Source organism: Pleurodeles waltl, chromosome 3_1 (genome assembly GCF_031143425.1).
Source record: "Pleurodeles waltl isolate 20211129_DDA chromosome 3_1, aPleWal1.hap1.20221129, whole genome shotgun sequence".
In the NCBI taxonomy this organism is placed as follows: Eukaryota; Metazoa; Chordata; class Amphibia; order Caudata; family Salamandridae; genus Pleurodeles; species Pleurodeles waltl.
Window position 1 is genome coordinate 987,149,035 of NC_090440.1, and position 144,179 is coordinate 987,293,213.

Consider the following 144,179-nt stretch of genomic DNA (forward strand, 5'->3'; position numbering starts at 1 on the left):
TCAGAGCATGACACTTCAGATCCTGAGTCTTATTATTTTAAATTAACACCTTAGAAAGCAATTAAAAATATACTGACCCACACAAAATGAACTTATTCATATTCACTCATTTCCCAGTTAGCAATTAAAGAGTATGAACATTTGAAAGAAAGAACTGATTTTAAATCAGTTCTGCAAATAAAAAGCTGGCGAGTGCAGTTATAGATGCCTTGTTTCAATTCCATTACAAATGATTTTTACGAATGAGTGCAGCAGATTACTTGCTGTGGTCTAGCAAAAAGTAAAGAAATCAGTGTGTCCAGTATTACCACAATTGCTTGTTTTGAAAATTGCCAATATTTAATTAATTACACGGAAGAACAGCTCAATGGTATGGTCCAGAGTTGTATATTCAACTGTACACTTTCAGGTCCCAGTGGGCAGTTATTGTGGTCACTGGACATAAATGGTTGTCATTCATGGTTTTTAAACTCCGTTGCAGGGTCTTAAAGCAAGCAGACATGACCATCATTATACTCAGTTACAGCACTCAGGGGTGGTCACTACATGCAGCATGAGAAAGCTTTTTTAGCAATGGTTGCAGCATTCCATTTTATCAGCTGTAAAAGAGCACTTCTCTCTCCTTTCTGATGCATGGATTTGCAGGACTTCTTGTTAGGTCCTAGGTCACCATGCTCCAAAAGATTCCTGTATGCCATTTACAATGAAATGTGGAAGCTTTCTCAAATGGAAGCTGCTGCACATTTAAGGCAATTTTGAAAAACATTAAAAACATTGGCTGTTGTTGATAACAGACTATATACAATGTCCACTCACATTTACACATTAGATAATGTATCTTTGCAATAGATATTATACAAAATGAAATGTCTTTCTTACAGCTGGGGCAGAGGCAACAGAGATCTATTATGCAGCTTTATGGACATTACAGGTTCTTAAAGTGAACCATGTCCCCTAGAAGCACATGAACGCAACAGAATTGTTCATGCCTTTTAATTTATCACAATAACAATTAATAATGGCAAAGAAAGATGCTACATACACAATGCTTAATATAAAGAGATTAGAAAAGCTACCTTTCACTGTAGCAGAAACACCATCAGCAATATAGCTAATAAATGGATTTATCTCACTACCAACCTCAATACATGAGGTGTGTGAATTTCCCTTCGTTTACAAATGTGTAAGTGGGAAAAAGGGGTTTTTCTTAGAGGAAACGAATGTGAACCTTCTCTAAGCTGCTCAGTGATCTGGAAACAAATTACTTTACATGGCATCTGTAATGTGTCCGCTGCCGATTTAGCATATTTGTAGAAGGGAGTACCAGTTTCCTTGATACACCTAGTGTTTCACTTACTTTCAAATGGAAGTTACTTGATGCTGAATGATCAAGGCTGTTGGGATGAAAGCAGGTGCTCCCTGCGTGATTTCTGTTTCTCAAATAGTAACCTGCTGTAAAAACATACTTTTTCCTCCAGCATATGAGATTAGGGTAGCTAGCTTGTGGCTTTCCATTTCTATCTTTAATGTTAATTAAATTATAATTGCTGTTAAATACCAACTTTCCTCAACTCCTAAACTTATGAGTCGCATCTTCAATGCGTCCAACACTGCAGGTGTTATACATTGTCTTAAAGCAGTTGGGTCTGGGTTTGTCAGTACTTTCCTGTTTTCAGAGTGATTCAATCTTTCATACACTCTGTTTTCGAGTGTACATGAAGGCATACCACTTGTGTCATTTCTGACATTTTCTTTTTAAGTCTAATTTTGCTGCTCCGCAATGGATGTCTTATCTTGAAGCCAAATGGTGATGGAACTATCACGCATCCAACTGTGTTGTAAATGCATGGAATAGCAAGCACTTTGGCATACCTTTATTGGAGGAACTAAATAGCGAATGGGCTTCGTCCTTTCGGCCAGTAGTGTTCTACTATGTGCAGCCTGCGTTCCGCTGTCTTTGGTACCCTTTTGAGTGTGCACTCAACATCTCTCTTGCAACACAAATGGTACAATCTATGGACATGGATCTGCTACTGTTCCCGTTAAGGGGTTATTTTCGGTGGGGTCCCATCAGAATGCTATTGCTTCAGGATGCCTTCTATGAGCCATTCTCTGTGGATTTGGATGCCATGGCTCCAGGATTCCTCACTTCTGACTCACCCACTGTGGACACCGCACACGAAGCTACTACCTCAGTGGTGACTGAGGATTTTGACCATGTTTGCTCCTTCAACTTGCTCACCAAAGTTCCTATGGTTCTGGCATCTGCAGAAGCCGTATCCATTCTGAATTCTATTGACACTGGCAATATAGACAACATATTGGAAGATTTAACTAATTTTTGAATTTGCCCTTTGTTTTTAAGAAAATTGATTTTATACTTTTAATAGATTTTTTTATTCAGCTTGTTCCTTTGCTTAGTGGAGTGAATATGTTATTCCTTTTATGGCATGGGTCCTTTAGAATCCGTCTTTTCTCAGCCAAGGGGAGGGTGTAATGATGCCCTCTTAGAGCCATTTTGGTCCCCTATTTTAGCTTATTTTATATTTTACAAGTTTTAGCTGCATTGTTTTTAGCATGGCTTTTTAGCAGTGACATTTTACATACTCTGCTTGTATGATATTATTCAAGGAATATTAATCAGTCAATTCTGTTCAAGGCTAGGAACACAGTACACAATATCCTCATGCTTGTGTTGCCCATTTAGGAGACTTCTTCTTACATCTAGACATAGCATAGCATTACATTAGAGCTGTGCTTCTAACACAGCACAGCTTTTATTACATAATCGGTGCACTGACGCGGAAAGGACAGATGGGCACTCAAGCCGTGACTGTCTTGGGTTGAATGCTGTATGCGACATGCAGCTCTGCTTTTGCTAATCTACCAGCTTCCTGAGAGGATTGCCATCCACACTAAAGGCTGATTCCTGGCAAAGTTTCCAGGTATGGGGCTACGGTTAACCTCTTAGAACAGGCAAATGCAAAGGGTGCACCTACTATGCTCTCAGTATAGTCTTAAGGTTCTGTAGGAATATAAAGAAATCATTTATCACGTTTGGTTTATTTATCCTCTTTAACATGTTTGTAATGCTAGTTACCTTGCTTTGTGGGAATCACCATTTCTTTCATGTTTTTCCTATTAGTTCATTGGCCTACCTTTGATCAATGTGTGTGTATCACTGTACCTTTATATGCCATCAACATAAGTGATGTGCACATCACTGATATATATATAATCCTTATTTATCATGCACAAATCATTAATATTATATGTATTGTACGTGCCACAACAATTTTGTTGGCAATATACTTTCTTGTATGGTCAAGGTGTGCACAGCACCACTTACTGACATAGTAGAAAAGGAGTGCAAGTTATATCAGCAATAAGACCCGCTAGAATGGGGATCAAATGCAAATAGCCTTCCCAAACATGGCTGCCACAAATGTGACCTGCATCAATGTTTTGATGTCACTTTGTTCCTGCAAGTGACTGTGAGGTCTGGAAACAGAGGTGTGTGTATGTCAGCATGCAGATACCTCAAAAAATTCAGAAGCACAAGCTCTGCAGTATGCACAGTACTAACTAACAGTACTCTGACTACCAATCATTAGCCAAATAACATGGATACAGAAGGGCACCATGAGCTCTGCTTGTGACCAAAAAGTCTTGTAGGCAAGGTCTATTAAAAGGGTTCTGTTTTGCAGCCCAGAGATCAAGTTCAAAACTTAAGAGCCAACATTCCATTTAGGAAGAGTGGTGGGCAGAACTTGCCGACGTTCACTCTGTGGAATTCCACGGAGTAACATGAAAACTCTGCGAGATTCTGCAGAGTTCAGCGAACATGCGGAAATCGACACATAGCACTGCCTGCACTGATTTTTTGCACCAGTGAGCTCATTCTGCACTGAAAATAGTGCGAGCAGCACCACGCAGTGTGCCAGAGGCACTGCTACTCGAGTTGATATTGCTGCCTCTCGAGTAGAGTTTCTGCTCGAGCTACAGCTTTTTCACTGTGAATGGACGTGACCGCCAGTGACCGTTCATGGTTGGAAAATCTTACCACGTGCCCTATTTGCACCTGAAAATCACACTAGGGGATGTCACTTCTTGCTGGTGGTTGCCAATTTACAGTTTACGAGCCACACATGAGAAAACACTCCCCCATGAGACAGTTGCTGAAATTTGGCTGGAACTTTGCGCTACAAGCATGAACAGAGAGGCCAAAATTCCTTCAACTCCGCCAGAACAGCAGAATTTATAACCCACTCCTACTCAGGTTGCCACAGAAAAATGTTTTTGAAACAGTGCTGGTTCATATTTGATTCTTTTTTTTTTTGTGAGGCACCAATGTTTTGTTGCAAAGTGTGCAAAAGTATTGAATGGGCATTTCTGCCAGGCGCAGCCCATCCTTTAAGGCAGTGGGGCCAAGCCCCCCCACCTTTTGCCCCTCATGAAGAGTGTCTGTCAGGTTGAACAAAAGTGTCTGTCAGGCTGAACAAAGGTCAGCCGGACAGACACTCTTCATGTTCAGGTCAGGCACCCAGGAGCAGACATGCGCGATTTGCTTAGACTCCTGGCTGCCTGAGCCGAACTTTGCTGGGCTGAGGAGGTCACAGCTCCTATGGGTGTGAACTCCTCGGCTCAGCAAAGGTGCCTTGAGGCCTTCCCCTGGGTGACGAGGAAAGTGTCACCCATTGACTTCGACCTGGGCGTTTCAGGATCTGGAAGCGCTCAGGGCGAGTGTCAATCAGAGACACTTCATCAAAGAGTGGGGTGGGGTCAGCAGTTTCACTGACCCCATCCCACTCTGTGACGAGGCTGGGACTGCTGCCTTCCCTCATTGGCTGACATGGGAAGGCAGCAGTCCCAACTCTCCTGGGACCTCCGAGGCTGAAGGTAAGTGTGTGTGTGATCTTTTAAAATGAATGTTTGGTGCGTGCGTGCATGTTTGAATGTTATGAGTGTTGTTAATGGATGTGCGTGCGTGCGTGTGGGAATGAGTGTGTGTGTGTTTCCCACCCGCCCCTCTCTCTCCTAAAGCTGCCAGCCGCCACTGATTTCTGCTGTCCCCAAATGACAGCTAGAAAGCATTGCCACCAATGAATCAAAAAACATCAAGCCCCTGCAATAGTAAACGGAAACGATTGCAACATAAGATAAACTCTTAATGATGGTACACTGTTAACCATTATGGTCTATGCCTTTGCCTTAAACTGCTCTCACACGCAAAGGAGAAAAACATGCACACAACACATATACCAACACTGTATCCCAAATAATGAGGATGCAGCATCGTAAGGTGGATTAAATAAAACATAACCAGACATTTTTACTCTTATCATGACATCAGTCTAACAGGATATGATTAGGTGATAATTACCTAAATTAATCTGCATTTGATTAGCTGCTTTTAATTTAATCACACTTAATGGGAAACACGAACCAGATCGATATCGCTAGGCCCATCAGGACAGTGCTTTGGTGTTATGAACGTAACCATGACGGCGTAATTAATAATCCTACTGTAGAAGATTACTTCTGTGTCCCCTGATCTAGCTCCCGCAGCAGCAAGGACAAAGCTGAAAAGTGGCACCTCCAGCTAGTAATCTGGATTTTTTTTAACCCAGCACCACTCTGTCTGCTGAAAGTGTTTAGCTCATTTCATATTAACCACTAAAATCTCACACGCACGTGGGATCTCTAATTCGATGCGCTATCCGGTGCAAAAGTATGAACTCGTACTGCTGGTGGATAGCGCACAGATTAAGAATAAATCAGGAGAAAATAAGGAAGGGCGGGGTTGTGTGTCAATGGAAGGCGGGGTAGAAAGGGGTTGGCAAAACAGCTTCCAGTAGTTGGTCACCAGACACTATGGGGCAGATTTATTGAAAAGTGGCGCAACGCGGTGCTGCGCCAAAATTGACAGCGCCGCACTGCATCTCTTTAGAAATGCAGGGATGCACTGTATTTAACTGAGTACGGTGCACCCCTGCATTTCCCCCGGTGCTGGCGCTAAATTTAGCTGCCAGTGCCAACTCAGGCATCCTTGCACCACTGTGCAAGGATGTCTGTGTTGAGGGGTGTGATTGTTTATGTGCGGGAAGGTGTCCTGTTGTGTAGTCATTTTAAGTATAGCTCCATGCACGTTAGTTTAATATACTAGGCCTCTGTGCACCTTGACCTAGATGTATTTTATTCCGCTTCGCACTGTTATTTTACAATAACCAGTTTTACGATCTTGTTTTAATTTCTTCTATCAAACTGTTTAGCTTAGTTCAGCACTGTGTTCTCAAACAATGCATTCTTGAGCGCCCTGTGCTTCAGTCAAGGCTACAGTCTGGTACATTGTCAGTAAACGTGGTAGAAGTTTAGTCTCCAACATACGTAGAAAATACACAGCCCTCCGTAGGGACATTTTCTTAGAACATCTGCTGTGTTAGTTATAAAAACACTTTCTAGTCCTACTACACAGCAAGAGGGAGATTCCAGCCAGGGAACCACAACTGTATGCTGAATGCCCCTTTGCAGATGCTGACGCAGATTACAGGCCTTTACTCAGGTCTGAGGGTTGATGTCCTCCCGGGGGAACCTAAAAGGCAGGCTTAGAGCTTAACATGCTGTGCTCGAAATATAATTTAGAGAGGGAATAATCTATCGATTCTAGCAGCACTATGATAGCCTTATTCTTGTGTTTCACTCTCATCGTCACTATTTTAATATTACTGTGTTGTGTAGTTCTGGTTATTGCAGCTCACACTTTGCTATCCAAAATGCAGTCGTTTTATTAAACCAATCTTTAAAACTTATACTGCCTTTATTGTCATTTATATATGAGACCGCACTGTGTATGAGAGAACCGGTTGTGACCTTAGTGACCACGACTTCCCTGAGAAGTACTGATATGTCATGCGATCGGCTGCCCAATTGTCTCTACCCTTCGGGAGAGATGAGGCACTGCTAGTTAGCCGGAGAAAAACCCGGATTTGGAGCGACAAGCGTCATCCACTGTGGGTCAGACTCAGTCCCCCACACTGTGGACGATCTTTCTGCTCAAAATCCAGTAGTCTCATTAGGATAATGAGAGCCTATGCGACAGTCCCTTCCTGCACATAAACAATCACTAATGGCGCTTTGGCACTTCTGTGTGTGCTGCACAATGCAGCACACACAGAAGTGCCAAAGCGTCATTTTCAAATGATTGTTTATGTGCAGGAAGGGACACCATCCCACACATAAACAATAATTTCTGGCATTATGCTTTTTCTATGCATGCATCAGAGTGCAGCATGCATGGAAAAAGCAAAAAACAAGGAGGAATAAAAGTATTCCTCCTCGTTGCACCCTGCTAACGCTACCCCGGGGGATGGCGTTAGATTTTGGCGCTGCCTTAGGTTTAGGTGATTTCATAAATCTGAGGCAGCGTCAAAATTCAATAGGTGTTGCTTTGGCACTCCCACTGCAACACCCATTGCACGCCCCTTCCACGCACAGTGCTGCATGGAAAGGGGTCATATTTACAAGGTGGCGTTAAGCCACAAAAAGTGGCTTAAAGTCACCTTGTAAATACGGCGCTGTGCTTAGCACAACAGGAGCGTCATAAAAAGTGACGCTCCTGTGGCGCTAGTGCCGTATAAATACGGCCCTATACATTCAAGTCAAATGACTGGTCCATTCAAATCCTCAGAGAAGAGTTTTAATGATCTTGTGATGACATATGGAAATTCTCATTGCAGTCGAATACCCCTTAACACAAAGGCTAGAAGTCAAATAAATATATATTTATCCACATATCTTCTGCAAAGGTCTGTAGGTACACACTCATTTAACCACACAGACACACTGTTTGAACACAGCCACTTACAGCTTAGGAGGATCTCTAGCCATGACTGATCAAGTGCCATCGTGTTAGTGGAGAACCCTTTCAGATTTTCACCTAAGCCTCCAGGCACTCATGGCTCTGCCTCTGTGATCATACTTAATGAACATCTTGACACGGTACAAACCGGCCATTGAAGTATCAACGACCGTTCGATAAACTACACCATGAGTATCAATGAGAATGGTCATGACAGTCCACACCAATAATCTGGAAGTGGAGAAGTGGAGATTCAAGCTGGTACAGTGCGACAAAACAAGTTTCATGGCTCAGAGAAGTCCAATAGCATGTCCTTTTGAGCATACATTAGCATAAGAGCAAGCTAGAGACCCACAGAGAGCAACTTGCCATAATTTGAATGTGTAATCCAGACATTAAGGTTAAACACTGATTTTCCATCCCCCATAACCTTGCCTATGCTGTGCAATGCTACCTGCATGCAGGAAATGGGGTGGGGTTCTGTACACAATGATGGACTTCTCCCCCAAATACTTTGAGGTTCTTTTAGTAGGGTCTGGACTGTTATCCAACAGTAAGGCTGCACTCTGAGAAAAATGTATCAAGTGTAAAGATGAAGTTGAGTCAGCTATTACAATGAAAGTTAAATCACAGCATCTAGGAAACGGGTTACCACATCACAAACTTTCAGAGGTGCAGATCCCATTCTAGGCGCAATAGCAAATGAAAATTAAACCCACTACCAAAAGATAAAAGGAATATTAAAGTGTGACAAACAGGTAAGGATTTTAAACACGGGTGGACTTCCTAAAACGGGTAATAGGGCCTTGGGCGACATTTGCTAAGTTTGAACTGAGGTCTCGGTGCTTTAGAATCCTGTCATTGGTGAGAGAATGGGAGCTGTACCTTAACCATGTCCAGCTCCTGGTGAAGGGAACCGTTAGAATGGGGCAATGTGATTTTGACAATTTGTACAAACTGCTTTTCACAGAAAAAAATGCTAACACATCGATTGCATACAATTTCCACGCCCCAAGAGGCAAAAGGTGCTCTTCTTGAAATTCACTCTTTCTACTTAGAAGGAAGCACGATGGATCAACAAAGCAGGCTGCCTACAAAGGCCTCCATGGATAAATCGGAAGCATATGAGCTTCAACCAAAGCACCCATTGCCATAGTATACAGAGGGAAGTCAGACACACAACGCTTTGATGCACCCTAGGCTTATGCCATCGGCATAGTAAATTACAAGATCCCACTCAGCAAACTCCCAGTGAAATCTGAACGTGCAGTGTCCGTGCCCTTGGTAGATACAGAGAGTGGAAACCAACACCACAAGTTCATCTATCTTAATTAACCTGCACGCCCAAACTCACTGTATGGTAGTCACAGCAGGTGAGGTGAAAGTACTCTTCTGTACGTTGTGAGTAACCAACCATAAAGTACAGCTGTCACTTTAAAAACGATGCAAGATTGAGCTGTGCTCTTTGATATGAATTACAAGCTTATGTCACCAACATCACTTTAGAAGTGGCACCAGAAGAGCAATGATCAGAATTCGACTGGATTCATCTGCACACTATCAGCCACCAAATGCGCCCTGACAGTGTAACTAATAATTTATTGTACAGATAATAAAATCCAATACAAATAATCAAGAAAAAAAGGAAAAAGGAAAAAGGAAAAAAGGAGAAAAAAAAGAAAAGAAACAAACAATCAAAAACAATGCCCTCAAGAACTGAGTTCAAACTAAAAGCAAACCATAAATTGTGCATGCAACATATTAAAAACATTATGAAACAATACAGTACAATATCAGCCACCTGACCCAAAGCCCCAATAAACACAGGCTAATACACATGGGCACAGCCCTAAAGTGCATGGTGCATAAAATTATAATTTCACTGAACATCATCAAATACCGATAAGATTCCTCGTCCTAACCAATAACTGGCAAAATGACAAGAGCATGGAAAAATATCCAACTAAGCGTGTTCATTGCTCGCAGTGCCATTAAATTTACATCATGCAAATTTTATGAATTTGGTCAGTAACACATTTAACAATGGATTGCCTGGGTCCAGAGACTGAATAATTGCTTGTCTGCAAGAGCGGATTCCCAATTCATTCCATTTGCTCCGGAGCAAAAGTCTACGCTCCTTTGATAAAGCTGGACATAGGCAGACCACATGATCAATGGTTTCCTCCGCATCGCTACAGCCTCTGCATATCACACTGTCCCCAGGGGATAGCTGCCATTGAGGCAAATGTTTTTAAAAATCCCAATCGCCCAACCTTAGGGCCAAAAAGGCCTTTTTCAACCAAAACCCCTATAAGCAGGAGAAGAAACTGGAGGACATACCTGGTTTAAAAGAGCCAATTACTGCCCAGGCATGCTTCCAATGGGCAAGAAGAGAACAGTCTGAGTGATAAGAGTACAATTGAATAAGCCTTTTAATCCCTGATTTAAACAAGGAATATGGGGGATTGCTTTCCCAGAGATCGCCGGCATCCAATCGCTGTTTACAGTCAACCAAAAAGTGGGAGTAAGTGCACTTCGATTTCAGCTCACTAATTTCTTGCCACAGGACTGCCTCCAGATGGCCAAATGAGGCCTGACGCAGTTTATGACACAACTTCAGGAAAGCACCAGCATCAACTGCCACCAGATCCGGAAGACCAAACTCCAACTGTACCTGCGCCAGTGAAGTCAGGTGCGGAACATGGAAAACTATTTTATAGATTTTATTAACCAACCTATTTAATAAGCAGGAGCCTTTGCCCAACAGAATTTCATGACCATAAACCAGCGTGGGGGCGATCTTTGCTTTCATGACTTTCATTAAGGGAATGAGGGTCGGCCCCTTTAACAATTTTTTTTCTAGTTTGGAAAAGGCCACCTGCAAAGCCACAGCTTTAAGTTCAATTGCCTTCTTGTGATTAACAAAGCTGCCCCTTGAATCAAAATGTACCCCTAAATATTTATAAGACTGGTCGGAAACAAGTTTGCTGTTCTTATAGTACCAGCTAAAGCCCAAATGTTTTTTTCTCCCAAAGGGAACCACTTTTGTTTTACACAAGTTAACTTCTAATTGGTTAGCGGAAGTATACGTTGCAAGTTGAGTAAGCAACCGTTGAAGGCCGATCTTAATACAACTGAACAAAGCAAGATCGTCGGCATAAAGCAAGTGACTAAGCCTAAGGCCACCGATCTTAGGGGGATGAGAATTGACGGCGTCAAGAGATGTGGACATATCAGCAATAAACAAATTGAAAAGAAGAGGAGCAAGTACACAGCCCTGTTTTACACCACAAGTGGTCGAAATTTTCCTAGAAAAGGAGCACCCATCACCAAGCTTAATGCGGACGTGGGTGTTAGTGTGGAGTTCTATAATGGCACCCAATAGTGCTGGAGGGATGCCCCAGCTTTGTAATTTGACGCATAGAGCACTCTGGGGGATCCGATCTAATGCTGCCTTGAAATCCACAAAACAGCAATTCCGCGTTAAGCCTGATGAAACCGCCCTATCAATCAAAATAGAAAGGGCTAATAAATTGGTTGAGGTACCTGAGCCAGCTGAAAACCCCATTTGAACTATGGGGATTAAGGCCTTTGATTCAGCCCAAGCTCGAAGATCCTGGAACAAAAGGCTGGAATAAAACTTAGCCTCATTGTCCAGCAGGGCTATCATCCTAAAATTAGCAGGATCAGACCTTGAATCGTTTTTATATAAAGGGTGGAGGATGGCACCACGCCAGGACTCAGGTATTGTTGAGGTTAGGAAACAGTGTTTGAACAAATGTGCGAAATGATTAGCCCAAAAGAGAGGATCCTGTTTATATAATGCCTGTGGAAGACCACTGTGTCCGGGGGCTCCAAATTGCTTAGCCCTCGAGATGATATGGGGAAAGCGTGATTGGACTTCCTTATTCCCTGCATAGGAATTAGAGACCCTATAGATGAAGAACATGTTTTAAACAAAGCAGGAGTAGATCTATGGGCCCCCTCATCCAATGGTTCCCCATCCTGCTCACTATCAGAAAAATGGTTGGTCAAATAAGTTGGAACAAAACCGCCCACCTGTAGGGGTCAATGGGGGTGACCATGCAAAAGAGTGGAAGGCAGCCACTCCCAGTTAGAAGACCCCTTAAAACCAGAGTAAGTAGGGAGAATGCCATTAAAAGTAGAGGAGCCACCTAGGGCACTTTTCAAGATTCAAAATGGTTTCAAAACTGTAGGAGCCGTCAAACATTGAGATTCTGATAATAATGCCGGGTACCCAGACTCCTTAAAGGGAGTTATTATAATACCCCATGAGCAAAATAAATCTCTCCTATGGAGAATAGACTGGGCTATTGTAGCAGAAATTAGTGAAACCTGAGTAGAGTCACTTGAGTAAGGCCCCCTGGAGTCTAAAAATTCAATGGACACAATGTCCTTAGAACCAATATGGTTAAGATCCAAAATGGCATTAAGAAGTCTTAAAATATTCCCCCTATTCAATATATCATGGGGACCCCTGGAGCGATATTCTGGAGTAAATACAAGTTTTGGAGTTAAACGATCCACTGGGGTCATGGAGGGGTGCATGGAAACTGGAGGCTGTAACTGTTCATCTGCATTCAATAAACCTGTAAGAACCCCCGGGACCTGATTTTCAGCAGAAGCGGTCCGAGGGCTTGATGGCAGGATTGCAGAAGAACTGCTTCTATTAACAGGCGGCAAAAAAGAGTTAGAAGAACCAAGGTCCAGAGCATCACCGTTCATATTCCCATGGGTGATTTTGGATACAAACAGTGTGGTAGCAGGGCAAGCAGAACCTCCGCTACCCCAATGTGGGGCTACCGAAACCAACACACTGCCAGGATTGCCTTTCTTGCACAAAATCAAGTAATCCTTAAGGGGAGAGTCGGTCTACTGTACATTTGTTCCCACCAAGGGGGTGTTAATAGGCACAGGCTGGAGGAAATTAGGGGGTAAAGCTTCCCTAGGTGCACCTTGAAAGTGCAAAGGCAGCTGCACCTCAGGATGCGCCGACAGTCGGACGTCAATCGAGGGTCTTTGAGATAGTTGACTCTGCTTGCTGTTCCACATGATTAGATTCCTTAACAACACCGCTCAAGGAATCAGATAAAAGGCACAAGAGATCAAGGAAAGATTGATCGCTAAGTTCGCCTTTGATGAACTCGGTTTGTGAACTGTGAGCGGCCCCACTTGAGGACTTTAATGGTAATATTGGATTCGATCAACTCTCCCCGGTCAGCTATCACCGGAGCTCTGGAGCTGGTCATCGAGGCTAAGGGCGCCTCTATGTCTCTTCCATCCTCCGCACCTGAGCTTGTGGTGCCTGCTTCTTCTCATCCATCTTGCACCAATGTACAACCTGTTCTAGTTCAACCATTGTCCTCAGGAGTCGACCCTGTGGCTCAACCTCCGTTGAGCAAGAGGGAAAAAAAAAAGACTCTGCAAACAACGGATGAATACTGCCTGTTGAATTCTGGATCCATTGGGCTGCCGGGGGGCTGGATTGCAAGAAGATGTCCTGATCCTGCAGGGAATCATGGCAATCTGCAGTCTGCCCATCCGGCCCAGCCAGCTGGTGAAAAGTTGCTGGAGATGCCACTAAGAAGGATGCCCTCTCCCCTGGATTTAAGGAATGATCCCTGGAGATAATAGTTGGAAGGGGTTCGTGTTTTAATGAAGGTGCAGCCCGCTGGTCCACAAGGAGTCGTGGATGACACACTTCACTCTGAGGTGCTAACCGAGTGAAGACAGGTGAAGTGGGCGAAGCAAAACAGTAAACTTGAGCCACAGTTGTAGAATATCCGTGAGCAGTAGGTAAAAGATCGATAACTGAAAGCTCAGTGAAAGTGCTCTGGCCTAACTCCGACTTGACCTCCCCTCCATTGACCAAGACTTCCAATTTAGTTTTTTTCTTAAAATACGACAGTAGAGAGAATTTGCGAAGATCCAGGGGGCGTGGATGAGGCGTAGGAGCAACGGAAGGATAAATCTTGGGAATCTCAGAGTTGGATAAATCAGCAGCCGATGAAAGAGGTGCTGCAGAAGTTGCAGAGGCTGATGCTAACGGTGAGGGCGGAGTGACGTTGCCTGCATTGACTGCACGACGGCATTTCCTGCGCTTTTGAGGGGGCTTTTGAGGGGTTAAGTACTCCTTCCTTATTTTGCCAGACCTCATTGTACAATAAGATCCTACCCCTACCTTGAAGCAAGGTAGCCTTGGCAGCAGCAGCGTCCGGCGTCTCCAATAACCGCACGGTAACCCAGATACCGCCTCCTGAGTGACAGTTTCCACTCTCTGCAGGCAGACTTCAGCAGAATCAATGTCAATTTTCACCAAAAAAAACAAAAAAAACAACAACAAAATGGCGTCCTCCGGGCTGTGGGCATCTGGTGGATCAGGCTCCACAAGTGCCAACAGTGCCAAGCCAAGAAATCACTCCGGCCCTCGAGATCCCAATGGCAGCGAGCGAAGGAGTCTGAAGCGGGGGAGGCAGCAGGTCTGAAGCAGCGGCGCACTGGAGGGCTAGCAGATTCCTTTTTCTATCCCGTGAGTTCAGCTGCTTTCTGAACTCTCTCGCGCCCGGCTCTAGTGCTTCGAGTCCCAGACACAGTGAAAATATTGAAGCAAATGAATCCTTCAAAGAGCCCTGACAGTGGATAAGTGGGCCACATAGATTCCAGAGGGATTTGTGGAGGACATGCTGTAGAGAAAGGTGAATGTCTGGTTCTAAGATGGGTAGTGGAAAAATGCACCACAAACGTCTCAGCCATCTTAAGACAGAATCCCCTGCCATCACTATTGGATCCCGGACTAAACTGAAGTTAGGAGACTGGACTGATACATATGCAGCTTTCTCCCTTTTGTATCACTCTGTGCACAGATGCAGCGCACATTCATACGATATGAACATTCTTTGCTATAAAAGGCTTTCACACAATCTCCATTCAGGTATAGCAACTCAGGTCATCACACATGATATCAAACCACTTCCCACATAGACCACACCACACCAGAAGCCCATACTCTTCTATCCAAGCACATTCTTAGGCAAGTTTGTACTCATCTGCTGATTAACTTTATCAGGAGTATGAAGAACTTTATAAAGGCAACTACAATTCAGTGCAATACAATTGATTAATGTCATACCATAACCCCTCTTCCATCGACTGCTCGGTTGGCTGCCTAGTTGCATTTAGCGGCCTATATTCCCACAATAGCCCTTGATGATCCAGTCCCATACTTGTACATGAGCAAACCTCACAGCTTCTGCTGTCCAAGTAGCATTTTGTGCTACCAGGTGACCAGCTGCTGAGCCTTCTACTCATCTAAGAGATGAGGTAGGTGAGTTATCAGCATGTATCACTGACCACAAGGTATGTGCTTGGACTCTGGCAAATTATGGTGTCTCCCTTGGTCAGCTTGCCATCACATAATAGCTTGGAGACCTTTCGGTGAGGCATACATGGCAACAGATCCAACAAGCAATGGAAAATCCCATAGGTTATGACTGTTGGGCCTATTGACTTTGCCAGTTGTATATGCTGATGTAGTACAGTAGTAGTAAACAGCAAAACGCTTCACGAAAGGGTGTGATGCTGCAGCCACTGTTGCCGGTCATGTCTTTCTACAGAGGAGTTCATGCGGAACGACGCAGGTGCCATTTTGATTTATTTTAATTGACTGATCTAACATGGTACACTAAAAATACTCAGTGTGTGATAGCTCTTTTGATTTAGCAGAGCACCCAGCAGTGGTGCAGCACAATTTTCTATACCCTCTGGCTGTAGGGTAGTCATCAAATTGATTGCATCATTAGTCGTAGGACCAGCGGAAGGTGCATTCTAACAGCTAACATCAGTTTCAAATTACAGTAAAATTAAGTTGGCCTCTAAAAATTGATAGGATTTTTTTAAACCATAAAGTTTAATAGCAAATTAGTCAAAGTTATGGATTGTATTCATTTAGTAAATCAGTCAATCAAATAAGAATATACTTCTGCTTTGTGAATCAGATCTAAATATGAGAGGTAAAGGACAATGCAAATCATAATACCATATATAATACAAAATACAGCATATGGTGGTTGGGTAAAGGAACTTTCCTAGTCTAAATAAAACATCTGAAAGTGGCAAAGCAGTGGGAGTCGGCATGAAATGAACAAAGTTAAGGTTGAGAGTAAAAGGCAGAAATGTTCAAGATTCTAAATTCAGAAAGATGGGATCTCCAGTAGCAAAGAAAGGGAAGTCTTCCCTAAGCAAAGCCACAATAGAATCTGCGCTAGCCAAACTAAGACACACATATTAAAAATGTTCAGAGCCCCTTTCCCCGTACTCCCAAAAGGTGGATTCGATCAGTTTTTGTTGTCTTCTTGGAGCAGGTTCTACCTTCGGACTGGTCTGGTACAAAAGGCTCTTCTCATTCCCTACACATGATGTAAATCACAGCAGACTATCAATTTAAAATAACTTTTCTTCATGCAAAACAATTAGCTACTCTTCTCAACTATTCAAGGTTATGATGTTTCTGCAAGGGAAAGAAAAACATGAAAGTACAAATTCAAAAACAACTTTAAATCAGCAGTTAAATGTTCAGGTCTCAGAGACCTGGTTGCAGGGATAAGTGTGGCACAGTGGTTAGAGCGGCAGACCCTGATGCAGAGATCTGGCCCAGGACCAGCGTTCAATTCCCACTGTGGCGGGTCTTGGGCTCAATTCCCTTGAACCAGATCATTCTCGCCTTGGTACCTTATCTAATTAATGGGTCCTATGCTGGGCAATAACTTGCTTAATCTCCACAACAACCCTCCCAGTGCTTTGATGCCTGGCTTCACCCTGGGCCTCCCACAGGAGTGGGCACCTCACAGGGAAAAGCCAGGAGGGGTTCCACAGTGGTATGTGTACACCACCTTGAGACCCTAATGGGTGAGTAGTGTGCTATACAAGTGCAAAGTTTACAGTTAGAACAACTTTAAATGATCTTTTGGTTAACATGAATGTACATCACACAAATGGTTTATTCTTCCGTTATTTAAATTGTGGGCTCTTTATATGGCTATAGCCACACATTTGCAAGCAGATTAGTATATGATTAATAAAGATTATGCAGCATAACATATGTGCTGCTCCAGCAGCAACTGATAGCTGCTGGGTCCTCCAAATAGAGTGCACCAAAATAAATCGAAAGGCCTTTGCAGAGTAGGGAAGCAAGGGTGGAGAGGGTGGGGAAAGCAATGAGTAGGTATAAAATGAATATGAAGTGCTGGGTGGAGGGAGGAGTGGCAAAGCAGCACATGAAGGTGAGAGCAACGAAGAGCATGGGTGGGGTGGGGAAGAAGCACAATAGAGAGAGAAAGAAAGGGAGAGAACAGCATAAAAAGGAAAGAGAAGCTTTGAGTACGCTTGGGGATGGTAGCAACACATGAGGGAGAGAACTAGAAAGCACATGCACTTTCATTGAGCACTTAAAGTAAACAAAAAAATGCAAATCAATATAGAAAACACCACCCCCACTCAATTATTTTTTTCAAAATCTCTTTTTCCTGTTTCCAAATGGTGGCATGCATGGTGAGACAATGTTGTGAGGTAGGACAAAGGGCGCCCACACAATGGCCTACGGGGCTAAAGCTCATGCTCTGGCTTTTGAATGTAATGACATGAGCTGGTGCACTTTAGCCCTCCTCCTCATGTTACTGTTCGGTCTGAAGAACAACTTCACTTCCACTGAGCATTTGAAAACATTCATGGTAGCTCCAAGGAACAAGTACACTACATCACAGCTTGTGTTTAAAAGACCGCAAATGATTGCTTTTATCCCTTATCATGGCTTGAGATAGTCTAAGGGTGTATGGTTAGAGAATTATTAAGTATATTAATTTGCATTTGTTTACATTTTTTCTTAATCAAATCTAATGGAAAGGTCCTCCCAAATCAATGTAGCTGAGCATCAGTAAGCCTCTTTAGGGCAGACATGCACAAGAACAAAAAAAACAACAACACTTGCTTCAGTTGAGTAGAACAATGAAGAATGAAGTTGAAAAGGTCTAACAGGTGAATTATGAAACAATTGGTGTCAAAGTCCAAGCAGATATAATGATACAAAGGAACATTCTGGAACGCCTATTATTGATATTTATTAGCAATGAAGACTGGAGTAAAGTGAGCTGTTTCTTTTTCTCTTCACTAGATTGACCCTTTAAGGTCAGATTTAGATGAATGCTGTTAGTAAAAGAAAAACTACTCTATCTTTAGTGCTCAAGGTCCCAGCACATCCTTATGTTTCAGCTAAACTGGAAAAAATGGCTGCTATTACCCTGGGAGACGTACGCCAGCATCTCTTTTTGAATGGAAGACAAAGAGTGCCCCACATCACAATACATAGTTATTTTCAATGTGATCCAACAACAAATCCCTGTGAGCTCAATTCTGGGAACCCTTCCGGACCCTCTGAGATCAAGGAAAAGCTAAATTAGCAGCCTCCCCCTTTACAAACAAAGGCTACTAATATCAGAGAGAACCGCATCACTTTAAAAATATGCCAGCTATTCATCTGCATTAAACAAATACATAACCACGTGATCAATGCAAATCCAAGAGATTGTCCATTCCTCAAAGTCTTACCATACAAACCTAACAGACCACATGAATCAGTACCTCATATTTTAAAAAAATACAAATTCAAGCAAACTCAATAATGTTCAATATCTACGTAAAAGCAAATAGACTATCATCACCATCAAAAACCAAATGGAACAACCAAAGATGCAACAATATATGTCACCTGTCCACAGGTAATCAACTTTAAGTCAACCTTTCTACTCTTTCAACTTTCTCTGGTTACATCCTATCTCAATATCCTACCTCCACCACATACCTAAAACCCTGCATAAGTATTGATGCTTGTCATTATTCTCTCTCCTTCCTTTCTATTTAAATGATATTCTCCTGGTGATCCATCCTCTGCCTGCCTTAGTGCCTCTGAATGTGCTATTCTTGATAACGTCTGCCTTAGTTCCTACTTTACTTCAGTAAACTTACCATACCACTCCTTACAAACCATAAACTCTCCATCTTAGTAGCCTTTCCTGCAATATGTAACCTTTTCCATTCTATCTACTCATCCAACGCTCATAAGTCACACATTCTCCTCTGTGTAACCTGTCTTTGCAGTCTCACAATATACAGCCTCCTCTACCAAATTAACATATCCCATTTTGCACTTAAATGAACTCACCCTGGTAAACACATCTAACTACTATTAACCTAACCCACCATAACGTACTTCAACACCTCATCAGGGTTAGTGAGGGCAATTTAAATGCAATCACAATGCAATACTTGTTCCAATGAAATACAAGTAATTAAGAGGGAAGTGATGTAGTAGAAAATGTAGCTATGCCCTTCACGTCACAGTGATCATCTATATGTGACACTTTATGCATCATGTTCATCAAAGTACTAATAGTTTGATCTTAAAGTGATGCACTGAGAAACCATATTAGTGTGCATTCACTCTCGACTAGATGTTAAACCTCCTATGGTATCGGGATTAACTTTCGTGTTTGAAAAGTTAATCTGTGATTATGTTAAATTTTAGAATGTAAATTAACATTCTATATTGAAACCATACTAGATTTTTGATAAAATGAGCTTTAAATTCACATGCAAAAATGGAGACATAGTTCTGCATTGTATTCATAGAAATGTATTAGCAGAGTTATTTTTCATTTAAAGGTACCGTAACATGAATGCTAATAGAGGTTTATTAAAGCTGAAATTATAATTCAAGTGTAAATGTTTTATTTGCATGATTAAGTGTGCTGTTTAATTCATCTGCATTAGTCTAAGTGAGGCCTTATAGGCCCCGTATTCGTGACTGTGAAGAAAATGTTAAGTCATCTTGCTAATGTGAACTTTTCTTTCAGACTTCGTTCTCATGAGAATGCTAGCTTGGTAATAGATATCCATAGTTCTACACATGGAGAGTTTGTGAATTCGTCCCTGAGTACGGAACGTTTAGGACTGTGGACTGTCAAATTATACAAATGTTTCAATCTTGCATGAAAGAGTACAGATGGATTCAGTTCTCATGGAAAACCTGAGAACTATTGCACGTTTCAGGTTGAAGTCGCATGATCAATTTCTGTTCTGTCCCTACAACATTAGGTGGTCTGATGAATTGACAAATCATCTTGCTCTATGAACTTTAATACATTATTACCTAGATGGATTAACAGCAGATTATTTTTGCATACCTTCAGATGCTGAGCCCCTTGGACTCTTAAAGGTATAATCCTCTTTGCCCAAGACCCTTTTAGGTGTTTTGCTGAGACTTAGAGATTTTCTCCTGTCCGCAAGAAGAAGACTCCTGACCGAGCTTCAGAAATGCTGATGCCTCCTCTTCATACTTATTTTTGTCCATTTTAATTAGTGACCTGTTGCCCAAGGTTTCCTTTTTTCAAATTCGTTTTGTTCTTTTTGTGCTTTTGCCTTTAGCCTGCATTTCTTTCACCAAGCACATGTTAATTCCTGATTGGCTAAACAGTAGTGTTTTCCCTTACCTAAAGATCTGTATTTGGATAATTTAAATTGCCTTATTGCTTATTAGAACTGAGTAGCACTTGTTTTCTGTACACCATGTACATGTACACCACGTACACCACATACCACACTTTTGTTGATGTTTTGTATGGTATTTGTAGAGTGCCTGGTTCTCCTAATGTTTGGTTGCCTAAATCTGTTTTGTCATGTTTGTCAACCATTGATGACTCTGCATCTTTATAGCTTTGTCTTGAGAATTGTCTACATGACTTTGAGCTTAAGTTTGTAATAAAAAGGATGTATGATGGAACAATGCATGCACTTAAAAACGCATGCCTTTACAACGCAGTAAGTACAGTGCATGGTCATCACCAGGCATGGACTCACTATGAAATGTTTTTACAATGCATATGCTTTTACCACGCATGTCTTTACCATGAAAATTTCGTAGTGAAGGCATAGTTGGTAAAGGCATATGCATGGTAAAAAGTAGAGGTAAGTATATAACATACATTTTTATATATATATATATATATATATATATATGTGTGTGTGTATATATATCGATTTATAAATATATAAACATAGATATGTGTGTGTGTGTGTGTGTATATATATTTCCACCCAAAAACCCTACCTACCCTAAACACTAAAAATTACCTTACAACCCCAAAAGCCTTGCCCACCCTAAAACCTAAACACCCCCTACTACCTCAATATCCCATACCCACCCTAAAATGTAAACACCCCTTACCACCCCAAATCCCTTACCCACCCTAAAATACAAATAATTCCCTTGCCACCTAAAAAGCTATACCCACCCTAAAATCTAAAAATTCCCTCACCACCCCAAATCTCAAACCCACCCTAAAACCTAAAAAGGCATTTACTACTAATAACTGTTACCCACCCTAAACACTATATATATATAATATATATATATATTTAGATCACTCAACCAACTTCACTTAAAACTTACCTGTACTTACCTTTAAAACCTTATTTTCAAACCCACAGCATTTTACTTAGCTGAATGCAGGTGTCCCGCTGGGAGGTTGCCAAAATATATCATAAGTGCATAAAGGAACATCTGGTCGTTCCCGGAGTAGGCTCTAATACTATCCAACTGTTAATAAGGCCACATGTCAAATTCTGGAGCTATGTTTCAAAATAACATCGAATCCTTTACGCGTATTTGGCTACTAGTCATCAGATATTGGGCAAATTTGGCCCATATTTATATTTTTTTCATGTCGCATTTGCATCATTTTTTGACGCTAAAGTGGCGCAAACTTACAAAATACAATTAGATTTCGTAAGTTTGCGCCACTTTTGCGTCAAAAAATTACGCAAATACAGCACAAAAAAGGGTTAATATGGGCCTTAGTGGCATACTAGCACAACAGATGAAGTTAGCTCATCAAGTGAAGTGTCCATCTCTTTCCCAGACTAGTAACGTCATTGCTGCTCCTAGAATGTTAATGTCCACTCTGTCCCGTGGTGAATACCCCAATCAATTCCTGCCCTTAAGGGCGTCTATATTCCATCACCATCCCTTCCTCATTTGGTTTATTTGCCTCCTGTATCTTAAATTCCAATCACGACGTGAATTTTGCATCCTATTGAAAATCCTGCATTATACCTATTGGCTGTCTGACCGGTAAGAGAAGTGACAGAATAACTAATACTTGAATTTTGGCATCCACCCACTCGGTTTTAGGACTGGGAGTGCCAACGGGAAGTAAACCAGTTCTCGGCCTACATAAAGCATCTCCAGCCACTCCATATAGGGTGCTGGGGCCCCGTTATGCAATTACAGCCCCCTTGCATAGCTGTCCAATGGATGGCATCTGGAGGCCTGCCACTGAGGACATTTTGTGAGATGAGCGTCCCTCGCTTTGATCCCTCTGGCTATAGCCTGCGCCTTGAGGTGACACTGATTAGATAGCCAGGTGTTTTGGAAGCCTAATGTCCATATTAATAGTCTAGTAATAGTAATTAATGACAGTCATCTATTATTTATACACCATTGATCTGCCGTCTCCAATACAACATGCCACCAATAACGTTTTCTACAAGGGTATCTGTTGTTGCTCCATTCTTTTCAGAAAAGCACCCTTATCTCCCTGAATTACCTTGAATTAGTGCAACAGCTTGTACTCTGCTCTTCCCAGCATGTCTTTCTGAAATCTCTAAAGTTCAAAATAACAGCAGTTCACCTGTTATTTTGTTTGAAATACTGTAATCGCATTAAATGATCCTGAAATTTGTATACTGGCTTCCGGGAAAGCGTGGAGCAACCTTTAAAATACAGGGCCCAGATTTAGAAAACCCTCATGCAACGCAGCACAGCACCCAAAGTTGCTTCACTGTGTTGTGTGAGAGGGAGAGAAAAGAGCAAAGCCATATCTACAAAGATATGGCGCTGTCCTCTTCTCTCCCTAGAGCTGGTGCAGAATCATGCTGTTGAGCGCCACACAAACGCCTTTTGCTTTGCAACATAGAGCAAAGGCGTCCGTTTGAGTCTATCATAGATTTTGTACTGGAAGGGTACTCTATCAGTATTAAATGCAATGCTGAGACTGACTTTACAACTTTGCATAGTTTGCACGTGTGCTGTACAGTGTAGCACACATGCAAAGACGGAAAAGAAAGGAGAAATTAAAGCATTTTTACTTTCAACATCTCTTGTCAACTATTATTAGTAGATAGGATGTTTTATCAAAGGCCAGGGGTGGTAGCACAGGAGCACCCCTGTACCGCACATAGAACACCCCCTTGAAGCAGAGTAACACAAAGCAGTGTTTTTCTCTTGTTTATGTTACTTTTTCTTACAAACCAAAATACCAATTTGCATTGGATTGTAAATCCCCAAAAAGTTTTTGAGGGATCTGTGTTAAAAAAAGAAACACTAATCAGACGCACAACCTTTGTAAATCTGGGCCTTAATTTCTCATTGAAAGTTGCTCATTGTGACAGCAGAAACTCCGCACCCAGCACTACTTGCATAAGAAATGCTTGTAATTAGAAGAGGTCGAATTACCAGGGATTACTAAAAATGAGAATCTGAGGATTTCCCTAAAAATAAGGAATTACCTGGATAATTGGTAATTCTGGGTCCAATAGCACTAGTAAATCCTGCTTTCTCTCCGGAGTTTCACCAGAAGACTGTGGTAGATTTAAACAGTGTAAATTCCCAGGTGACAACAATGGGCTCATGGAGTTACTTCTGGCCTTGAAATTCTGATTGGGTCAGTACGTCTTGTTGCCAGCCCCTTTGAAAATCCTGGGATCTTGTACTGAGGTCCTTGCACATGTACACATGATGCTTGTAGGAGGCTGGCCTAGTTTGTAGTGGGTACCTAAGGTACTTACACCTTATACCAGGTCCAGTTATCCCTTATTAGTGAAATGTAGGCAGTGTTCTAGCAGCTTAGGCTGTCTAGAGGTAGCTGGAGCAGAGCAGCTTAGGCTGAACTAGGAGACATGCAAAGCTCCTGCAATACCACTACAGTTACACAGTACTTCTACACAATAAAAGACAATGCTCGGTGTTACCACAAATAAAAGTACTTTATTTTAGTAACACAAGGCCAAAAATATCATAGAGGCAATACTCCTTCTGGAGGTATGTATTATACACAATATATACACTAGTATCCAAAATCAGGTAAGTAAACAGTCATAGAATAGTGCAAATAGTAGAAAATACAATAGATTGCAATGGGCCTAGGGGCAACACAAACCATATACTAAAATAGTGGAATGTGAATGTCAAATTCCCCCCTTGGCAAGTGTAGTGTGTAGAGGGGCACTGGGAGTGAGGGGAAACACCAAAGGTAAGTAAAGTACCCCACCCCAGAGCCCAGGAAAGCAGGAGTAAAGTACAGCAAGTTTTCTCAGGACAAACTACAACTCATGATAAAGGATTTTGCAAAAAACAAGCAAGACTGCAAGCAACAAACAATGGATTCCTGGACCTGAAGACCTGTGGAGAGAGGAGTCCAAGTCCAGACATCGAGGAAGGATCCCGGAAGGACAGAAGCCCCTGCCAACATAGAAGAAGGTGCAAAAGTGGATTCTCCGGTCAGAAGAAAAGTACAGAAGAGCACCAAAGAAGATAGCTATGGGTTCCTGCATGGTGCAGGAGATGTCCCACATTGAGTGGTTGGATGCAGGCTGATTGCGGTGCTGGATTCCGCCAACAAGCCTTGGTTCAAGCAAGTTACGTGGTCTGCATCAAAAAGGAGCTGCCTGGACCAAAGAGGGACCTGGGAGTCTCAACTCAGACTGAGGAGATAGAGGGGGCTCTCAGCACTTCAGAGAGCCCTCAGAAGACCAGGCAGCACCCACGGGAGTCCCAGAACACGGGGACAAAGAAGATGCAATGTGCGGTCATCGCAACACTACACTGGAAGGTCCCACGCCACCAGAGAACAACTCAGGGAGCTGTGCATCGCAGGATGGAGTGCTGAGGACCTGGGCTATGCTGTGGATGAAGAACCTTTGGAAGAAGTGAACAGAAGCCCCAAGAGCTGCAGAAGACGAGGGGTACTGTCCCAGCACAGGGAGGCAAGCTCTTACCTCCACCAGGTGTGGACACTGGACCTTTGGACAGTCTGGGTCACTTCGGTCTACCACCGGTGTTCCAGGGGGGAAACATCCTTTTTTACGACTTTTTTAGTACGAAAGTCGTGGTTAACGAAAGCGTAACAACGCTTTTTTTAACCACGACTTTGTATTTTTGTGCCTTAACTACGTATGTTCTGAACAACGAACATGCGTGGTTAAGGTACAAAGAAGGGAGTTGGCGAAGGTAAGTGGTGGGTTTAGGTTTTGGGGTGGGGTTGGGGGTGGGGCGTTTTTGGTTTTGGGGAGGTGGTGGGGGGTCAGGGGGTTTTAGGTTTTGGGGTGGGGTTGGGGGGGTGGGGCGTTTTTGGTTTTGGGGAGGGGGTGGGGGTTAGGGGGTTTTAGGTTTTGGGGTGGGGTTGGGGGGGTGGGGCATTTTTGGTTTTGGGGAGGGGGTGGAGGGTTAGGGGGTTTTAGGTTTTGGGGTGGGGCGTTTTTGGTTTTGGGGAGGAGGTGGGGGGTCAGGGGTTTTTAGGTTTTGGGGTGGGGTTGGGGGGGTGGGGCGTTTTTGGTTTTGGGGAGTGGGTGGGGGGTCAGGGGGTTTTAGGTTTTGGGGTGGGGTTGGGGGGGTGGGGTGAGGAATGTAGGGTGAATGGTGCCTATTGCTAATGATTTTATCAGGAATGCCTTTACAACGAAATATCGTTGTTAAGGCATTCGTGGTAAAATCATTAGTAGTAAGGACGAGGTTGGTGTTCCGACCTCATTGTTAAGGTTAGTTTTTAATTCGGTGTTCAGTCATATAATCGTTCCAGGGAGCACACTCGTTGTCAGGAGAGGAATCCCAGAGTACCGGTTGTCATCAGAAGCAGAAGCAGGGAAGTAACTCCTTCACTCCACAGGAGTTTTCTTTGGTTCTTCTAGGTGTAGGGTGAAGACAGGCAGTCCCCACAGCGTGCACACCTTGGAAATTGTTGCAAATGCTGGCTGGAGCTGAGGTTCCAGATCACTGGAGTCGTCTGGATACTTTGTTGCAGTTACAGACATTTCTGCAGCAGTCCGCGGTTGATACGATGGTCAGAAGCTGAAGCAGAGGATGCAGAGGAGTCCTGGAGGAATCTTGCAAACGGAATCTGAGGAAACACCCAGAGGAGGGATGCTAAATAGCCCTTAGAGGGGGATTGGCTACCTACCCAGGTAAGCACCTATCAGGAGGGGTCCCTGACGTCACCTGCTGGCACTGGCCGCTCAGAGGTCTCCAGAGGGTCTCCACACCTTGGAATCCAAGATGGCTAATGCCAGGGACACTCTTGAGGAGCTCTGGGCACCACCCCTGGGGTGGGAATGGAGAGGGGATTGGTAACTCCCATTTCCTTTGTCCAGTTTCACACCAAAGCAGGGACTGGGTGTCCCTGAACCGGTGTAGACTGGATTATGCAAGCAGAACACCATTTGTGCCCTTCAAAGAATTTCCAGAGGCTCTGGGAGGTTACCACTCCATGCCTGTAACACCTAGTTCCAATGGAGAGGGTGTAACACCCTTCTTCTAAAGGAAATGCGTTGTTCTGCCTTCTTAGGATTGAGCTGCTCATTCTCCAGGAGGGAAGAAACCTGTCTGTGAGGTGACAGCAGCTGGGACTGCAGTGGAAACCTCAGAGAGCTAGTTTGGCAATACTGGGGGTTCATGGTGGCGCCCCCAGGGTGCATGGTATTTGGCCCTCTAATACCAGATTTGGAATGGGGGGACAATTCCGTGATCTTAGACACCTCACATGGCCTTATTCTGAGTTATCATTGTGAAGCTACATATATGTATTGACGTATGTAGTGTACGCTTATAATGGTGTCCCCCCACTCACGAAGTCCGGGGAATTGGCCCTGGACTACGTGGGGGCACCTTTGCTAGTGCAAGGGTGCCCTCACACATAGTAACTTTTCCCCTAGCCTTCAGTAAATGAAGGTTAGACATATAGGTGACTTATAAGTTACTTAGTGCAGTGTAAAATGGCTGTGAAATAGTGTGTGCACTATTTCACTCAGGCTGTAGTGGCAGTCCTGAAGAAAGGTTTGTCTGAGCTCCTTATGGGTGGCAAAAGAAAGGCTGTGGTCCATAAGGACCTCCTGGAACCCCAATGTCCTCTGTACCTAGGTACCATATACTAGGTACTTATAAGGGGAGGCCCAGAGTGCCAATCCGAATTGGAATATGGAGCCACTAAAGTGTAGTGACAAATTTGATAAGTAGAGAGAGCATAAGGACTGGAGTTCTGGTTAGCAGAACTTCAGTGACACAGTCAAGTATACTGAAAACACACATAGGCCACAAACTATGAGCACTGGGGTCCTGGCTAGCAGGATCCCAGTGAGACAGGCAAAACACACTGACAAATAGGTTTTAAACTATGAGCACTGGGGTCCTGGCTAGCAGGATCCCAGTGAGACAGTAAAAACACACTGACAATCACAAACAGGCCAAAATGGACATAACCATACTAGAACGAGGCTACCTTCTCACATAACTCCCCACCCCCAAAGAAAGGGCAATAAGGCTAACCTTGTCCAGTTGAGACTTTATTGTCTAAGTGGTGATAAGTGGACAGTAGATCTGCAATAGAGTGGTTATTCCCTTTATCATCCACTTTATGGTTGCTTCCCTGTGGGGATGTAAACCACCCTGCTTGGAAATTTTTACCTTGAACACAGTGCAAGTGTATGTCCTCAGAGTCTCTATTTGTAAGCTTTAAAGTTGGGCAGTGGGATTGTTGCACTGAGCCTATGTCAAGACAGGGTTGTTGTCTAAGGAAGAACATGCCAGGCAGGGATGCTGGCACAGTAAAGCCATAGCTGGGCAAAATGTTTGTCCATATGGCTGAAAGAGAGAACAGGGTTGCTGTTTCTCTTGGGTTGGAGCAAGGCTGCCGTCCTATAAGCTCCACATTAGGTCAGGGCTGCTGTCCTAAGTGTTCAGACGTAGTGCAGGGCTGCTGCACTAATGTTTGTCTGGAGGGTTGCTCCAAATTTACTAAAACAGTGCAATTTTGCACATCTGGTTTAGTGGTTCCACAGAGAGGTACTCTTACCTATGGGCGTCCAGCTGTGGTAGCTGAGGGCTCCCTTCGTACAGGCTCCACCCCAGGAGAAGTTTCTCCCACCACAGGAATGGTATCTTTAGTGGTAGGGTGGGGAAGGGATCTTTTGATACCCTTTTTACCTGTTGGTGGAGAGGGATCCTGAGATTTCAGGCCTTTTTCTCTCCTTTGCTTTTTCATTTCACCTGAAATGAGAGGAAGCAATTCCTCAGGGATAGCTAGCATGGATGCATGGGTCCCAAACTCTACCTCAGCCCAACCTGAGTCCTCTAGGTCATTACCTAAGAGACAGTCTACAGGTAAGCTAGGTGATACCACCACCTGCTTTGGGCCAGTAACTCCACCCGAACTAAGTTGCACTACAACTAAGGGGAGAAACTGAGTGGAGTTATTGACATCAGTAACCTGGTACTTCTGTACAAAGAGGTGTTGTGCAGGTGACACCAAGTTTTCAGTCACCAAAGTGATACTGGCACCTGTGTCCCTGTAGGCCTGGGTCTCAACACCATTTATTTAAATTGACTGCTTGTACTTGTCCATGTTGAGGGGGCAAGCAGTCAAGGTGGCAAGGCCAATGCCACCAGGTGTGGCAGAAACTGTCTTGGGAGTTTCTACCCCAGTTTCTATGATGGACCAAAAAGTGAACCCAACTACACCCTTTGTTTGACTATTGCCAGTAGTCCCACCACTATTACCATTACTGATAGGGGCACTAGAGCTTGATGTATTAGTGGTGTTAGGCTCAGGGGCTTTACGTGGGCAGGACTTATCCCCCGGCCTATGGCCTTTACCTCTGCACACATAGCACCAGGGCTTTTTATTGTGTATAGAGTGAGAAGAAGAAGAAGATGATATATCCCCACCCCCAGAGGAGTGTTAGGGACATGAAGAAGGACCTTAGTGCTTACTTTTATCCCCATGCTTATCCCAAGATGTTTCATCTTCTTTTCTTTGTCACCCCCTGTATGAGCTTTTCTGCTCACCCTTGTTCTGACCCATTTGTCTGCCTTCTTTCCGAATTCTTGAGCAGAGGTCAGATCTGAGTCCACAAGATGATGGTGTACTAAGTCAGACAGACAACTATTTAATATATGCTCTCTGTTAGAAATGGGGTTTCTGGTTGGCTAGGTTATGCACCTCAGCCAGGCAGAACTTACCCACTCTAGTCAGGGCAAGGGAGTTACACGTCCAAGATAACCCCTGCTCACCCCCTTGGTAGCTTGGCACGAGCAGTCAGGCTTAACCCGGAGGCAATGTGCAAAGCGTTTGCACAACACACACACACATGTGACGCAATACCCCCACCACAAAGGAAACACAACACCAGATTATATGAAAATATACTGTATTGCACACAATGTAATTATTAGACCAAACATCACATAACAGTACTATCCTGCTACCTTAGCAGTTGTCAGAACGTTACACATTAGTTACTCTGCAAACTAGCAGTAGTCACACATAACACACAGGTTACTCAGTATTCTGCAACATAAGCAGTAGTCAGGAAACACGTTATCACATTAGAACACTTGTCATAAGGATATCATAAAACGCCCATAGTAGGAACATTAGAAAACCCATGGCAAGTTAGGAAAACATATTAGCAAGTCATGCCCATAAAAGGAACATGTGCGCCTATATGAAAAAGCATAATAGAACAGGTAGGCAATATATCACAATTAGCAAAGTCTGTAGCAAGAACTTCAATTATGGTTATATTGGTCCTTTTTACAAGTACCTGTCTTGATGAAGAGGCACTTCCAGTGCCTAAAATGAACAATAGGGCCCCCGGCGCTCCTCTGCGCAAAACGTGTGCCTCCCTGATCTCCTGGGGTCAGAGGAGGGCGGCACGCACCTCGTCGATGCCAAGAACGGGCCCCTCTGGGGACCGTAAACACTGGGGGCCCCCCTAGGCCTCCACCGGCCCTCTCGAGGGGGGGGCCCAGGTCAGGGAAATCTTTGAAGGGGGAGGGGGGCACCATGCACCCCCTCCTGCTTGAAAAACGGGCCCCTCCGGGGACCCGCAAACTCCTGGGGTCTCCCCGGGTCTCTACTGGCCCTTACACGGGAGACTCCCAAATAAAAGGCCACTGGCCAACGAGGGGGCCAACAAGGGAGCCGGCGGCCAGGGCGAGCCTCCGGTGAGGCTGCCACCAGGTCCGTAGTGGCAGGAGAGTCCTCCGGGACTCCCGCAAGAGAGGGAGAGGCGTCTTCCTCTCCCTCGGAGTCCCGATGACATCGTGGCCCAAAGTGGGGCCTGCCGGTGCCCCGGGGGTGCTCCTCAGAGCGATCCCTACCCGGGGGCACCGCTAGGAGCGCGCTGGCTCCTGATGAAAGAAAGAAGGTTGTCTTCGTGCCCTGGGGGCACCAGTAAGCGCGTAATACTCGCGCTCTAACCCACAGCTTTCCCGGTGTTGCGGCGGTGATCTTTGGGGCACCTTTAAAGGCAGCGCGCTTAGGAAAGCGCGAGGGCTCGTTTACAAGCCCGGGCTGCGGCGGTGATTTCAGGGCTCCAAATAAAGCGCTCTTCACAGCGCTAAGGCCAAATCTGAGGCCCGGGCTGCGGCGGTGATCCTCTGCAGCAGCTATAAGAAAGAGCGCTTTTACTAAGCGCTAAGGCAATGCTGTAGAAGATCGGTGCAGGGGTCAGGGGCCACAGCACCCTGACCCTGGGAACAATAAGCAAGGAAAAGGTACAGGGCTGGTGGGCCCAGCTACAGGCTACGCCCCTGCACCGCCCTCGCATAGAGTAACTCATGTCAGTGACTTGTGCTGTGCTGCGTCCGTCTAGATTTACAATGCGCTGCAGGGCCTCACACGGTGGCCTTGCTTTGCTTGTTAAATCTAACGTTTTGCGTTGCCCTTGTTGTATCTTGCGTGAGGCAAGGGAAACTCAACTCTGATAAATCCGCCCCTAGGTATTTACTAGTTTAATATATCAGTGGCGTATCAATATTCACTGTGTGTCATATTCGGGATCAGAGTTTTAGTATGAACACTACTGCTAGATAGTATTTTTTTCTAAACAATATTTGATCCAGGGCCATTGAGGGCCTGCTCAGATGGCCGCATTCACTCTCTTGAGGTCAGTCAGATTTTCATTCGTTGTTTAATATTAACGGCGAAGCAACTGCTGTTTCTTGTTGTGCTTTATTTTTCTTTCCCCCTAGATCACATTAAGAAATTGCACATACTCTGTCAATTATAGCAAAATTGAGCTCTACGGGCCCTGTAATTTCTTTTAACTATATCAACTATGAAACTACAGAGTTTGCTCTTTCAAAAGACTTTATCCGTAGGGACGTCAGACTAGAAACTCTTGGGTAAAAAACTTTAATATTCATGCAAGGAATTTGCATTTAAAATTATAATCATCTTTAAATAGTCTTTAACATTCACCCACGCCTTGGATCTGGGGGATTTTGAGCTCCACGGAGAGCAATCACTGCCTTTGCTTTGTAGCGCAGCCTGATACAGATGAATAAAAAACCTGCTGAAGGTAGGGGGAGTGTAAGAGAATCTTTACGCAGTGCACAGTACAGAGTGACCCACCGGTGTTCTGCAAGGGGGCCAGCATTTTAAGTACCCTACGCAAGAAATATCGCTGCTCCTGACCCACTCACTTTAGTCTTTACTACTGTACCATAGACATACAAGTTCAAAGGTTTCGCAGAGCAGAGTTCACGTCCGTCCATTTTATTAAACTCTTTCGGATTAGGAAAGAAATGTTGGCACAAAGCTTCTCAACAGTGCACTCGTTTTGCCTTTTAATGTTACCAATGCACTGGGCCTGTGGATGGCCACTGATCCCTTAACAAACATTAAATATAAGAAGCACTTTGTGGTAATAACACTGATTCGAAAACCATTAAATCCATATTCAGCAGAATAAAAACGATCAACTGTATGAAATCGGTAAAATGCCAGATTCACAAACATATGAGTAATCATGCATGCAAAGATTTTCGTTACCACATCGGTGTAATTTTATTCTTCTTCAGAATTCCCAAAAGTCTCCAAGCTACGCCCAGAGAAAAACTGCACCTGATGCACTTTTCATTGTGTCATCCTGGAAAAGTCAGGTGAATTGCTTGTCTCATGTAGGTGGCCACATATCAGAAATGAGTAATTGGACACAAGGTACAATTATGCCTTATGTAATACCAGCACATATGTGCAGTGTCATATTTTTTCGAATTTTCTCGCTGAGGAAAAGAGTTTCCCATCCCTCATGACGTTTTGTGGTGCTACGCTCTCCTCTCTACACTGGAAAGTGATTTACTCCCTCCCTTCAATGGATTAAGTCTACTGTCATTTGCAGAGAGGGAATGTATCAGCAAGGTCGTTTATCTGTATATACACACACACTCTTACTTGTGGATATTCTACAATTTGAAGGAAAATAGTGCATTGGAACACCACTAAGCACCCTTGCATGGGATTTACTTCCTTATAATATTGTATTGCATTGTATTACAACATTTATATAGCCCTTACTTCCGCAGTGTGGGATGCTGAAGCACTTGCCTACATAGGCAGCAAGCTATACTGTGTGGAGTGTGTATTTCGAAGGGGGCTGTCTTTCTTCTGCTCCTACATGGAAAGTGTTTCCATGTCATGAGTGATAACCACCAAGTGCTACTATCATGTTATGGGATGAGGTGCTTAGTAATGTGATGGATGAGGACGTGTGAGAAAGAGGCACCCAATTATAGTTTTCAGAAAGCATAAGACACATAACAGTGCTTTGTTTTAAGCAGAAAAAAACGTTCATTACATTTTTAAAAAGGTAACAGAACTTAACTGCAGTGTTTAAACAGGTTTAGACATATTTGAACATTGACAATTTAGCAGAATAATTGTGAAACATTCTGAAGGGGGAGGGGCGATTATTCTTTTTCCCACTGAGAGGGCTCGGCATTAAAAAGTTTGAAAAACATTGCTTTATGGTAATATTTTGTGATCATAGTCCACTTGGTTACCACACTAGCATGTCCATTGTGAGATAATGTGTTTAAAATGTATGGTTCTGAGAAGGCATAGTTTGAAGGAAGTATCGTTGAGAGATCTGCTGGGATGGTAATATCATCCCATAGCTGGTTGCCAAATGTGAGATATCAAGTAGTGGTCAATGTTTGTAGACCTGAAGTGGTGGACTAAATAAAAGCCCTCCAGTAGCAGGTGGCGGATCTCTTCAGTTAATTCAAGCCTTTTCAGATGGGGATGTTTTATTGCTATGTACTGGTACAGTTCTGGGTAATGCACATGACTTGTAGCATTTTTTTTTGTCTTATGTGAGAGTGTCAAGCAGTGTAAGAAAAATATTATTCAGGCCCTCATTAGGAGTTTGGTGGGCCCCCACCAAACTCCTGCAGGTCTCCTTCCCACTGGCGCTATTATGAGTTTCCGCTGGCCCAGCGGGAAACACACAACAACATTGACACAGGCTCGTAAATGGCCAGCGGCAATGCTGTTGTGCATCGGGTGCACTAGCACCCGTCATGCAAATCACTGTCTACAAAGTAGGGCTGGCCAGGGGCCCCTGCACTGCCCATGCCAGGTGCCTGGGTAGTGCAGGGCCCCACTGGGGCCCCCAGCACCCTGCCTCCACCAGCATCGGCTGAGAGAGGGGTCGTAATCCCCAGGGCAGGATTGGGACCACTGACAACGCCAGGCCTTCTGTCTGCCAAAAAGTGGCTGTGCCAGCGGTCCAAACATGGTGTTTGTACCACGGTCATAATGAGGTCCTCAGTCCCTATGAAATACAATCCACTGCCCAACCCCAGAGGGTAATTGTATTAGAATTAGTGTAGGCCAGGAGGATTTTACATGTTAATGTATTGTAAATGCCATTATATAGTGATTACTACCCCTGAAGAGGTGTTGAAGTGCTTTATGCCAGAGAGCAAAGAGAGGCAACAATCTAAAATTTTAAGTTGAAGTCGATTTTAATGAGAATACACAGGAGGCTTTTCTTGGGATTTGATGCAAACTTAGGATGCAAAACTGTAGAAGAAACACTACTATTTGCATGTGAGATAGTGCTATATTATGCTATATTAGGTACTTTGATAAGCACTAGAATGAGGAAAACATTCTATCCCGTGAAAGGCTGCTAGCAGACCACCGTTTTAGCAAGAACAGCTGATCAGCTCAATAGCTGAAACAGTAAACTAATGACTGGATGTGTGTATAGTACAGCATCAAGCAGTTTAGGCTATGCTCAAAGTCAGCTGTAACTTCATCATTATAGCACCATAATATTATACACCTTAACGTGAAAGAGTATATAGATACATAATGCAAACCTTGAAAAGGAGTGGCTGCAAAACGCTATGGCTGATGTCTTCTGGTGACCACCCTAAAAGTCTGGCTGACTTTATTAGTTATTGAAGTGACGTGGAATCCATTTTGAATTCCCATCGGTGTGGCATGGCACAAGTTGGGGTTGAACATAGCTTGCCAGGCAATGGAATGTATAGTCTGCATTCCTGTGGCTGGAGGGATGACCCTTAAAATGAAAAGAACAAGCTGTAGGCAGGGCTACATTTAGCAAGGGCGTACTTATTCATTTTTTCTTTGATCTGCTGTTTATTAGAAGGCTTGGGTGAAGGGTGGGATAGTACTTTCTGTTATTCAAAGTGATGATGTTACTATGACATCCTTACCCCGTGTCTGCACTCTAATTTCTACCTTAGAAAGGGTAATGACAGTAGGGAGAAATCATCTAACACTACATTGCGCTCATGTTCTGGGTAATCCGGCCTAGAGGCAGCCCAAGAGAAGCATTACTCTGCACAAATGCTGGGAGCCTGAGAAGGATACTTGAAAAGAACCGAACCAAACCGGGTTTCCACCACAAGAAGGTCTCAAGTGTAGGAAATTAGGTATGACACTGCAACCCACCTTTCCTCCAGTTTAATAAATGAAAACCGCTGTGCATTGATGTAAACGTTTACTAACAGAACGTTCACTATGCCAATGTGCCCCTGTTTTACAACTTTCACCAGAGATTTTCAGAGGAGGATTGCAGTCAGACCTCTGGATGCTTAAATAACTGCACCTGATAATTTTATTTGAGCCTTTTATGCAAAGGACAGACCCGCAGTTTTAACGTTTCAGTTTATAAATAAACAGAGACACAACTGAGGCAGTGTGCTAAGGTCTAAGGGAGTGTCAAGATCAGATACCAGCAGAGTAGCCAACTACTCAATTGTGGTTGCATCACAGCTCTACAGCTAAGCTAACAATCACCGCTGGTATTCACCCAAAGACTTGCAATAAAGCAGAAAATATCACTTTGAACAAACACTACATGCACCCGGGACAAGACCAACACAAAAACAGTCTAATTCATTACACCAAAAACTCCAAGCCTCCCATCCCATTTCTCCTGTATTACTTGAAGTACAGAAGCACAATTACAGGCAGACAAAAATAGGATAGCATATACCGATTGCTACGGTGCCATACAGTGCCAGGCAGTGCTTTAAGAATGGAGATAACACTACATACATGAATGAACAAACATTCATAATTCCCAACTCCCTCATAATTTCTGTAACTTCACCATTTCATGTGTCGATAAAAATAGCAACTCTCTCCCAAGCATATCTAAAAATGAGGCCTAAATTCTGACCAACCGCATCAACATAAGCCACTTAATAACAGTGTCTGCTTTAGAGCAGTGCAACTGGTGGTCGAAAGAGCACCCTCTGCATGAAAGGCTGAGACGATTAAAAGAAGCCTGAAGAGATCTTAACACGTGTTGCATTTTACAGGGATAATTACAAGGGCAAGATAATTCTGGTGGTTACTTCACTTGATGGAGGGATTTGTAATTTGTCTAGTCACAGTTTTGGCTCACGATAAAGTAGTATAGAGGGTTAATTGTTCCACTGCAAAGCACACCATGTGACATGCAGATCACAATTTAGCATTTTATGTTGATAGCTCAGTGGGTTGCTGCTTCTACGCCAGAGATCCTTTTATGACTTGGAGTTCATAAATTCCCATCCTTTTATTATACAACATTGAGCTGTTAACTGGCATCAAAACGCTGCATAAAAAGTGAAAGATATACATTTAGAATCTTATTGTTTTTCCCTAAATTTCTCATTATTCTAATGGTGCTAAAAGGGGTTCATTTGGGTAATAGTCCAATTATATTAATATGACACCCCCAATCACTGTGTTACATTTCAAATCCTGAGGCTATGAGGTGGATTTACAAACACTTTATGCCTGGTCTGCATCACCTGGTGCAAAGTGTTGTTTTGGGACGTACTTCCCGACACATCCTAAATTGTACAGGACAGTATCACTACTTTACATCAAGGAGGCATTCCCCTTCACCTGTTCTTGGATTTTGATGTTAATCCCTATCTAATAACTTTGGTAGGAAGGGATTAGCATCACAATTTATGCCTCATCGAGGCAGATGTTAAGGTGAAGAAAGTATTTTCTCCAAACCTTTCTAACGTTGCAAGTGTACTGCACTGCACAGCACACATACAAAGCAGCAGTGTTAAATTTTGACAAAGCATAGAATTTTGTACTGGAAAAGTACCCATCCAGTATAAAACCTATGCTTGACATCACACACACTCTTGCACTATGGTGCAAGCATTTGTGCATTGGTGCAAGAAAACTAAAGTACACCATCGCTAGAGGACAGCCACAGCATCATATCTTAGCAGATATTGTTCTGTTGTGCTCTCTCCTTTTCACTCAAGGCAGCACATCAGCTCTGATTACTGTGCAGAGTAAAAACTTTGCTAATCTGCCTCCTTCTTTCTGTTGACCAAGCACTCTCAACATATAATTACTACCAGTATGTGTATCATTTCTTTCAAACCACGTAGTCCTCATTGTCTAAAGTAACATTTCTAACACTTTGATTTACACACTCGTATGACTCATTGGCCCTCATTATGAACTTGATGGCAATCACTGCTGACCGCCGTGCTGACCGTGAACAAAAGACCGCCAGTGGCGGTAGACTGCACACAGCCAAATAATGATGCCAAAAACACAACCCACCCAAAAAAATGACAACCTCCACTCACCACCTGGGGTAACGATGGCAGAAAGTCAGGACACAGTACCCTGCCACCACCATCCCTACACACTGACGCCCACCAAACAATGATGCACAAATCAGCATGGATGTCGAACAACCATTGGTGGTAATGACGGAAAGGGAGCTGAGGACCATGGTGGACAAAATACTGAAGGTCGAGCCACAGCTATTTGGGGCACAGGTGCAGCAGACGCCCTTGGCCAAGAAGATGGAGCTATGGCAGAGGATTGTCAACAAGGTCAACACTGTGGGAATCCATCCATGCACAAGGGAGAGATGGAACGACCTGAGGGGGAAGGTGCTGTCCATGTCATCATGACACAACATCACCGTACAGAATACTGGCAGTGGTCCCCCACCTCCTCCCTCCGAATACACTGACTGGGAGGAGAGGGTCTTGGCAATCCTGGACGACTGGACTTGGGTAAGTCAACTACACCTGGAATGCATGTATCATCCCATCCCTCTCACTACCACAATGCCACCATCCCCTACCCAGACCACAACACCCAAACACTCATACCCATGTTCCTTGCATACCCCCATCCCTCCCCCCACAGATCACTATCCATCCCCCTGTGCACTGTCACCAACTGAGGCATGAAATGGTAGGAGCACTACAAGACCCAGAATGCAACTCCTCCTTCACAAAATGCATCCAAAAGAGCACAAAGTGACCCAGGATGCTACCACATGGGAATGGGGCCACCAATAACTCCTAAGCAGTGCTGCAAGGGACAAGTAAGTGCAGGACACCCACACCTTTATTCTCTTACACACAGGCACCACCACCCATGCAACCGAGGCGGAGACGTCAAGGAGTGCCAGTCCTCCACCTGAAGACGAAGGCCCCACTCAGGAGATTGCAGCGGGATGCCTTGATACAGAGGAAATCCCTGGGCCATCCCACAGCCCTGGACAGTCCCCCTCCTGAAGCCCCACCTAGGATAACACTGACACCCCCACCGCTCAGCCACCACCATCAGCTCTGGCACAACACTCCCACACCAGTGTCTCCAGGCTACGGACTGGTTACCCACAAGTACAAAGGCCCGAGTCTCCACCCACCACCAGGCAGGATGATGAGGGGCCCAGCGCAACTGGGACTGCCAGTCCAGTGCAGGGGATCAAGGTACAGGGAGCTAGAGCCAGTGGAAGGGGAGCAGTAGGTCAGTGGGGTGGCCCAAGGAGGGATGCTGCTGCCCAGGAGGCCATTGCTGAGGTCCTGGGAGCATACCACCATTCTCAGGACAGGATGGCCCAGATCCTGGTCACGCTGGAGGAGAATCAGAGGCTGCATGTATCACACCATCAGGAGGCCATGGAGCAATGGAAACAGCTCAGTGCTACCATAGCCTCCATTGCAGGGGTGCTGTAGCGCCAGTACCACAGCCAGCCTGAGTCCACCATTCGCCTGCAGGCCCTTTCCACTAGCCAGAACAATGCCCTGCCGTCTACATCTGCAGCTGCTAGTGGACTGGTGGCACTGCCAGTAGACTCACAGGACACCAGCACCCCTTTCCCTGCAGCCCAGTTTCCCCCTTGCAAACGCGGCCTCAGACCCAGACATCCCTGTGAAACACCAGCCAAGACCAAGGCCACCGCCAAGAAGTGACTTTGCCTTGAACTGTCTCCCTTGTGTGCCACTGAGCTACCTTGTCCACATGCCACTGCCATATCACTATCTTCCAGTGGCCCCATGGACTGGGTCCCTGTGCTACAGCTGTGGAAATGTACCTGGGATAATGTTGACCATGTGCTCATTCCCTTCCACTGTCCCATCCCTCATGGATGTCTTATCTGAGAATAAATACACTTGTGCACTCAAAATATCTCTCCTTCGTTAATAAGACCACTCAAATGGAAATGTGAATATATTAGCCAGTTACCATCATAATGCCATTTTCATTGCATGAGGGTGTCCAACAGACTGCAGAGTTTGAAGTATGTCATACTGTACATTCCATTGCTGTAACACACATTTCCCCCTTCATACACAAAGTTTGCACATCACTGGTAAGGGACACCACAGCACTTTGCACATGAGGCACCCTGAAACAATGCAGTAGACCCATTGGCATCATGGAACAGTACCTGAGAGTCACTGGAAGTATAGCCGGATTAGCTGGGTCCAGGAGTTGATGTCTTGGCCCTCATCTGCCCCATCACTCTCCCCCATTCTCTGAGGTGGCGGGTGGTTGGACAGCATCCTCCTCATCCAGTAGTGGGATAGCTTTCCTCAAAGCCAAGTTGTGCATTATGCAGCAGGCCACCACTATCTGACACACCTTGTCAGGGACATAGCACAGGTATCCTCGAGAGAGATGGAGGCTTCTAAATCTTGCCTTCAGGAGTCCTATGGTCCGCTCAATGACCCATCTAGTGCAACCATGTGTCTCATTATAATGAATTTCTTCATCTGTTCTAGGAGTCCTCACAGGTGTCAGGAGCCATTGCATGTTTGGGTAGCCAGAATCCCTTGGAAAAGTGGGTGAAAGAGGGTTGAAACACACACAATCTACTTGCATACAGTCTGCCTGTCAGCTACCTCACTGATCCAGTGTCATACACACTCACCTTTGAGCCATGCTCTGTCCCCCTGAAGCAGTCCCATCATGTGTGGCACACTGCTGTTTCCCAGGACCAAGGAGTCATGGACTGATCCTTGGAACCTTGCATTGACATGAGTAATTGACTGATCAGCAGTACACACCAATTGGACATTCATGGAGTGAAAGCTTTTACGATTTCTGAACACCTGTTCATTTACTCTTGGTGATATGAGGGCTATGTGGGTACCATCAATGGCACCTATAACATGGAGGATATTTGCAAAAGCATAGAATCCAGACGATGGAGGTGAGATCAGCCCTTTGGGGAAACTGGACATAACTTTGCAGGCGTTGCACAAAGGAATCAAGAAACTTAGACAGGATGTTGCTGAACATTGGCTGAGATACCCCTGCTGCCATGCCCACTGTAACTTGGAATGAGCCTGTGGCCAGAAAATGTAGCACAGATAGTACCTGCACGGTTGTAGGTATGGGGATTCCTATTAGCTGGCATCAGAACAGGCTCCATTTGTGCACAGAGTTCCAGGATTGTGGCGCGATTACGGCAGTAAGTGATGATGATGTGATGTTCCTCCAAGGTGGCCAGATCAACCAGGGGTCTGTAAACAGATGGGGCCCTCCCTCGCCACATGGGTCTGTACCTATGGGGGTGGAAGAGAGACACATTGAGTTGCGACAAACACTTCAATGACATTGTTTCACCATTCATCTTGTACATGCAACACTATTGTCCCTCACACAGACGTAGAGAACATGGTAATACTGTCAGGGTAACGTCTGGTGAGGCGTGTATGTGTCATTGCATCACAGTGTCGGCACACTTCCCACTATGATTCTATGAGGAGGAGCACTGATCATACCAGTAGTCGATGAACTGGAGAGGGAATGGAGCCATGGATTAGGACCCCGGACAGACTATGAAGGCGTGGTGGGTGCACAATGGCAGCCCCCTGCCCTACAGGTAGTGTAGTGCAGGAAGTGACTTCATTCCGCTGGTGTTAGTCGTCATGGCGGTAGGCGGTGATCACCGCCGTGCAAATGTTCATTGGATATCATTGGCGTCTATGGGGAAGCATGGCCAATCACGATCACCACTGGCAGTGATGGTGCACACCGCCATGGTAAATACCGCCATTTTGATTTGCCCTTGCCACTTGACTCCTGCACCTCGAGAGGGACTGAACTCTACTGTGTGAGCAGCTGTGTCCTGACTCTGGTTCTCAAGATGGCACGTGCTACAGGGGACCGAGCCCGCCCCGGCCTTCACCGCAAAGGAGCTGGAGAAGCTGGTGGACGGGGTCCTACCCCTGTATGAAAAGTTGTGTAGGCTATCAGAGGCTCAGGTAAGTTGCCATTTGACATCCATGAATTTGAGTGAATGTGGCAGATGCACGTATGCGTTTTTGTTGGCTGCTTGGATGCTTACCCGTAATGTGTTTGGCAGTTGTTTGCTTGGCTATTATCAATATGTGTGTCTACATGGGCCATGTCAGGTCAAACTGGCATGGCATTTGTGTATGAGGCACCCACACTCATGTCTGTTTCTTTACTCTGTGGCCCATGCAGGTCAGCGCCCATTAGAAGAAAGGATTGTGGCAAGCCATTACCAAGGAAGTGTGGACCCTGGGGGTCTGCAACGGGCGGAGCACCCACTGCAGGAAGCGGTGGAAGGACCTGCAGCACTGGACCAGGAAGACCAGAGTGGCCCAGCTGGGGACGGCCTCCCAATGTGGGAGAGGTGCCCGTCGGACCCTGACCCCCCTTATGGCCCGCATACTGGATGTGGCCTATCCCAATTTGGATGAGCGCTTGAAGGCAGCACAGTAACCACAAGGGGGTGAGTTCTAACACTATTTTGATGCTACTGTGCTGAGTGTAGTTAGGTGCCATGGGGTGCATGCAGTGTACTGCCAGGAACATAAATAGGTGTGTCCCTGCAGTCCTGCCCCCCTCTACGTACGTGGGATTGTTTCTTTAGGTAGATGCGGGTGGGAATGAAGGCCTGTGAGGAGTTTAGATGTAGTCTCATGGATTTGCAGAGTTGTGGTCTTCCCATCGTCTCTCATTGCATCCTATTGCAAAGTATATCAGAGTAGAGGGCCAAGATGGTCATGTAGTGTACTGTGGGATCAGTCCTACCAGTCAGGGGCACATTCATGTCAAATATTGTGTCTGCTGGGGGTTAGTGCCTGAGATGGGTGGGGATGTATGTGTGCAAACAGGTATGTTTGACCTTCAATTGACATACTTCTTTCTTGTTTTGTACCCCCCACCCCTCTGTGCTCTTGTGTCCTTGTGTGCTTTAGCATCATCTGGTGAGGGAGCTGAGGCACCAGCGAGTGGGGATGCTGCAGCCCACGGTTCCCAGGAGGCAAAGTCCACTGACGCCAAGGGGACCAATGGGTTGGAGGGGAGTACCATGGGGGAGGCAACTACCACTGGAGGTAGTGACTCCGAAACCTCCTCTGAAGGTAGCTCCCTGGTGGTGGTAGACCCTACTGGGCCCACCCATTTTTTATCATCCCCACCACCCCCATACCATCACCGCCCTCCCAGTAGCTCCCCAGCGAGTAGCCAATACTCGCTACCCAGGAGGGCAGGCGTCTCCTTCGCCCCAGGCACCTCTTCTCCTGCCCCAGTTAGCCCTGCTGCCCTCACTGAGGAGGCTATTGGCCTCCTAAGGAGCATCTCTGTAGGCCAGACAACAACTGTGAATGCCACTCAGGGGCTGGCATCAGAGATGCAGCAATGCAATGCGTTCCTGGAAGGCATTCACAGTGCCATGTCTCGCCTACAGAGATCCTTTCAGGCTCTGGCCTCCTCTTTGATGGCAGCAAGTGTCCCTGGTCTTTTCATCCCCCCTCCCACCACCTCTACCCCTTCCAGCACCCCACTCCCTTCTACCATCCCAAGCACACATGCAGACAGCCAAGCACTCAAATCAACACCCAGAATCAGGCAAACAAACACAAGCACCACACGTCCCACCACATGCAGCCACATACCCAACATACCAAGGAAGGCACAGCAACATCAACATCCCCCACTGTGTCCACCCCCCCCCCAGGACACAGAAATGCTCCCAGACATCAACTCCACACACATCCACCAAACATGGGCATACTGTACAGGCACATGCATCCAAGCACTGCAAACCTACACCTCATAACACCACTCCCTCAACCTCCACTCCCAAACCTGTCTCCAAGACTCCTCCAGCTTCTCCTCAAAAGCTTTTCCTCCCCCATGTTGACCTGTTCAAACCTACTGCCCCACCCCGTCTTGTTCCCAAATATTCCCTTGGCCTCCAGAAACCCACTCCTTCCTCATCCAAGTCCTCCCCAGTCTGCCCTACCCATTCCCGTGCCCTTTTCCCATTGAGGAAGAAGGCCTGTGTTGCCCCTGGTCCCTCTGGCACCCCCGGTCCAGGCCCACTCCTCCTCCTCCCAAGGGGAAGCCCAAACCCTCTCCGCCTCCAGAGCCTTTGCCCAAGACCCCCCCTTCCAAACCGGAGTCCCCACCCCCAGCACCCGCTGCCCCTGAACCCTGAGGTGCATGGCTGGCCCATAGATGTCCCTTCTCAGTGGAGTTTTCTTTTCCATTGGAGGAGTCAAGTGTGAGCTATATATCTGCCCTTCTGGGTCTTTGCAATGGACTGGCCAATGGCCTTATTTGAACAAACTGGAGTTTGTTGAAAATAAACTCTGTTGCCAGCAGACGTGTTGGTGCTCTGTTGAACCGTTGTGCAGCACTTGACTGTGGGGGTGTGGCATGCACAGGGGTGTGCATTGGTGCAGGTATTTGTTGGCTTGTGTCTGAAAAGTACATTTTGTTAGGGTATGTATGGCTTGGGGTGGTGGGAGGGTTTGGGTGTGCATTGCGGTGTGGGTAGGGTGGGTGGTTATGTAATTGTGCCCTTTCCTCCCATGTGTGCTAGGCTTTGGTACTTACTGTCGCCGTCTTCGTAGGCGGTCTTGGTCCTGGAGAAATATGGCAAGGAGGAGCACTGGGATTATTCCAACTCTCGCTCCATGTCGGCATCTGCATGTTCTGTGTGCCTCCGGTGAGTGTATCCCTTTACATGGGTTGTTACCGCCAGGCTTTGCGAGGTGGTGGTTCCCGCCCCGTAACTGACGGCGGTGTGGTGTTTCATTAAATGGTGGTCGGATTAGGCCTTTTCACCGGGTTTAAGATGGCCTCTGCCGTCGTTGGTGGTGCAACCAAAATGGCGTTGAGTGGATGGGCTGCTGGCTGTTTCTCCTATGCTTCTTGCCACCGCCGGCAGTGCGGTTTCTCCTGTCTGGTTCATAATGTCCGCCATTGTCTCTGCATAATATGTTTGTGAAGTAAATTTTTCTGATTAGTGCTATAAAATAAATACATATGAGAGAAAGGCTAAAGAGAGATTAGTGGCACCACTGGAGTGTGGTAGTAGGGGAATCTGTGAAGGAGAAGGTAATTGGGTAGAGGTGCCAACAAACATTGTTGCACCGGGTGCCACCAATCTTAGAGCATGCCCTGCATAATATGTTCGAAAGGGGCACAGTGTATCCAAAAAGCACAACTATGCCCACCCACTCACCCAGTGTGTAAGTTGGGAATTATAAAAATAAAGATGGCGTGCATTTTATAATTTTGTTCTGGCACCCAAATTCAAGTGTGCAGGGAAGTTCTCTGATTTGAAATTTTCTGTGCTGTCACTTTGATGGGGGAGAGGTTGCCACAGCTGTGCCTACTAAGATTGTTGTGAAGAAAGGCAGCTTACCTGTGTAGTCAGTGTGGTTCAAAGAGGAAAGGCCAACAATGATGTAGCACGCAAAAACATTACAGACTCCCCTAGGCAAAGAACCCGTTAAATCTTGCAGAAATGAACATCTGGAAAGGATACATATCTGCAAAAATAGGCAGCTAGAAAATCAACACACAGACATATAGAAATATATGAAAATGTATTATTTATCATCATTCTGAAAATTCATAACACATAAAAGACAAGACTAAATATAGCGTACATGTCCAAACAAAAGGACATTAAAATGTATAATTGCACTTTTTATAAGACATCATAAGATCATGAATTCACATTATTTTAAAATTTCAACAATCAGATATGATTGAAAATGTGCAAAGTATACTCGTCAATGCATTTCAGTGGGTATATCACATAACAACCATCTTCTTCAACAAAAAGCACCTTTTCTTATGATAACACATATACTGCTTCTACACAAAGTAGTTTACATAAGTAACCAAAAATGACAATAAGTGAAAAATCAATACCCTAAAAACAATATTTTGACAATATTATATGTTCATTTCAGAGATATGTAACAGATAATGGCCCTCATTATGACATTGGTGGTAATACCGCCAACAGGCTAGCGGTAATTACTGCCAAAATATGACCATGGCAGTGATCCCTTCCATAGACAGCCAATGTACCACCCCAACCACTAGGGCCTTAATACCACTGACCAAGGTGGTAGTCACCTAGAGCCAGGTGGAAGACAAGGTACTGGCAACCATATTATGACATTGCAAACCACCACGATTTCCGGAGCGGTACCAATGCCATCAGAAGCCTGGTGGAAACACTGCAGAGAAAACGGAAGACTCACCAACAGGTACACAGAGGACTCCGCCACCGCCATGGAACCGGAACTTCAAGTCTTCACCAATGCTCTTCTAAGCCATGGTCCTTCTGGAACACCAATGCTGATGAACACAACGCCGGTGAGTACAGCCACCTAGCACACAAGGAAGGGAGGGAAGAAAAGGAGAGTGATTCACATGCACAACACACACCATTCACACACACACCATACACACAACCAGCTGCAGAGTAAAACCAATGTCACAGGGCCCATGTCTAATTAAAACAAGGACCACATTGAGGTTTAAGGGACACTGCTATTTGATGCCAACAGCCAACATATTGTCCATGTGAAAACAAAAGCCATCAATCTTCAGAAATGGCAAATGGCCAGTCCAAAGTCCGAAATGCCCACATGGCCACAGGGCACAGTCCAAGGCCCAACTTGACTCCTGACCATCCGGACTCGACTGTGCAGGAGGCATCATGTTGTAAATGGGCAGGCAACTCAGGGGGAAGTGGGGAGGGGGCACCTCAGCTGAAGTGGGGAATATGCCCACTGGTTCTGGAGGAGGCTCCATGCCCAATTGTCCCTGGTGGGAGTGCTAGGCCACAGTTTCTGAAGTGGGGAACATGCCCACTGGTTCTGGAGGTGGCTCCATGCCTAATTGTCCCTGGTGGAGAGTGCAAGGCCACAGTCTCCGAAGTTGGAAACATTCCCACTGGTTCTGGAGGGGGCTCCATGCCCATTTGCCTCTGGCGGGTGGCCTACATGCCCTCTGCTGGAGGTGAGGGCTCCTTGCCCACTGCTGGTGGAAGGGCCTCTTGCCTCTCTTTGCTGGTGGAGTGGGAACCGTCCTTTTCTTGGGTGGTGGAGTGGGTACCTTTCCTTTCTTAGGTGGTGGAGTGAGAACTTTCCCTTTCTTGTCTCCAGGTCTAGGAGGTGCCTCCACTGTCCCTGTCTCCTGTAGCTTGGTTTTCACCACACTAGTCCTCCCTTTTTTAGGCAGAGGTGTGCTCACAGTAAGAGTGGCAGCCATCACACTCTGGGGTCCCTCTGTGCCAGCAGCTGAGGATTTGATGGGATACTGTCAGACTGTTTGGGCTGAGGTGCTGTGCTGGGTCGTTGGACTCTTACGGACAGGACGAGGCATGGAGGTGAGGGAAGAGGTCAAGATGGGCAAGGAAAAGCTCCTTAGGTACGTTGGGGCGGGATGTGCGAGGGGGGATGGCAGTGGAGGTTGAGGGATTCGTTGTCGGAGGTGTACATCTGTTGGACTTGGGTGCAAGTGCATGGACAGTGTGCATGTATGAGGTGGATGGCTGTTGGGAGTCTGAGTGCTTGCATTTGTGTCTCTTGGGAGGGAGGCAGACAGGGTGGGAGAGGAAAAGGGGACATGTGGATGGATGTTGTAGAGGTGTCTGCAAGTGAGGTGTGTGTGCTGCATGATGTGGTGATGGTCGTGGTGGCTGTTGATGCAGTGCATGCAGGTATGAGTGCAAATGTGACTGTGAGGGAGGAGGAGGAAGGGGAGACAGTGGAGGCAGTGGATGTGGTTGTGTGTGCAACTGTCTGTTGTTTGTGAGTGCTTGTGACCTGAAGTGTTATGCCTGTGTTTGACTGTGCTACTCTTGTCTGATGTTTTGTGTGCATGCATGTCTGTATGTCTGCATGGGATGGGTTGTGGTTGAGGCGACTGGGACTGGGAAGTGGTAGTTGGAGGGGGGAAAGGTTTGAACAGGGACACTGGCTTCCGTCAGAGAGGGGGCCAGAGCCTGAAATGATCTCTGTAGGGCCGCCAATTCACCGAGGATGCCCTCCAAAAACGCATTGCAATGCAGCACCTGTGATGCCAGCCAGTGGATGACATTCACTACGGTTGACTGCCCTACAGAGATGGATCTCAGGAGGTCAATAGCCTCCTCACTGAGGGCAGCAGGGCTCACTGGGGAGGGCCTGTGGTGCCTGGGACGAAGGAGATGCCCACCCTCCTGAGTAAGCGGGCAAGGGCAACTTGGTGGGGGGCTACTAGGAGGGCGGTGCTGGTAGGGGGGGTGGTGGCTGTAGCTGTAGCTGGGGTGGTTCCAAGGTGTCTGCCACCACCAGGGAGCTCCCACCAGAGGAGGTATCAGGGTCAGTGTTGTCTCCTCCTGTCTCCGCCGTGGTGCTCCCCTCGCCTTCCGTCCCACTGGTCCCCTTGGCATCGATGGACTCTGCCTCCTGGGTCCTGTGGGAAGCAGCTCCCTCAGTTGCCGGTGCCTCTGCTCCTACGCCAGATGATGCTAATACACACATGGACAGGATGACAGAAGAAAATGGGGAGGGGAGAGAGAAAGGGAGCACTGGGTCAATTACAGCACCAACACCACAGAAGGCATACACATTACCATAACACACAGGGATCAGGATTTGGCACTATGCATCGCACTGGCATTCCATTGGCTAGGTGCCACAGCAAGATGAGAGCCAACCACTGCCAAATGCACCCCTCCTTGGACCCACTAAGCCCTGTCTGACCTGGAATGCCACCTAGCTGGAATACAAGATTTTGCTATACACCCATTTACCTTATGCTGGACCATGCAGCAGTGTCTGAGCTGGCATTAAGGGGCACCCACTTACTGAAACCCACCACCAGGATCCCATGCCAGCCAACAAAAATGGTTGTCATGCTCACTGTACTCACCCCCTTGTGGCTGCTTTGCTGCCCTCAAGTGCCCATCCAGCTCTGGGTAGGCCACCGCCAGTATGAGTGCCATCACAGGGGTCAGGTTCTGACTGGTACCCCGCCCTCGTTGGGAGCCATCCCCAGCTGGGTCTCCACAGTCTTCCGTGCCCAGTGTCTTAGGTCCTCCCACCTTTTCCTGCAGTGGGTGCTCCGCCTGCTATTGACCACTAGGGTCCGCACATCCTTGGCGATGGCACGCCACAATCCCATCATCTGATGGGCGCTGACCTGCAGAGGTAATACAGACAAGAGGACACCATTAACCATACAATCCGGCCTGTCACACATATGGCTCACAAATTACATTTCCATCTCCATTGGCACACCCATCACCCGGAGTCTTGCATGTACAGTACCATCAGACATACTCCACACCTTGTCGCATGCTTCATCCCCATGGTGTACTCACTTGTTGGTCTGAAGGCCCATACAGCTATCCATACAGGGGTAGGACCCCATCCACCAGGTGCTCTAACTCTTCCAAAGTGAAGGCAGGGGCCCTTTCCCCGGTCACACGGGCTATGGCAGGATCCAGACATAGGTCACAGCAGCACATGCAGTCTAGGTGTTGTCCTGTGGAAAGCCAGGAATCAAGTGAGGTTATATATAGAAAATGGCAGTCACGTCCACGGCGGTGTACACCATCACCGCCGCCAGTGATCCTCATTGGATGCTGTACTCCATAGAGCCCCATGTTAGCCAATGAGGAATAGCACAGTGGTGCAAGACCGCCTTCCGCCATGACGCCCAACACCGGCAGAGTTACATCACTTCCACCCGTCCATATTTACAGGACAAGCGTTCTCCATTTCATGGTGGTGGACAATAATCAAAAATTTGAAACTGCGCCATTGCCGTGAATTGTACATACATTGCCATTCACATCCTCCGATTACATACATGCCCAGATGCCCTGGGGTGGTGGTTCCATTGTTCAGTTTGTGACACCCTTCTCACTCTTGTGTACCTTAGATATATACCACTGAAGAGGAATAGGAGGAGGAGGCAAGCCCCCTTGAAAGACACCTTGTGGACTTGGCTACACTGGCGGAGAGGCATATAATACTGACCTATAGACTAGACAGTGCCACAATCAAAGAGCTGTGTACTTGTTTGGAGCCTGATCTGCAATCAGCTAAGCGTCATCCCACTGGGATCTCCCCTCTTGTGCAAGTTCTATCAGTGCTCCATTTCCTGGCAACTCGCTCTTTCCAAGTGACAGTGGGCTTGGCAGAAGAAATGTCACAGCCAATGTTCTCAATAGTGCTGGCAAGGGTTTTGTCTGCCTTGGTCAAACACATGTGCAGCTACATCGCTTTCCCCAAGTGGAAGATTTGGCCACTGTGAGAGCTGAATTCTATGCAATGGGACATATTACTAATATTATTGGGGCGACTGACGGTACACATATTACATTTGTCCCCCCCCACCACAATAAACAGGTGTTCAGGAATCTGAAGAGTTTCCACTCACTCAATGTGCAAATGGTGTTCCTGGCGGACCAGTACATCTCCCATGTCACTGCCAAGTATCCTGGGTCAGTGCATGATGCCTTCGTCCAGAGGAATAGCAGCATACCAAATGTGATGGCACAATTACAGAGGCACAGGGTGTGGCTGATAGGTGAGCCTGAGTCCCTAACCAAGATATGTCAGTGTATGCCTTCTGGAGTCACCCGCCATACCATTGTGTAAGGCTAATGTTTGTCCTTCAATTCTTGCAGGGGACTCTGGCTACCCAAACCTGTCTTTGCTCCTGACCCCTGTGAGGAATGCCAGGACAGGGGCTGACAATTGATATAATGTTGCACATGGGCGAACCAGGTGAATCATAGAACGTAACTTTGGCTTCCTGAAGGCCAGGTTCAGATGCCTCCATCTGACAGGTGGATCCCTGTGCTACTCGCCTGAGAAGGTCTGCCAGATAGTTGTAGTATGCTGCATCTTGCACAACCTGGTCCTCAGACGACATGTGCCTTATCTGCAGGAGGAGGAGATTTGAAATGCCCCTGTGCCAGCAGTGGACCCTAAGGACAGTGAGGATGAGGAGGCAGAGGATGAGGATGTGGACAACAGAACATCAGGAATAGGGCAGTACTTCCAATGACACACAGGTGAGACAGTGGAACTGGCCATTCCTCTAATTATGTATGTTTTCAGTATGGCTATAGCAGGATGGCAGTCACTTCCTTTGCATCTCAACTGATTGTCACCTATGCCTTCTCTATTTGCAGATATTGGTGTTATTACTATTGTGGACTGATGTAATAACTACAGACAGCTACAGCTCATCATTTGTATACTATACGAAAGTTCATGCCAGTTGCACAAGATGTAACTGTTAACATAAGTGCACAATTTCATCACATAAAGCATTCAAGATGTGTCCAAAGGCGTTTATTGTATTGCAATTAATAGAAGGAATAGTGCAATGGAATGGGATAATGGTAGAGGTAAGTCCAGGGTATTGGTCCATTCTGCTTGTAGCACAGGTCCAATGTCCAAGGGAGCAATGGCAGGTCAAAGTGGACAAGGAAACAGAGTGGAGCACAAGGGGGACATTCAGGGTCTCATTTCCTGGTGGTGATCTTGGTCTTGGCAAGTGTCTCTGGCATCTGTCTGGGTCACAGGGAACATTTGCAGGGTGGTTCACTTCCTGCGTGGAGAGGGGTGCTGGTGGCCTGTGGGTCCTGTGGCAGGGCCTCCTGTCCACTAGCTGCAGCAAATGGGGTGGGCTGTTCAGTTGACTGGCTAGTGGAAGGGGCCCGCTGGTGTGCTGTACATTCCCTCATATCAGCAAGCACTCCTGCTATGGAGACCATAGTGGTTTTGAGGGCCTACAAATGTTCCCTGATCCCCAGATGGTGTATCTCCTGAAGCCGCTAGTTCTCCTCCATGTTGTTAAGCATCTGGCCCATCTTTTCTTGGGATTGTTGGTAAGCCCCAGGATATTAGTGAGTGCCTCTTGGAGAGTCAGTCCCCTGGGCCTATCTTCCCCCTGGAGCACAGCTATCCTCCGAGTGTCCATGTCCCCCCTGTGCCTGTGTCCCCTGAACGGTGTGCCCACTGCCACTGACCCCAGGACCCTGATTGTCCTGGCTGTGAGGTGTGGACTCGGGTCCCTGTACAGGTAGGCACACTGCTGATTGATGTGTCCTGGGGACAGAGGTGTGGGGACATAGGTTGGGTGCTGTGGTGTTGGATACTGAGGGGGAAGGCTCTGTGGTGGACTGAGAGTGGGCTGGGGTGGCCGACTGATCAGTGATCCCTGATAGGTCAGGTAGTTCATTCAGATCTGGAAGTCCAAAGTTGGTGTCATCACTCGGGACATCTTCTGTTGGGGGACTGGATAGTCATAACGCCTCCTCCTCACTGGGATTGGCTGAGACACCTGTGGGGATGTAAGTGATGTATTATGCTTCATGTCTTTGACAGATTTTACGTTCCTAGCTTCCTCTATATCGTTTCTGTTGCCCTGCCACCTTTGTTTGTGTATGGTGATGTATTGTCGGATTGTTAGTTCTCCATGCTGTGCATGGTTTGGTGATGAGTGTGCATGCAGGGCTGGGAGGGCTGTACATGCATTGGTATGCCATCCAGGGCTTGGAATTGGGGTTAGTCACATATGTAGGTGCATTGTGTGGGATGGAGTGGATTGATGGACGTCAGGGTGAGAAGTTGAGATGGCATGCAGGTATGGAGGGTGATAAGTAGTAAATATTGACTCACGAAAATCCAGTCGTCCGGCTACTCCAGTGAGTCCCTCAGGATGCAGGATTGCCATGACTTGCTCCTCTCATGCTGTCAGCTGTGGGGGAGGAGGTGGGGGTCCCCTGCCAGCCCTCTTGATGGCGAGGTGGTGCCTTGTTGCCACAGAACGTACCTTCCCCCGTAGGTCATTCCACCTCTTCCTGATGTTGTCCCTTGTTCTTGGATGCTGTCCCACAGCGTTCACCCTGTCCACGATTCTGCGCCATTGCTCCATCTTCCTGGCAATGGATATTTGGTGTACCTGTACTCCGAAGAGTTGTGGCTCTTCCCTCACTATTTCCTCCACCATGACCTGCAACTCCTCATCTGTGAAACGGGGGTGCCTTAGTGGGGACATGGTTGTTGTGTGGTGTGTGTTGTGCAGAGGGTGTTGAGTAATGTGTTGTGTTATGGGATGTGGAGTGCGTGACGGATGTATGGGTGGTTGTGGTGTGTGAAAGTAGATGTCTCTGTGATTTGCGTGGCTATCTATTGCAGGGTTTTCGTGTGGCAAAGGGTTATGTGTAATCTGGGTGTGTGTTTTATAGTGCTGTGGGTGGGTAGGCGTGGTGTGTGTATGAGTGTAAGGTGTGTGATCTTAGTTTTGGACAATGTTATGTTTTTTTGTATTTGGGTGGCGATTCTGACCGCGCCGGTGTGTACCGCCAATGGGTTACCGCCGTTGAATGTCTGCCGTGGTGATCTGTGGTTCATAATGTGGTGGGTGTTGTTTTGTTAGCGTAACGATATGAGTGTTCGTACCGACACTTTAATACTGACCTTTGGTCTGGCGGATTTGTGGCAGTATTCTATCGGTTTAGTGTGTGTGTCATAATATGGCGAACGGATGCTCACCTCCGCGATGGTATGTTGGCAACCGTCACTGGGACGGTAAGCAGCATTTACCGTCAATGTCATAATGACCACCAATATTTTTAAACAATATTTTCAGCCATATTTTTGCATTTTATACACCCATAAAGCAGATCAACCCCATCATAAGAAAAGAACCAGACATCGAAAAGAAAAAAAAGGGAAAATATAAGAGAAGGAAATAAAATAAATAAAAGGTATGTTTTGCATTAATCAGCATTCAGAGGAATTGTGGATATGTTTTATAATCCACTTTAATCATCCACCACTACATCAAATACTAATCCACATTTCTAAACCCGATCCAGGTATGTACATTAAAACAAGTGGAATATTCTGAAAAACTATACTAAATAAAAGCACTAATCATCTAAATAAATAGTTTTGTCACAGTACTGGCCATTATGTAATAGGTTGCAATTACCTGATAGACTTGGAAAATCACCATAAATGGACAATGTGTGCAAGTAATCCATCAAACAAATTGAATTGGAGAAGCCTTTGTTTCACAGGAGTGGTGTCTGAAAAAACACTGCAAATGTATAAATATGGCTTTAGAACTTAACCCACATCCATTAATAATCTAAGTACTACTATCTATCATGAGTAGTACCCCAATAGAGTAAACCACATATGGTGGTAATCCACCACTTAATTAATTCATATTCGAGGATAGAAACTCATAATCCTGGAGTGAAGAATGTGAGATAAATAGTAATATAAAGTTGGCCTCAAAAGATGAATTAATTATCAAACAGGACAACATCAAACCATCACCTAAGTAACACCATATAACTCACGGCCACATACCCTCAAAGATCTTTAATAGACTCAATTATCAAGTGTCACATACCGTCATATATCTGACAATTTTGGGGGAGTTTTTTATTTCCTGCTTGAATGCTGTGGTGTTCAGGAGAAAGCGTGTTCCACAGACCCTTTTATCTACTGTCAAGTTATAGTCCAAACACGTAATTTCAAGGTACTGGAAGGAGATATTTAATTCAAACTGCCACAAATGTAGCCTATTTAAAAAAAATTATACCCTATGTATACCTAGTATGCTTTTAATATGTGTTTCTCATCTCTTAACAGAAACACTGTCGGTCAAGAAGCAAGCAGAGAAAGTAACAAACGCTACCAATAAAAGGCGTGTTTTTTAAAATGCTGCAGCGATATGGTCACATCAATCAAATTCACTTTAGCTAGTTGAACTAGATAGGCGGTGCAGGCAAACTCCACCCTTGCTCTCATTAAACGCAATTATTTCGGATGAACCGGAAGCTCTAAGGGAATATAAAATTAGCACTAAAAGAGCCACCATCTTAGAAAGGGCACAAGTAATACTCGTACATCTACCATTTCTAAGACAAGGAAAAATAGCATACCATTACTGTGACTGTCTCCATATTCCTATGAGACATTTTTAGTCTTATGCCTACGTTTTAAAAATAATAAACACCCATAAATATCATTTGAGAAAAGGGTAAAATAACCTTTATAAATTATTGACCTCTAAGCCTTTGCCCAATAATGCATATCTAATAACATGCAATTTACTCCTGAAGGGCAGAAATTCACGTATACTAATTCTAAATTACAGAATGATTAGTACAGAATTAACAGAGATCATTATGAATTTAAAACTCATATATGAAAATATATAAAATCTGTTTTAATAGATCTATGATGCCTATATGTCCTCTATCACTGTAGTCTTCATTTAACTTTCTGGACATTGAATCAGGGCCTACTATCTGAGTAAACTTGTCCATTCTTCTCTACCGTTCAAGCCCATATTGAATGTCATAAAAAAAGATTTAAAATACTTTTCTCACAATTTCCTCTTTATCACAAGATCCCCTCCCCAAAGGGGGAGCGACACCTTCTCTAAGATGTACCACCTTATATCATCCTCACTATGTTTCATAGCTAAATAGTGGTCTACTAAAGGGGCAACGTTCTTTTTAGTGCGAATAGCTGATCTCTGGCCACTTAACTAATTTCAAAGTTCATGGCCAGCTTCACCTATCTAGCCTCTACCACATGGGCACATCAGTGTGCATTTTTACTTCTGCGATCTGCTAAGCATTTGGTCCAATACTTTCTGCAATGTCATTTGACTACATTCCCCCAAATGGCCAACTCAAAACTACTACATGAACCACATTTACAATTACCCTCTAATTACATTATATCTGGGATACTTGCGTGTACCTTATAAGCATTATTTTCTCTATATGTATGTACTAAAATATTCTTTAGGTTTCTATTCTTCTTATATGTTGCAAGTAGTTTCTGTAACACAGTGTTTCCTTGCTTCTTCAACAAGTACCAATTTCTAATAATAATATTTTTAATTGGTTACTCACCTTCGACAAACGAGTCGCATACACCATTCTTTCATGGGTACGTCACTGTACTTCTCTTCAAAAAGCATACCTCTTTTATACTATTTAGCCCTTTTGTAAGTTGCATAATTAATCTCCGGGGATAACCCCTATCCATCAATTTCTGTTTGAAGATATCTGAATGTTTTCCAAAGTCTAATCTTTTACTACATATCCTGCGAAGCCACAAAAACTGGTCTATAGGAATGTTATCCCTCTAGCACTTGATATAGCTACATTGTATGCAAAGGGGACACAGTGTTCTGTGCTGTTCAGTCAGGGGAACAGAAGCTCGAAATCTGCACCCCCATCGCTACTGGCAGCCATTTTGGGTGAAAGGCAATAACAACATAGTGGACATTGTCAGGAAACCTATGCTGGTCCTCTCTTTTTGCCTGGTTCTGCACAATTCATATAAGGGACGGAGAACCCAAGATTATCCTTCCACACAGCAATAGCTTGTGTGCTTTATAGATCAGTATGGCAATTATTGCTATCCAAGGCTCAATTGGACGCTGTCAAGTATCAACCTCAGTGTTAGAGACATTTCTCTTACTAGGAGCACATCCAGTCCACAGAGCCTGGTCCACATATAGGGCCTGTAGAGAGAGCATGAACTTTTAAGGAGAGCATGCTCCTTCAGCAATAACATGACCACTGAAAGAGAGCATGATTCCACAGAGATAATTTGACAGTAGAAAGACAGCATGACCCTGCAGAATTAGGGCCAGATTTACAAGGCCCTAGCTCCTTCTTGCGCCACATTAGAGTAATTTCTTTTATGCTAATGTGGCTCAATGAGGCAAAAATTGCTGGGTGATATTTACAAACTGGTGCAATGCATGCATTGCGCCACTTTGCAACCCCTTGTGCCACATTATGCCTGTGCCCGGCATAATGCACGCAAGGGGTGCATTCTGGCATGAAGAGGCCCACAAAAATGGCCAATGATATCTACAAGATTTAATTGCATCATCTTTGGCGTCATTTTTAAAGCCTGCTCAAAGCAGGCATTGAAAGGACGCACCCATTGAAATCAATGAGCTTCCTTGCACTTTGCTGCACTAGCATCCACGTTTTTGATGCTAGTGCAGAAAAGAGCCATAATAGCGTAAAAAATGTTGGCGCTATTGGCCTAACGTGCTCCATGGTGTACCGCATTGTAAATATGATGTACCCATGGTGTCATTAGGTGGCGGGGGCACAAGCAATCTGGCACATCAGTATTGATGCACCAGATTCTTGTAAATCTGGGCCGTAGTGTGTCAAAATAGCACACTTAAAAAAAGTTGCAGGGTCACAATACAGTGCAAATTTAAAACAATGGAACTTATAATTACAAGCATCGATCAAGTTGGTGCTTGGCCACCTAGCAGGTCAAATCTGATGGTCCAATGATACTCTGAGGATGTTCCCCAAAGTAATTTAAACATAAGAGCAAAGGAATGCACTTTGAAGAAGGTTGAGCTTGGTTATGTCTTATTACATCCTAATAGTCTGACTGTGTTTATTTAGGCTTACTTTGCCATGTGTGGTGGTACCTGGAATTCATGGAGAGGATAGATAAGTCTATCACAGAGTCTGAGTAGTTTGTAATAGGCATCTGATCTCCTCTATGTTGAGTTACTGCTATGAGAAGCAGAGGATCCCATTGGGATGGGTGAATGATATTAACGTAGAATCACCCATTGCAAAGAGCTGGGTACTATAGATGTATGGAGAAGGCCAGTTCTGATGAAGAAGTGCACCAACATTGTGTTCTACCACTCTGGACTGTGGTCTACATGTTTGGAGTTTCTGCAATAAACCTGATATTAGTGGTGCTGGGTCTAAAGACTGGCATTCCTCCGACAGATTGTATCTTCAGAGAAGAGGTGCCATTGCACAGAAGAGCAACGCTGTAGTAAAAAGAAACAGAGCTGTGGCATCTAGAACATAGTGGTTAAATTTGATTTCACTCTTCCTGCTGGGGAACAAACTTAAATCATGCACATCACAGTCCTGCAAACATCCACTAACCAGTGCTAAACAAATTCTACCATTCCTCCGTTCATAGTCAATATGTACATTGCAAAGTATGTCACATGAAGCCCCCACCCACCTAGTGATTTTTCTAACAGCTCAGACAGCTGAAATCATGGTACAGTGCTATGACACTTGGGCCCATATTTATACTTTTTTAGTGCCGCATTTGCACCACTTTTTGACGCAAAAACGGCACAAACGTACAAAATACGATTGCATTTTGTAAGTTTGCGCCATTTTTGTGTCAAAATGCAGTGCAAATGCGGCGCTAAAAAAGTATAAATATGGGCCTTGATGCCAAATAGGCATTTGACTGAGTTAATTGGGATTTCATGACGAGAGCTCTTAAACCGGATGGCCGTGGACCACATTTCTTCAAATATATATCCCTTCTACATTCCTCTCCTACAACTTCACTTAACGCAAAAGGAATTTCATCTTCATTTTTTTTTATTTATCATGGGGAACACTACAGAGATTCCCACTTTCTACATTGTGTATACTTTCTTTGGAACCACATTAGGCATAACGCCTCTATTTCTGGGTATTCATATAGATCCAGTCAGAATAAATTTACAGCATAGGAGGACAACATATTATTATATATCTCTAACCGTGAATTGTCTTTATCAGCTTTTGCCAAGAAATTATCCAGTTTTTCTGAGGTCTGGGGTTACAAACTTAATATAGAAAAGTCGGAGGTAATGCTCCTCAACAAATATTGTTTTAAACAACCTTTTCAACAGGGTCTAACCTGAAATAGGACCAAATTTAAATGTCTGGGTATTTATTATACTAATTCCATGCACAATGTTATATAATTACATAATTACATAGATCAAACACGAACTAGAGTAACAAATTTGATAAATACTCTTGTGGTGGGGCTGTTCAGACACCATCAAAATGATGTTACTTCCAATCATTAACTTTTTTTTTCAATGCTAGTGGTTGAAATTAGTAGGTTCTTTTAGTTTTAAAAAAATATGTTTTTTTACAGAGAAATCCAACTTTGTCTGTAATAAGAGCTACTTATGTTCAATGAAAACTATCCCGAGCTACTAATATTATTAGTGTTGTAACAGTGACCACATCAGTCAAGATTACATTAGCCACCACCACATGCAAGATTACCAACATTGATCCCTTCCGTTCATTAGGCAGGGTTGCTAGCAGTAACATTAAAAGGCTTTGCAATGTGCATTGCCTCTAGGTGTATAATCCATAACAGCTGTAGATGTGATGGCCCTGGCAATATAGGTAACATTATTAGTAATATGTCTCCCCAATGCTACATGATTTGCCTCTCATATATCAGATTTAACTATATTTTAGAGATCCATCCATTTTTCTCCAAAGATCAGTTATGCAATTTTTCTTTCCAATACGTAATGCCATGTTTGGTACAAATGTATTATTTCTGTTAGGCAAAAGCTCGTCTGCACATAGAAAAGCTACTTATAGGTAGCTAGAGAGCTACCAAAATATCATGAGCTACTTCTTTGAGAAGTTTGGTTTATTTCCTACATTTATATGGCATAATAAAAAAGCAAGTTTGTCTCTTAAAAATCGTAAAAAGCCTAAAGATACTTGAGGTATTAATTTTACAGATTCAGTTAGCCATCATCATGCTTTTTACTTGAAACATGTTTGGAGTAGGCAATTAGGCTCATGAAGCAAAATATGGTACCTTCTAGAGTGTGATCATATGGATCACTTTACAAGTTCAGAGGTGGATTGGATTTTAGGGCCTGCCATTAAGAAAGTTCACCTTTGCTTTTCTTTATCAATTCAATACAAGTGAATGAAAAATGTCTTTATGATTTCTTGTGGTATAATAAACATATTAAAGTAAAAAGAAGGATTATTTTCATGGAAACCATGGTATTCACGTGGAATAGATATGTCTCTCAATTATTTGAGGCCTCAACCTTATTCCCTTTTTTAAATTACAAGATAGTCATAAACTACATTCTTCATGTCATAAACAATATGCCATTTTAAGCAACACAGTCTTTATTAATATACACAACACTCATCTGCTCCCTCAAAGTGCATGAATGTAGACAATTTCCTGTTGATAAATTAGAGGGTCAAAAAAGCTTCAAACATATATAAACACTTTTTCTCCATTTTTACACATTATGGTAAGACTGTTCTAGAAATGTAGGTGGAAAATGATTTGGAGTGTGATAAGTCTATAAACTTATGGAATAAACACTGCACTTAAATTCATTTTACATTGTGTTTAGCAAGTGCAGTCCAAACACTGTGTTTCTTTTATACTAGATTATTTCAAGTACCCATGCAATTATATCAATGGACAATTTTACAACAGGGTACATGTTGGTCTTTTAATTCCTCTCCCGGGCCGTTTTTATACAGGTCTTTTGATAGCTCCAAAAATCATCAATTCTGGAAACTGATTTGGCAAGTAGTTAAGGATATCAGTGGCCATTCAGTTACATTCTCTCATAGCAACATAGTTTTGGGTGGTTGTCATTCATATTTCTTGTACAAATATTTTATTTTTAAATTAATTGATATTGAGGTGAAATTTAGATTGCCATACCCAAAGACTGGATAAATACAATATTAATGGCTCGATTTAGACCCTGGCGGCGGGGTTACTCCATCACAATCGTGAAGGACATCGTGTCTGCCGTATTGTGATCCCCATAGGCTATAATGGGATCGTAATGCAGCAGAAAGGATCCATCATGTCAGAGAATCTAAATCAGGCCCTAAGGCCCATATTTATACTTTTTGACGCAAAACTGCGCCAACGCAGTTTTGCGTCAAAAAAATTAGCGCCGGCTAACGCCATTCTGAAGTGCCATGCGGGCGCCGTATTTATTGAATGACGTTAGCCGGCGTTAGCCGCCGGCGCTGTCTGGTGTGCGTTAAAAAAATCGACGTACACCAGGCAGCGCCGGCGTAGGGGGAAAATGGCGTATGGGCGTCCAGAAATGGTGCAAGTCAGGCTGAGGCAAAAAATTTGCCACAACCCGATTTTCGCCATTTTTTTACGACGACCATCCCCCATTGAAATGACTCCTGTCTTAGCATTGACAGGAGTCATGCCCCCTTGCCCAATGGCCATGCCCAGGGGACTTCTGTCCCCTGGGCATGGTCATTGGGCATAGTGGCATGTAGGGGGGCACAAATCAGGCCCCCCTATGCCACAAAAAAAAAATAATAATAATACTTACCTGGACTTACCTTAATGTCCCTGGGGTGGGTCCCTCCATCCTTGGGTGTCCTCCTGGGGTGGGCAAGGGTGGCAGGGGGTGTCCCTGGGGGCTTGGGAGGGCACCTCTGGGCTCATTCTGAGCCCACAGGTCCCTTAACGCCTGCCCTGACCCAGGCGCTAAAATCCGGCGCAAATGCAGGTTTTTTAGTCCCGCCCACTCCCGGGCGTCATTTTTGCCCGGGAGTATAAATACGACGCATATGCATCGCAGTCATTTTTTAAGACGGGAACGCCTACCTTGCATATCATTAAAAACGCAAGGAAGGTGTTCACGCAAAAATATGACGCTAACTCCATGAACTTTGGCGCTAGACACGTCTAACGCCAAAGTATAAATATGGAGTTAGTTTTGCGTCGAATTTGCGTCGAAAAAAACGACGCACATTCGGCGCAAACGGAGTATAAATATGCCCCTAAGTCTTTGCAATTGGCTTTTAAGAGGGAGAACATTTGGCAGCCATTGACTGCCTAGTTTACTAATGCTGCTCAATTTTCATGTCTCACGAAAGAAAGAGGGCTTATTTATGAAAAGTTAGTGCCGCCTTTGCATCATTTTTTACTACCTTACAAAATATAATTATATTTTGTAAGTTTGAGCTTTTTTTGCATCAAAAAATGGCGCAGAGGCCGTGTTAACTTTTCATAAATCAGGACCAAAGACTGTTAAAGAATGCCTTTCTCAACTTTTTATGTACTCATTAGCATTATTGGACTTATTGGTTATCAAAACTGTTTATTACTCCCTCTGACGGGAAGTGTTACTAGATTTGTATTTTCCCGTTTTTTTTATTCGCATTTTATTTGTATTATATTTCAATGGCAATATGTCCTGCTTATTCATATATTTTGTACTAAATACTCTAGTCTTAGTTATTTCTTTCTGCATTCTACTATGTAAAAATTGTTAAAACTAACAAAAAAGAACCTAAGAAAATGTCATGCATGAAGGCGCAGCCAAGTCTATGCTGCTGCACATTTATCCCCCCTTGTAATTTACGTTCACAAGGCACGCATCAGTATGCTGCATTCCATTTACACTAAAACTAGTATTTGGACATTAGGGTGCCAATAAAGATTGAGCCCACAATTTAAATACAGACTTTAAAAAAATCTCTTGTATTCATTATTTATCATCAGCCTCTGTAAATGGAAGCAGCACGACTGGCCTGTCAAGGCCTGGCCAATATTTTGCATTCTGGCTGTATTAAGAAAACATGCTCCGATAGAATAAGAGCTGGACAGGAGGGGTTGATTATTTTTTATGCTTTTCGGTACTACATTGCATCACCCAAATGTACATTTTCCTCATTTTCGTGGTTTTGCAAAACGTCAAGTTTGAGAGTTGCAGTATATGGGTGGTTTGGATACAGAGGCTCATTGGGCAATGGTGTACTTGGAAGACATCTTTCCTACCATCGGCCCAAACCTGATGTCGGTTGATTTAATATGCGCATTGATACAACCAAAAGGCTATCCTTACGTGTGCCCTCACAGGCTCGGTATTACAATGCTGCACAAACCAAATCAGAATACACATTAATTGAATGAAAAAAGTAGAAGCGAATGCAAAAGCTACCGTGTATGAGCGAGTTATCAGGACTAAAGAAAGTAAAGTTATCTTAGTGCATACGGTGTCTCTCCCAGGATATCTTTCTGCATATTTGCAAGTTAATGCGAAGTTCTTCAATCTGTTTCTTTTGTTATGCACTACTTGCATGGATAGGCGATGAGAACTCTGGAAGAGACGGCTTTCTATGTGACAGATCCACACAATACAATGTAATAATTAGATGGCTAGAATAACAATCACTAGCACAGACAGTAGGTCTCGCATGTGGGACCTATTGGCTTTAACACTACCCTTAACCGTGCTGTGCATGGTTAAATATGAAAAACAGTCTATTGAGTCACTCTGTGGGCATGCGCACCACAGATGCGTGCACTTACAAAGCGATGTGACTGTTTTTTCCATTTACGTTGCTAATCCAACGAGTATCAGCAAATTAAAAAAAGAAAGAACAAACGTGCAAAAGTGTTTTTGTTGTTGAAAGCAGATGTGGCACGGCAACCTGCAAGAGAGTGTGGGGTAGCAACTTTGGGGGAGAGCGTGAAGCAAGATGGGGCAAAAGGGTGGGGGAAGAAACACAAGCAGGGGAGGCGACGAAGCAAGATGAGGACAAGTGAGGGTTTTAGCAACATGGAGAGCCAGAAGGAACGCAGAGGGTATGAGTGGGAGGAAGCAACATGAAGGGTGCAGGGGAGAAACAACATGCAAGGCACGGGGGTAACAGGTGAGGGAGAGCAACGTGGAGCACAGGGAGTGGAGGAGAAAAGTAAAAAAGGGGTGAGAGAGACAGTGCAATGTGGAGCTGGGAGGGGGCATAGGCATATAGGGCTGAGAAAGCAACATGTGCGGGGAGCACACAAAGGGGGTGCATTACTGAAAGGGGTGGGAAGAAACCACATAGGCAAGAGAGTTCAGCCTGTCGAGGGAAAGAAAAGCACACTAGGGAGGCAGCTGGGAAATGCATGGACTCTTATGGAATACTTAAATTAGAAGAAAAAAGCAGTGGCTGAAAAAGTGAGCAATGCAAGGACACAATATTGTGTCCATGCTCCAGGGGAGGGACAAACACAAGAAAATCCCCCACACTAATGAATAAGAAGTGAAAAAATAAGAGTGCCATAGAAGCCAACTGATGTTAATCACTGGTCAGGCTCTAAGCCCACTGTAAGATAACAATATGTCCTGCAACAGACAGCGTGGGAGCTGTCTAGTAGGCAAGACCTAAAATGAAGAACTACAAGTACCAGAAAGAAAAGCACAGCACGGATCTGACAGAGTCCTCAGAGAATTAGGTGGCATGACTGTGGTATAAAAGTACCATACGCATTTCTGAACAGTCCAGGGTCTCTAAGGGAAGAGGGAGTGGAAGAGGGAGAGGCGTTGTTGGTGAAGATAAAGATATGTAAGTCATACTTCTGGGCCTTCTTTGTTTTCGGAATGAACTGCAGCCAATGAGACCTCACTGAAGTGAACAAGCACTATGAGTCTCATGATGCACTTGGAAGTTAAATGAAAGCTCAGGAAGCAGTGTGTTAGCTGTGACATGAGACCATCTTATATTCTTCTCTTTCTTTCCTTGGAGTGGGTCCAGTTTTATTCCCTGATGAACTAGACCATTAGAAATCTCACAGAGCAATGATCACATGTTGAAACGAGTTGATTTGAGCAAAGTTAGTGAAGTGAAAGTTGAAAGATAAACTTGGTATACTCAGTGTGTATAGTACCTTGAATACCGAGGTTTTCAGCTGCCCATCTTGGCCTTGAATATTTCAGCCTGCCCTCGGGGGTTATTTTGAATTGGGATACGTTGTATTCTTATCTATAAAATCTTGAATTAAAAGCCTTAGAACACAAAGTAGTAGCCAGGAATAGATTAGCAGCTAACACTGACAGTGACACCTTGAGAATCTTTGAGACAAATTCAAATATCATTGAAAACTAGTAAAAATGCACTTGAAATGGGTACAGTTAGACCTGGCATCGTTGGTGTGGTTATCCATCTTTTTTGCCTCTGGCTCCTGTGTTTTTGACTGTGTGCTGGATTTAATTTTGCTGGTTTTGGTACCCAGGGCACTTTATCACCACTGATCAGTGCTAAAGTGCAAGTACTCCCTGTGTAAATTGTGATTACGATGGCTTATCAATGATTGTCATATTTGATTCACTAGTAATTCCCTAGTATACTGCACTTTGTGTGTTCAGGGTCTTTAAATCAAATACTGCTAGTGGGCCTGTAGCACTGATTGTGCCACCCACATGAGTAGCCCTGTAAACATGTCTCAGGCCTGCCATTGCAGTGTATGTGTATGCAGTTTTAAACTGCCATGTCGACCTGGCAAGTGCACCCACTTGCCAGACCCAAACCGTCACTTTTAGTACATGTAATGCACCCCGATGTAGGCCCAAGTGAGCCCCATGGGCAGGGTGCAGTGTATTTAAAAGGTAGGACATGTGCTTGTGTGGTTACATGTCCTGATAGTTAAATACTGCCAAACCTATTTTCACTATGGAAAGGCCTATCCTTCCCATGGGTTAACATGGGGATTGCTTGAAATATAATTTACATGTAATTTCACATTGAGCACAGATAGCTATGTGGAGTTTGGGGTCTCTGAACTCACAGCTTTTAGTGAATGTGGTTTTTAAATTGCGTGTTTGAAAATACCACTTTTAGAAAGTGGACATTTTCTTCCTTAACCATTCTGTGCCTCTGCCTGGCTTTGAAATACATGTCTGGGTCAGGATGTCAGTTGGGGTGGTTGTGAATTTGCTCTAGACCATCACACAAAGCGACCTGAGGTGTGCCCTACATGTCCTGATGGGTCTTTCTGGGCTAGAGTGGTGGGAGGAGCTGACACTTGCACCTGAATAGGGCTGTGCCTGTACTTACGCAATGCAGTCAACTACCCCTAGAGTGTGTCTGGGACCAAGTCAGGAAAGGCAGGGTCTTCTGCACTACAAAGACTTTCCTTTGAAGTTTGCCTACTTGAAGGGCAGGAATGAGTATAAGTATTGGACCCAAAACCCAAACTTTTAGAACACTTCAGGATCAAGAAGTAACTCTGCCAAGGAGAAGAGCTGAAGAGCTTTAAGGAGAAGTTCTGCCCCTTTGCTGTGTGTGCTTTTCTGGGTTGGCCTGCAGTTGATGCTTCTGCTTTGGAGAGAACAAATACTGGACTTTGGTGTGTATCCTGCTTGTGAATTTTCTCCAAAGGCTTGGACAGAGCTTGCCTCCTGTTAAGTCTCAGGGACATCAAAGACTTCACCTACCAGCCCCTGAGTTCTCTTGCTGAGAACCCTGACTTGCCAAGAGATATCTACTCTAGTTCCTGGGCCCTTGAGAGTGAAATCTGGCATAAGAAGAAACAGGTACATCCAGTCCAGACGACTCCAGAACCGCCGGCGCTGCTCGAGTCCATGCCAGTGCCTGCACCCGAAGTTGTGGTCCCTGCTGGAGTGTGACAAAAATGACTGACACCCCAGGCCCGATGTCATCGCAGCACCTCTGAAAGTCCTGCAACATGGTGATTGCCATGTCACCGGTGTGACATGTCACTGACGTCCTTGACCCCCCCTGACTCTGCCACAGCGCCTGTGTCCCTGTGCTGTGACACAACACTGTGAAGTTGCCTCATCGCATCTTGACCCACTGGGCTCATTGACCCTGTCAAATAGTAAGGAACCGACACCTCACTGCTGCCTCACCTCCGCTGCCTCCATAAGGAACTGACGCCTCACCTTCCCTGTGTAGCAGTGAGGAACCAATGCCTCATCTCCTGCGTAGCAGTACGGAACCGACATCGCACCATCTTCAAGCTCGCCTCACCTCCCTGACTCTGTGCCACATCTTTGACTCTGCCTCGTTTCTAAGGTACTTTACCTGGTGTCAATGTGACTCCATGACCGATGCCACTCTCCCTTACAAGTGGCATCGGACTGTATGGAATGACTCTGTCATGATGCAGTGATAGCAGCAGTTGGAGCTATTGTGTTTCTAAGCACCTTACTGGGATTTAATGCATATCTTTGTTTGTGTATGTTGGATTTTTGTCATTTTGGTCTTGTTTTACTTAGATACATATTGGCTATTTTTCTAAACTGGTGTGGTGTGACTCCATGACCGATCCCACTCTCCCTTACAAGTGGCATCGGACTGTATGGAATGACTCTGTCATGACGCAGTGATAGCACCAGTTGGAGCTATTGTGTTTCTAAGCACCTTACTGGGATTTAATGCATATCTTTGTTTGTGTATGTTGGAGTTTTGTCATTTTGGTCTTGTTTTACTTAGAAAAAATATTGGCTATTTTTCTAAACTGGTGTGGTGTGTTTTTATAGTGTTTTCACTTTGTTACTATGTGTGGGTAAAAATACTTAACACATTGCCTCAGAGATGTGCCTGTCTGCTCGTGCCAAGCTCCCAAGGGGATGAGGAGGGGTTATCTTTGGAGTGTGACTCCCTTACCCTGACTAGAGTGAGGGTACCTACTTAGGCAGGGTGTAAACTGACTGCCAACTAGAGGCCCCATTTCTAACAAGTACAATTGCTCCAAATGACATATGTATCAAATGGAGATCTCCTCTCACCCAAACTATCAGCCAAAAGTAAAGACTGCAGCACCCACCTGTTACCAGAATACCCACAACTTACCAACCTGCAGGAAACACTGTAAGGCTCATTAGTTACCCCAAGACCTCAACCTACTGGCCTGAAGAAAAGACCACAGCACCTGTTACCCTAACACCCACAACCTACCAGCATGAAGAAGAAATTACAGCACGCACCTGTTACCATCTCACCCCCAACATACTGCCCTGAAAGAAACACAGTAGCACCTACGACCCCAATTCCAATGCACCAGTCTGAAGAAACCACCACAGCACCTACCTGTTAACCCACACTGTCAACCTTCCAATCTGAAGAACACCACTACACCCACTACCCCAAAACTCCCAGCCTGCAGCACCTGTTACCCCAACACCTCCTGCCCATCAATGGGGTCCCCAGGTGCCATATCTCAGCCTTGATTATTTCAGCCTTTCCTTTAGGAGGCGAAGGTTTACTTTTAACTGGGATACTTTCAGTTTTGTTTTTAGATCAGGCATTAGCCATGAACGTTTGATGTTAGTAAAATTGCATATGTAATATACTCACAGGGGCTTTTAGCAGTCCCTGTTCATCAACCAGGCTTTTGTATCATTCACATTTTCAGTGTGAGTGAAGTAATTCTTCCCATTCATGTAGAGCACATTGTGGTATCCTAGTAATGCGCAAGTACGTGTCTTCGGTGCGCGAGAGATGAGAGAATGTTGAAGTCATGATGGAATGCGGTGAGGCTGATGGAATGGGGAGAGTGATAGCGACGGTTGACGGGAAGCGGAGAGGACGGTGGCTGGTGTAGGGATTTATACGAGACTTCTATCCTAATAAACCATCTTATCAGCACTTTGGTTATTGGTGTTCTTCCGGCGCCTGTAAATACCCTGCCGACAATCCTACATTGGCGACGAGCGAGAAAAAAAAAACAGATGGTAAAAAGGATCTCTGAGGCGGAACGTGAGGAGAGTGTGCGAAACGGTACGCTGGACTGTACACTACAGAGGGAAAAAAAAAACGCTGGTGAGAAGAAAACAGATGGTGACTGATCCCTAACAACACAACTAGGAGGCTTCTCCGTCACGGCCGAAGCATTTTATTAAGGTACAGAAGTGTTTATTTTGGCGCGTCCCCAACTGCGTGTGTCCTTCGTGAAAAGCTCGTGTTCTATTGACACGTCAAGAAACGCGCCTCCTACTGCGTGCCTGCTTCGCGAACAGCTCGTGTACACTCGTGTAACTAACGCATCTCCTACTGAAGTTCAAATTTATGGTGAAATGTTACCTACGGAGATCCTTGCATTGTGAAAATTGTGCCTGGTGTCATACTAAGAATTTAACCGAATTTGTTTGACAGAGAGGGAATCAATCTACATCAACAATCACAGTATTCTCTTTTGTTGCTTATAATGCAGAACGTACCAGCTGCACCTTTTTTCTTAACTGTTCCCGGTGACCCACCTATTCAATGGAAAAAGTGGAAGAAAGTTTTTAACAATTATGCTAGGGTGTGTGGTACTTCATTGAGCACAGAAAGGAAAACATCACTTTTAATGCATTGTTTAGGCACAGAGGGCCAAGAAGTTTTTGAAAATCTACCTGATCTATCAGACTCTAATGGCCTCAATGAATTTGAAATTTGTATAAAAAAATTGGATCTGCATTACCGAAAGTAAGTACAGTTCTTGAAAGGTACCAGTTTGGAAAGAGACTACAACGCCAAGGAGAGACAACAGAACAATATATAACGGAGCTTAGAAGACTTGCTTCCACATGTGCATTTGGGAATTCTTATGAGGAACGTTTAAGGGATCAATTCATGCTCGGCTGCTCCTTGGACAAGGCAAAGGAAAGCATGTGGCAAAAAGATAACCCATCTCTAGATGAGGTACTAGTTTTAGCCAGAACCTGTGAACATTCCAGGAAATGCGTTGAAGTACTTAGAAAAGACTCCGTCGTTCCTGACATAAAAACGGAAGAAGGAACCTCCGTGAAAGCTATACGGTGCAACAATATTGACAATAGAGGTGTTGGGGAGTCTGTAAAAACAAAGAAAACTTTTGCTGGGAAGTGTTTTAGGTGTGGGGGCATCGGTCACATGGCCAATAACAAAGATTGTCCTGCCTGGAAAATATTTTGTAGAAACTGTGGTAGAGTTGGACATCTTGCAAAATGCTGCAGGGTGAAGAATAGCACTAAAAAAATAAGAGAAGTGTGGTGTGATGGTAATGCTAATGATACTGATGTTAATGATGCTGAAGCTGTGAATGTTGTTCAGATCTTACAAACAAGTGTTGGGTCTTTTGATGGCCCTGTGGAGTCAATCTTAGTTAATGGTAAGCCTCTCAGAATTCTATTTGATTCTGGGGCAAAGATCACATTAATACCAAAAACGTTCTATGATCAGTGTCTGAAGGGGATTGTTGACTTATTGAAACCGGATGTGTTACCCAAGGGATATGGGGGTGAACCAATCAAGTTGCTGGGTTACTTCTGGGGAAGTATAGAATTTAGAGGTCGACTCATTCCAGCAAAAGTGTATGTTTCTGTAAAAGGGGACTCTTTGATTAGTTGGTTTCATCAACGTGATCTTCGTATTCTGCTTGATCCTAACGAAGATCCTCCTGTCAGACTTAAGGATAACCACACGGTTCAATCCGTCTCAGAAGAGGTGTGTGCATGGGTGAAAGAGTTTCCAGATGTGTTCAGCAAGAGATTAGGATGTCTTAAGAACTACGTACATCTGATTAGGCTTAAGCCAGGAGCACTGCCGAAGGCAGCAAAAGTGAGGAATGTTCCCTTGTTGGTAAAGGATAAAATGAAGGCCGAGATTGAAAAACTCATCACGAATGGTATCATTCAAGAGGTTGAGGCTTCAGAATGGGTGGCACCAGTAGTTATGGCTAGGAAGGCCAACGGCGAGGCCAGACTCTGTGTTGATCTCAGAGATTTGAACAAGTCAGTCATCATAGACCACTATCCACTCCCGAATATTACGGAGTTATTGTGTTCACTGAGTGGGGCAAAGCACTTCTCAACTCTAGATTTGACTTCCTCTTACCATCAAATCAATTTACATGCGTCTTCTCAGGAACTCACCACTTTTATAACACCTTTTGGAACATTCAAGTTCCTTAGAATGCCGTTTGGGTTAATTTCTGCGGCGTCGGTGTTTCAGAGGGCCATGGAAAGAATTCTGAAGGGCATGGAAGGGGTGAAAGTGTATCAGGACGATCTTTTAATCACAGGTACCAATCTGGTTGAGCACGATGAGAGGCTGAGGTTGGTCTTAGAGAGGTTACGACACAATGGTCTTACGCTCAAAGCTGAGAAATGTAAGATAAATATTTCCACGATAGAGTACTTAGGTCATGAGATTTCGGCAAAAGGGATTCGTCCCAAGGCGAGTCTAGTGGATACTATCATAAATTTACCCAGTCCACAAAATAAAGAGGAGCTTGTAAAATTTCTAGGAATGGCGGAGTTTTACAATAAGTTTGTCCCACGTTTTGCGGAAAGATCTTATAGTATGAGACTATTGTTAAAAAAAGGGCAGAGTTTAACTGGAACCATGCTTGTGAAAAAGAGTACCAAGATATCAAAATCGGGCTTGATAAGGCAGCAGATTTAGGGAGTTTTGACGCACATGATGAAATTATTTTGATGACTGATGCTAGCTCAAAAGGTCTTGGGGCGGTCTTAATGCAGAAGAAAGACGGTCAAACAAGGACAATTCTTTTTGCATCTAGATGTTTGAAGGGAGCAGAACTCAATTATTCAGTTGTTGAAAAAGAGGCGCTCAGTGTCTTTTGGGCGGTGAGAAAGCTGAGGAAGTTTTTGTGGGGACATAAATTTCAGATAGTCACCGACCACAAGCCTCTCATAGAGATATTTACTAAGAAAGGAATAGAGATGATCTCACATAGAATCAGGAAGTGGGTTGTAGCATTGCAAGAATTTGTATTTGTGATTTCTTACATGCCTGGGGCATTAAATGTTCAGGCTGATTGCCTTTCGAGACTTTGTCAAGATACAGGAAAAGATGAAGAGATTATTGAAGGAGGGTGTTTTGCTGACATCGCAGCTGATGAGGAGATGAAGGTCTGTTTTGTTACTGAGGGAGCGATTTCAGAACCAGTGTGGGTGGATGAATTGTTAAAAGATGCTACTTTGCAGAAAGTACTAAATAATATAGTAAATGGTTGGGGTGTTGGAAAGAATCAATCTGAAGAGATGTCAGGGTACTGGCAAGTTAGAAATGAATTGTCTGCGGTGGATGGGCTGTTGATGAGAGGCAGCAAATTGGTTCCCCCAGCTAGTGTGAGAAAAGATCTCATAAGTCGTGCCCACTCAAGGCACATGGGTATCTCCAAAACAAAGGAGAGATTAAGGAACGCCTACTGGTGGCCCGCCATAGACATGATGGTAGAAAGAGAAGTGAGAAATTGCCATGAGTGCGCACGTTCGGATAAGGTATTGAAATGTAGAACTCAGCCCATGGTCACGCGTGAAGAGTCCTCCGGACCCTGGGTTGACATAGCTTTAGATATTTTAGGTCCAATCAGACTGAAATCTGTTGACCAATATGTTTTAGTATGCATTGATATGTACTCACGTTGGCCAGAAATCAAATTTGTGAGCTCAGTTGAGTCAAGAGATATAATCAATTTTCTTGATGAGTTGTTTGAGAGAGAGGGGTTTCCCTCTTCTTTGCTGACTGACAATGGGGTGCAGTTTGTCTCGGAAGCAACAAACTCCTTCTTAAGAGAAAGGGATGTGGTACATAAAAGAATAGCTCTTTATCACCCAGAATCTAATGGTGTCGTGGAACGCTTTATAAAGGTGCTGAAAGAATGCATGCAATTAGCGTTTGTTAATGGCATTGAGTGGGAGAGTGAAGTGAGAAGAAAAGTACGAGAATATCGATTGACACCACATTCAACCACAGGGGTGACTCCTTTCCAGTTGTTCAAAGGTAGGGCACCATACAGTGAAATCGAGCCTAGGTGGGTAATAAAAATAAGGAAAGAGGTTAATGATCAGGTGGATAACATTGAGGGTTGGAGAGAGAGAGAAAGGGAAGTGAAAGGAAAAAGGAAGCTGAGATATGATGAGCGTAAAGCTGTAAAAAGAACGGTATTGTGTGAAGGTGATTATGTGAAAATAAGGTCTCCAAGGAAAGAGGGAAAGCCATCTAAATTCAAAGGTCCATTTAAGGTCATAAAACTGTTTAGGAATGCTGTGAAAACAGAAGACCACAAGATATGGAATTTGAATAGAGTGTCTAAGTGTTTAGGACACAATGGAGGTGCTCATGTCTCTCTAGACACTTCACCGGAAGTTACTGCTCAAGATGCTCAAATAAATCCAGGCGTCACTGTGATGCGAAACCCATCTAAGACTCGGCCAAAAAGAAAAGTATCAAAGCCGTCATGGTTCAAGGACTATGTTAAGTGAACTTTGTGTTTTGTTCTCTCTTCATGGGCTTTGTGTTGATATGTTCAATTTATTTTGTCTCAGCTTGTAGACAACACAATCTGTTCAGGGCCTAAGTGTTTGATATTTAATGGTGTTATAATAGCTTGTTTGTAATCTGATATGGGGAAGGTGGTGTGGTATCCTAGTAATGCGCAAGTACGTGTCTTCGGTGCGTGAGAGATGAGAGAATGTTGAAGTCATGATGGAATGCGGTGAGGCTGATGGAATGGGGAGAGTGAGAGCGACGGTTGACGGGAAGCGGAGAGGACGGTGGCTGGTGTAGGGATTTATACGAGACTTCTATCCTAATAAACCATCTTATCAGCACTTTGGTTATTGGTGTTCTTCCGGCGCCTGTAAATACCCTGCCGACAATCCTACACACATCCACACACAAAGTAGTACTCTTCAGTGACAAGGGCTACTATAACAATGTGTGCTATGTGAGATCTAAAAAAATATATTTTCTTTTTTTCCCAATTTGTTTTTTTATTTTGATGAGGACCAGCTCCTCCAACAAAATTTTCCAAACCGAATGGCAAACCAGGCACAGGGAAATCGAAATGGCTGGAAACCTATGCCAGACCTATTGGCTTTACCAGTGATTGTTGTCTTCAGAATTTTGAACTACAAGTCTCAGAATGCAAAGCAGTAGTCAGGACTGGGTCATTGGCTCATACATGAGAGGAGCTGCTTGGGTCTTTGAGATAAATGGAGATTTTCTTAGCTTCAGTGAAAGAAAGTCTTGATTTTATTAAAGACATGGAGGCGAGTATTCTGCTATCTTCTCTTGCTTTAATTCTAATAGCAGCCAAGAAAAAACTACAACTCCCAGCAAACCTAGCTGGGAAAACTACCAAATACATGTAATAAAGAAGTAACCAATCAGGATAACAGGTGGGTATAAACGTCTTGACTGAGAGCAACAAGTCCTCTTTTCTTGCAGAGCAGTTAATCAAATCTGAATAAAGGAAAAATCAAAAGTATAATAATGCATGCCAATAGAAGAGAAAACAAGGCCTCCAAACGATATATGACATTGAAAGTCTTTTCATCAAAGTCCGGATGAAGCATAGAATGCTGGAAATCTTGGAATAAAGACCTCTTCTGCACAGTTGTAGGTAGAGCAGTCGGAGCATCACAGCTTAGTCAAGGAAAACTTCTAAGACGCCTGGTTGGTAGAGGTAGATGAACCTGATCAAAATAAAGACATGGTTAAAAAAGGAGAAAAGTGGTGGGATAATACTCGCCTCCGTGTCTTTAATAAAATCAAGTCTTTCTTTCACTGAAGCTAAGAAAATCTCCATTTTATTACAAAACACGGAGGCTCCTATTATGCTAGTTCAAAGCACAGAAATCACCGAACTGGCAACATGAGACAGGTTTACAATAGATTGTTCTAAAGGTTGAGACATTTGACCAATCTGCCGATTTGAGAATGTCAACTAAACTCAATCTTGCCCAAAAGGCCTTGAAAGCCATAGCTCCTCTAGTGGAATGAGCCCCAAGGACGGAAATGTCAATACCTGCAAGGTTCATAATCCATTTACCCAACGGGCTAAAGTAGTGGACGAGACAGGATTGTGAGGGGACCTAAAGGAGACGAGGAGTTGAGTTTCAGAAGGCTTTCTCAATCTTTTGTTCTTGATATATATTCTCTCAAACAACTACCCACACATAATTCAGCATGATCAGGAAAAGACGGATAAAAAACTGACATTAGGTTAGTCTTCGTTCTTCTTCGAACCTGAAAGAAAACACCTGCAGCAGTATACTGTACAGAAGTCACATCTAAAGCTCTAACATCGGAAATACGTTTGAGGGAAACTAGACAGAGGAGAATGGTAAGTTTAGCAGAAAGGAATTTCAGAGATAGGAGAGAATTGGGTTGCTGAGATAAAAGGAATTGCCAAATCATGTTGACATCCCACATAGCATTATACTTAGGTAAAGGAGGTTTAGCAAAACGTAGTCCCTTTAACAGCCGGCAAATTAGAGGATGTTCACCGATTGGCTTATTATTGATTTGAACATGTTCTGCAGAAATCGCGGACCTGTACATTTTCACTGTTCTATATGCTCTATCCTGGGCTGCCAGGGAGTCAAAAAAATTAACGATGAGAACTATATCCGCTGAAAAGGGATCGGCACCTGTAGGAAGTTGGCTCTGTATGTAATATTTCAAAGTAAGAAATAGCATGCACAGAGTCCAAGGATTCCCCTTAGAGGTAAGATAGTGGCAAAAAGAGATAATTCTAATGCTCTATTTTTTGGTAGTGTGGTCGAGCAGTAGGCTTATCAGAGGGTAGTGTTAAGCATTTGTTGTACACACACAAGCAATAAATGAGGAACACACACTCAAAGACAATTCCAGGCCCATAGGTTTTTTTATATAGAAAAATATATTTTCTTAGTTTATTTTAAGAACTACAGGTTCAAGATTTACAAACAATGCTTTAAATGAAAGGTATTTCACTCAGGTATCTTAGGAACTTTGAATCATCACAATAGCATGTACAGTTTAGGCAAAAATGGCAATAAGCTATTTTAAAATTGGACACAGTGCAAAATTCAACAGTTCCTGGGGGAGGTAAGTGTTTGTTAGTTTATCAGGTAAGTAAAGCACTTACAGGGTTCAAAGTTGGGTCCAAGGTAGCCCACTGTTGGGGGTTCAGGGCAACCCCAAAGTTACCACACCAGCAGCTCAGGGCCGGTCAGGTGCAGAGGTCAAATTGGTGCCCAAAACCCATAGCCTACAATGGAGAAGGGGGTGCCCCGGTTCCAGTCTGCCAGCAGGTAAGTACCCGTGACTTCGGAGGGCAGACTAGGGGGGTTTTGTAGGGCACGGGGGGGACACAAGTCAGCACAAAAAGTACACCCTCAGCGGCACAGGGGCGGCCGAGTGCAGAGTGCAAACAGGCGTCTGGTTTGCAATGGGTTTCAATGGGAGAACCAGAGGTCTTCTCAGCGATGCAGGCAGGCAAGGGGGGGGGCTCCTCGGGGTAGCCACCACCTGGGCAAGGGAGAGGGCCACCTGGGGGACGCTCCTGCACTGGAGGTTGGATCCTTCAGGTTCTGGGGGCTGCGGGTGCAGTGTGTTTCCCAGGCGTCGGGTTCTTTGAAGCAGGCAGTCGCGGTCAGGGGGAGTCTCTGGATTCCCTCTGCAGGCGTCGCTGGTGGGGTTCAGGGGGGTCAACTCTGGCTACTCACGGGCTCGCAGTCACCAGGGAGTCCTCTCTGTAGTGTTGGTTTTCCGCAGGTCGAGCCGGGGGCGTCGGGTGCAGAGTGGAAAGTCTCACGCTTCTTTAAAAGTTGCTTCTTTGTTGCAAAGTTGCAGTCTTTGTGGAGCAGGGCCGCTGTCCTCGGGAGTACTTGATCCTTTTAGATGCAGGGTAGTCCTCTGAGGCTTCAGAGGTCGCTGGACCCTGGGGGACACGTCGCTGTTGCAGTTTTTCTTGAAGTGGGGAGACAGGCCAGTAGGGCTGGGGCCAAAGCAGTTGGTGTCTCTGTCTTCTCTGCAGGGCTTCAGGTCAGCAGTCCTTCTTCGTCTTCAGGTTGCAGGAATCTATCTTGCTTAGTTCTGGGGGCCCCTAAATACTCAATTTAGGGGTGTGTTTAGATCTGGGGGGGTCAGTAGCCAATGGCTACTAGCCCTGAGGGTGGCTACACCCTCTTTGTGCCTACTCCCTGAGGGGAGGGGGGAACATCCCTAATCCTATTGGGGGAATCCTCCATCTGCAAGATGGAGGATTTCTAAAAGTCAGAGTCACCTCAGCTCAGGACACCTTAGGGGTTGTCCTGACTGGCCAGTGATTCCTCCTTGTTTTTCTCATTAACTCCTCCGGCTTTGCCGCCAAAAGTGTTGCCGTGGCCAGAGGGGGCGGGCATCTCCACTAGCTGGGATGCCCTGTGGAACTGTAACAAAGGGGGTGAGCCTTTGAGGCTCACAGTCAGGTGTTACAGTTCCTGCAGGGGGAGGTGAGAAGCACCTCCACCCAGTACAGGCTTTGTTCCTGGCCACAGAGTGACAAAGGCACTCTCCCCATGTTGCCAGCAACATGTCTGGTGTGTGGCAGGCTGGCAGAAACTAGTCAGCCCACACTGGAAGTCGGGTATGTTTTCAGGGGGCATCTCTAAGATGCCCTCTGGGTGTATTTCACAATAAAATGTACACTGGCATCAGTGTGCATTTATTGTGCTGAGAAGTTTGATACCAAACTTCCCAGTTTTCAGTGTAGCCATTATGGTGCTGTGGAGTTCGTGTATGACAGACTCCCAGACCATATACTCTTATGGCTACCCTGCACTTACAATGTCTAAGGTTTTGCTTAGACACTGTAGGGGCATAGTGCTCATGCACCTATGCCCTCACCTGTGGTATAGTGCACCCTGTCTTAGGGCTGTAAGGCCTGCTAGAGGGGTGACTTATCTATGCCATAGGCAGTGTGAGGTTGGCATGGCACCCTGAGGGGAGTGCCATGTCGACGTAGTCATTTTCTCCCCACCAGCACACAAGCTGGCAAGCAGAGTGTCTGTGCTGAGTGAGGGGTCCCCAGGGTGGCATAAGACATGCTGCAGCCCTTAGAGACCTTCCCTGGCATCAGGGCCCTTGGTACCAGGGGTACCAGTTACAAGGGACTTACCTGGATGCCAGGGTGTACCAATTGTGGAGACAAAGGTACAGTTTTAGGGAAAGAACACTGGTGCTGGGGCCTGGTTAGCAGGCCTCAGCACACTTTCAAATCATAACTTGGCACAGCAAAGGCAAAAAGTCAGGGGGTAAGCATGCCAAGGAGGCATTTCCTTACACAACCCCCCCCCCCAAACGAAAGAGGATGAGACTAACCTTTCCCATGAGAGTCTTCATGTTCTAAGTGGAAGAACCTGGAAAGGCCATCTGCATTGGCATGGGCAGTCCCAGGTCTGTGTTCCACTATAAAGTCCATTCCCTGTAGGGAGATGGACCACCTCAATAGTTTTGGATTTTCACCTTTCATTTGCATTAGCCATCTGAGAAGTCTGTGGTCAGTTTGAACTACAAAGTGAGTACCAAAGAGGTATGGTCTCAGCTTCTTCAGGGACCAAACCACAGCAAAGGCCTCCCTCTCAATGGCACTCCAACGCTGCTCCCTGGGGAGTAATCTCCTGCTAATGAAAGCAACAGGCTGGTAAAGGCCATCATCATTTGTTTGGAACAAAACTGCCCCTATCCCATGTTCAGAGGCATCAGTCTGCACAATGAACTGCTTGGAGTAATCTGGAGCTTTTAGAACTGGTGCTGTGCACATAGCTTGTTTCAGAGTGTCAAAGCCCTGTTGGCATTCTATAGTCCAGTTTACCTTCTTAGGCATTTTCTTGGAGGTAAGGTCTGTGAGGGGTGTCACTATTGATCCATATCCCTTCACAAACCTCCTGTAGTAGCCAGTCAAGCCAAGGAATGCCCTGACTTAAGTCTGGATTTTTGGAGCTACCCAGTCCAGAATAGTCTGGATCTTGGGTTGGAGTGGCTGAACTTGGCCTCCACCTACAAGGTGTCCCAAGTAAACCACAGTTCCCTGCCCTATCTGACATTTGGATGCCTTGATAGAGAGGCCTGCTGCTTGCAGGGCCTTCAAACCCTTCTTCAGGTGGACCAGGTGATCCTGCCAGCTGGAGCTAAAGACAGCAATATCGTCAAGATAAGCTGCACTAAAAGACTCCAAGCCAGCAAGGACTTGATTCACCAACCTTTGGAAGGTGGCAAGGGGATTCTTTAAGCCAAAGGGCATAACAGTAAACTGATAATGCCCATCAGTTGTGGAGAATGCTGTATTTTCTTTTTCTCCTGGTGCCATTTTGATTTGCCAGTACCCTGCTGTCAAGTCAAAGGTAGATACGTATCTGGCAGCACCTAGTTTGTCAATTAATTCATCTGCCCTTCGAATGGGATGGGCATCTGTCTTGGTGACAGAATTAAGTCCTCTGCAGTCCACACAAATCCTCATCTCTCTCTCTTACCATCCTTGGTGTGACGTTTGGGACTAAGACCACTGGGCTAGCCAATGACTCCCAATTCCAGCATCTTGTGGACTTCCACTTTGATGCTTTCCTTAACTTGGTCAGACTGTCTGAATATTTTGTTTTTGACAGGCATGCTGTCTCCTGTGTCCACATCATGGGTACACAGGTGTGTCTGACCAGGGGTTAGGGAAAAGAGCTCAGGAAACTATTGTAAGACTTTCCTACGGTCAGATTGCTGTTGGCCAGAGAGGGTGTCTGAATAGATCACTCCATCTACTGAGCCATCTTTAGGGTCAGTGGAGAGGAGATCAGGGAGAGGTTCACTCTCAGCTTCCTGGTCCTCATCTGTCACCATCAACAGATTCACATCTGCCCTGTCATGAAAGAGTTTGAGGCGGTTCACATGAATCACCCTTTTGGGGGTCCTGCTAGTGCCTAGGTCTACAAGGTAGGTGACCTGACTCTTTCTCTCTAGCACTGGGTAAGGGCCACTCCATCTTTCCTGAAGTGCCCTGGGAGCCACCGGCTCCAGAACCCAGACTTTTTGCCCTGGCTGAAATTCAACCATAGCAGCCTTTTGGTCATACCACATCTTCTGGAGCTGTTGGCTGGCCTCAAGGTTTTTACTTGCCTTTTCCATGTACTCTGCCATCCTGGAATGTAGGCCTAGTACATAGTCCACTACATCTTGTTTAGGCTCATGAAGTGGTCTCTCCCAGCTTTCCTTTACAAGAGCTAGTGGTCCCCTGACAGGATGGCCAAACAGAAGTTCAAAGGGGGAAAACCCTACTCCCTTCTAAGGCACCTCTCTGAAGGTGAAAAGCAGACATGGCAAGAGGGCATCCCATCTCCTTTTGAGCTTTTCAGGGAGCCCCATGATCATGCCTTTCAATGTCTTGTTAAATCTTTGTACAAGACCATTGGTTTGTGGATGGTATGGTGTGGTGAATTTGTAAGTCACCCCACACTAATTCCACATGTGTTTCAGGTATGCTGACATGAAGTTGGTACCCTTGTCAGACACCACCTCCTTAGGAAATCCCACTCTGGTAAAGATACCTATGAGTGCTTTTGCTACTGCAGGGGCAGTAGTGGACCTAAGGGGAATTGCTTCAGGGTACCTCATGGCATGATTCACTACCACTAGGATATACTGGTTCCCTGAGGCTGTGGGAGGTTCAAGTGGACCCACTATGTCCACATCCACTCTTTCAAAGGGGACCCCCACCACTGGAAGTGGAATGAGGGGGGCCTTTGGGTGTCCACCTGTCTTACCACTGGCTTGACAGGTGGCACAGGAGACACAAAACTCCTTTACTTTCTGGGACATGTTGGGCCAATAGAAATGGTTGACTAACCTCTCCCAGGTCTTGATTTGTCCCAAATGCCCAGCAAGTGGAATATCATGAGCTAAGGTCATAATGAACTTCCTAAACTCCTGAGGCACTACCACTCTCCTAGTGGCACCAGGTGTGGGATCTCTTGCCTCAGTGTAGAGGAGTCCATCTTCCCAATAGACTCTATGTGTTCCAGTGATTTTTCCTTTGGTCTCTTCAGCAGCTTGCTGCCTAAGGCCTTCAAGAGAGGGACATGTTTCTGCCCCTTACACAACTGTTCCCTGGTGGGTCCCCCTGGGCCTAAGAGTTCAACATGATAAGGTTCCAACTCCATGGGCTCAGTTCCCACAGAGGGCAGAACTTCTTCCTGGGAAGAGAGGTTCCCTTTCTTTTGTTGTGTTGAAGCTGGTTCCCCAGTCTTCTTTCCTTTCCTCTTGGAGGATTGGGCCATTATTCCAGGCTCCAGCACCACTTTTTCACCCTGAGCCATGCACTGTGCCCTTGTCTTGACACACCAGTTCAGGGATACCCAGCTTGGCTGCATAGGTTTTGAGTTCTACCTCAGCCCATGCTGAGGACTCCAGGTTATTTCCAAGCAAACAGTCTATAGGGATATTTCAGGAGACTACTACCTGTTTCAGGCCATTGACCCCTCCCCATTCTAAAGTTACCATAGCCATGGGATGTACTTTAGTCTGATTGTCAGCGTTGGTGACTGGATAAGTTTGTCCAGTCAGGTATTGTCCTGGGGAAACCAGTTTCTCTGTCACCAATGTGACACTGGCACCTGTATCCCCCAGGCCTTCTACACTAGTCCCAATAATTAAGAGTTGCTGCCTGTATTTTTGCATATTAGGGGGCCAGGCAGCCAGTGTGGCCAAGTACACCCCACCCTCAGAAACTAATGTAGCTTCAGTGTGAACCCTGATTTGCTCTGGGCACACTGTTGATCTCACCTGGAGACTGGCTATTCCAGTGCTAACTGGAGTAGTAGTAGAAGTGGAACCTTTCTTGGGACAGGCCTTGTCTTCAGTTTGGTGTCCCTGCTGCTAACAGCTACGACACCCAGCCTTCTTGGGATCAAAGTTTTCACCCTTGTACCCAAAATTGGATTGTGAAGAGGCTTTGGACCCTCCCTCCTGAGCAGGTTTTTGGGGCCCTGTAGAAGACTCTTTACTTTTACCCTTGGATGTCTCAACACTCTTCCCCTGGGGAGTCTTTGTGACCCCTTTCTTTTGGTCACCCTAGTCTTGACCCAATGTACTGCCTTCTTTCCCAGTTCTTGGGGAGAATTGGTCCTAGGTCTACCAGATGCTGATGCAGTTTATCATTGAAACAATTACTTAACAGGTGTTCTTTCATAAACAGATTGTACAGCCCATCATAATCATTTAAACCACTGCCATTAATCCAACCATCCAGTATTTTGACCGAGAAGTCAACAAAATCAACCCAGGTCTGGCTCGAGGATTTTTGAGCCCCCCTGAACCTAATCCTGTACTCCTCAGTTGAGAATCCAAAGCCCTCAATCGGGGTAGCCTTCATGAGGTCATAGGACTCTGCATCTTTTACAGAGAGATTGAGGAGTCTATCCCTACACTTTCCAGTGAACATTTCCCAAAGGAGAGCACCCCAGTGAGATCTGTTTACTTTTCTGGTTGCACAAGCCCTCTCAAAAGCTGCGAACCATTTGGTGATGTCATCACCATCTCCATATTTAGTTACAATCCCTTTGGGGATTTTTAGCATGTCAGGAGAATCTCTGACCCTATTAAAATTGCTGCCACCATTGATGGGACCTAAGCCCATCTCTTGTCTTTCCCTTTCTATGGCTAGGATCTGTCTTTCCAAAGCCAATCTTTTGGCCATCCTGACTAACAGGAGGTCATCTTCATTGAGGCTGCCCTCAATGCTTCCAGAGTTGCTGGACTCTCCTGTGAGAGAAGCAGCATCTCTGACTATCACTTGTGGAGTCAGGGTTGGAGAAACCCTGGTCTCCCTATCTAGGACTGGAGGTGGGAGTTCCTCCAAATCACTAGTGTCCCCCTCTGTGAGGCCATCATCTGAAGGGTTGTTTTAGCAACCTCTGCCAGGAGCTCCTGGAGCTGTGCTGTGGTAGGGTTTGAACCAGTTTTTATCTTTATGATTCTACAGAGAGACCTTAACTCTGACAACCTAAGATGCAGGTAAGGGGTAAGGTTGAGTTCCATCACTATCTCTTCTGTAGTAGACATTTTGGGGCATATTTATACTCCGTTTGCGCCAAATTAGCGTCGTTTTTTTCGACGCAAATTCGGCGCAAAACTAACGCCATATTTATACTTTGGCGTTAGACGCGTCTAGCGCCAAAGTATGAGTAAAGAGCGTCATTTTTTTGCGTGAACGCCTTCCTTGCGTTAATGAGATGCAAGGAAGGCGTTCCCGTCTAAAAAAATGACGGCGACGCAAATGCGTCGTATTTATACTCCCGGGCAAAAATCACGCCCGGGAGTGGTCGGGTCAAAAAAAACCGCATTTGCGCCACTTTTTAACGCCTGGGTCAGTGTAGGCGTTAAGGGGCCTGTGGGCTCAAAATGAGCCCACAGGTGCCCTCCCATGCCCCCAGTGACCCCCCCTGCCACCCTTGCCCACCCCAGGAGGACACCCAAGGCTGGAGGGACCCACCCCAGGGACATTCAGGTAAGTTCAGGTAAGTATAATATTTTTTTTTTTTATATTTTTTTTTTGGCATAGGGGGGCCTGATTTGTGCCCCCCTACATGCCACAATGCCCAATGACCATGCCCAGGGGACATAAGTCCCCTGGGCATGGCCATTGGGCAAGGGGGCATGACTCCTGTCTTTACTAAGACAGGAGTCATGTAAATGGCGTCTGGGCGTCGTAAAAAATGGCGCAAATCGGGTTAAGACGATTTTTTTGCGTCAACCTGACTTGTGCCATTTTAAGACGCCCTAACGCCATTTTTCCCAACGCCGGCGCTGCCTGGTGTACGTGTTTTTTTTCCACGCACACCAGGCAGCGCCGGTCTGCTTGCGCCGGCTAACGCCTTTCAATAAATACGGCGCCCGCATGGCGCTTCAGAATGGCGTTAGCCGGCGCAACATTTTTTGACGCTAAACTGCGTTAGCGCAGTTTAGCGTCAAAAAGTATAAATACGGGCCTTTGTTTCTAAAACTTGGAACACTTTTTAAGAATCTAAAACTATCTCTAGAACTTAATTCAAACTTACAAAAACTTTTAAACTCTCAAAGAAATGGTAACAGGGACTAACACAAGCCCCTAGCAGGACTTTTAAAAATTTAGAAAAATAGCTCAAATTTCAAAAATCAGTTTCTAATGACAATTTTTGGAATTTAGTCGTAGGATCAGGTATTGGCTGAGTAGTCCAGCAAATGCAAAGTCTTGTACCCTACCGCTGATCCACCAATGTAGGACGTTGGCTCTGTATGTACTATTTCAAAGTAAGAAATATCATGCACAGAGTCCAAGGGTTCCCCTTAGAGGTAAGATAGTGGCGAAAAGAGATAATTCTAATGCTCCTTTTTGTGGTAGTGTGGTCAAGCAGTAGGCTTATCAGAGAGTAGTGTTAAGCATTTGTTGTACACACACAAGCAATAAATGAGGAACACACACTCAAAGACAATTCCAGGCCAATAGGTTTTTTATATAGAAAAATATATTTTCTTAGTTTATTTTAAGGAACCACAGGTTCAAGATTTACAAACAATACTTTAAATGAAAGGTATTTCACTCAGGTATCTTAGGAACTTTGAATCATCACAATAGCATGTAGCATCTACAGTTTTGGCAAAAATGGCACTAAGCTATTTAAAATTGTACACTGCAAAATTCAACAGTTCCGGGGGGAGGTAAGTATTTGTTAGTTTTTCAGGTAAGTAAAGCACTTACAGGGTTCAAAGTTGGGTCCAAGGTAGCCCACCGTTGGGGGTCCAGGGCAACCCCAAAGTTACCACACCAGCAGCTCAGGGCCGGTCAGAGGTCAAAGTGGTGCCCAAAACGCATAGGCTTCAATGGAGAAGGGGGTGCCCCGGATCCAGTCTGCCAGCAGGTAAGTACCCGCGACTTCGGAGGGCAGACCAGGGGGGTTTTGTAGGGCACCGGGGGGGGGGACACAAGTCAGCACAAAAAGTACACCCTCAGCGGCACAGAGGCGGCTGGGTGCAGAGTGCAAACAGGCATCGGGTTTGCAATACGTTTCAATGGGAGACCCAGAGGTCTCTTCAGCGATGCAGGCAGGCAAGGGGGGGGCTCCTCGGGGTAGCCACCACCTGGGGAAGGGAGAGGGCCACCTGGGGGTCGCTCCTGCACTGGAGTTCGGATCCTTCACGTCCTGGGGGCTGCGGGTGCAGTGTGTTTCCCAGGCGTCAGGTTCTTTGAAGCAGGCAGTCGCGGTCAGGGGGAGCCTCTGGATACCCTCTGCAGGCGTCGCTGGGGGGGTTCAGGGGGGTCAACTCTGGCTACTCACGGGCTCGCAGTCACCGGGGAGTCCTCCCTGTAGTGATGGTTTTCCACAGCTCGAGCCGGGGGCGTCGGGTGCAGAGTGGAAAGTCTCACGCTTCCGGCGGGAAACGTGTGGTCTTTAAAAGTTGCTTCTTTGTTGCAAAGTTGCAGTCTTTGTGGAACAGGGCCGCTGTCCTCTGGAGTTCTTGGTCCTTTTAGATGCAGAGTAGTCCTCTGACGCTTCAGAGGTCGCTGGACCCTGGGGGACCCATCGCTGTTGCAGTTTTTCTTGAAGTGGGGAGACAGGCCGGTAGGGCTGGGGCCAAAGCAGTTGGTGTCTCTGTCTTCTCTGCAGGGCTTCAGGTCAGCAGTCCTTCTTCGTCTTCATGTTGCAGGAATCTATCTTGCTTGGTTCTGGAGGCCCCTAAATACTCAAATTAGGGGTGTATTTAGGTCTGGGGGTTAGTAGCCAATGGCTACTAGCCCTGAGGGTGGCTACACCCTCTTTGTGCCTCCTCCCTGAGAGGAGGGCGGCACATCCCTAATCCAATTGGGGGAATCTTCCATCTGCAAGATGGAGGATTTCTAAAAGTCAGAGTCGCCTCAGCTCAGGGCACCTTAGGGGTTGTCCTGACTGGCCAGTGACTCCTCCTTGTTTTTCTCATTATCTCCTCCGGCCTTGCCGCCAAAAGTGGGGCCGTGGCCGGAGGGTGCGGGCATCTCCACTAGCTGGGATGCCTTGTGGTGCTGTAACAAAGGGGGTGAGCCTTTGAGGCTCACCGCCAGGTGTTACAGTTCCTGCAGGGGGAGGTGAGAAGCACCTCCACCCAGTACAGGCTTTGTTACTAGCCACAGAGTGACAAAGACACTCTCCCCATGTGGCCAGCAACATGTCTGGTGTGTGGCAGGCTGGCAAAACTAGTCAGCCCACACTGGAAGTCAGGTATGTTTTCAGAGGGCATCTCTAAGATGCCCTCTGGGTGTATTTCACAATAAAATGTACACTGGCATCAGTGTGCATTTATTGTGCTGAGAAGTTTGAGACCAAACTTCCCAGTTTTCAGTGTAGTCATTATGGTGCTGTGGAGTTCATGTATGACAGACTCCCAGACCATATACTCTTATGGCTACCCTGCACTTACAATGTCTAAGGTTTTGCTTAGACACTGTAGGGGCATAGTGCTCATGCACCTATGCCCTCACCTGTGGTATAGTGCACCCTGCCTTAGGGCTGTAAGGCCTGCTAGTGGGGTGACTTATCTATGCCATAGGCAGTGTGAGGTTGGCATGGCACCCTGAGGGGAGTGCCATGTCGACTTAGTCATTTTCTACCCACCAGCACACACAAGCTGGCAAGCAGTGTGTCTGTGCTGAGTGAGGGGTCCCCAGGGTGGCATAAGACATGCTGCAGCCCTTAGAGACCTTCCCTGGCATCAGGGCCCTTGGTACCAGGGGTACCAGTTACAAGGGATTTACCTGGATGCCAGGGTGTGCCAATTGTGGAGACAAAGGTACAGTTTTAGGGAAAGAACACTGGTGCTGGGGCCTGATTAGCAGGCCTCAGCACACTTTCAAATCATAACTTGGCATCAGCAAAGGCAAAAAGTCAGGGGGTAACCATGCCAAGGAGGCATTTCCTTACAGCACCCCTGACCAGACACCAATTCTGCCAGGCTGACCAGGCTGACTTGTACGCCTTGGTTGTGCTGGGAGCCCAGGCCTGACGGATGAAGCTAGCATCTTCTTGCGAAATTCCTAGGGTTCTCCAGGAAGACCCGAAACCATCCATGCCACTAGTTGAAGGGATTAATTGAGTACCAAAAGAGAGGGAAAGAGAGGAAGGAGAACAGGGAAGTCTATCAGTAATTCGAGAGCTGACGGGAACCAGGGTTGTCCCAGGCAAAAGGGGGTGATTAGTAAGATTCTGGTGCATTGGCGGCGAATCTGCGCCAAAACTCTGGAGAGCATAATGAAAGGAAGGAAAGCGTAATTCGTTTGATTGGACCAGTCCTGTTGAAAAGCGTTGAAAGCCAACGCCTGAGGATCCGGTCGCCAACTGTAGAATTGAGGGAGCTGGGAATTCAAATGAGAGACGAAGAGGTTGATGGAGAACGGACCGAATCTGGAAGAAAGGTGCTTGATAACGGAAGGGTGAAGCTGCCAATTGCTGGAGTCTTGAAGATACCTGGAACACCAATCTGCGATTGTGTTCATGTTTCCCAGGAGATATTCCGCCCGCAGAGAAATTTGATTTTGAAGGCAAAATTCCCACAGACTCTTTGCTAACTCGGCGAGAGGTTTTGAACGCGCACCTCCTAGATGATTTATGTATCGGACCGCCGAGAGGTTGTCCATCCAGAGGAGAATAGAACAGCTTACCTTGTCTTTGGCAAATGTTTGGATTGCAAAGGAACCTGCAAGAATCTCTAAACAATTCATATGCAGTGACAACTCCTCTCTTGACCATAGACCTAAAGTCGAGAACTGAGCGCAGCTTGCACCCCAACCAGTCCGACTTGCATTGGATTCTAAGACAAGATCTGGTGCTTTAGAGAAAATTGCTCGGCCATTCGATGCGTCTAGATGATCGAGCCACCATTGAAGTTCGACCCGAGAATCGCGGTCTAGCGAGACTAAGTCCTCGTATCTGAAACATTTGCGAAGATGTCGAATTTTTTACCTCTGGAGCGCTCGATAATGAAGAGGACCCGGAAATATATCCTGAATAGATGAGGCAAGAAGACCAATTATACGGGCTAATCCCTTGATTGTAAGTTGTGATTTGTTCAAAATCAATACTATTTCTTTCTTTATATGGGAAATCTTTTGAGATGGAAGGTGAAGGGTAGCCTTGACGGAATCTATGAGAAACCCCAGAAACTCCATCTGACGAGATGGAATAAGATTGGATTTTTCTCTGTTGATGAGAAAACCTAGGCCCTGAAGGAGAGAAACAAATTTGTCTAAGTGTTCCATCAGCATGGATGTGTCCTGGTGTAAAATGAGAAAATCGTCTAGATAGACCATGATCCTGACACCTTGAGCTCTCATGTGTGTCACCACTGGTTTTAATACCTTGGTAAAGCACTAGGGGGCTGAAGAAAGACCGAAGGGGAGGCATGTGAAGTGGAAGAATTGGTCCTTCCATTGAAATTGAAGACATTTCCTGAAGGACTGATGAATTGGGATGGAAAGATATGCATTTTGTAGGTCTAAACAAACCATCCAATCGTTTTCTAATAGCGAGTCCCGAAGATGTAGAATAGTTTTCATCTTGAAGTGATGGTAAACTACTAAATTGTTGAACAACTTTAAGTTTATAACCGGACAAAATGTTTTGTTCTTTTTTTGAACCAGAAATAGAGTACCGACAAACCCTGAGGGGTGAGGGGACATGCCTCTATTGCTTGTTTTAGAATGAGGTTGTGGATCTCTTGAGAAAACAATTTGTCTTGTTCTTTTGAAAAAATTAAAGGTTTTGGAAGACAATGTTGGATTGGAGTGGAGTTGAGCTCTATACAATAACCTGAAACCATTTGTAATACCCACGGATCTGTTGTCAACATCTGCCAATTTTTAGAAACAAGGCTGTCCGTCCTCCCACCAACAATGGACCAGAAGTGAGATCTCTTACCTGAGTTTTGAGAGCCTCTGGATCTGAAGCCACGTCTGAAGGAACGGTTCCTCTGAGGATAGAACTGTGGCTTGAACTCCTGTTGATAGGAAGTGGAGCCTCTGGTCTGATTGACCGCACCCCTGTGGGTGAATAGGCCGGCAAAGCGGCTCCTGCCTTTGCTGGCTCTGGCAAAAACACGCGAGTGAAATATTTTTTGCATAGATGACTGCGCCTTGTCAACTGATGTAAAGGTGGCCACATATTTACTAAGCTCCTTGATAAAGGAGTCCCCAAAAAGAAGTCCTTTGGCCTCAAGTCCCATCTCCTTGGAAGCAAGGTTGTTTAACTTGGGATCAATCTTTAATGAAAGACTTTTCCGTCTTTCTTGTGCCATAGAAGCATTCGTGTTGCCAAGGAGGCAAATCGCCCTTTGGGCCAAATTGGAAAGAACAACCGGATCAACTTTCTTGCCCTCCATCCTGGCTCCAATAATCTGTCCTGGCAGTTGGTCCAGGCCCTGTCTACCCCTTTCTTGGGGTCCTTCCCAAACTTCGTAAAGAACATCAGCATATTTGGATCAATGAGAGGAGTGACGGTTATGTTGTTAGGAAGGGAAGTTCTGGGACATTCTGATTTCGACTTGTTACGCACAAGTTTATCAAATGGTTGGTGTAAATTGTTGGAGACGTATGCCGCCACATGTTCGCAGGGAGTCCACTCAGTGGAGTTAGGGTGACGGATAAGCGTAGGATCAAACATAGGTTGACTTGCAAAATCCAATAAGGAATTATTATTGTTCTCATTTGATTTTGATGACTCTCCTAGTACATTTAGAGAAGTTTTACGCCTCTTCTCCACAGGCCCTGACCAGATCATTATGTCTGGATCATCCTTATCCGTATCTGTGTCACCCATATCATCATCTGTATCTCCCAAACAAGAAATTTGAATGGGGAAGGTAACATTAGAGGAAGTACTTGGTTGACTACAGGAATTTTTCAAAGGAGAGGCCGAATTAGTGGCCACATTGTCTGCTTTTCGTTTCTTTGTCTTCTTGGAAGGAGGAGGTGAAGCATCAAAGGACAAGAGTTTTTTGACTGAGGCGTCAAAGGTCTTTAAAAAATCTGAAATTGAGCTTGAAACAGCATTCTGAACGGAATCCTTAATAAAAGAGTTTAAATTTTCTTTAAAATTTTGAGCCTCTTCGTCATCAGAAAAAAATTCCATTATAAATTCTATGAAATGTGTGAAAAACTAATAAATAATTAAATAATAATTTTTGTAGAAAAATTAACTACAGGGAAAAAACGAAAACAGTACCAAAAAAAATATGTCCAGAGAGGAAGGGGTTAAGATGTTTGAAGGGCAGGACCAGGAAGTGGATGTCCATGAGAAAAAAACTATCCTGAATCAATAGGATGCGTGGTTGAGCACTCCTATGCCAGCGAGCGTTGAGTACAGAGGAGCCTGAAGGAAAGAACGAACCAGAGCTTCCCTGCGCGGGGAATTCCTCAGCTGTGGTCACGCTTGAAGGAGCGAGCGCGAAGCGGAGCAACAGCTGACAGCGGAACAGCTGATTACCTGGAATTCCTCAGCTGCGGTTGCGCTTGAAGGAGCAAGCGCGAAGCGGAGCAACAGCTGACAGCGGAACACCTGATTGCCTGGAGCGCTGTGCCGTGGCAAGCCGGTAAGAGTGTAATGGTCAAACAGTGGCGTTACACAGCACGCGCTGAGGGCGCTCGCGTTAGAATGTTAAGGAAAGTCAACACGCATAAAACAATAACGAGGAATGTTGCAAAAACATTATAATCACAATAAATACACCTATAATACTATAAGTCACAGAGAAAAATTAACTATAATCATGTGAAAAAACTTGTATAATAACAGGAATAATAAAGATAGTACTTATCTTGACTGCGAGCAGCAAGAAAAGAGGACTTGTTGCTCTCAGTCAAGACGTTTATACCCACCTGTTATCCTGATTGGTTACTTCTTTATGATATGTATTTGGTAGTTTTCCCAGCTAGGTTTGCTGGGAGTTGTAGTTTTTTCTTGGCTGCTATTAGAATTAAAGCAAGAGAAGATAGCATAATAGGAGCCTCCGTCTTTTGTAATAAAATTCAAATATCATTGACAACTTTTATAAGTAACCTTGAAATAGGTACAATTATCCCAAATAATATCTGCGTCACATCGAAATGCCCTCTCACCTAGCATGCCAGCTGAAAGAAAACACCACCGTACACCTGTTACCAAAGACCCACAGCCAATCACCAACATTAAACATGGTAAAACCCGTCAATTATGCTAACAACAACAACCTACCAAACTGAAGAAAACCCCACAGCAAACTTACCTGTTACCCCAGTACCCACAACCTACCAGACTGAAGAAAGCACCACAGCACATACCTAATGCCCTAACCTATCACCCTGAATGAAACTTTGCACCACCATATTACCCCAGCACACAATACCTACAAGCCTGAAGAAAACATCACCACTAACAAGCCTATTTGTCTGCAGTAAACAAAAAAAAGTGCCCACCAGGGGCATAGCTTGGTGGGTAAGACTTAGGGAGGGCTTCAGATGTTCCGACAAGCACGCTGGCATCTCATGTTAATTTTTATTCCAGAAGCAGTTCATGAGGGGGACGTAAGTGCCAGTGGAAAGGTAATGGAGTGTGGAGAGGCACTAAAAAAACTGTAAACGTGAGGCTGCTACATTTAAATGTGCGAACACGGAATACTGAGGCGGCGTAATCCTGAAGCCATCTCGGGCCTCTTCAATCCATTTAAAGCCACTCCGTGCTCCTTCAGCTTACTCTAGCAGATTTCTGCTTTCTACCTTTGAGACGCTTTTTCGTTTTTATCTTCCTCCGCCTTTTCCATATGTGTCTTTTGCTCTTAGCAAATGCTTGAGGCAGAAGAATAAGCCCCGGCCCTCAAAAGTAAGTGCCGGTGCTCAGCACCGGAAACAAGCACAAATTAAGTACTACCAGCAAGGCTATGGAATATAAATATTGAATATAGGCACCTGAGACAGTAGTAGGACATTTATAATCGTTTATACATGCGATTTGCGCATGACGTCAGACAACAGGACCAGGACACAAATTCGTCAGTAGTTAAGATATCCCGCTGTTTACAAAGCACAATAGCCAGCTGACTGATCAATAAATGATCACTTGGAGAGTTAATAAAGCGAGAAAAGACGAGAGTCATGGAGATATGACAGAGGTTTTTGTTGTGACCAGCAGCATGTCTCATAATGGTGGACTTCCTGCTAGTGCTGCAGCTACTGTTGCCTTGGAGACAGCACATGTATCAAGGTCAGACATCAAAAGGTCCACAGGAAGGTTTGAGCCACGTTGGGCAAACACGGGTACTCAGATATGCACAGATTGAGCTTCAATCGGCAACATTGCAGGTGACCCGGTAATAAGGCACATTAATACTGCACACCGCATTAGAGATACCAGGAGGTAGTACTGCACTATTACAGCACCATTTTGAGGGTTTACATCGAAAATGGGGAACAACATGCTAACATTGGTATTACTTCATCAGTTTATGTTTTAAGCATTTTAAGGGACTCATGTACAAGCCCCTTGTGCTGTGGTAGTGTCATTATTTTTGACACTATGGCAGTGCAAAACAGCACCCCACATTTTCCAACCTGTGCAATGGTACCATTGCGCCCGTTTGTAAACCCTTGTGCCACATGATACCTACACCAAGTATAATGTATGCAAGGGAGGCTTTCCCCTGCTAGGAGGCCGACAGGAATGGTGCAGTGAAATCTACAAAATTTCACTGCATCATTCTAGTGTCCTTTTTTAATACCTGCTCAAAGGCAGGCTATAAAGTGAGGCTAGGCTGTTTTAAAAGGGCCTGCCCCAGCTGTATTGGACTAGCGTCAAACTTTTGACGCTAGTCCAGCAAAGCTTCAGAAAATTCCAGTTAGTTTTCCGGGCATGTTCCCACCTGCTCTTTGCAGAAAGATGTGTTCTTACTAATACCATGCCACTTATTATGAGGAACCGAGTAAAGACTGGATTGAAGTAAGGCTAAATCTTACCCCAATACCCATCTGTGACTCATCAGCTCGCTGGCTGCAGGAATACATCCCGGTGGCTCCTTGTACTTGTTAAAAGAACAGGAGGCTATATAATTTCCCTGATAACTCCTAAGAATGCAGTAAGGACAGCAGACTTAGAACCTAGAGTAACACATGAATTTATTGATTAGAAAATCGTCTACAAGAAGCAACGTTGCAATAGTGTTTGCCAAATACATTGGGTAGAGATAACCTTCCTGATTGAGAGGAACTTTATCATGAGTAATAACAATAATAAAAAGTCCTTAGGACAGGTCACACCTAGCAAATGTCAGTCTCTTCTCCAACTTGCCCGTCCGGACCAAATTCCTAGATAATGCTGCTGTAGAGCACATTTAGAAAGCCGTCGAATGCCAGCTCCTGGCAACCCCCTGCCAGGCCGATTTCCAAGATGCCATCGAAAACTACTGCATCCCGGCATCCCTTCCGGGCGACTCGTTTTGCGAAGCAGATGGGTAATGGGTGGTGGGCAGCAGGTGGGGAGTTGTGTCGATATATTTCGCTGCAAGACCAAGGTTTAGAGTTCGGGCCTCTAACAGTTTCCCTCTGTATTTAAAAAAATGCATTCAGACAGTTTATAACGCCTTCGGCTGACTGGGCAAAACAATTATGTTCGCCACACTAACGCTGTTCAACCTCGTCAGGCATACCCACCTTGTCTGTGTTGACACCAAACAAGCCCGCCACCCACAAAACATAGGGTAAAAACGCCTCACCCTAGTCTTTAAGGCAGTACGAACATATCTAAATCAGGGCGACATTAAAGTAATGTGCTCAACATTTGACACAAAATTATGTGTTATTACAAGAATGCTGATCCGGCATTTTATGCTCATTTTTTTGCGTATATTACACCCTTGTGTCCATTTTAGAAACGAGGATACATTTCACGCAAAAATAGAGCAAAAGCTGTTTGTTTGCATTGTTCATGCGCTCCCCAGTTATACAACATGGCGTAATGATATGTCACCTCAGGCATTTCGAGTGACAAATCATAACATGAAATCCTAGAAAATCTGCAAGATTATGTGGGCATCACTTTAAGTGGTAAATACAATAAATACATATTAGTTGGGGTGGCCCAGAAGCAAATGGCATTTGCCTGTGCTTTCAAAGAGCAGTGGAAGAGCAGGTGAGGGTGCTCCTTCAGAGCACAAGGGGTTGGGCATTGAAACGAAGAAGCAGCACACGAGGGAGGGGAAAGGATGGGGCAGCATGGAGTGTTTGAGAGCAAGTATTTGAAGAGGGGAACAGCACACACAAGAGAGAGAGGGCAAGAAAACACATGCACTCTCATGGAGTGCTTAAGCAAAAAAGCAGTTCCCTTAAGGTGAGCACCAAAAGAATGCCAGACATCTAATTAAAAAGATGGTAAAGATGCTATGCTCGACTGGCTGTGCAAACAACAGAAGAGGAAGGCAAGCCATAAACAAGGTGCAAACAAATAAGAGTGACAAATAATCTAACCAATGGTAAGCAATAGGCAGTCTTAAAGCCTACTGTAGGCTTTTGCTATGGCCCACAAGGGGCAATTTGCGAACAGACAGCTAAAGGTATCTGTCAGCAAGACTTAAAAAGATGTATTCAATAGGCCTCCATCACACTCACTGTACTTAGCTAACCACAATGGCCTGTCTACACACAAAACTCCCCTTTTCGCATCCAAGTTTATATTATTTGAACTGCAGAAACGCCTTAACAAGATCACCCACCACACTGAAACAGGCCAAACTCATAGGTGCTGGAAGTAGGGGTGCTGGGGTGTACTTCGTCACTTCCTAAATAATGATTCTGAAAATCAAAGGTGAATGAGTAATAAATATTCCTTTAACAAGAAGATTGGTGTTTACTTTTCTTTCTCTGATTAAAAAGTGAGACGATTTTGTAAAGTTATCTATGTGACAATGTTGCTGGGGTACACAGAGTGCAAAAGGGAAGGCTGTAGGATGTCAATTCTTTTCTAGCGCAAGAAAATGTACATGTCTGTAGAAGAACTGCACAATCATCTCAGAATAGATCAGCAGTTCAGACAGAGAAATTGTAGTGCATTTATTAAGATCAAAACAAATCAATGCACTTTATTTTCTAATGTAAAAATGATAAATACTCACTGAAACGGGTTGTCTACTATATAGTTTTATCAGTAAAACTGCATTGCCATTCCAATGGAAAATTAGTTGTTTGTTAATGACAGCGTGCTACCAAACCATGATTTAGTAATATACTTGCATCAGTGTGCTACAAAATGCACCACTGGCTACATACCACACCCTTACCGCTCCTGCTAAATGGGCATGGCGGATATGCTTCACTTGTTCTTTGTGTGATGCTTGGCTATTGAACACTCCCTATGACTTCAGTGATCTAAGATTGATGGCAGCACCCTCATTCTGAAAATTGTTCCAGTACCACTGGCTAAACCCCTCACTTCCTGCATTCCAGTCTGCCATCAGAGCCCACCTCATTGAGCTTGAGAACCTTCACAGCTCAGAGCCCTCCTGGCAATTCCCTCCTAACCCTTGATAAGCCCCTGATTCTAATTATGATTCCCCTGACGTGTTACCCTCTGAAAGTCTTAGGCTGGCAAGATGGCCTTTTTACATCCGCAGCAATTCGAGGTCAATGAATGTGAATCGCAATGAGTGCAACTCAACCTACAATCCCTCTGCAATCATATGGAATATGATTTATTTGGGTAATGGTAACATCTGGTATTTAAAGTGCTTAGGTATGGCAAATGTGCAACATATACTTCTATATAAAACAGGTCCTTATTATGTGCTGAAAAGTACTGTTTCCAATCGCTTCGCCTTTAACCTAAAGACATGCGAAGAATGGACTTGTGGAGAGGTTTAAAAGAAATACTGTTTATTCTCAATCCTTAGTCAAAACCTCTCCACCCACAACTTTACAAATCCAGACCTTGGCCTCCCTCACCATCCTACTCCATTGTTAGGTTCATTGTCCTGCCTATCAGCTTCAAGTCTCAACTTTTCCCCATCTATCTCCCTCGTCACCCAACTCAGTTTCCTGCCCTAAACAAAAATGGGTGGGGGAGGGGGCAGTTAGAGTTTGGTAATATTGGAGAACTACAATAAATTGGCAGTTTATCTTGCCCCTCCAAACATATGGTTCATCTGCCTTTTTAAGGATCAGGGCAGTCAAGGATTAACTGTGATGGAGCCTCTGTGAGCTTTAAATCAATAGGGCCAGCCCCTTCATCACAGGGATGTCAGCTTTGAAGCTTCAAGAAGCCCACTCTGTTTAGGACGGCCCTCCTGATACTAATGTTTCCAATCCTGGTCTGCCATGAGGTGCATGGCGGACCCAGAAAGGGAAAACAAATTATAGACCCCACATTCGGAGAATATTCCCTAGTGCTTCCTGGATTTTTTGATTTTCTCAAACAAACATTATTTTGCAAAACAACAAATATTGATCTGGTGCACCATTGGCCCTTACTGAAAACGTATTCCTTTGCTGGAGGGGAACTCTGAATATGGTGGGGACAGAAGTTAAGACCGACAGTACTTTTTGGGTTGAACCACGTGTGATATGTGCCAATGGGGCTGTAAAGTATTTCATGGGTTGACTGAGGGTATGGTTCACCTCACAAACCGACAAAATGCCAATCTGCACCTCGAACTATCAAGTTCCATCGACATATATTTGAAAATCTCAGGAATTCTTTTGAACCGTCATAGATGTTGTCAAGTTTTCAGTTTCTCTTTCTTTTTTCTCTTTTCTTGATGAAGAAAAAAAAATCCTTCACTTTTTAGTAAATGCATGTCAGTAATTGATATCATATTGGCAGGAATCTCCACCAAGTAGTAACTGTTATCATGAACTCTGCAAATATTCCTTCCACATTTCAGTCAATTTAAACATATGCCTAAATATCCCTTAATATTCCAGTTTTGCAGTGGCGTCCTCAAGTTCCCCATCATCAGGCAGTCATTGACATCCTTTGTTTGGGTATCAAGTAATATTTCAGGATTTGCCACAATGAGATCAAGTACCCCCTCATATGTCATTCATTGACTTTGTGTGCTCAGCTATCCCATCACATGGCAGCCATTGCCATTAAGTGCTCAGGTACCCTATTTTCTATGTTATTGAGAACATATGTCACTCCCACTACAAAAGGCAGTCCGCTGCATCAGTGGTCCAATGTATTCACACAGCAGGGGATGTTCCCCTGGTGCCAGTCAGGGTCATAGTGCCCTCCATATTCCATTCGATTAAATGCAGTGCATTAGTGCCCCAGCTATCCCCGATGCCAACCAATGCACATGATATACTCTGGTATTTCACAAGTGCCATTCAATGCCATGATGCGCCCGGGGTATTTCATATACCAATTAATGTCCAGGATGTTCCTTGTATACAGGATGATGACAAGAGGTGCCCTCCATATGCCACTCGATTAAATGCAGTGTCCCTATTTGACATGTTCCGCTGAACTAATCACTAGACATTGATCAAACAAACGGTTTAACATTAAAAGCCTTTCTCGCTCTGGCTGTGCCTGCACAACACCACCCTCATTTGCAACCACACACAGCTGAGCTAGCAGCATGAGTGCACCACTCCCACCCAGTCTTTATGTGCACAGCAGGGAAAGGTCAGAGTCATTTCTCATCTGGAAGAAGCATTAGTCATTGTTTCTAATTTAACATTAATTTCGTAGAAAGAGACTCATCGCCAGCAAGCAAGACACGTATAAGCGTGCAAACATCTCTCTGTTAAGCCATGGACCATTGTCCAGGAACAAGCACACACACTCTTACTCTTGCTCACTCACATTCCTTCACTCACTCTCACCCACACTCATTCATTCTCACTCATTCACACTCACTGACTCATAGTCTTATTTATTTGAAATCACTCCAATTAATTCATTCTCGCTCATGTTTCACACACTTCCCCTCTACTTCCCTGTCTCTCACTCTCATCAATTTAATTCAAAGATTCACAACTCCTGTTTACTTACATTCACTAACTTTCTCACTCCTCATTCTCACTCTGACAGTCACCCCCTCTCACTCACTTGTACACTCTCACGCACTCCTCATCTCACTTTCACTTAGATCATATTTATTCATACTCACTCTGACTCACTCTTCCACCTACTCTCACTCATGTTTATTCACACACCCTCAATCATGTTCACTTACATTCACTCACTGACACTCATTTTCACTAACACTCGCATCCTTACACTCTTAACACTCCATCACAACCATTCATTCTCACTCAGTCTCACTGTCACTCACACTTACTCACACTCAGTCTCACAGTACCACTGTGACCTGTTCTCACTCACTTTTTCTCAAAATACACACACATATACAAAACACAGCCACATTGGACAATTCAAAATACACACACCTGAGACACATACACACACCCCTCCCACACACCCATTACAATATAAAATACACACCCACATCACCCACAAACCTCCACTCCTAGAGATTCGTGAACACGCACCGAGAAAAGACATCCGAGCACCCAGACGCCCAATTCACTGTCACCCAGCAATATTTGCACGCACTTCACACAACACAACAATACACATCCCCACACTTAGCACCACACAATCCACCCTACACATCACCCACACCACCCCATGGCACCGCAAAGACACCCCAGGTTCTCTGATGATGAACTCAGGGTCATGGTGGAGGAAATTGTACGAGTAGAGCCACAGCTGTTCGGGGCACAGGTGCAGCACACCACCATTGCCAGGAAGATGGAGCTATGAAGCTGAATAGTGGACAGGGTCAACGCTGTGGGACAGCACCCAAGAAATCGGGACGACATCAGGAAGCGGTGGAACGACCTACGGGGGAAGCTGCGTTCCATGGTATCCAGGCACAACATCGCGGTGCAGCGGACTGGCGGCGGACCCCCACCTCCTCCCCCAGAATTTACAACATGGGAGGAGCAGGTCTTGAACATCCTGCATCCTGAGGGCCTCGCAGGAGTAGCTGGAGGAATGGACTCTGGTAAGTCTCATCTTCACTACTTCATCCCCCCACCCCACCTGCATGCCAACTCAGACCCCCACCCTCACCCCCACCCCATCACACCTACTCCTTGCAAATGTCTCCCCATCGCAACCCACCCATCCCAACACCTAGCCCTGCATGTGTCCACAAAGCATGGACACCCATCACCAAAGCATGCCCACTGAATATACACATACACCCCCCCTCAAACCACCGTCACAACAGCCCCCACAAAGGAATGCCAGCACTGGGGTACACGGGCACCCACCCATTGCACGCTATGGCTCACACAGAAGCAATAACCATACTTTTATAACCCTGCAGGACCCGAACGCCAGGTCACCGCGCAGGAGGGTCCACAAATGCCCACTCCACCCCCAGAAGAGGCCCACAGTGAGGACAGCAGCTCTGTCTCCCTGGATCTAGATGACCAGCCCGGTCCATCGGGGACCTCGGGACAGTCGGTTCCCCTCACACAGCCACAGGCCACAGCAGACCTTCCCCCCTCTGGAAACACCAGCACAGCACCCACCCAGCGGGCCCATACCTCTGTCCCCAGGACACGTCAATCAGCGGTGTGTCCACCACTACCGGGAACCCAGGCTAACCCAACACCCCAAAAACAACAGGGACCTGGGGGCAGTGGCAGTGGGCACACGGTCCAGGGGACAGAGGCCCATGGAAACAGGGGAACTGGGAGGGCTGCTGTGCGACAGGGGGGGGGACAGGCCCAGGGAACCCACTCTCCACGAGGCCCTCTCCTCCATCATGGGAAAATACCACCACTCCCAGGAGACGATGGCGACGGTCCTGGCCAGGTTTCAGGAGATCCAGCTTCTGCAGGAGCAACAGTATATGGGGTTCAGGGAGGAACTAAGAAACATCAGTTCCGCCATGGGTACCATTGTAGTGGCCCTGAATCAGGTAGTCACCACATTGCGGGACACTTTGGCACCTCATAGGGCCCCTGACACTAGCATGGACCAAGAACTGCCTACCACCTCCGCCGGCGCTAGTGGACAGGAGGCCCCGACACAAGAACAACAGGCCACCAGAATCCCACCCCCTGCAGAAGGAGAACCACCCCGCAAGCGGGCCCTGAGATCCAGGAAGAAGACAGAGTAAGATGTCAAGACCCCCGCCAGCAAAGGATACCGCCCTGATTGTCATCCCACTGTCCCACATTGTCACCCTGTCCAACCTTAAACTGCCCCTGCTCCACTTTCCACAGGCATTTGGACAATGCACCTGTGATACTGATAGTCTGGACTCTGCCATGGACAATCCTCCACGATCACCCCTCACCGATTTGCAACCACCCATCCAATTTAGAGCACTTGAATAAACACACATTGCACAAAACAATCTGGAGTCTGGCTGTGATTTAGAACAAATGTATTAGACATGACCGTGCCAAAATGTTCATTCACATTGTGATGCCAACAAACCACTGTCACACAGCTGTAGTCCATGGGGAAACAAAGCAGATGTCACGCAGTGGGGCACACATCTCTGAAAACGTAAGGGAAAGTCACAACACAGTTACCATGCACTGGGGGAAAAAGTCAGACAGTAGAGAGGTAGAAGTCTTTAAGTAAATGTAATATGCCGGTGTGTACTCTTACTTGTGTGTCATTGAAAATACTGCTGTATTACTGTGTTCCTGTTCTCTATGTCGTCCTCTTCGGCTTCCTCCTCTTCACTCTCCACAGGCTCCACAGCTGCTACAACACCACCATCTGGACCATCCTCCTGCAGAAAAGGCACCTGGCGTCGCAAAGCCAGGTTGTGAAGCATACAGCAGGCCACGATGATCTGGCACACCTTCTTTGGTGAGTACATTAGGGATCCACCAGTCATATGGAGGCACCTGAACCTGGCCTTCAGGAGGCCGAAGGTTCGCTCGATCACCCTCCTAGTCCGCCCATGGGCCTCATTGTACAGTTCCTCTGCCCTTGTCCTGGGATTCCTCACTGGGGTCAATAGCCATGACAGGTTGGGATAACCAGAGTCCCCTAATAGCCACACCCGGTGCCTCTGGAGTTGACCCATCACATACGGGATGCTGCTATTCCGCAGGATGTAGGCGTCATGCACTGACCCAGGGCATTAACATGGGAGATGTACTGGTCAGCCAAATACACCATCTGTACATTCATGGAATGATAACTCTTCCTGTTCCTGTACACCTGTTCACTCCTGCTGGGGGGGACCAAAGCAACATGTGTCCCATCAATGGCACCAATGATGTTGGGAATATGTCCAAGGGCATAGAAGTCTCCTTTCACTGTAACCAAATCCCCCACCTCAGGGAAAATGATGTAGCTCCTCATGTGTTTGAGCAGGGCAGACAACACTCTGGACAACACCTTGGAAAACATGGGCTGGGACATCCCTGATGATATGGCCACTGTTGTTTGAAAAGACCCACTTGCTAAGAAATGAAGTACTGACAGCACCTGCACTAGAGGGGGGATGCCTGTGGGTTGGCGGATGGGTGACATCAGGTCTGGCTCCAGCTGGGCACACAGTTCCTGTATAGTGGCTCGGTCAAGCCTGTATGTCAGTATGACATGTCGTTCCTCCATTGTCGACAGGTCCACCAGCGGTCTGTACACGGGAAGATTCCTCCATCTCCTCGCATGCCCCAGCAGACGGTGCCTATGAAGGACAACAGCGAGCACAGAGTCAATCAACCCACAGGTACGTAACCACAGCTTGCACATAACACGATTCCCAATGCATTGAAAGGTTTGTATGAGTGCTGATGCAAGGCCTAGGTATGTGTGACGCAGTAGAAATTAAGCCATGTGGGCCCTTGAAATGGCGGCTGCCTGACCTGTGAAGTGCGACAGTGGGATGTGAGGTCAATGCGCTGGCGTGGCACACCATGGCGGTAGGCGGTCGAAGACCGCGGCGCAAAGCCGCATTGGTTAACATTGAACCCTATGGGTTTCAGGAGCCAATGACGATGTGCGCCGGCGGTCGCGGTACGCACCGCCGCGGTACGCACCGCCGCGGGCGTGACCGCCATTTTCTATCTGCTTAATCACTCGATACCTGATCCTCCAGAGGAGAGGACCTACACTGCAAGTGCTGCTGTGACCTCGGTCTGGAAGAGACAATGGCTCATGCGACTGGGGAAAGGGCCCCTGCCTTCACTGCGGAGGAGTTGGAGAAACTTGTGGATGGGGTCCTCCCCCAGTATGCGCTACTCTACGGTCCTCCAGACCAACAGGTAAGTACACAGGGACCATGCTTAGTGGGCAATGCCTGGGTTGAGTGGGGTGGATGAAAGATGGTGGGGAGGGGAGCGATTGAGGCATGCATCAAACGACAGATGAGAGCATGGGCCACATGGCAAGGGTGGGGATGGGGGGCCACTCACATCGAGCATGCAGAAGGTGATGACAATTTTTCTCTCCCTGTACATGTCACATAGGTCAGCGCCCACCAGAAACTCGCTATTTGGCATGCCATCGCCAAGGACGTCCGGACCCTGGGGGTCCACAACTGACGAGGCACCCACTGCCGGAAGAGGTGGGAGGACATCCGACGCTGGAGCAGGAAGACGGCGGAGGCTCAGCTGGGGATGGCATCCCAACGTAGGAGGGGTGCCAGTCGTACTTTGACCCCCTTGATGTCCCGGATCCTGGCGGTGGCCCACCCCGATTTGGATGGGCGCGTGAGGACATCACAGCAGACACAAGGGGGTGAGTACAAATACATTCTGCTGACTTTGCGTGCAGTGGAGGTGTCTGGGTGGGGGAGGAGGGCTGTGGGTATCCCTAGGCCAGGGCGATTTCTGTAGGCTAGGCCCCTCCGTAAGGCATGGCCCTGTGCCCCCGCCCCCCACCTCTGTAGGGTGCCAAGTACAGGTATCCATGGCCCTGTGTCATCTGTGTGTGCAGTTGTCGTCCATAGGCTTGTAGGCCATGTCCCACGGATTGCGTAGTGGACCCCAAGTGCGCGGCGTACTGCAGGGGGCTTCTGTGTCTGTCCTCTCCGCCAATGGTGTCGCCAATGCATGCACTCAACATGTCTTTATTTCTCCCCCCCCCCCTTTTTTGTGGTCTTCCTGTTCATGTGTGCATTAGCATCATCAGGCGGAGGAGAAGTGGCATTGGAGCACGAGGGAGCTGCATCCCACATGGCCCTGGAGGGCCATGCAACGGAGTCAGAATACACCAGTGGGACGGAGGGCGAGGGGAGCTCCACAGCGGGGACTCGTGCTGATGTCAGTGACAGCGACTCGTCCTCTGAAGGGAGCTCCCTTGTGGTGGCGGCAACATCCGTGCCCCCCGCAACAACAGGTACAGCCGCCACCCAGCGCACCAGCACCGCCCTCCCAGCAGCCTCTCAGCGTTTGCCCCGTGCCCGCTCACCCAGGAAGGTGGGCATCTCCTTCGCCCCAGGCACCTCAGGCCCTGCCCCTGTCACCCCTGCTGCCCTCAGTGAGGAGGGCATTGACCTCCTGAGGAACATCATTGTTGGGCAGTCTACCCTTTTGAATGCCATCCAGGGTGTAGAAAGGGAGGTGCACCAGAGTAATGCATACCTGGAGGGCATTCATTCGGGTCAGGCTGCCCATCAGCGATCGTTCAACGCTCTGGCCTCAGCACTGACTGCAGCCATTGTCCCTGTCTCTAGCCTCCCCCCTCCAATTTCCTCCACCCAGACCCAATCCCCTGTACGTCTGCCTATCCCAGACACACCATCAGACCAGCCTGCACACACCTCAACACCCAAGGGAAGCTCATCCAGACATAAGCACCACACATCACACAAGCATTCACACAAGCAACATCCACATGCAGACATACCAACACCCACTGCCTCCACTGTGTCCCCTCCTCCTCATCTCCCTCCTCCCTCCCTGTGACGTCTCCACTCACACTTGCATGCACAACATCTTCAGCCACTACGTCCATCACCAGCACACCCACCAGAACACTCCGCACACGTGCAGTCACCACCCCCACTACCATTTACACGTCCCCTGTGTCCTCTCCCAGTGTGTCTGTCACCCCCTCTTCCAAACTACACAAACGCAGGCAGCCACCCACACAACAGCCATCCACCTCACGACAGCCTCCAGCCCAAGCACCTGCACCCAAAGACACCAGACTTCACACTCTTACAACCACATCCTCTTCCTCCACTCCCATTCCCACTACACCTACCCGTCCCTCTCTTTCCAAATTGCTTTTCCTTTCCAAACTTGACCTCTTTCCAACAACTCCCCCACCCAATCCATCTCATAAGACTCCAATCAGCACCTCAGCCACCACAAAACCGGGACCTGTAAAGACTGTTTGCCATGGACTGTGGAGTCCCCCACCCTCAAGGGCAGACAGTTCAGCTAGGAGCCAAGGCACGGCCAGCCAACCCCCGGAAAAGCATCCGAAGATTGCCAGTGCCCGGCGTCAGAGACCAAAGACACCTGGGACAAAAATCCCTACATTGGCTCCGGCAGGAAGTCGGGTGCCACCTGGCACACCGCCAAAGGTGGGAAAGGGCCACAGGCGAACAGGGAAGGGTGGGAAGGGCAGCACGCCCGACAAGTCCGGCAGCAGGCCAGCTGGCCAGGAGGGCCCCAACAGCCCCATCCCAGGTGTGCAGGAGGACACCCACAGGCCCGGTACTGCAGCCCAGGAGGGCCCCGCAAGCCACGTCCCAGGTGGGCAGAAGGACACCCACAGGCCCGGTACTTCAGCCCAGGAGGGCCCGCAAGCCACCAGACAGATGGGCAGGAAGGCCCCGCCAGCCACATGTCAGGTGGCGAGTGACATCCATGCCATGGCCGGATCCGCTGACCTGGACACTCATCTCAAGCACCGCTCCGCTGGGCACCGCCGTCTCAAGAACCGCTGCGCTGGGCCCTTCATCTCAAGCACCGCTCCGCTGGGCACCGCCGTCTCAAGCACTGCTCCGCTGGGCCCTTCATCTCAAGCACTGCTCCGCTGGGCACCGCCGTCTCAAGCACTGCTCCGCTGGGCACCGCCGTCTCAAGCACTGCTCCGCTGGGCCCTTCATCTCAAGCACTGCTCCGCTGGGCACCGCCGTCTCAAGAACCGCTGCTCTGGGCCCTTCATCTCAAGCACTGCTCCGCTGGGCACCGCCATCTCAAGCACTGCTCCGCTGGGCCCTTCATCTCAAGCACTGCTCCGCTGGGCCCCGCCGTCTCAAGCACTGCTCCGCTGGGCACCGCCGTCTCAAGCACTGCTCCGCTGGGCCCTTCATCTCAAGCACTGCTCCGCTGGGCACCGCCGTCTCAAGAACCGCTGCTCTGGGCCCTTCATCTCAAGCACTGCTCCGCTGGGCACCGCCGTCTCAAGCACTGCTCCGCTGGGCCCTTCATCTCAAGCACTGCTCCGCTGGGCACCGCCGTCTCAAGCACTGCTCCGCTGGGCCCTTCATCTCAAGCACTGCTCCGCTGGGCACCGCCGTCTCAAGCACCGCTCCGCTGGGCACCGCCGTCTCAAGAACCGCTGCGCTGGGCCCTTCATCTCAAGCACCGCTCCGCTGGGGACAGCCATCTCAAGCACTGCTCCGCTGGGCCCTTCATCTCAAGCACTGCTCCGCTGGGCACCGCCGTCTCAAGCACCACTCCGCTGGGCACCGCCGTCTCAAGAACCGCTATGCTGGGCCCTTCATCTCAAGCACCGCTCCGCTGGGCACCGCCGTCTCAAGAACCGCTGAACTTGGCCCTTCATCTCAAGAACCGCTGGCCCATTGGCGGAAGGGGCAGGCCCGCATCTGTGTCGGGCAGGGCTGCACGAAGCACTCTGGGCACTAGTCCCCCTCCAGTACCAGTGGAGACTGTCATCCACTTGAGAGACTGTGGCTTTGCACTCCCCAGGATGGCACAGTGGGCAACCCACCCACTGTAGAGACTTGAGAGACTGTGGCTTTGCACTCCCCAGGATGGCACAGTGGGCAACACACCCATTGTAGAGACTTGAGAGACTGTGGCTTTCCACTCCCCAGGATGGCACAGTGGGCAACCCACCCACTGTAGAGACTTGAGAGACTGTGGCTTTCCACTCCCCAGGATGGCACAGTGGGCAACCCACCCACTGTAGAGACTTGAGAGACTGTGGCTTTGCACTCCCCAGGATGGAACAGTGGCCATGGAGGCCCCTCGTGGATCTGGCGTCGTGGACTCATCTGGCTGAGGTGCCCCCCCTTCCCTTCCCCCTGGGGTGCCTGTAGTTTTCCTATCTGATGCCCCTGCAGTGTTCTCTCCATTGGAGGCAGGTATCCTGTGTGGGCTTTGCCCATGTGTTTTGGCCCAGTGGCCCACGAACAATGGCTGATACACATATCGGACTGGACAATTTATGTATATAAAGTTATAGATGTGTGATATATTTTATACTCAGTCTTACAATATAATTCTAAATTTATAATCATTTCCTTTTGTCTTTGCATTCTTCCGGGGGGTAACTGTGATGTCTTGCTATGCATTGATGTGTGTGTTGTAGTGGGTGAGGATGAGGGTGGGTGTGTCGCATATGTGTGTCCCCGTAATTTTTTGCCTCCCCTGTGTCGTAGGTGCAGTACTCACCGTTGTCTTCTGCGCCGGCGTTCGTGCTCCTGGTAGAGGAGCAGGAAGACAATGGCTGGTAGGATGTGGAGTTCGGGTTCCATGCTGTCCAGATTCCTCGTGGGGTGTATGGAGGTGAGCGTTTTCCGTTTGAAATGGCTGTTTCCGCCGTGTTTTTATCGGCGGGGCTACCGCCCCGGAAAAGGTAGCGGATTGGTGGGTTGTGATAGGGTGGGCGGTACATTGTCTCCCGCCTGTCTGTTGGCGGTGACCGCCGCACTGTTTGTTTGTCCCGCCATGGCGGGCGGTGTGTTAAAGTGGCGGTCTCTGTTGGCGGTTTCCGCCAGGGTCGGAATTGCATTTTTTTTACCGCCAGCCTGTTGGCGGTTTTGCCACTGCTTTAACACCGACCGCCAGGGTTGAAATGACCCCCTTAATCCTTTTCTCTCTCTCACACACACACACTTACATGCACACACACAGCATTTAAAATACTTTTTTAACGTACCTGGCTTCATCGGAGTGTGCCGGTATGATTCAGTTTCTCAGCTGCTGCTGCATGAACCCTTGGGAAGGCACACAGCTCCTCTCCGCTTCAGGCACTGAAGCAGGAAACAGAAAGCTTATGACTTGGCAATGAATACATTATTCACTGAGCAGAAATCTGTTTTCAACTTCTTGCTTCTTCACCTCACCCTCTCACATCTTGCCTCAGAAATGGGGGAGGGGGGGAATAAGTCAGGCAACTTAGTCCATTTAAGCTTAAAGCGCCATGGCTGTATGCATGTGTGATACTGCCACACACCACAAATGGGGAGGACCTGAGATGTGGCAGCCCCAGAGGCCAGAGCTGTGATTCTGTCAGCCCTCGACAAACTCTCTGTGGCTGGTGCAGGTGCCTCCCTACCCCCATGCCAGCCATTGGGCAAATATGAATGCCTACCTTGCAGTCAAGGTCAGCATTTCAATAATTATTCCAATAGTAAACAATAGGCAAATATTTGCTATTGGTATAAAAAAAAGGGAGAGAAAACAAGGAAAGTAGAGCTGCCACAATCATAAGGGAAAGCAGCGATGCTAATTGTCCATGAGGTAGTCAGTAAGCTACGCTGAGGCACCTTTGACCTTACATAGATGGGCTTACAACACCGGGAAAGGCTTCATGGCCTCTTTTACATTACTGCAAAATATGAAGAATCAAATGGCATCCACCACTACATACCTCTAAAAAGACTCAATCATCTTGAATATGGAAAATGCTCTGAAATATATTTCCTCATACCCCAGAGAAAGCCAAGATTTCTGTACCTACCATTATTAACATCAACACCTCACACCCAACAGTGTGGAGTCCTATGGGGTCCATCAGATCTCCTTTTTCATTCAACATCCACCTAACACTTACCTGACATAAGTTGATTATTAAACCGTCCCTGTTACAGTCATGCACAAATTGCTCTAAACATGAATGTCCCAGAAGATCTTTACAACTCAAGACCTAAAGACTGGCTGTGTGCTTTAAAGGCATGGATGATAAGTGGCTACCTATAGCTCAATACCACTAAGATAGAGATCACAACTGGTGAACAATTGCACAAACACAGTACCATCACATAGCCCAACAAAATCAGGTCCCCTCCAGCTACATCAACAGAGGTAAAACACCTAAGGGGTAACCATGGACTCAGACCTATCCTTGATACAACATGTCAACAAGGTAACAAAGAGCACCTTCTACACAATGAAACTGCTGCGATGCATCTTCCGATACTCTGGATAACAACAAAACCTACAGGCAAACATCCTAAATAACGCAAAGTCAACAACGTGGACGTTTCCCATGCAAGTGGAGCAATGGCTGCCTTTTTCTCTGCCTTAACCACGCATGTGCCAAACAACACATTTGCATGGTTAAGGCAGAGAGTGGTCTAGTGGATCAGGAGAGAATGCGTTGAGGTAAGTGGAGCTGGGGCAGGGTTGGGGGTAGTTTTTAGGAGTGGGGTGGATTAAGGACTTAGGGTGAGTGAGGGGGAGTTGGGGTAGTTTTTTTCTAGGGGCGGGCCGGGGGAGTTGGGGAAGATTATTTTTTAGGGTTTAGGGTGGGGGGCGGGTTAGCTTATTTTTCAGGGATACATGATGTAAATTGATGCATAGCTCTGCTGGCACTTGCAAATACTAAAACAGTTATCTGGCATATAGCCCATTATAGTTCCAACAGACTGCATAATAATTCCCTCATACTGCTTGGCCCATTTGTATTCACAGAAGAGAAGAAAACCAGATCATGTCTATCACCTACTTCCGAACCAGTCCTCAGCAAAAATCTACCCATCATTTGAACAAGCATGGTGTGCCTGAAGAGATCTGGCAAGTGTCACTGGGCATGGAAGACTTTAATTTGGGCCTTAGTTAATTACATACTATCACTGCTTCATGACATCTCACACTGAGAATCACATACCGGACGCTTGTAACAAAGTCCTTCCCAGCAGATCTCATGGCGATCTTTCACTTCAACTATGCCTACTCAGGACTATAACCATAAACAAAAACCTCAGACGGGACAACCCTGCATGGGAAACAATGTAGTGGAGTATGATTATAAGAAATACCATAAAGAGACCTTCAGAGCTGATCAAAGCTTTCAACATACCAAAAACTATAAACTGAGGTTCGATCTTTCTCACTTGTTCACCCATCACACTGCTCAGTTCTGCATCAAATAACATGAAAACAGTGCAGCTCATCATGCATAACATGTAAATACTTTCCACATAGGAGCAAAACACAGGCAACACTATTCCAGCCACACACCCTGCACTCTGTAGAGTGCTACCCACATAGATGCGTGTTTCAGTGCCCCACATGGGGGTACTAAGCACTAATAGAAAGTTACAATGCAATGTAAAAAAAATGAGGGCCTGATTTAGAGTTTGGCGGGTGGGTTATTGCATCACAAATGTGACAGATATCCTGTTAGCCATATTACAAGTGCCATTGGAAATAATGTGCTTGTAACACAATGGGTGGAATATCCGTCATGTTTGTGACAGAGTATCCTATTGCCAAAATCTAAACTAGACAGTGAGTCACTTTAGTTTTAGACTTCCCACCCCTAGGTATAACTTATAGCCAACAACCGAATTGGTTAGACAGAAAATTGCTTTAGCCTCTCCCTGACCATGGACCTCCAAACAACCTAACCACCTCAATGAACTTATTCTCCAGGAAGTAGAACCTAATTTGAGCTGGTGGTTACAGGTGAGGCTCATAGGCACTCATTTCTGAGGACCAGCACTTATTTCATCTCAACAAACTTTGATCTAGAGCAATAGAGAGAGAGAGAGAGAGTCCCAAAAGGGGGGAAAATGAGGAAGAGAAAGATGCATGAAGAGTGGCAAAGGGACAAAGCATGGATGACAAAGAACTTGCAAGAGTGAGATAAAAGAGAAAGGGAGTGTCTTGTGGCGAAATAAGAAGGCATGAGGTGTAATGAAGATTACACAGCCTTGGTATTCACACACCTAACCTTCAATAGTACGGCTTTGGGCGTCTGAACAAAACTTTGAGCAGCAGTAAGTATTCTTTAACAAACTGAGAACTGCTTGGAAGAAACATTATTTTGAAAGATGGAGAGCCCCAGGACTTCCAGCAGCCTTCAGCCCTACCTTGGGGGGTGAAACAATACACAATTCTCCTGTTTTGCCAAACATTGTATGTGTCGGTGCTCTGTCAATACAATGCCAAGGCGTTTTTTTCTCTTTCAGCTCCTGCAGAGCCCCCATCCCCTCTACTTTAGGTTTCTTGCAGCACTCACTCCTCCCACGCACCCTCTCTGTTCTGTCTGTTGCTTACAGCTCTGATTTTCAAAGCAGCAAAAAACACAATAAATTGCTTCATGAATCACTGCCCACGCAAGAGAAAATATACAGTCTAATGTGTGTGGAGAGGTGCAGTTTCAGGCCAAGGCTGAACATCTGTGAGGCCGCCCTCCCTCCTCTCCTAATTAACTACTGCTTCCCTTAGCACCGAAGGGCTCAAGAACTGTTTTGCACGCTCGTTGCCGGATAGCCACGGCTAACTTAGCTGTCTAATATGTCCAATAATGTTTCTATGACCCCGAAGGCGCTTCATTCTCAGTACAAATTTTAGCACTGTAAGTACATGTCACTGATATTATGTACAGAGTGAAGCTTCTTCTCGGCCAAAAAACACAATTTTGAAGATAATTTGTGGTACAAATTCATCTGCTAAGAGACTGACAGTGAAGTCGAATTATATGTTCTATGTTTTTCCAGTGGATGTCTCCTTCGCATACCTAGTAAATGAAGGTGTTTTTCCATGGCATTTCTATTGGGTTCGACCTATATTGCTCTTACTATGTTCATGAAATGCAATTTATATCTCATACTTTTCGCCAGTCTTCTTTAGCCTTTGGCTTCTTTTGGAACCTATAGCAATTGGTTACAGACATTGTCAATCACAGCTTAGATCAGTTCACATACCATTTCACCCACGCTGTTTTTCTATTGGCTCTATGGTTGTTTTCTTCCTTCCACCTTCACTGGCACGCAAGAGAGACTATTTTACAGTCAATGAGAGACCGTGTATCACTGGGGAACGAGTGCTAATAAATGCATCGGAAAAATGGATGATATCAATAACAAAGAAACCCTTTCTATCTGCTACACCCATTTACAGATGCCTTTGCCTGCACCGGCGCTCGGCAAAGCCAATGGCATGCTTTACAACCATCAAGCCTCTTGTATTTCTGGACCACCACGTCCACTTATAGACTGCAGAGCATTGTCTCACTATTCTGTTGCATCCAAATGAAAGCTTTCAGAGTCCTCAGGTCTCTTTCAGCACAAGTACAATTCAACCATTTAGAGACTGGTTGAACACACAAACCCCAAGCTGAATCTCACACTTTACAACGGACACTGCTGTCCATAGGGCAGCAGGTGGTGTGGCACTGAGGCCCATAGGCCTAGTGAACACTGATATTTGGCTTTTGCTACATGACCACCTGTCAGTTGTTGCACGAGGGCCCCAGGCACCTCAGAAGAGGACTGGGATCAGAATATAAAAGGTGGATTTGCTTCACAATTCATGGGGCAGCCAACCTAGAGCATGCTCTGCCACTACAGAAGTAAGCTCCACATTTTGTTAACACTATGTTTTCCATATTTACTCTTGGTGCCTGGGTTTATTATCCATTCAATGTGATTTTTTTTCATGTATCAATTCTAGTGATGTTTTAGTGTTATTACATTACTTTTTATTTATTTTGCAAATTTTTGTCAATGGACTCATGTAACTTATTGTAAAATCACTAGTGTCAAATGTGTTGTGATGTCACGCCCTTTTATGTCATCATAATGATAATAAGTTCTCACCCTTTAAGAATTTTCAAAGCTTGAGAGCTCAGGGGTCTATTAGAGATAGGGCACACTTTTCCTGTTTGTGCCACGGCGCACTTTTAAGCAAGTGCGTCGAGTGCAAACAGGGTCGCCGTATTATGTTGAACGTGGCACCTGGGCAACCAATTCAAGAGAAATACGGAGCAGTTGTTAAAAGCTGCTCTGAGTTTCTACCCTCCTGGACTTTTAAGAGGAATTAGAGATCCCTTTGCAGGTGAGTGCAGTAAGTGACTGTACCCGCCTGCAAAGGGCTATCACTGAAAGTGCACCACCTTTTTGCAGCACACTTTCAGTGCACCACCTAAAGACATGTTTGCCTATTCGCCCACGTCAATAATATGGTGCAGGCGCAAAGGCAAAGAGATTCCCTCGTTTGCATGTGACCACTCCCCGACGTAAATGAGGGATTGCTCTCTAATGATAGCACTGACGCTAGATGTGCACTAGAGCTTTCTGTATTACAGAAGGGGATGCACAAGCATTTGCAGCCCTGTTTGTAATACCAAAATGTCTGAGGGTGCAAAAAGCAGGTGCAAAAGCCCACTGCGCCCCGGGGCACTTCTGTATTACCGCTCCGGGAGTCCTCTGGAAGAATTGTCCAATTTGGCTTGGCCTTCTTTTGATCCAATAGGCTTCTAAAATATTTTATTTTCAATAGATGCATCAACAATTATGAGCTTTTAAGTATATCACAAGTTGGTGCCCTGGCAACAGCTGAAAACTAGACAAAGCTGTGACATTTTAATTAACTTATTAGCAATTCAGAGTGGTCACTTTTTCCCTGGTGCATATGGACATTCATTCTGTCTGTCTTTGATCAACTCTGTGGTCATTCTTTTAGGAACTATCCATGTGTATTGCATTAATTAAGGATCAAGGAAATGAAGTGTGTGTAAATCTATTCAGTGACCTTTACATAAACCTTTAAAAAAATATAACACAACTTAAGCTTGATAAGAAGCTTTATGCACCGTCACATTTACTGTTAACACAGTCTGGCCCCAGAAAAGGCCTATTTGTTTAGGTGGCAACATCTTTGACATAGATTTCGCGAAAAGACACGTCAAGTACATACAGGTAGAAGTCATGCTTGCTTTGTTTTTACATGGAAGTGTTCAGAGACAAGGGAGATCTCACATTCTCCCACATCCAATCTTTTCTGTGCTTTGTTTCGTTAGTGAAACTAATGCCCCAATTCACAAAGCCATTACCACCTCAGGCACCCTCTCTCCAGTGCGGAGTTGTGCCCTGCATACTACTTTGCAAATTGTAAAATCTACTATGTTTAATAAAATTATTTTGTATCACATTTTCGTAATAAAAATTGTATTATATATTATGAAGTGAAGATTGTTTTCCTTTGCCTCCCCTCCAATAGTAACCCCTTGTCTGGAGTGTGGGAATATGATACCTTTTCATGGGGTACTCACTTCTAGATTTATTCTCTCTTTAGCATAGGTAGTTCATGGGCATTAAGACAGAAAAACCCTGGGGGGTAGGTGAAAAGAACGTGTAATTTTCTTACAAACGTAGACAATCAAATGTTACCACAAATGTGTCAGAGGAAATCTGCTCAATGAATATTATATTGTTAGCATTTGAAGTGCAGGCAACTTTGTGACCCTGTGTCTTCACTTTTGGCGAGTCATGATCCTTCCACACACTCAACAATAACAAACTGCATATTGCATTCTCTAAAAATACATACTCGGTTTATGCCATGCATGTTTCATGTGTATTTGTTTATAAAAAGACATTTAGCCAAAACTAGAATGAAAGAGGTCAGATTTGTGCCTTAAGGTCAAATCACACTGAAATTGCTTTGTGACTATTAGGAGTGTAGTTTTTCGGTGAAAATACATCATAACATGAAATCTATAAGACAAAAAACTGTATTTTTTGATTAATTTGACATTTGTACTGTCTATTATTAAAATTGCCCTAAATTACATGTCTTATTGGGCCACATTTATTTTCACTGCCAAATCATAAGTAGTATAGGCCTCATTTACGACTGGCTTGTGCCGCCAGTGCATCACTTTTTTTTACGCACTGATGGCGCAGGCTGCAGGCCCATATCTACACATCTACTTTACGTGGCTTTTCTTGACCTTGTGACTATAGAGTAAGGCAATGAAGCGCACGCCCTTACTTTCCGTCAAAGAGGCGTTCTATGGGTTTTGCCGTGGGTGTTCCTGTGCAACACCCCTGGATTTTGACACAGTTCCAGATTTATAATGATTTGTCAACCTGGGAATGCGTCAAAAGCTTATGCTTCCCCAGGGGAGGTGTAAGGGAGGAGCAAGGGGGGGAAAAATGCCTTTATTTCTCCTCGTTTTTCTATGTGTGCTGCACTTTTCGGCACACATAGAAAGAGGAAAACACCTCTTGTGATTGTTTTTGTGCAGGAGGCAGAAACTTTACTGGGAGTGACACCCTGGTGATTGGGGTGTTCCAGGAGTGGCTGTGAGGGGGAGCGACCAGATGCAGCAGCTGGGCACGGCTGCAATGCCCTTGAGACAGCAACAAGGAAGGCACGGGAGGCGACGCAGAGAAAATGCTGCAGCTGACACATCATGGCTTTGGTGGCGAGGAGCGGAGTGGTGAAGCCCCCCCAGGGACTGGATGGTCGCCTCCCCTCCTGGGGAGTCCTGGATTGCAGCATGTGGGGTTGGGGCCAAGCCCAGTTTCCTGAACATCGCCAGGCACCCTGTCACTGAGGCAGGGCCTGAGCTGCAATTACAGCTTTGGAGCAAAGGCAGTAGCCGCAGTGGAAAGCGTGTGGGACTGGAAGGCTCTTGGCCATTTCCCCTGGACACAGCCTGACAATGATGAATTGAGGAGGCAGTGAGTCCTAAGGAACACAGAGCATGCTGGAGCCAGATGTGGGAGCTAAGAGTGAGACTCCAACACTCCTGCAGTGTCATCGACCCCCCCCATAGCCCTTTGCAGTCCAGAGGGTGCTGTGCTGTCACAGCCAGTGGTAGGCCTGACCTGAGAGACTGTAGCTGCTGACCTGGTTAAGGGCATGCCCTGGGGCCCGCAGTATACACAGGAATACGAGCCACAGCTGATTACTCATGCTGAGCCGACCAGAGCGCACCCCTGTGTTTCCCCTCTAGGACCCACAGTGGTGATGGGGCCCCTGACTGAAAGTTTGTTGGAGGGGGCAAGCTAATAACGCAGTGATCTGCCACTCTTGGTCCTTGGGAATCAGCGATGTGGGACCAGATGAAGGTCATATGGGCAACATGCTTGTCGGCTGACATGAGAGATGTGCTAGAACCCAGACGGGACTGCAGAGGTGTGTGCCTCCCCTCATCTCCGGCATGTAGACATTACAGTTGGCCTCCTTGGACGGGGCAGATAGCCCGATGTACCCATACCAGCTCAGCCTGTGGCTTGAGGCTACGACTGCTCTGGTCGCTCCATAAAGACAGTAGTGGGGGTATGGTGGGTCGGCTGGGGTGTGGAGTATTCCGGGTGATATCCGTAAACACCAGAGTGGAATGGCCAAAGAAAAAGGGCCGCCAGTTGCTAAACAAAGCACCCAGGTAAATAAGCCCAGCAAGGGGGCCTGCCTCAGCATCAGGAGCTGATGGAAAGACACCACTAATTCCAGAAAACACCATGCTTTTGGCAGCCATCAGACAGTCACAGGATGCTCTTGTTGCCAAATAGGTGCAATGGGCTCAGACGTCGCATTACTCCGGCAGGACCTCCGAAACACGGTGGAGCGGATCTCATTGGTGGAGTCCTGGGTCTCAGGAGTCAAGTACTCAGCTGCATCCTTACAACAGTGTCCAAACTCACCTCCATGATCAAGGAACTAGCGGTGCGGGTGAAGATGAGGCGAGCCACACGGGCCGCAACAACCTCCGATTCATTGGCTTTCCCAAAGGATTGCAGACCCCTCAATGGAATGTTTCCTCGACAAGTTGTTCTGTGAAATAATGCCTGAGGAGGCCCTGTCCCCATGCTTTGTGATCAAGTGGGCTCATCAGTGCTGCACCCCATCCAGGGGCCCGGCCTGACCAGTCATATCAAAACTTTTTATTTATATGGACCAATACGCCATCCTTAAACATTTTTGGATCGAAGGCAAAATCCTGTATCAATCTCTTCACTATAATGATATTTCCGGATTATACCAGACTAGTACAGCAACAGTGTTTATACTAGTTGGTGACCAAACAACGATTATGAGAGCTGAATATCCACTATTTGCTTCGCTTTCCAGCTAAACGTAAAGTTATCTGTCAGACAAGACACTGTTCTTTGACTTCCTGGATGATGTCTTTCAGTGGACGGATGATAGCATGTGTGTGAGACTCCACACTTCTCCGCAATATAGACTCCCATCAAAGGGAGTCTCTCCTATAAACATTAGCATCCAGACACATAATGAGTGCCCTATCACAGCCCGGGTCCACAGGCAACTAAAAGTCATATCATGGAATATCAACGGACTGTTAGACATAGTTAAAAGAGAGATGGTCCTCTGGCAGGCCAGGTGGGCAGGGGCAGATGTTCTACTGCTATATGAGACTCACCTTATTGGGAACAAAGTCCCATGCCTGTACTGGTATTGATACATACAGGTCTAACACGCAGGGTTTACACTGGCATACTGATTAAACACTTTGGGCCACATGTACAATGCTTTTTCCTGGTCCCAAACAGCCTGATTCACAGAATCAGGCCATATGCAACCAGATGAAAGCATTTCTGTATGTAAAGACCACATTTTGCGATTCGATATGGTCACAGGGCCATGTAAGATTGTTTTGCTACTGTGAATGCGGTCTTAAAACAATTACAGTTACCACCAACTTCAAGCTGGTGGTAACCCATTCACAAACGAGAAGGGGTCCTCAAGGTACCTTTTTGCCTTTGTGAATGGCAGCGTAAATATTTTTTCAGAGCAGGTAAAGGACCACTACTTATCTTTCAGTTTTTTTGTTTGAAATGCATCTCGTTTTCCTTTAAGGAAAACACGCTGCATTAAAAAAAATAAACTGCTTTATTTAAAAAGCAGTCTCAGACATGGTGGTCTGCTGGTCCCAGCAGGCCACCATCCTTGAGAGTGCAGCCATTCACAATGCGGTCACCAATAGCAGCCAACCTTATGAATAGTGATGAGGGAGGTCTTTGTGACCCCATTGGGAATCGCTAAATGTGTCTGAGACACATTTGTACATTTCATTTTGCGAGTCTCTAATTACAACTCGCAAAAATTTGCAATTAGAGACTCACAAAATGAAATGGCCATACATTTGGCCCATAGTCTCATTAGAACACACCAACACATGGTCAGATAGATGGTCAGATGGTGTACCTTACTCACCTTCCTTCCAGCAGATCAACAATGGGTTAGATGCCTTGCTCACAGAACCAGAAGAGATCACAAATAGCTTTGCCATATATTGTGAGGGGCTACACACTAGGAAAGAGGAACTATCTAGAGCGCAGACAGAGGAACTTGTGCAGGCTGTTCTCCTCAAGACCCTTTACCTAACTGATCATCCGTCCTTGGATGTATAGCTCACTGTGGATGACCTCTCCGCAGCTCTGGTGGGGTTAAATGCAGGCAAGCCCCCTGGGCCCAATGGGTGTCCTTGTGAGTTTTTCAAAGCATACATGTCAAAGCTCTATAACCATGTACTAAGGGTGATCCAATCCCAGACTGGTGCCATACAGAGATCGGAGTTTTCCAAAAGCCAGCCTGATCAACGGATGATCATTCATACTCTCACCCAATCTGCTTACTCAACTGGGGGGATACGATCTTAACCAAATAGGTTGATACAGTACATCCCGGACCTGGTGCACACCTGACCAGGCCAGTTTTATGCCTCATCAAGTGACCCATCATAATATTTGGCATTTATATAATGTTTTGGTACTGGCAGAAACGTTGGAGGAGCAGACAGCAATTCTATTGGCAGACATTGATAAAGCATTCGACTCAGTGAATTAGGTATACTTATTTACCCTCCTCACACACCTGAACTTTGGTCTACAATTTCTTTATTACCTTAAACTGCTTTACACAGACTTAGCGCCATTGGTGCGGGTGGCAGGGGCCCGGTCAGATACACGACAGGGCTGCTCCCCCTTTCTGCTCTTGCAAGCTCTTGGCTGTGTGGTTAAGGATGGATACCCAAGTGTGGGACTTTGAATGTGGGGAGGGACTCTCCAATAGGACTGCACTCCATGAGGATGCCATTCTCTTCTTCCTTACCATGCCTGAATACACAGGGTCTATAATTTGGAAATCATGCATATATTTGGGGAGGAGTTGGGCCTACATACTAATACCTCCAAGTCTACTGTTTTTGCGATAGGCACCAGCCCCCAGGGGCTCAGATGGGCATCCGTGCTGCGGGTGGCTACCCATGACTTCAAACATTTGGGTGTGTTCGTATCCCCAAAGGAGACAGTGGCGTGAACAGCCAATGTGGAGCAGGTGTTTGCATGCACGTGGAGGACATGAAGAACTGCTCAGTGATCCCATTATATTTGACCATACGTCTAGCTGTCTTTAAGATGGTGTCTCTTCCCAGACTCCTCTACCAACTACAAAACCTCCCATAAGAAATCCCCTCAGCGGTGGTACCGCAGGTTAAACTCAATACTTAATGCCTTCTTGTGAGAGGGAAAAACTCCTCGAGCTGCCCTTAGCAAATGTTTTCAGTCTTCTTACTGTGGGAGCACAGCAGTGAAAGATGTTGAATCCGTCTACGAAGCAGCTCCTCTTATTTTCAGAAATGACTGGTGACAGATGGGCAATGGGGGGTATTCCACTTGAGGCATACTTGTACGGCAGATGCGAGAGGGAAGGCCTTCCCGAGCTACTAGAGTAGTGCTTAACCTATGGCACTCCTCCCTCCACTGCATAAAGTGATTGAGTAGACTGACAGGGCAGACACCACTGTGACGGGACTGTATGCTTCCGCAGGTGGCCACATTAAAGACATTCCAGAAATGGGATCTCATTGTCATCCCAACCCTGTGGGATGTGATGCAGGGCACAGTCCCCAAAATGTTCCATTCCCTATACACTGAGTATCAACTGCACCGCAACCAGTTCCATAAATATCTCCAACTCCACAATACGCTAATCCCATACATCACCACTCTGTCTGATCTCCCCCATTTCAACCAATTGGAGGGTAAACTCTTTATGGGTGACCTTGGTGATCACAAAATCATGAACATTTACAAATCCCTGATCACTAATCAACCCTACACCTTTGGTGGCCTCCATGTGGCGAGGGAGGCAGACTTTGGGGAGTTGGGAAAAAATATTGACTGAAATCCTGGGGATGCAGCAGGAGGCTGCTATAGTGGCCAGGCTCCAGTTTATCCAATTCAGGTATGTACTCAAGGTATCCGACACAGGACATAGGCTTTGTGAGATGGGGGTGATCAGATCCCCAGATTGCCTTCGCTGTGGCAGGGCCGAGGGCACTTTCTTTCACAACATATGGAGCTGTTCCAAGTTAGACAAATTCTGGCAGGGAGTGTTGGCATGCATGGGTAGGGTCCTATCATGACAGGTCCTGAGAGATCTGTGCTCGCCATCCTCCACCTCACAGAGGACCGCGGCGGAGATAGGAATAAACTGTCCCTGCTTTATCTAGGACTGCCAGTAGGAAAACAAGCTATGGCTAGGAAATGGAATGCGGTGATTTCTGCCATCCTTAGCAGGATGGAAGAAGGGGATAGTTCATTGAATGGGGATGGCGTTTGCAATATATAACATGAGAGGTTGCCCCATTAACTCCACTAGATATGGAAAGGTTGGACCGACTATAGAGGTATAGATTTGGGGCCAGCCCTTCCCATTGGCTACTCACCTGAAGATGAACACCTGAACAATCCGGGGAGAGGGGCGGGCCAAGGTGGAGTAGAATGATCAGTCTGTGATTTCAACTTTATTTCTGTCTGGTGAAGGGAATGAGCAAGGCGGAAGGGGGTGTGCTATAATGGGCAGGTATTTGTTTATGTTTCTTTTTTCTTTTCAGCCACTTTAATGTTAAATGTAGGCCATGTGGGACATGTTGTCTAGCACATTCTCAAAACAAATAGAATATGTCTTTTTTTTAAAAGAGAGTTGCTTTCCTGTTTAAAGTAATTGTTACAAGCAGTTTGTGAGGTACTAAAATACCTATTCTCATGTCAGGTTTGCTGTACTGTGGCAATAAACCATTTTTTATTTTAATTGCTGCAATATATGTATGAATGTATGTTAATCAAGGGAGCAATCATGAGTGATGGAAAGGTCAGGTGGAATTTCAAGTGGGTGTTAAATTAGATGGTTATCCATAGATCCTTTGGTCTATGGTCCAGAAAATAGGATGAATAAAGAGTTCCACAGAGGTCTAAATTGAACAATGAGTATGACCTAGTCAGTAACTTGAGAATAAACCTATGTTTCACAAAGGGTTTGTAGCTATTGTTCTATAGATGAGTGCGGAGCAGACCTGAAACTAGAAGTGTACACAGACTGGGCTGTAGTCTACCTATGTTTTGCAGATCTGCTGAGACTCTGAAACTCCTGCCCTGCCAAGTGGTGCCCTAGGCCCTTGAAAGGTGAAGCTGGCAGACAAGAAATGAAAATTCACACGCAGAACGCCGTGTGGGTAAATTTACAATGCACTTTTTGTAACGCGGCTGATAAACGATGCACCGCCGGCATTGCGGCTGAAATTGATGCTCCACCTGCATCGCAGATAGGAGATTGATGCAACGTGGCTGGAGAAATGACCCGCAACACCCACTTACTGAGGCTGATAATGATGCAAACCCCATGCAGCGCAGTTTTCTGTGGCCACATTTTCCATGCATCGTCTCTAGGCGTCAAAGTCAAGGTGTCCCGTCCGGAAATCGACACATCGCTCCCTTGCAAGGGAGAAAAACAAAGCATCACCAACCAGACTGGAGAAGGGCAAGGCCTCACTTGTGAATAAGGAATTGATGTATTGCTGCCCTTTTACGATGCACGCGCACGTGGTGCTTTATTTCTGATGCTAACTAGGTACTTTGCGGAACAACAACATTCTCACTGGTTTCTAAGGATTAAGACTTATTCTTTTTAAAATTCAGATCTTGACTTGTGTGTGTTGGATTTTTGTTGTTTTGGTCTTGGTTGATTTAGATAAATATTACCTATTTTTCCAAACTGATGTGATGTCCATTTTGTAGTATTTTTCATTGTAGTACTGTGTGTGCTGGTACAAATACTTTACACATTGCTTCTGAAGTTTAGCCTGCCTGCTCGTGCCAAGCTACCAAGGGGGTGAGCGGGGGTTAATTGAGTGTGATTCTCCTTTACCCTGACTAGAGTTAGGGTCCTTGCTTGGACAGGGGGATAACCAGACTGCCAACCAAAGGCACCATTTCTAACATTGGTGATCAGCGGTGATGACTGGACTTGCATTTGTACTTGACATACAGTGATTAAGTGTACACTACTGATTTCAGTGCAGACCATTATGTGACCACATGCAGCTTGATTTTGCTTTTTCTCTTTTTGGATCCTTTCCCTACTTCCATATTTTTGCTGATGTTTGATTGACTTTTGAACTTCATTGGGAACTCTTTTTCTACCTTGGAACTTTGCACTTTTGTTTAACCTTCATCATGTCTCAATCTGGAGCTGCCTCAGCTGGAGCTGCTTTTGACTTAGGGAAACTGGAAACCTATACAGTTGCTCAGTTGAAGCAGTTCTGCAAAAATCCTGCCTGTCCCATTAAGGGCTCTACCAGGAAGGAGGAGCTGCAGAAGGCACCGAGGGACTGGGTGACAGCCAAGGAAGCTGAGGGGCACACAGAGGAGGAGAATGAGGGTGAGGAGGTGCAATCCATACACAATGGTATTATGGGTGGGCTTGTTATGTCCAGGGAGAGGGCCTCCATGGCGGGTAGCAGTGTGTTATCCAAGGGTCTGACTCCTGAAGAGTTACAGGACAGACAGACAGAGAGGGCTCACCAGTTGGAGTTGAAGAAGTTTAGGATGCAAGGGAGATGGAAGAAAAGAAGATGGCCATGGAGGAAAAGAAGATAATGCTGGCTCATGAGTTCAGCTTGAGAAAGCTGGATCAGAGGAATCAGTCCAGTAGGGATGGTGGTAGCAATACCACAGTGCAGCCTGAGAGGAGGATGCACATTCCTAAAGACCTTGTGAAGGATTACAAAATCGTGGATGACATATTCTTGTGGTTCAAGGGGTATGAGTCTGCTCTCCATTTGAATCTGGTCCCTGAAGCTCATTGGGATGCGTCTGTGGAAGCACTTTGAGGTAGAGGGGAGGGATACTCTGACCTCCTTAGGGGATCCTCAGGGGCTAACTTACTCTATCATGAAGGACATCCTACTCACAAGGTATGGTCTCACCCCTGAGCAGAATAAGGACAAGTTTAGGTCCTATAAGAAGAAGGAATCCCAAACATGGTTGGAATGTGTTGATTCTTTTTGCAGGTTACTGGATGGTTGGGTGAAGGGCAATAAGGTGACAATGTATGAGGGGCTTTACAATTTAATTGCTTGGGAGCACTTGTATAGTTTATGTTTTACAGAGCTGTGCCAGCCCCTAATTGACATCAAGCTGACTGACCCCAGGAAGCTTGTACAGGAAAAGGACCATTGGGAGAGCACCATGGTCCAAAAGAGGTATGGGGGAGACCACGCCAATGGTGCACAGGGTCCCTCTCAGCAGAAAGGGGGGGCTAAGGGTAAACAGGGGGGGTTATCAAAAGGACCCCAACCCAGTTCCCAGGGTAAGGATTCCCAGCCCCCAGTAAAAATAAACCATATTTCTCTAAAGAGAACAAGTGCTATGCATGTGACCAGGTGGGTCATGTGAGGGGGGACCCCAAATGCCCCAAGAGTACACCAGCACCCACTGGTGCTTAGTCTGAGGGTTTGGCTAGTGTAGCGCTTGGGGAGGAGTTGGTTCCAGGTGGGTGGGAGCCAGCTGAGATGACCCTTATCTCACTAGGAGACAGTGAAATTGCCAAGAGAACCCTAATTCCTGAGAACACTAAAAAGTACAGGCAGTGGGTGACCATTAACGGGCAGAGTGTGGAGGCTCTGAAAGACCAAGGAGCCAATGTGAGTACAGTGAGGAGTCACCTGGTGTCTGAAGAGCAGATAGATCCCCGTGTACTTCGCCATGTAGTTGCAGTGAACAACTCAGAGCGCCTGTACAGAGTGGGGCAGGTTCCCTTTGAATGGGGGGGACGGTCGCAGGTTCCTGGAAGGTAGTTGCAAGTCCAATCATTCCTGTGGATTGTTTGCTTGGCAATGACCTGGAGGATTCCCCTTGTAAGGAGGTGGATCATAGGTCACACATGGAGATGCTGGGTCTAACTGGGTGGCTATGCATATCCACCGATCAATGGCAGCCCGCCATGGTGGTCAGAAGCCCCTGGAGCCTGAAACACTGGCCCAGGGGTCCGCAAAAAAGAGGAAGGGCAAGGGGTGTGGGAAATCGGTCCCAGAAGTTCCCATGGTCCGGAAGGAGGCAGAGCCTGAGGGTGAAGCCCCGGAGCTGACAAGGGATCAGGTGGCTGAGCTGGGGGACATCTCTGAACTGTCACAGTGGCAGCAGGAAGGGGGACACACCAGGGAGGCATTCTGTGAGGCACAGAAGACATGCCCAACTCTAGTGGGTTTGCGGCAGCAAGCTGCTGACCAGGTGGTTGACAAGGAGTTAGGATCGCACCTGATTTATTGGGAGGACGGCCTCCTCTATAGTGAGCCTAAGGTTGCTGTGCCTGGGCCAGCCCATGTGCTGGTGGTACCCCATGGCTTCAGAGCCTTCCTACTGGGTCTGGCTCATGATGTGCCTTTAGCTGGACATTTGGGGCAGGAAAAGACCTTTGAACGGCTTGTCACCCACTTTTACTGGCCCCTAATGCGCAGGCACTCAGATGCTCATTGCAGGTCTTGCCAGAATTGTCAGGCAAGAGGCAAGAGTGGAGGGAAATGTAAGGCTCCCCTCGAACCTTTTCCAGTGGTTAGTACCCCCTTTCAAAGGGTCGGTATTGACATTGAGGGTCCTCTGGATCCCAAGACAGTCATGGGCAACAGGTTTATCCTGGCCTTGGTAGACCATGCCACCTGGTACACAGAAGCCATTCCTCTGCGGTCAATCACTTCCCCTGTGGTGGGTTGTGCATTGATGGGGGTTTTTACCCGCATGGGGTTCCCCAAGAAAGTGGTATCTGATGGGGTACCAGCTTCATATTTACTTATATGAAGTCTCTGTGGAAGGAGTGTGGGGATTCAACCACACCTTAAAAGGTATGGTCATGGGCCTGTCAGTTGAAGTTTGACATCCTCCTGCCATGCCTCCTGTTCAGCTACAGGGAGGTGCCTCAAAAAGGGCTTGGATTATGTTCTTTTGAACTACTGTATGGCCACCCTCCCAGGGGACCTGTTAGAAATGGGGTTTTTGGTTGACTAGGGTATTCACCTAAGCCAGGCAGAACCCACCCACTCTAATCAGGGCAAGGGAGTTGCATATCCAAGATAACACCTGCTCACCCCCCTGGTAGCTTGACACGAGCAGTCAGGCTAACCCAGAGGCAATGTGTAAAGTGTTTGCACAACACACACAACACATGTGACGCAATATGTACACCACAAAGTAAACACAACACTGAGATATGTAAAAATAAACTGTATTGCACAAAACATAATTTGACCAAACATTACATGTTAGTAATACCCTGCTACCTTAGCAGTTATCAGAACGCTACACAGGTTACTAATACTCTGCAAGCATAAGCAGTTGTCACATTAGAACACATAAGTACTCAGGATTCTGCAACATAAGCAGTAGTCAGGAATCACAGTAAATATATAAATGCACTTGTCATAAAACATATCATAACGGCCTATATCAGGAACATTATAAAATCATATGGCAAGTCATGAAAAACATATATCAGCATGTCATGCCCATAACAGGAACATGTAGCAAATATATATTGCATTAGCAAAATAAGCCTGGAGCATATCACCCTCCCAGTGTCCATATTAGGCTCCTAAGACCCTAAAATGTCCCCAAAAGTACCTGTTTCCAGAGAAAAACGCACTCCTAGTGCCTGGAAGAGTAAGATGGGGCCCCCTGTGTTCCTGTTCCCTCAACGGAGGCCACGTTTGGCTCCTGGGGGGGAGGGGTGTTCGGCACCCTCTTTGTTGCACCTAACAGGCCCCTCCTGGGCCCACCATATCTGGGGGACCCCCAGGGACTCCACTGGCCCTTCCACGGGCGGCACCAAAAATGCCAAAGGTAAGTTATTGGGGCAATCGCGCCCCTAAGGCAGTGGCCGAAAGGGAAAGGAACTCCCTTTCCGCCCCCGTGCCCTGCGTCGTGTAGGCAGACGCCCGCGTCCTTGGTGCATCTGCCCAAAAAAAGGAAAGGTGGAGCAGGGGCCTCCGATGAGGCTTTCTGCCTGCTCTACAGCGGCCTCACCCGACATGGTGCGCAAGCCGCTCTTCTGCCCTTTCTCGGGCTGCGACGGTGAGCAAGCACCAAGGAAGGTGCCTGCTGGTGCCCCGGGGGTGCGTCTGAAAGCACGCTTCCCCCCGGGGGCACGGTTGGAGCACGCTCGCTCCTTTCTTTTTGCTTTTGGTGCCCTGGGGCACAGGATGGAGCACGACGCACTCAGAACACTCTAACACACTTGGGCTGTGGCGGTGAAATCAAGCTGCAACGGAGCGCTTTTTAACAGCGCTGGGGGAACATCTTGTATCCCAGGTCGCAGCAGTGATTTGATTTCCCAGCAACTGCGCACAGGCGGTGCCAGGGGCACAAGGAAGTGCTCTTCTAGGCATTTTCAAATATCCGAAGCAGCACTCCTCATGAAGGGGATAATTGCAGGGGTCAGAGGCCACAGCACCCTGCCCCTGGAGACAAGCGATAAAAGGAGCACAGGGCTGGCGGGCCCAGCTACAGGCCAGAACAAGGGATGCAGATGGTGGCAGTTCCTCCTAGCGACCAGGCAGGTCACAGGTCAGCACAGCAGCAGCAGCCCATGTGGGTCCTGGTGATTCCTTTTAGCAGCGTCCAGTGCCCAGTTTGAGGTAAGTCTCTTCAATCCTCAAGAATGTCTCAGATGTGTGGAAAATTCCCCTGTACTTATACTCAATTTACAGTGTGTTTTACAATGAGGAGGAGGGGGGTTCCAGCCAGTTACAACTGGTTCTGGGAGTGCCCCTTCTCTCCTCCAGCACAGGCTCCAAACAACAGTGGGGGGTAAACGACCCTATTGTGCGAGTCCAGAGCACAGCCTTTACAAATGCAGGTGTGCCTCGCCTCACCCTTCTCTCAGCCCAGGAAGACCATTCAATATGTAGATGCACCTCTGTGACGCCTCCACCCTCCCTGTGTACAGGCTGTCTGAAAAGTATGCACAAAGTCCAACTGTAAGTCTGCACAGACGTGGATTGGAGTCAAGCTGCAAAACACCAGAGTCATAAGCACAGGGGAATGCTCACTTTCTAGAAGTGGCATTTCTGTAATAGTAATAAAAAATACACCTACACCAGTAAGCAGCATTTCTTACCACCATAACAACCATCCCAAACATGCCTACTCTACCCCTCATAAATCAGACAATACCCCTTACACATAAGGCAGGGCATTTGTAATGCAATCCTATGAAAAGGCAGCACTCACAGCAGTGAGACACCAAGTTAGGCTGTTTGTCAATACCAGGACAGGCCACGCAACCTGACACATGTCCTGCCTTCTACATACAAGGCACCCTGCCCATAGGTCAAGCTAGGCCGTACCTTAGGGGTGACTTGCATTTAGTAAAAGAGGAGTTCTGGGCCTGGCAATTAAATTTAGATGCCAGGTCCCTGTGGCAGAAAACTGTGCACACAGGCCCTGCACTAGCAGGCCTGAGATAGGTTTGAAAGGCTACTTCAGTGGGTGGCACAAGCAGCGCTGCAGGCCCACTAGTAGCATTTAATTTACAGGCCCTGGGTATAGAGATATCACTTTACAAGGAACTTACAGGGAGTGCAGAATTATTAGGCAAATGAGTATTTGGACCACATCATCCTCTTTATGCATGTTGTCTTACTCCAAGCTGTATAGGCTCGAAAGCCTACTACCAATTAAGCATATTAGGTGATGTGCAGCTCTGTAATGAGAAGGGGTGTGGTCTAATGACATCAACACCCTATATCAGGTGTGCATAATTATTAGGCAACTTCCTTTCCTTTGGCAAAATGGGTCAAAAGAAGGACTTGACAGGCTCAGAAAAGTCAAAAATAGTGAGATATCTTGCAGAGGGATGCAGCACTCTTAAAATTGCAAAGCTTCTGAAGCGTGATCATCGAACAATCAAGCGTTTCATTCAAAATAGTCAACAGGGTCGCAAGAAGCGCGTGGAAAAACCAAGGCGCAAAATAACTGCCCATGAACTGAGAAAAGTCAAGCGTGCAGCTGCCACGATGCCACTTGCCACCAGTTTGGCCATATTTCAGAGCTGCAACATCACTGGAGTGCCCAAAAGCACAAGGTGTGCAATACTCAGAGACATGGCCAAGGTAAGAAAGGCTGAAAGACGACCACCACTGAACAAGACACACAAGCTGAAACGTCAAGACTGGGCCAAGAAATATCTCAAGACTGATTTTTCTAAGGTTTTATGGACTGATGAAATGAGAGTGAGTCTTGATGGGCCAGATGGATGGGCCCGTGGCTGGAATGGTAAAGGGCAGAGAGCTCCAGTCCGACTCAGACGCCAGCAAGGTGGAGGTGGAGTACTGGTTTGGGCTGGTATCATCAAAGATGAGCTTGTGGGGTCTTTTCGGGTTGAGGATGGAGTCAAGCTCAACTCCCAGTCCTACTGCCAGTTCCTGGAAGACACCTTCTTCAAGCAGTGGTACAGGAAGAAGTCTGCATCCTTCAAGAAAAACAGGATTTTCATGTAGGACAATGCTCCATCACACGCGTCCAAGTACTCCACAGCGTGGCTGGCAAGAAAGGGTATAAAAGAAGGAAATCTAATGACATGGCCTCCTTGTTCACCTGATCTGAACCCCATTGAGAACCTGTGGTCCATCATCAAATGTGAGATTTACAAGGAGGGAAAACAGTACACCTCTCTGAACAGTGTCTGGGAGGCTGTGGTTGCTGCTGCACGCAATATTGATGGTGAACAGATCAAAACACTGACAGAATCCATGGATGGCAGGCTTTTGAGTGTCCTTGCAAAGAAAGGTGGCTATATTGGTCACTGATTTGTTTTTGTTTTGTTTTTGAATGTCAGAAATGTATATTTGTGAATGTTGAGATGTTATATTGGTTTCACTGGTAATAATAAATAATTGAAATGGGTATATATTTGTTTTTTGTTAAGTTGCCTAATAATTATGCACAGTAAGAGTCACCTGCACACACAGATATCCCCCTAACATAGCTAAAAATAAAAACAAACTAAAAACTACTTCCAAAAATATTCAGCTTTGATATTAATGAGTTTTTTGGGTTCATTTAGAACATGGTTGTTGTTCAATAATAAAATTAATCCTCAAAAATACAACTTGCCTAATAATTCTGCACTCCCTGTATAGGTAAATTAAATATTCCATTTAGGTATAAGCCAATCATACCAATTTTACAAGGGAGAGCACATGCACTTTAGCACTGATTAGCAGTGAAAAAGTGCTCAGAGTCATAACGTCAGCATACAAAGATCAGAAAAACAAAGAGGAAAAAGGGAAAAAGTCTGGTGAATGACCCTGTAAAAGGGCCAGTTCCAACAGGACCTTTGAGTCTGGTGAAGGAGGGCTTAGAGAAAGCCTCCAGTAAACCTTCCCAGGATGTATTTACCTACATGCTGGACTTCAGAAACCAGACTGCTCACTTCAGAGCTCTCGCACAAGTGACCGCTCAGCCCTCCACAGGGCTTGGTCGCCCCACTCACTGCTGCCGCTCCTGCCTGCCTTTGCCGCCTCCTGCCTGCAGATTCCTTCGCTCGCTCGCTGCTCCTGGGATTTCCCGCCGCTGCCTCCCTGCGGCCCCGCCCCCCTGTGATTCCATTCGCCGGACCGCTCCCGCCACCCAGCTGCTCCTCCCTCCCGGCTCCTTACTTAAGGGGACCACAGAGTGTGACCGCTCAGCCCTCCACAGGGCTTGGTCGCCCCACTCACTGCTGCCGCTCCTGCCTGCCTTTGCCGCCTCCTGCCTGCAGATTCCTTCGCTCGCTCGCTGCTCCTGGGATTTCCCGCCGCTGCCTCCCTGCGGCCCCGCCCCCCTGTGATTCCATTCGCCGGACCGCTCCCGCCACCCAGCTGCTCCTCCCTCCCGGCTCCTTACTTAAGGGGACCGTAGGGGACCACAGAGTGTGACCGCTCAGCCCTCCACAGGGCTTGGTCGCCCCACTCACTGCTGCCGCTCCTGCCTGCCTTTGCCGCCTCCTGCCTGCAGATTCCTTCGCTCGCTCGCTGCTCCTGGGATTTCCCGCCGCTGCCTCCCTGCGGCCCCGCCCCCCTGTGATTCCATTCGCCGGACCGCTCCCGCCACCCAGCTGCTCCTCCCTCCCGGCTCCTTACTTATGACGCCCCCAGAGCGACCGCGCAGCGGACGCGCGCAGCGGGAGCTCCGACTGAGCGCCGAAGGTGCGCCAAAGGTAAGCCCGTCTGCGCCCGTCCGCGCCTGGACCGCGCCCAGCGCCAGACCCCCTGGTCCTCGCCCTCGCCAGCACACCCTGCACAGCTACGATGCCAGAACCCTCCACGCACTCAACGCCGGCCGAAACACCGCCTGCTACCGAGCCACCCCGAGACGCACCCACGGACCCTTCACCTGCCTGACCTGCCGCTTCACCAGCCTACGACCCAACACTGCACCTACTAAACCGAGCCCCAGCAACAAACACCTGATGTGCATCCTGCTCAACACCCGCTCTGTTCACAGGCATGCCGTCGAACTCTGGAACCTCCTCGACTCGACAGCACCAGACATCGCCTTCCTGACAGAAACCTGGATGAACTCCTCCTCAGCACCCGACGTCGCCATCGCCGTCCCAGAAGGCTACAAAATCACCAGGAGGGACCGCGTCAACCAGACAGGAGGAGGCATCGCCATCATCCACAAGAACACCATCCGCATCACGACCAACTCTGATGACACCTTCACCTCCGCCGAACACCTCCACTTCCAGATACACACCAACCCCAAGACCACGCTCAGAGGCACCCTCATCTACAGACCACCGGGACCACGCACACAGTTCAGCGAAGACATCACAGACTTCGTCAGCCCCCACGCCATCAATTCCACCGACTACATCCTCCTGGGGGACCTCAACTTCCACCTGGAGGACGACAAGGACCGCAACACCACTGCTCTACTGGACAACCTGGCCAACCTCGGACTCAAGCAACTGGTAACCACCCCTACACACCACGCCGGCCACACGCTTGACCCAGTCTTCTCATCCAGCAAATATGTCACCTTCAGCCACTCCACCAATCTCCAGTGGACTGACCACAGCTGCGTCCACTTCAGCTTCAGTAAAACGACGACCCACCACCACCCTCAACAAACCCCCCGCAGGAGCTGGAACAATTCCCCGGCGACCAGCTCACCACCTTCCTCAGCCAGAACCCCCCCACCAGCTCAACGGACCCCAACGAAGCCGCCAACAACCTCACACAGTGGATCACCAACTGCGCAGACGCCCTCGCACCACTGAAGAAGAACCCCCCCAGCAGACGCAGCAGCAAGAAAGCCTCCTGGTTCACCGACGAGCTCATCACCTCCAAGAAGAACTGCCGCTCCCTGGAGAACACCTGGCGCACCAACCAGACCACAGACAACATGACGGCCCTCAAACACGCCACCCGCAAACACCACCAACTGATCCGCGCCACAAAGAAGACAGCCTTCAAGGAACGACTGGACAACAACACCCACAACAGCAAGGAACTCTTCAGCATCGTCAAAGAGCTCTCCAACCCCGACGCCGGAAACAATGACATCACTCCCTCGCAAGACCTCTGCGACTCCCTCGCAGCCTTCTTCCACAACAAGATCGCCAACATTCACAACAGCTTCGGCCCACCAACCACAAACCCCACCACCGAACCGATGCCCCCCACCGCCACCCTCCGCACCTGGACCCCAGTCAGCACCGAAGACACAACACGCACAATGAACACCATCCACTCCGGATCCCCTACGGACCCCTGCCCACACCACATCTTCAACACGGCTGACCACATCATCGCACCCCACCTCCGTGACATCGTCAACGCCTCCTTCAACACCGCCACCTTCCCGGAGTGCTGGAAACACGCCGAGATCAGTGCCCTGCTGAAGAAACCAACTGCAGACCCCTCCGACCTCAAGAACTACCGCCCCATCTCGCTCCTCCCGTTTCCTGCCAAAGTCATCGAGAAGACCGTCAACAGACAGCTAGCTGCCTTCCTCGAGACCAACGGATCCCTCGACCACTCGCAATCCGGCTTCCGAGCCAACCACAGCACGGAGACCGCCCTCATCGCAGCCACAGACGACATCAGATCCCTAATGGACAATGGGGAAACTGCGGCCCTCATCCTCCTGGACCTCTCCGCAGCGTTCGACACTGTCTGCCACCGCACCCTGGTACAGCGCCTGAACAACACCGGCATCCAGGGGAAGGCCCTGGAGTGGATCGCCTCATTCCTCGCCGGAAGAACCCAGAGAGTCCGCCTCCCCCCGTTCCGGTCAGCGGCCACCGAAGTCATCTGCGGAGTTCCACAAGGGTCATCGCTCAGCCCCACCCTCTTCAACGTCTATATGAGCCCCCTCGCAACCATCGCACGTCAACACAACCTCAAGATCATCACCTACGCCGACGACACCCAGCTGATCCTCTCCCTCACCAGCGACCCGGACGCCGCCAGAGCCAGCCTACACGAAGGGATGAAAGACGTCGCCGAATGGATGAAGAACAGCCGCCTGAAACTGAACTCAGACAAGACGGAGGTCCTCATCCTGGGATCATCACCATCCGCCTGGGACGACTCCTGGTGGCCCCCCGCCCTGGGAGCCACCCCCAAGCCAACGGACCACGCTCGCAACCTAGGCTTCATCCTGGACTCCTCCCTCTCGATGACCAGACAAGTCAACGCCGTCTCATCTTCATGCTTCAACACCCTGCGCATGCTTCGAAAGATCTTCTGGTGGATCCCCACCGAGACCAGGAAGACGGTCACCCAGGCCCTCGTCACCAGTCGGCTGGACTACGGGAACGCCCTCTACGCCGGCACCGCCACCAAACTCCAGAAGAAACTCCAACGGATCCAGAACGCCTCAGCACGACTCATCCTGGACATCCCCCGACACAGCCACATCTCCGAACACCTGAGAGACCTGCACTGGCTCCCCGTCAACAAAAGAATCACGTTCCGACTCCTCACCCACGCACACAAGGCCCTCCACGACCTGGGCCCCAAGTTCCTCAACAGCCGCCTGACCTTCCACAAGCCCACCCGCCAGCTCCGCTCCGCCAGCCTCGCTCTCGCCACCGTCCCCCGCATCCGCAGAGCCACCGCCGGAGGAAGATCCTTCTCCTACCTGGCAGCCAAGACATGGAACTCCCTCCCCATCCACCTCCGGACAACGCAAGACCATCTCGCCTTCAGGAAGCAACTCAAGACCTGGCTGTTCGAGCAGTAGCGTTTCCCCCCCCCCCCCAGCGCCTTGAGACCCTCCGGGTGAGCAGTGCGCTATACAAATGCCTTTGATTGATTGATTGATTGAACCTGGAAGCATGCCATGCAGACATGAAACAGTGATATGATCAGAATGCCACTCTGGTCAAGATTCAGCCTAGGCACAAAGTGTGGGTAATGGCGCCGTTGAAGCATAGGGCACTATAGGACAAGTGGACTGGACCATTTTAGGTGGTGGAGCGCAAGAGTGAAGTCACCTACCTGGTGGACTTACAGACTCCAAAGAACCCCTTAAGGGTCCTGCATGTGAAATGTCTCAAGCCACACTTTGAGCGGACTGAGTTGTCCATGCTCCTAGTGACAGATGATGGGGTGAAAGAAGAGAGTAAGCCTCTTCCTGACCTCCCATCTTCTGGAGAGAAAGATGGGTCTGTGGAGGGAGTGAACTTCTCCCTCTCCCTGACCTCAGAACAAGAGGGACGGTCGCCAGGTGTTGGGTCAGTTTGCCTCCCTGTTCTCCTTGATCCCAGGGGTCATACATTTGTGTAAACATGATGTGGACACTGTGGACACTCCACCCTTTAAACAGAAGGTTTACAGCGTGACTGATTAGATCAGGGCTCACATCAAAGGTGAGGTATCTAAGATGTTATCCCTAGGGGTAATTGAGTTTTCTAACAGTCCTTGGGCCAGTCGCTGTTTTTAGTCCCAAAGGCTGCTGCTCCTTGTGCAACCCCAGAACTCCAGTTCTGGGTGGACTACCGGGGTCCCAATGTGGTCACTAAAACTGAGGTGCACCCCATCCTCTGAGCTGATGAGCTCATTGATCGGTTGGGAGCTACCAAATACCTCAGCACATTTGATTTGATGTCGGGTATTGGCAGATTGCCTTAACTGAGGGGCTCAAGGAGAGGTCAGCATTTTCCTCCCCAGATGAGCACTTCCACTTTAAAGTGATGTCATTTGGGATGAAAAATGCCAAAGCCACACTTCAGAGGTTGGTTAACTAGGTGTTGACTGGGCTGGATGATTTTAGCACAGGATACCTGGATGTGGATGACATTGCAGTGTTCATTTCCACTTGGGTGGAACACTTGCAACACCTCTGCAGAGTGCTGGAGGCCCTGAAAAAGGCAGACCTCACTATTAAGGCAAGCTAGTGCCAAATAGGGCAGGGCTCAGTGGTGTATTTGGGACATCATGTAGGGAGTGGCCAGTTGGCACCCCTACAGCCAAAAATTGACACCATTCTGGCTTGGGAGCCTCCCAAGACCCAGACTGAGGTGAGGGCCTTTTTATGCCTCAATGGCTATTACAGGAGGTCTGTCAAGGGGTATGGCACCATTGTTGCCCCCTGGAATGAGTTGACTTCCAAGAAGAAACCAAAGAAGGTGATCTGGACAGAAGCTTGTCAGACTGCTTTTGATGCCCTGACAGCTGACATGTGCACAGCACCTGTGCTGAAGGCACCTGACTACTCCAAGGAGTTTGTTGTGAAAACAGACACATCGGAGCATGGTATAGAAGCAGTACTGTCACAGCTTAATGAAGGGGGCCTAGTTCAACCTGTAGCCTTCATTAGCAGGAGGTTACTTCCAAGGGAACGTAGGTGGAGTGCAATAGAACTTGAAGCTTTTGCTGTGGCCTGGGCGCTGAAGAAGCTGAGACCCTACTTGTTTGGGACTCACTTCTGGGTTCAGACAGACCGCGGGCCCCTCAGATGGTTAATGCAGATGAGAAGTGTGAATATAAAACTGTTGAGGAGGTCCATTTCCCTACAGGGAATGGACTTTATGGTGGAACACTGACCTGGCACAGAACACGCCAATGCTTATGGTCTGTCCAGATTCTTCTGCCTTAGTGATGAGAACTCCCATGAGGTTGGGTAGTTACTCCCCACTTTCAGGCTGAGGAGACACGTGTTAGACTTGGCATCCTTGGCGTGGTCTCCCCTAACTTTTTGCCTCTGTTTCCCAGGTTGTTGATGTGTTCTGGACTCTGTTTTTGATACTCTGGACACTTTACCACTGCTATCCAGTGCCAAAGTGCAAGTGTTCCTATGTAAAATGTATGTGTAATTGGCTTTCCATGATTGCCATATTTGATTTACTAGTATGTCCCTAGTACAGTGCACTAGAGGTGCCCAGGGCCTGTAAATCAAATGCTACTTGTGGGCCTGCAGCACTGGTTGTGCCACCCACATGAGTAGCCCTGTAAACATGGCTCAGACGTGCCACTGCAGTGTCTGTGTGTGCATCTTTTAAACTGCCAATTCGACTTGGCAAGTGTACCCACTTGCGATGCCCAAACCTTCCCTTTTCTTACATTTAAGGCACCTTTAAGGAAGGCCCTAGGTAGCCCCATGGGCAGGGTGCAGTGTATTGTTTAAGGTAGGACATGTACTAATGTGTTTTCTATGTCCTAACAGTGAAATACTGCCAAATTCGTTTTTCACTGTTCAAGGCCCATCTATGCCATAGGTTAACATGGGGTATGCCTTTAAATATTATTAAAGTTCGGATTCACTTTGGAAGCAGATAGAAATATGGAGTTTAGGGTCTCTGAACTCATAATTTTAAAATACATCTTTTAGTAAATGTTGTTTTTAGACTGTGTGTTTGAAAATGAGACTTTTAGAAAGTAGGTATTTTCTTGCTTATACCATTCTGTGACCTGTTTGTGGATTCCCTGTCTGGGTCAGTTTGACAGTTGGGTTGTTTGCACCTTTCCTCTAGGCAGTGACTCAAAGGGAGCTGGGGTGCAGCCTGCATATCCTGATGAACCATCTACGCTGGGAGGGAGGGGAGGAGTGGTCACTCACACCTGATAGGGCTGTGCCTGCCCTCACACAATGCAGTCTCCAACCCACTGCTGTGTGTCTGGGGCCTGGCATGGGCAAGGCAGGATCTTATAAACAAGATAGACTTTCCTCTGAAGTTTGCCTACTACAAAGGCATAAAGGAGTATAAGTAGTGGACTCAAAACCCCAGACTTCAGATCACTTCTGGAATAAAAAGGAACCTCTGCCAAGGAAAAGAACTGAAGTGCTGCCCCTGACAGCGACTGTGCTTTGTTGGGCTATCCTGCAATTGCTGCTTCTGCCTGTGAAAGGGGCCAAAGACTGGACTTTGTTGTGCATTCCTGCTTGAGACGAATCTCCAAGGGCTTGAACTGAGGTTTCCTCTGTTGTTGAAGTCCCAGGGCCATCAAAGACTTCCCCTGCCAGCACCTGGATTCCCTGCTGAGACTCCTGTCCTGCTACGTGGTGTCCTATTCAGTCCCTGGGCCGTTCAAAGGTGAAGCTGGCAGACAAGAACTGAAAATCCACGCACAAAACACCGTGCAGGGAAATTTATGACACACATTCTGTAACGCAGCTGATAAACGACACATCACCAGCTTCGCGGCTGAAATCACCTGCATCATGGCTGGGAGATCAAAGCAACGCAGCTGGAGAAATGATGTGCCACACCCACTTATAGAGGCTGATAACAGAACAAACCCCAAGCAGCACGGTTTTCGAACACCATGTGACCGGATTTTCCATGCATTGCCTGTGGGCGTCATGGTCAACCCGACTGCGCACATCCGAGGTGTCCCGCCCAGAAATCAACGCATCGCTTTTTAGTGAGGGAGAAAAATGACGCATCGCCGACCCGACCGGACAAGGAAACGACACACGGCCTCACTTGAGAGTGAGGAATTGATGCATCGCTACCCTTTTCTGACACACGCTCGCTCATGCTGCTTTATTTCTGATGCTAACCAGGTACATTGTGTAACAACAGCATTCTCACTGGTTTCTAAGGATTAAGGCCCTCACTAAGACAATGGCATAAATACCGCCTACCGTCGCGGCGACGGCTGTCAAAAGACTGTCACTGCGGCTAACATCTGTCCGCCAAATTATGACCTCAGCCAAATTTCCACCACAAGAATGGTGGAAATGCGGCTGTGAACATACTGGCGGATGGTGTTAAGGTGGTTCTGCTACCACCATCAGCACCACGCCAGTAGACCGCCGACAGCTGTACTATGAGAAATAATACAGCCTGGCGCTGTTCTGCTGGTGGGCGCTGCTGGCAGCGCCCCATACCCTGTCGGAAGACCCCCTGGATGCAGGTAAGTTGGGTTTCCGACAGGGAAGGGGAGGTGTTTTGTGTGTGTGGGGTTGTGTGCATGAATGTGTGAGTGTGTGCATGAATGCAAATGTGTGTGTAGTGTTGTTTGCGTGGGAGTATACATGTGTGAGAATGCATGTATGAATGGAAATGTGAATGCGTGTCAGTGTGAATGTGTGACGGATGTGTGCGAGAATGAATGGATGCATGTGTGAATGAATGCATGTATGCCTGTGTGAGTGAGTGTGTGTATGCGTAGTGCATGTCTGAGAGGGTGCAGAATCGGAAGGGGGGCGTGGATACAGGGGGTGGGGTGCATCTGGGGAGTGTCTGGGGGGTGAGCCCACTACCAGTGACAGGGAAGCAGGGTAGGGTAGGGCCTACCGCCATGGCTTTTGTGGCATTGCGAATGCCACGAAAACCATGGCGGTTGGCAGGGTTATGATGCCGCCGGTGGTACGATAGTGGCGGCCTGGCTGGAGATTCTTATCTCCGGCCCGTCAGCTGCTACCGCCATGCGATCGGAATGGTAATTTGGCGGGATGGCTGCAGCCAATCCGCCAATGTCATAATGTGGCGGTATGTACCACCAGCCTGTTGGCGGTACTACCACCACATTATCACCGACCACCGGGGTCATAATGACCCTCTCAGTCTCTTATTCTTTTTAAAATTCATATTTTGTCTTGTGTATGTTGGATTTTTGTCGTTTTGGTCTTGTTTAATTTAGATAAATATTACCCATTGTTCTAAACTGGCGTGGTTTCCATTTTGCAGTGTCTTCACTGTATTATTGTGTGTGTTAGTACAAATACTCAAATACTTTAGAAATTGCTTCTGAAATTGAGCCTGCCTGCTCGTGTAAAGCTACCAAAGGGGTGAGCGGGGGTTAACTGAGTGTGATTCTCCTTTACCCTCACTAGAGTGAGGTTCCTTGCTTGGACAGGGACATTTTTAACACCATGTGAATGTTTTATGTTTTAAATATTCTTATTTCATTTTCTGCAAGTTTATGCTATTTTTGCATATTTTATACTCAATGTGCATATTTTACATTTTAAATATGGTTATGCAATGTTTTGTCATTGTATCTTTCATAGTATATTTTATGATTTAATCTGTCTGTTTTATGTTTCAAATGCTTATATCTAATCATTCGAAGTTTTGCATGTGTATGTTTTATGGCTTTGCTTACCAAGGTTTTATGTTTGAGCTGTATATTTTATGGCTTTGCATTTTACATTCTATCTTTCTAAAACACAATTATTGTGTGGATGTTTAAACTGTATTATTTTCATGGAACACCAATGAATAATTTATCTATTACTAGTAAATACAATTTTTCAGAATTCTATACAGATGATACTGTAATTTTAGGTGCTTTCTGGGGGCAGATAACTCTACAACAATGCATGATCATGTATTTTACTTTTGAGAATTAGGGGCCAGATGTATCATGAAATGGCCTTGCGAATCGCAAATAGCGATTTTTAAGAAATTCAGAGTCGCAATAGGCCATGTATCATAATTGCGAATTGGAATTAGTGATTTCTTAAAATCCGCTATTTGTGGTTTGCGTGACCCAAATACCGAATCGCAATTTGCATTCTCGCAATTTGCGATTCAGTAATTGAAAATCGCAAATTGCGAGAACGCACACCTGGAGGAGCCTGATGACATCACAAGCAGGAAGTGAGTCATCCCCGGCAGTTTGCAGGTGCCACACCCAAACTAGCACTCAGAGAGAGTCAGCCCAGCCACACTGAGCAAGTCTCTGAAGAAGGCAGCACAACAGAACCAACATGCCCAGGGAAAGGAGAAGGGAGAAAGGAAGCGCAAACTGAAGTTTAGTGAGCAAGAGCTGGAGGTGCTCACAGAGGAGATGGTCAGGAGCCATGTCCGTTTTTTCGGCAAAAGCTCACTCCAGGTGCCTCCAGGTGCCTGAGAGTGAAAAGCGCAGACTCTGGGCAGATATCTAGACCAAAATCTGCGCTGTTGGAGTGGTACAGCGCTCTGTCGAGGAACTCAAGAAGAGGTGGTACGACCTGCGGTCCCGTGTCAAGGAGAGGGTGGCAAGACGACTGCAGGAGGCCAGGAGCACAGGAGGCGGACCACCCACAGAGACACCCTCCACCCCGATGAAAGACCTAGTGGAGTCCGCACTCTCTCCCAGAAGCAGTCAGTGTGGTCACTGACATTGACACATCCGGCACACCAAGTACAAGTAAAAGTAAGTGCAATATTGAAATGTAACCCCATATGTGTATGCACAAAAGCCCCTTAGGAATTAGCAAGTAATTTAAAACATTGTGAGAAGTAGTCCACAACCCAGAGCTGAAAGTAGCACATACAATGTAATAGGCAGAGCAACACACAGAAGATCACAACACCCACAACATAGTGATGAGAAGTAACTGTACCTTTATTGCCATTGTGTGACCTTTATTGATACATACATAACTGACATGCTGCATATTGTCATTGCAGGTGGCCCAGGCCCAGCAGCTACAGCATGTGCCATTGCAGGGGAAACAGACACCCATCCTGCTTCAGACTCCAATACCAGTGAGTCACAGAACATCGCGCCAATCCGACGCAGGTCTAGGGCACTGCCACTGCCAGAAGAGCCAGGACTCAGATGAGCAGCAGGAAGACACACACACCGTCCCCAAGTGGCAGATGCACTCGGATGCAGGAGCCCTGTTCACAGCAGAGCACAGCACCCCGCAGGATGCCTACATATTCAGTCCTGTCTGCTGGCTGTAGGGGTGGTATGGGATCATCATCCTCATCTGATTCAGAATCAGATATTTCCACAGGTATGCCCCTTGTGGTAGCTATATTGTGCAAGATCGCACATGTTGCCACTATTCTACATGTTGTCTCTGGGCTCTGGGCTGTACTGTAGTGCCCCTCCACTTTTGTGGAGGCACATGAAGCGACTCTTCAGCAGCCCAAAGGTGCGCTCCACCATGTTGCGGGTCGCCCTGTGTGCTGCATTGTATCTCCGTTCAGCAGGTGTAGTTGGATTTAGGTAGGGCGGTATCATGTAGGTGCGCACTGCGTAGGCACTGTCTCCTAGAATGAACAGAGGGTATAATGAATAACTGAGCCATCTGATGTCACACTGCCATCAATGCACCAGACTACAGAGGGACAATACCTACCAGATATCCTTCACCAAACTCCCCAGCTAGCAGTCTTGTGTGAATGCCGCTGTGGCGAAAGATGTATGAATCATGGGTGCTCCCTGGGTACCTGGTCACAAGATCAGTTATGATATAGGAGGAATTGCACATCACCTGTATATTCATGGAATGTTGGTATTTACGGTTGGCGGTACACATACTCTGTGGCTGATGGTGGACAGATGGCTACATGTGTCCCATCTATGGCACCTAGGACATGGGGGAACTGTGCTATCTGGTAGAAATCTATTTTTGTCTGCTGTATTTCCTGTGGGGCGTGGGGGAATCGGATGTACTGGTGTATTCTGCTCAGCTGGCTTTGATAAATGCATTGAAAAATCTAGAGAGGGTACTCTGTGAGACCCCTCCAGCTGCTGCTATGACCCCTTGATAGCACCCTGAGGCGAGTAGGTGGAGGGAGCATAATACCTGCACATGGGTGGGGATGCTATGAGTCCTATGTGTTGTGCGCTGCAGTATGGGTTGTAGCTCAGCTATCAGGTCGAGTATCATGGCAGAGCTCAACCTGTAACTCTCAAACATTTCCTCCTCTGTCTGATCAAAAAGTGTAATGCGCACTCTGAAAATGCGCTCCTGTCTCCTCCTCCCTCTCCTCAAACCTGCCAAGATCCTCATCCTCCTCGCCATGACGTAGAGTGCAGCCATTGTGGAAAAGGGTCTGAGGCATTCTGGGCCTCTTTATATGGGTTGCACCTGGTTACCACCTGCTTTCACTTAGTGGTATTTTGCATGTGCAAAATGCCATTCTGCAAAAAATCGCAATTTGTGATTTTTTGATGCATCGAATTGCGACTTGGTTTTGCAAGTCGCATTTTGCGCCTCGCAATTTCCTACTTGGAATACCGAATCGTAAAATGTGACTCGCAAAACCAGGCCGCAACGAAAAAAATTGCAATTTTTGTGATTTCTTATTTTTGGTCTGCGAATGCCTTTCACGCATTGCAGACCACGTTTTTGCATTCGCAAACAGCCAAATTTTGCGATTCGCACTGTTTGCGAATGCAAAAACTTTTGATACACCTGGCCCTAGGTGCTTTGATCACGAGGAGTGAACTGTTTTGCTTTAGTATACTTTGCATTTCACATTTTTTTTTTTTTTTTTTTTTAATAATATGGATGTGTATAATTTATTTGTTGATAGTGCAATCATTGTATTTCTCATATATAAAACTATGTTTTACAGATACATATTCTATTTATGCATTTGGATGTCTATATTCCGATCTGCATATTGTAAATTTTTAATATGATTATTTAGTGTATCGCTTGGGAACATTGTATGGTTTGTATGTGTATATTTTATGTATGACATGTCTGTTTTAAGTTGTCAGTTCTATTTCTCTATTTTAAGTTTTAAATGCCCATATTTTATTTATTCTTCATGTGATTATGGTGTGTTTGGCAGGTGTCTATTTCACAATGTTAAATGTGCATACTTTATATTCTGAATTATGCATATTTTATTTATAAAATATGTTAAATTAATAGTTTGGCATATATATATATATATGTTAGAGTTTCATGAAAATGTGTTATTTGCAACCCCATATATTATGGTTTTGACCATGTATATGTTATATTTTATGAGAGTACTTCATGTCTTGCTTGTATATTTGGTAAGCTTTGTGTGACTATTTTATCTTGTGTATTCTAGTTCTGGGTATCTGCATATTTTATGGTTCACATGTGTTTATTTTATGTTTTGAAGGTGCATATTCAATGGTTTTGCTTGTGTAAATGTTGTTTCTGTCTTGTGTATATTTCATGTCTTTTTGTGTGTACATTTTTATTTGTACAATTATTGTGTTTGTGGCTGTGTTCAATGTATATGCTCCATGTGATAACCCTGAATACACTTTCATTACTGCTGAATACTAATTTATAGAGTTGTTCACAAACAGTAAGCTTGGGGACGAGGAATAGCAAAGGAGGAAAATATTGTAACTTTTGAATTGGTCAAGTACTTTACTTTGAGATGTAGGTGTTTGATCCTGAAGAGAACACTTTTCTACATGAGTACATAGGATGTTCTGCATCTTTATATTTTGTTTTTGTTGTGTATAGATTAGATATTTGTGATTGTGTATAGTTTATGGTTGTATTTCCATATTGTATGTTTCACATGTTTATGTTTTATATTCTACATCTTTTACATGTGCATATTTTGTTGTAGTGTATTTCATTTTTGTTTTGTAAATATATATTTCTTATTTTTTTATGGGTGCATTTGTTTTTATGCATATATTTTATGTTTTAGGATTATATGTGTATGTGTCTGTCATGTGTAATTTATATATTTTTGCATGTATTTAATATCTTACAATTGCATTTTGAAACCTTTTCAGTGCACATTTTATTATTTGAATTTGTTTATTTAATGTTTTACATGTAAACATCATATATTTCAAATGTGTTTTTCAATACCTATATTTTTCTTTGCATGAGCATATTTTATATTTTACTTGTGTATATTGTTTTTTACTTCTTGCTGTGTGTATAGGTTTGAAGAAACAATTCTGAATTCATATGCCTTACAATGGTACACTGAGGTGTCTAATAATTTAGTTTCTGCTTTTTTGATTGTATATGTTTTTTCTTTTGAGGAATATGCGTTCTGATCACTACTAATGCACATTTTCTAAGAAAGGCTTAACCAAATTCCTGGATGTCAGACGTATATAAAAGTCCTCACCTTATGGATTATGTAACAAATAATATTTGTCCACTATAATCTACATCAAACACTCTGAGTGAGGCAATCATATACAAACACAGGGTCTGAATCAGAACTCGGCAGATGGGTTACTCTGTCACAATGGTGACGGATATCCTATCTGCTTAAATCTAAATCCCATTATATTCTATGAAATTTAGATTTTGGCAGATGGGATATCCGGCACCGTTGTGATGGATGAACCTGTCCACCAAGTTCTAAATCAGGCCCACAGTAATACCAGGGGATACACAGGACCTTGCAGCCCCTGTGATGTGGGTTACCCTTTAGGAGGTTGCCAAGCCTTAAGGTGGCCCCAATCAGCGCAAGGCTAATGAATATCTGTGATATATAGAAGATTTAGAGACTTCTCATCACATTCTTTGGGGAAGCATCATTTTGCGTTACACAAGCAGAAAATGTCAAAATTTTGGACGCACATTCGGTGCAAACAGAGTATAACTATGCCCCCTACTCTTCAAATTCAGGCCCATATTTATACTTTCTGACGCAAACCAGCGGCGGCGCTGGTTTGTGTCAAAAAAGTTATCGCCGGCTAACGCCATTCCTACGTGCCACGCGGGTGCCTTATTTAAGGAATGACGTTAGCCGGCGCTGCGGACTGGTCAGAGTAAAAAAAAAAAAAAAAAAGACTCAAACCAGGCTGCGCCGGCGTAGGGGAAAATGGGGGTTGTGCGTAAAAAAATGGTGCAAGTCAGGTTTGAGGCAAAAATCATGCCTCAAACCGGACTTGCGCCCTTTATTTACCAACAAACCCCATTGAAATGACTCCTGTCTTAGCAAAGACAGCAGTCATGCCCCCTTGCCCAATGCCCATGCCCAGGGGACTTCTGTCCTCTGGGCATGTTCTTTGGGCAGAGTGGCATGTAGGGAGGCCCAAATTAGGCCCCCCTATGCCACTTTAAAAAAAAAAAAATACTTACCTCAACTTACCTGTACTTACCTGAGATGGGTCACCCCTTCCATGGGTGTCCTCCAGGGGTGGGCGAGGGTGGCAGGGGGTGACCCTGGGGGCAGGGAAGGGCACCTCTGGGCTCCTTCCATGGTCAGAGACCATGGAAGTGAGCTCTCTGGTCAATTAACGCCTGCCCTCCCCCAGGCATTAAAAAATAGCGCACATCAGGCAGTGCACCATTTTTCAAGGCCTGCCCCCTCCTGTGCATCAAAATGACGCTGGAGAATAAATAAGACGCACAGGCCTTAAAGTCATTTTTTGGGAAGGAACGCCTACCTTGCATGTCATTAATGCAAGGCAGTTTCCTGCATCCAAAAAATGTTGCACACAGAGGAATTTTGACGTCTGCAGGCTCGGGCGTCAAAGTTTAAATATGGTGCACGGTTTGCGCCGAATGTGCGTCAAAATTTTCGACGCACATTCGGTGCAAACAGAGTATAAATATGCCACTTGGTCTGCTGTGACAAATGCCTGGCCATGGGTTGCTTGCTAGACCTCTAGTACATTCCTGGAATGGGCTTTGCACAGCAACACCCACTTGGCAGTATGCTACTCTAGTTAGATGGTTTCCTTTTTGTGGTGGCCTTAGGGACTGCTCAGTCTAAAGCTATTCTTGCATCCTTTCTTCAGCTGGCACATAGACTGGATGCACCATTGGCTAAAGGCAAAATGGCAGAGCCAGCAAACACACACTGACTTTCCTGGGAATTGTGCTTCATTTGCTGATTGACACGGGGCAAGCTTGGGAAGAAAAAGTGAGCTGTGGAAAGCATAGCTTCAAGGATGAAGGCTGCTTTGGAGGAAATTCAGAGACTACTAGATAAGCTAAACTTTGATGGCCTTTGTGAAGTTGCTGGGAAAACTTACTTGCTCAAACAGGGCCACCACATGAGGCTGCATTCAGGGTTCAGGCAGCATCTACAGATGTTCATCACATTACTGACAGACTTTAGTAGTGCACTGTTTTGGAGGAAGCTCTCAGGGATGTTGCAACAGCTAGTGCTGTATTTGATAAAAAACATGGGGTATGGAGGAATACTGGGCATGGCACAGTGTGCAAAGAGGTGTTCTGAGTGCTAGGCATCACCAAAATATCACATTCCTAGAGCTATTCCCAGCAGTGGCTACCTTCAACATGTGGAATTGCAAATCCCAAGAACAAAAAGATAACATTATGATCAGATACTCATTCACTTCTACAGCTCATAAATGAAGTCTTAGTTGGTTACTCGCTAGTCCTCCACTTACTGCAGCAGCTTGTGAGGAGTCAGTTGAGCGTGAATGTAGAGAATAGAGCAAGATGTGATGGTCGGAGACCTGTGCCTACAGGAGTCACATAAGACAAAATGGTGCTGAGTACACAATTTGCCTACAGACATGGAGGCCAAATGACAGACAGACGGTCTGGTTGTTAGGAATTTCACACATCACTAGTGCACATCAGTAGGGGGACAGGAGATAATGTTTGAATGGAGTTTGGCTGCTGTACTGACATAGCCTGGTTTGGTGAATCAGAGATGAAATGGAATCAATTGGCCCCAACAGTTGTGAAGATCATAAAGGTCTTACATCTTAGTAGTACATCATGGGGACAGCAACCTGACAATTGTACTTAGGATACAAATAATGGTGGACAAGAAGAAGGATTCAATCACCATGACCAGGATGTTGGAGACCATGGACATTATATGGTCAGAGATTATATTCAGATTTGGACGGAGTGGTGCAAAAGATCATGGGGCATTAGAGATGTTGAGGTGGAAGCTCAGTGTGGTCATGACCATGTTCTGCAGGAGCATGGGCTGGTAGTTCATGTGAAATGGGTTGATTAACTTGTGAAGGCCTGGCTATTATATATAAGACAGAGTCCACCTATCTGGGGTAGACATTGATATGTTTTTACTGAATATCACAGGCACATTGGAGCTAGCAGGTCATTCTTAAATGGAAGGTGAGGTCTGAAATTACGAGTTTAC